The following is a 144,179-nucleotide window of genomic DNA, read 5'->3' on the forward strand; positions in this document are numbered from 1 at the left end:
ATCTTTTTTATTTTTATTATGCATCAATAATGAATTTCTTAAAGTATTTTAAATACACATCAGTCATGGTTATCTCATATGTTCTTCTTAAAGGTTAATAATTAAATATTAAGGGACCAAATCAAATATGTTTTACTTAATCCACACTATTGTTATTATTTAGGATAAATTTTATTTTTTTTAAAGTTTAGGTACTAAAACGGACTTAAACTGATAGTTTATGTACTAAAAACATTAAGTTTTTAACAGTTGTATACTAAAATGAAACAAAAATTAAATTTTAGATATGATTTTAAAAAAAATTAAAAGTTTAGATACTAAAATAAACTAAAACTGATAGAGATTATTGATATATTATAGATAATATATATTTAAGCATGTGGAACTTAAATCTTCGTGTGTTTTGTAATAGCAATGATCGCAACCAAATTAAAATCCAGTTATTATATTAGAATAAATTGTAAACGTTTAGCATATGTTGATAATTCTTTTATCCAATTGATTTTTAGACAATTGATAATCAACGTATCCACATCGTCCAGACGCAATTTTTTAAACCTGAGATCTTTAAGGAAAATGACGAGTATGCTGAAATAATTATAATGTAATATCTGTTCAAAAAATTTTAATATACTGGCAACGTATACACACTCGACCAACGTAAATGTACGAGTCTAAAACTTCTAGGAGAACAACATTCCATTTTATTACTGAAACCATTTGATGGGCTCAATTTAAGTTTGTTTGAACATATTATATCTTAGGGTAAAGTACGTAAATGGTCTATTGACTATAGGGTACTATTTTATTAAGTCTATTGACTATTAAAGTTACAAAATGACCATTCGACTATAGAATGTTATTTTGTTAAGTCATTTGACTATTAAAAGTTACAAAATGGTCACTCGACTATTTATTATGTTCTGAATTTGCCCTTTTCCGTTAAAAAATGACTATAATCTAAGTTGGACGTTAACATGATGACTAGGATATGATAGTCATTTGAGATTCTGATATCAGCTTTTATCATATCACGGTTAGCAAGTTAACGTTCAACTTATAATACTGTCAATTTTTTAATGGAAAATGACTAGTTGGAATATAATGAATAGTCGGGTGATCATTTTGTAGTTTTTAATAGTCAGTGGACTCAACAAAACAACACTCTATAATCGAAAGATCATTTTATAATTTTTAATAGTTGAGGGATTTAATAAAACAATACCCTATAATCAAAATCCTGTATCTTAATAACAAAGGGAAGACCGATAATAAACTATTTAATACATAATGCTTCAACAAGTTGTCCCCCATTTGACATCTTTTTTCACATTAGAAAAAGGAACACTATACACAACATACTTTATGGCTCACTTAAGTATAAACTATTATCATCTTCACCTTCGGTTTTATCATACACAAAAAAACCATAGCAAATGAGCGGCCATGGCAGTGGCGACGAGGTGGAGCTGTTGGGCATATGGTTTAGCCCATATGTTCGACGAGTGGTGTGGGCGTTGAAGATGAAAGGAATCAACTACGAATGGGTGGAGCTAAGCTTTAGAGACCCCAAGAACAGGAACCGATCTCTTTTGAAACACAACCCCGTGACGAAGAGAGTCCCGGTGCTCGTCCACCGGGGAAGGCCCGTCGTGGAGTCACTCGTGATCATCGAGTACATCGACGAGACTTGGCGGAACAACCCCGTTTTGCCTTCGAATCCCTATGAGAGAGCCATGGCTCGATTCTGGGCAAATTTTGTTGACCAAAAGGTAAATAATCGTTAAAATTTCTAAACTTTTATACAATATTTATTAAAATTATCAAACTATTATAAAATAATCCTTAAAACTTATTAAAATATATTGTTGTTTATAATTTTGTAGGGAATATTTTGTAACAATTCAAAGTTTAATGATTATTTTATAATATTTAAGAGTCCAATAATTAAAAGATCATTTTAAAATATCGTATACTTCACCTTTTTTTCTTCCTTTTTTTCCTCTCTAATTTCTAAATATATTTGAATTCGAAACTTAATTAATTCCATTTATATAGTTATATTTGCAAATTGTAATTTAATGAGATTGAGTTTAAACTCATTATCTATAATATTTTGGGTAAATATCGCATTTAGTACTTAAACTATCAGTTTTGATGTGTTTTATTACCTAAACCTTTTCAAAATCATACCTAACGTCTATTTTTTATTTCATTTTAGTACACATGTTAAAAACTTAACGTTAAGTTTAGAAAAAAAAGGGAAAGTTTTTAGCTACTAGAACGAACTAAAATTGATAGTTTAGTTGCTAAATTCGTTAAATTTTTAACGGATGGTACTAAAATGAAACCACTAAAATAATTTGGTTATCTCTATGAAAAAACTGTTACTACTACAAAACAGGAATGGATTTATTTGATAGGTAAGGTAGTTAAATTTAGATTAAGTTTCAATTCGTTATATAATTTATATTTAATTAAATACTTGAATTTAAAGTTTGGGTTCGATTTGATACTTTTATATATATATATATATTTGTTATTATTACTTGAATTTGGTTTAAATTGGTTTATTTCATATTTACATTGGTCTGAATTGTATGAACTTAAAAGAATTCAAGTAATTTCAAAATTTTAAATTTTAATAATAAATTGGGTTAATAAAACCATAAGTACCAAATTAAACTAATAAAAGAAATTTTAATGTCTAATTAGACCAAAAAAAAGTTTCAGGTACCAAATTGAATATTGAAGTCAAATTCAAGTGCCAAAATATATAGTTACCCAAAATGTTTAGATTCAAGTTCATATGCTACCTTTTAGTGATGATACTATGCTATAAATCCAATGAATTAAACTGCATTATATGCATTATAGATAACTGAAGTTCTGATCAAACTCTTGAGCTTAACGGACAAGACACAAATGGAAGAGGAAGCGAAGCAGGCAAGCAACGCACTGGCGATCCTGGAAAGGGAATTGAAGGCCAAGGGCGAAAGGTTCTTCGGGGGAGAGACGATCGGGTTAGTCGACATTGCGTCGAGCATAATAACCACTTGGATGGAAGCCATCGAGGAAGTCCTCGACGTCCACATACTCGACCCCCGAATCCATCCTTTCCTTACTCGATGGAGGATCGACTTTGTGGAGTTCGTCGAGCATAACTTGCCTCCAAAAGATAGATTGCTTCGGTTCTATCGCCGATATCACCAGTCCAAGATAGCCGGGGTTGTGTCATCGAGATTGTAAGGGATCGTTTTCTCAGTAATCTAGGCCGCAAGGAGAATAACTTTCCCTAAATGTCATCAACAATGTTATGATCTAGGGATGTGAAGGATTGGCAGTATCGATCGTTCTTTTTGAAAATTTTAAATTTTCATATAATTTATATTATTTCTTTATATTATTAGTTAAATAAGATTTTTGTCCCTTTCGATTTTTAGATTTAAATACATAATAAATCTTTACTCTTTCGTTATAAAATAATTCTGCCCTCCTCGACATTTGATCTTAACTCCGTCTGTGTACATATAAACAATTAAAGAAGTAAGCATGTTCAATCAAATAACCTTAACAACTCCCTCATATAAGAGACTTTTTTACTTCTCACCGGAGGTCCTAACGTTGCCGTAATTTATCATCATCATCGAGATGTTTTTATGCCACAATCCGTTCGTCGAACTTACTCTACACCGTCTACGCCACCGTTGATCGTTCAATTACTAATATTAGATTTCTCCTTTTTCTTCCGTTGTGTCAATGAGACCTGATTTTCTCTGCACTGCTTCCTAACTATTTAGTCGACTTTGTTTTTAATTAGGGATGACAAAAAAACTCGAACCCGACGGGGAAAACCGAAAACCGAAAACCGAATTAAACGGGACGGGGAAAAACAGTTTATGCTAAACGGGGACGGAGAAAAACCGTTTATGCTAAACGGGGACGGGGACGAGTTTAGTAATCCCCGCCCCGATTACCCGGCCCAATACCCGGCCCGATAAATATTAAAAATAATAATTATATATATATATATAATATTAATAAATTCAATTTAAATTAATATATATATATATATAATATTTATATATTTAATTTAAATATATATATACCTGACCCGATACCCGTTTAAATAACCGTTTATGCTGGGATACCCGTTTCTCGCGATTTTCCCCGATTACCCGATGGGGATCCCCGTTTAAATCCCCGCGGTTTTTTAAGCGGAGACGGGTACGAGTTTTTTAAACGGGTACGGGGACGGGGGGACCAATACCCGGCCCGTTGCCATCCCTATTTTTAATATCTTTTAGAATGTTGTTTCATCCACCACATTTAAAAATATAGGGTAAATTATGCGCTTAGTACTTAAACTATCATTTTTGGTCTGTTTTAATATTAAACTTTTAACTTTTTTTTCAAAATCATACCTAATGTTTAGTTTTTGTTTCATTTTGGTAACATGCTAAAAACTAAACGTTAAGTTTTGAAATTTTTGAAAGTTTAGCCACTAAAACGAACCAAAGAAGATAGTTTAGGTACTAAGCTCGTTAAGTTTTTAACGGCGGGTATTAAAATGAAACAAAAACTAAACATTAGGCATGTCTTTCAAAAAATTAAAAATTTAGGTACTAAAACAGAACCATAGATAATTTATGTACTAACCATGTAGTATACCCAAAATATATTAGTATATCAAATAATAACAAATGATCATCATACAAGCTGGTTATAATTTTATGTACCTTTTCCAAACCTCATCAAAACTAGGAATTGACACAAAATTTCATGGAGAGTGAATTTTTAAAATTTTAAGAAGATACAAGTTTATAAAATTTCAGAGGATAAAAACATATTTTCAATAGAAAATACATAAAAAATTAAAACATAGACATAATGTCAAAATAACCCAAATGTTTACCAAAATGATCATTTTGACCATTATTCTTTTGTTAGAACATTTTAACCCCTAATATTTCACTCTGGGGGCAAAAAGCTCCTCTATATATGAAAATCGTTAGTTAACACACGATTAACGCTCCAAAAATAGGAGCCTTTTTAACCTAACATAAGACGTCGAGGGCTAAAATGCCCATAGATGACAAAATTATAAGTATTAAACACCCTTCTCAAGACTTGGATGATAAAATCCCTCTTTTTCTTGCAAAAATAAAACCCAAGCTTTAAATCCTTAAAACCATGCTGCTTGAGGAATTAAGAACAAATTGGAAATATGAAAAAGGCTAAAAAACATTACCTTGGCTATGGAGCTTGGAAGGGGAAGGAGAGGGAAAAAAGAAAGAGAGAAAAATGAAGAGGATAAGAAGATGAAGAGATAATAAAGTCTCCATCTTTTAAAATGAGCTAATTACGCTGCTGGTCCCTTTTCATCTTTTTACTATTCAAAAACCCTCTCTTTATGGTTAATTGGGCCCAAGACCAACTCAATTAAGCCCAACAACTTGAATTATAAATTCTGCAGGATTCACTTGCCTCTCGAGTAAACCTGCAACTGCTAGGCCAAAATTTAAGGTGTTATAACTCTCATCACTAGAACATGGAAAAAGTGATACTACTAGAGTAGTAGTTTGTTTGTTTGTTGTTTGTTGATAATTAATAAAAGAGTTAATTGCATCATATATCCCCAAACTATAATCCTCATTTTAAATTAGTCCTTAAACTTTAAAATATTCCAATTTCATCCCCAAACTATAGCTCCCATTCTAAATTACTCCTTAAACTTTTAAACATTCCAATTTAATCCTTAAACTATCGATAATTCTAAATTGACCCCTAAACTTTTGAATCTTCTAATTTCATCCCCAAATTCATCCAAATATGTAATTAGTTTCAACCATAGTTTAACCTATATTTTATTTTTTTAACATACAATAATATAACTTGGCCTAATGGTTTTATTAACAAGGGATGTGATTATTATATACATATAATGTGGGATGAAATTGAAATGTTTAAAAAGTTTAGGGACTAATTTAGAATGACTATCATAGTTTGGGGATGAAAATGAAATGTTCAAAAGTTTGAAGATCAATTTATAAATATAGTCATACTTTACGGATGGAATTAGAATGTGTAAAAGTTTAGGGACTATTTAGAATTAGGGTCATAATTGAAGGACAAGTGATGCAATTAACTCTTGATAAAGTAAAATTTTATTATATAATAATATTGAATATAATTAACATTTATATGATCAGAAACAAAATTAGGATAAGATAATGGGATTAAATTGTATAAGAGACTAAAATTCATTTTATCAAAAAAAAAATAGAGGTGGTTGAAGGTACTTAAAAAAACAGGTGCTCCGGAAAAAGGAACAACTAAGACATCTATATCTCCATGAGGAATTCAAAATTATAAGAAAGTTAAAGATGAGTACTTTGAGAAACCTCCGAACACTTGTGAACTTCAACACCATGAATTGTTACCTAAAGGATTTAATCAACACTAACAAATCTCAGAGATTTGGAGATTCAACGGCGTTTCAAGATCAAAGATTTTAATGCGGAGGACCTGGACTGGAATCGACCCATCATCCAGAGTAAATATCTTCATTCCTTGTCTGTTGTCAATGGTAAAGGAGGGATAGATCCAAAACATTTGAATCACCTCCTTCCAACCTTTCAACAAGGGTGCCCTCTGGAGCTAATGTGGCACTTCAATCTGGTTCGGGAACTTGTGTAACACCGAAAGCTGGTGCACAAGAATACCAGATAAAGACACGAATATTATAAAGTCTCCGTCTTGTGAATTTCATCGTGTTAAAAATTACAAACGTTACACTAATATTTGGTTCGGCATTGCCTCTTACCATAGGTAAAGAACATTTAATTTTGTATTTTTGGAAATTATTACAATCCGCTATGTTTTTATGATCAAAATCTTATTGTCCCTACCCTTTTGTTCTTTGCTTACGCTTTCTGTAAGGAGTGGTTAAAAGAAAAGAACGTGGCTTGCTTCAATTTCTTTTATATTCTTTTTCACTTTTCTTTTGCAAAATCACTTGCCCTAGGATTGGGGTAAGAAACTTGGAGCATATTTTTAACCTTTAAAGTTGTTGTCTCCCGCTTTTGTTCTTTGTTTGAACAAGCTGCAAGGAAAGAACAAACTTTATTTATAATTGTTATACCTTTCTTTAGAACTAGTAGCAGAAACAATTGGTTTAGAATCCAATTTTCCTTGCGCAGCACGTCAAAGAAATGTTATATAGTATGGGAAATCAGAGCTGCAAATGTACAGAAACTAAGTTTTTCAAAGAATTTTCTTAGCCAAAAAAAAAGTTGAGTGCAATGGCTTGGTCTGCTGTGTCCTCTGCAGTGAACACAATAGGCAATTTACTTGCTGAAGAAGCAACCTACCTATGGGGCGTGGAGGAGCAAGTTGATCGTCTACAAACTGAGCTCAAATGGATGCAAAGCTCCTTAATGGAGGCGGATGTCAAACAGTCGACGGACAGGAGGATAAGCCTTTGGGTTGCCGAAATCAGAGAGCTTGCCTATGATGCCGAGGATGTCATCGAGGATTTCGCTCTCAGGGTCGGGTCCAGGAGGAAAGGCGGTCTTTCGAATTGTATCAAAAGATCCGCCTGCATCTTGGAAGAGGGAAGGATCCTTCACAAAACGAGATCAGAGATAGATAAGATCTTTACAAGGATCACTGACTTGGTGCGAAGATTGCAGGCATATGGCATAAAGGAATTAAGGGAGAAAGAAGGACCGAGTAGTTCAGCCCAAAGACGGGAATTGAGGCAGTCTTTTCCTCACATCATCGACGATAACATCGTCGGGTTAGACATGGATGTCAAGAAACTGGTCTCGGTTATCGTCGAAAGTGAATCCAATGTTGTTTTGATATGGGGAATGGGTGGTCTGGGGAAGACCACTCTTGCCAAAAAGATATACCATGATAGCCGAGTTAATGATCAATTTGTTCATGTGGTTTGGGCTTATGTTTCTGAGCAGTACCAGAGAAGAAGAGTTTGGCTAGACATTTTGTCTGGTCTGAACATTCCCTTTCAAGTTGACTGGAAAACCAGGGATGAAGAGATATCAGAGAAGTTGTTTAAGTTCCTGAACAAGAAGAAATGTTTAATGATAATTGATGATATTTGGAGCAAAGAAGCTTGGGATAGCATAAAGCCTGCATTTCCAGAAAAGGATACAAGTTGCAAGATATTGCTCACCTCTCGGAATAGAGAGGTAGTTTCAGATGCAGATGGTAGCAGAGTTTACGTGCACCCGTTGCAGCTCCTAAGCCCGGATCAAAGCCGGGACTTGTTTCGAAAGATTGCGTTTCCTCAAGGTAGTGTGTTCTATTCAACTTATTTTTTTTCTTGGGTTAACTACACGGATGTTCATTTGTGTTCGATTGTTTTGTTCACTTTTAGTCACCGATTTCAAAAAACATAAGATATAGTCACTTTCGTTTTTATTTAATTAAGATATGGCCACTTTCATTTTTATTTAACTAAGATGTGGTCATCACGGGTTAACTGCGGTTAACAGAATATCATATGTGATAGTTGATATAATCACACATTTGGTCTCTGTTATTTACATATTCTCTCAATTTCATCATACTTTTAAATAAATAATAACATAAAATATATATTTTTAAATTAAATTAATAAAAAATATATTTAATAAGTTAATATATATACAATATTATGAATTTAAGTGCTTGTACACTAATATATAAAATATATACACTATGTTGTCTACTTTAAATATTGCAATGGTCTTGGCTTAATGGTTGGATATATATTTAGTTTCCTAAGTGACCAATGTTTGAATTTTTTTACCTCAATTTGATTTCCTTTGTTTTCATTTCAACTAAAGGGTGACCCATGTCACTCTTTGATTGGTGCAAATAAATATATTAAATTAAAATAAATTTAGTTCTCCAAGTGAATGGTGAGATGTGATATAATTCGATTGGAGAATTAAATTTATTTTAATTTATTAAAAGTATGACTAAATTGAGAGAATATATAAATAATATGAACTAAATTGAAAGAATATATAAATAATATGAAGCAAATGTGTGATTATATCAAAAATATTTAACTGCTGTTAGAGGCAGTTAAACTCATAGTGGTCACTTTTTAACTAAATAAAAACGAAAGTGGTTATATATTATGTTTTTTGAAATCAGTGACTATATTATAGGATTAAATACTTCAATTTGTTTTTCAAAGAGTAAAACACAGAAAGAAAATCAAAGAGTAAATAAATTATAAATACCAAAGTGAATAACAATATATTTTCTTATATTGAATACCTTTTAAAGAAATAAAAAATTAATGTACAAAATAAAATTGAATTAATATAATTATTTGTTTTTCATACAAAAATCTTTAGCTATCGAATTTGAATAAGAAACAAAAGAGCTTTTGAATTCATTAAACAGTAATTAACAAAGATTAAACTCAGAATATTTCAACTCACCGTATTATAGTGAGATCATTTGTCTACTTTACTCCAAGTAACAGCTACTTTGCTCTTATTTTTGGACAATCAAATGAATATCATTACTAAGCCTAAGTTGTAATTGTTGAGCCCTTTCTTTTATTTATTTTTAAAAATTTTACAGGTCGTCAAGACGAAGGAGAAAAGAAAAAGCTAGGCGAACAAATGGTTGATCGTTGTGGAGGGTTGCCATTAGCCATTGTTGTGCTGGGAGGAATTTTGGTGACAAAAGATTCAGTAAATGAATGGCAAAAGGTGGCTGATAATGTGGAATCCTTCTTGAAGAGAGGCCAAGGCCATGGAGTGGAAGAAGTGTTGGCATTAAGCTATGATGATTTGCCGTACTACTTAAGGCCGTGCTTTTTGTACTTGAGTAATTTCCCGGAAGATTTTGAGATACAGGTCTATAGATTGATTCAACTATGGGTGGCTGAAGGTATAGTTTTATCAGAGGAAGGGGATGGGAACATGGCAGAGGATTTGGCAGAAGGTTACTTAATCGAGCTAGTACAAAGGTGCATGGTCCAAGTACGAGACAGAGACGTCGCAACCTCAAAGATCAAAACAGTTCAAATGCATGATCTCATGAGAAATCTTTGCTTCTCAAAAGCAAACCAAGAAAATTTTCTCAGCGTGGTTGATAAGTCAAACGCATGTTCGATTTCCACAGTACGAAGGATACGTAGAGTTTCAACAACCAATATTTTGTGGTTAAAACGCATTAAAAGTCCAAATATCCGATCATTTTTGTTCGTAGGTATGCATTTATCGTTATACGAGTTATCTAAAGCGATGATGGTACTTACAGAACAGGAGTTCCACAAAATGCTTGATTACAGGAAAAAACATAAAGAAGAACGTGAAGTTGACGGTCTCCTTTTGGATATTGAAGTACATGGACTTTACACATACATGTTCAACAATTTCAAATTGCTGAGAGTCCTTTCGTATGAAGGAAAATATTCTACGTGGTTCGGCCTCAAGTTATCAAGTGATATAGGTAATCTCGTCCATTTAAGATTGTTGAGTCTAGGGAATCTTTATTTCTCATGTTTTCCATCATCTCTGGGCAACTTGAGGTGCCTGCAAACCTTGGATTTAAGAGTTCATGGAAAAACTTTTGTACCTGATGTGATATGGAGGATGGGGCAACTAAGACATCTCTATCTTCCTTGGAGATGTGCACGAAGAACAAAGTTGAAGTTGCATACTTTGAGAAACCTCCAAACACTTGTGAACTTCAACGCAACGAATTGTTACTTGAAGGATCTCAAAAACTTGACAAATCTTAGAGAGCTGGAGATTCAGGGGCCGTTCGAGATCGATGATTTTAACGAGGAGGTCATCCGGAGTAAATATCTTCACTCCTTGTCCATTTTCAATGATGGAGGAAGAATAGATCCAAAACATTTGAATCACCTCCTTTCAAGCTGTGGTAGTATTTGTAAGCTGAGTTTAGATGCGGAGATAAGTGAGATACCGCAGTACGAAAACTTGTCTCTGAATCTTGCTTACATAAAGTTGAGAAAGAGCAAGATTGGGGGAGATCCAATGCCAACACTCGAGAAGCTACCTAGCTTAAGGGTTCTTGAATTGCATGAGAAAGCTTTCACCGGAAAGGAGATGTTTTGCTCTGCACAAGGTTTTCCTAAACTCGACTCCCTAAGCCTTATCTATCTCGATCATTTGGTGGAGTGGAAGGTGGAGGAAGGAGCCATGCCATGTCTTCGACAATTGCAGATCAAATGGTGCGACAAGCTGGCGATGTTTCCAGACGGACTGAGGCCGCTCGTTAAAACCCTCCAACTGAACGTTGAATTAATGATGCCAGAGGAATTCAAAGAAAGTGTGAAGGAAGGAAGAGAGGATTTCATCAAAATCCATCGTGTTCCTTCTAACACATTCCAGGGCTGTGATGACTAGCAATTATGATTATTGGCAGGTGATTTCATAATCTTGCTTATATACTGAAATGCTTAATCCTTTTACACTAATTCAAACTATATATTTTGCATATTTAGATCCAAATTAGACACGATTCATAGCAGCTGCAACTTTTCCCCTAAATCTCTGAAGTTTTCTTTCCATTTGCTTAGATTTTCTTCTTCCATTTTATATATTGCATGTATCGCTAATCAAATGAAATTCCATTGGTATCTTCAATACGACATGACATTTTTTTTTCTTGTACAGGGAAAGAAGGCGATTGTATTGTGGATTGGAGATGTAAAATAGTGTTGTTATTTGTGTAAACTGATGTTATATAGTATGATAATTGTAGTATGATGCATATGATTTTAGTATGTAATTGGTTTGAACTTGCTTTAGTGTTGTGGTTCAAAGTACTCTTTTCCTCATTTTACGATTAGTGAGGTTTTTAATGAGGCTTTGATCGGGGTGTTGTTCCTTTTAAAACATCTTTGCTGATAAAAAAATTTGTTTGATGTTTGTCTTATGATTGTACAATATTCTCAATCTAGTCTTATGCTACTTGAACATTTTGCTTAGCAAACTAAAGCATGGGAAGTTGTTGAAAGAGTAGAGTTTGAACCCTCTTTCCACAGGGATAGAGAGTTGGGGTAAGAGTTGTTTAAAATACAAAAATCGGATTAGTGACGGATTCATAATTTTTTTTGATGATGGATAATATATATTAACTACGTAATTTTTTTATATAGAATGGACACTAATAAAATTTCAGGGTGAACACAATCAGTAAGTAACTATTTGAAGACAATTTAGATTTCATGATGGACACGTGTCAACCGTAAAACCTTAGTGGATCTGCCATTGGATCGGACTAGATAAACATAAATAAAAATAAATAGAGAAAAATATGAAAAGAGAAAGCAGAGCAATGGGTGCACATCCTACGGGTGACTCCAAATGGCGAGATCTTAACCAACTATAGATTGATTCAACTATGGGTGGCGGAATCCACCCATCATTCAGAGTAAATATCTTCATTCCTTGTTCATTTTCAATGATGAAGGAAGAATAGATCCAAAACATTTGAATCACCTCCTCTAAGCTGTGGTAGTATTTGTAAGCTGAGTTTAGATGCGGAGATAAGTGAGTTACCGCAGTACGACCACTTGTCTCTGAATCTTGCTTACATAAAGTTGAGAAGGAGCAAGATTGGGGAAGATCCAATGCCAACACTCGAGAAGCTACCTATCTTAAGGGTTCTTGAATTGCATGAGGAAGCTTTCAAGATGTTTTTCCCAGCACAAGGTTTTCCTAAACTCGAGTCCCTAAGCCTTGAAAGACTCGGACATTTGGAGCAGTGGAAGGGTGAGAAAGGGGCCATTCCGTGTCTTCGACAATTGCAGATCGAATGGTGCAGAGGGCTGACGATGCTTCCGGATGAACTGATGTCCATTAAAACCCTCCAACAACTGAAGATTGAAAGTTAGCCATACAAATTCAAAGAAAGAGCGGAGAAAAGAGTAGAGGATTTCAGCAAAGTCCAACATGTTCCTTCTATCACATTCAAGGGCTGTGACGACTAGCAAAGTCCAACATGTTCCTAATTAAATATGATTCATAGCAGCTGCAACTTGTTTCCTAAATCTCTGACGTTTTCTTTCCATTTGCTTAGGGTTTCTTCTTCCATTTTATATATTATATGTATCGATAATCAAATTAAGTTCCATTGGTATCTTCAATAATGACATGACACTTTTTTTTTCTTGTGCAGGGAAAGAAGGCAATTGTATTGTGGATTGGAGATGTAAAATAGTGTTGTTATTTGTATAAGCTGGTGTTATATTGTATGATAATTGTAGTACGATGCATATGATATTAGTATGTAATTGGTTTGATGTTTGTCATATGATTGTACAATATTTATGCTACTTGAACATTTTGCTCAGCAAACTAATGCATGATAAATTGTTGAAAGAGTAGAGGTTGAACCCTCCTTTCACAAGAATAGAGAGTTGAGGTACAGTGACGACAGATTTAGAAATATTTTTGAGGATGGATACACATTTATTAATTACATAAAATTTTATACAATGTGAGTACTTATAAAATTTCAGGGTAGATACAATCAAAAAAATAAATAATTATATGCAGTGAGGCCAATGAAGGTGCCAACCATGACGCTTTTAGTACCTTCTTTAGTGTTACCGGATCCGGAAAGTATGTACTGGGAGCATTGTTCATCGACCTAGAACCGACGATCATCGACGAAGTTAGAAGCAGGTGTTACCGACAACTGTTCCATCCTTATTTCCTGCAAGGAAGATGCTGCTAATAACTTTGCAAGAGGACATTAAACAGGTACAATATTAAACTCGTTCGATTTCGAGTTTAAATCATTTCAGGTTCAGGTCAATTCAAATAGTCTGTTTCGAGTCCAAGTCGTTGATTTTTATCATATGGTTCAGCGGGTCGGGACATTGTGGAAGTTTGCCTTGACCGATTGAGAAAATTGGCTGATAACTGCAGTGGATTGCAAGTGTTTTTGATGTTCAATGCTGTTGCAGGTGGGACTGGTTCTGGTTTAGGCTCATTGCTTTTGGATTTACCGTCTACCCTTCTCCTCAGGTAAATTTCGATTTAAATTACGTTATCGATCGAATATCCGAATCCGATAAATTATTCTAATTTAATAATTTCAGTCTAATTCGAAATATGAAACTCAAATTTTGTTAAAACTTGTGCATGTTACTAATGGTTATCTCCAATTGTGGAGGTTTCTACTGCAGTTGTTGAACCTTACAATAGCGTGCTCTCACACTTTCACTCCTTGAACACACTGATGTTGTGGTGCCTCTCGACAACGAAGCTATATACAATATCCGCCGGCGATTGTTGGATATCGAACGTCCAACTTACACGAATTTGAGCCGATTGATATCTCAAATTATCTCGTCTTTGACGACTTCGTTGTGGTTCAATGGTGCTATAAACGTCGACATTACTGAGTTCCAAACAAACCCCGTGCCGTATCCTCGAATCCATTTCATGCTCTCATCATATGCCCCGGTGATCTTGGTCGAAAAGGCTTACCATGAAAAGTTATTGATTCCTCAGATTACTAGTGCTGTTTTCGAAAATGTGATCCGCGGCACGGTAAGTACAATGTATGTCTATTTTATATTGGTTGAGGAATATATGGTGTATTAAGATTAATATAAAAATAGAAATATCTCACATTGGATAAAAAATTAGCTCCACATGAGTTTATCTATTTCAAAGAGAAAGTATGTATGGATGGATGGATGGATGGATGGATGGATGGATGGATGGGGATGGATGCATGGGGATGGATGGATGGATGGATGGATGGGTAGATAGATAGATATCATTAAGATTATGTACTATGAATGATTTGATTGGCGTAAATGGGCGGAATCCGACTATCTTGTTCGTCGTCCTCATCATCATGGAACGGCATGGAGAGCTGAAGATGGTCCATGCTTTGAGAAGAATTAGGAGCAGTTGTGGTAGTTTCGGACACAAGTTCGAAATTGGAGGCGAAGTTGCTTATGTTTATTAGGTTATTCGATGCCGAGGAATTGTTCGAGTATGCTGGCCGGAGCAACGGTATATGTTGTTCATGTTGTTGGTGATTATGGTGGTGTTGTTGCTGCTGTGAGCTTTGAAGGGCATTCACCATTGCGAACCGACTGTTGATCAGCTGGTTTTGCACCATCACTAGTTCGGCTTGCAAAGATGCTACCTGCGAAAAAATAAACTTTGTAACATTCTTCGTAAAAGAATCAGAATATTTAATTGGTTTCCATTAAAAAAATGAATGAATTTGGAAGAAACTAAAATATGGTAGTGTATGTGTAGATTAACCTGTTGTTGTAAAGAAAGTATGGTCGAGACGCAACCGTAAACCGGGTCCGATAGCCTGGCCTGAGCTTCGTACGATATCGTGACCACCGCATCATGTCGTCGGTTCACCGGTATGTGAAGCAAGAGCTTGGAAACGTTGCTAGCACCGAAAACCTTGTGAACCGCGGCGAATTTTGCCGCACCCTGATCTGAGCCAAAGTGTGGTGCGAAAATGCACCCACTAATACACTTCCTCCTCAAGAACTTGCACGCACCGCACGGTGCTGCTGGGGCCGGGGAGACTTCCGGTACCAAAACCGACTCGACCTCGACGGGGATGTTGCCTCGCTTGTCGGGGCCCTTCCTACGGGTAGTTTCGGACACGAGGTGGCAGTGTGGCTCGGCCATTTCGAGGGCGATTTAGGGTTAGGTTTTGAAGAGAGCAAATGTGGAAAGGTGGTGAGTCTTTGTGGCGCTTACATGTGATTGGGAGGGCACGTTGGTCTCGTGAATGTGGATACCTTTCCTTTTGTGCCATTCTTTTTATATATATATATTGGGTCCAACAAATAAATAATATAAAGATTTTGGATGTGTGCGTGTGAGAGTTGAGGGAAAGGGTTGTCTTTACGAGAAAGGCACAAGATTTGTGCTGCCCGTGGCGTGTGGGACTAGTACCAAACTAGCATGGATGTCATGCCATTTCCCATCAATGAATGCAAGTTTGAGCTTCAAGTCCTTTCTTGTTATCATTTATATAATCATTTCATATTTCAATATAAAAGATTGAATCTCAGTGATTAAATGAATGATTATTATTTTTAGAGATTTCAGATTCGAACACTAACGATTGCGAGATATTTGAGCATTCATTATCAAATGTTTCCAATTAGGGACGAAGCTATTCTTTGTAACGAGGGATCATTGCCCCTATTTTTTATTATTAGAAAATATATAGGTAAATATCGAATTTTATATTTAATTTTTAATAGAGGTGTTTTTTTTCATTTTAGTTAAAATTTGATTTAGTTTTAAATGTTTAATGGGTTTAGTATAAAATAATTGGGACTTAATTCTTAACGAGTTTGAGTTTAATATGTGTATATATATATAATGTATTTAATATTTTTGTTAATTTAGTTAATTAATCAAATTCGATTTGAATTAACCGTTAATCAAATTTTGAAAATTTTCTCAATCATTAACTGGTCTAACATTAAATTAATCGCTCAATCAACCGAATTAAATTCCAGTTCGATCAATTAATTTGATTAATACCAAAAAGTGAATACTCATAGTTAGGACCCAGTTACACCTAATATAAAATCTTCATTTTACACATTGATAGCTAGATGAGTGGAAATAGAAAACTGAAATTATCTCTTTAATACTTTTCTGTAACACTCCCAGACCGATGCGGATGACCTGATCTAATCCGGGATGTCACATTAAGGCCACCAGAGCAACCCACAATAAAAAATCCATAAAAAATAAATTTTTGTTAAATCATTTCAACTATAAAACAATTTATAAATACAAACACATATTCAGTGAAGTCAAACGTCAAAATAAGATACAAACCCAATATAAAATCAAATGACCATGCCCCCAAATTATGCTGGTACCATACTCCGCAAGCAATGCTAAAAGAACTCTTAATACTGACGTCGATAACTGCACTAGATCGATTCTTTTAACCTGAAATGGTCAATAACTACCAGATGATGTTGAAGAGCATCCAGATAAATGTTAAGCATAAAATTTTTCTCATTGGTTCAGGCATTTATAAGTTTTCGACGAGCAATCAAACGACAATTTATGGTGAACGACTGGTCTTTACGATGATCGACCGATTGAGTTTTGATTTGGAGTGGACGGTGGTCACGACGGTTCATTATATGGTCGTCGGAGGTGTCTTTGTTGGCAGGTCAGGGTCAAATCCATGCTTAAATTCCTAAACTTTCATGGAAATCCGAAACCAACCTAAACACTTTGAAAACTCATAAATTGGTCCCTCAATTTATTTACATAATAATTAATAAAGCTTGAAATTTTTCGGGTGTGACATTTTCCAATAAATATGTTTTTATTTCCTATTGTTCATTTTAATCATCTATTTTCACTCATCTATATATAATATTGAAAGAGTAAAATAAAAATATAGACATTTAAAACTACTCTTTTAATTATTAAAATATTGGGTAAACTACACGTTTAATACCTAACGTTTACTATTTTAATTATTAGTTCTATTTTGTTTTGGTACTTAAACTTTTATTTGTTTCAAAATCTTACCTAACGTTTACTTTTTGTTTCATTTTTAATACCTCGTAGTTAAAAACTTAGCGAAAGTGTTACAATATGACACTTTTTTATGGGTAAATTACACCATTCGTCGTTCAACTATCTTCACACTTCTATTTTGGTCACTAAATTTTAATTTTTTAAATTAAATTATTTAACTTTCAAATTACTCCTAATTTAGTCACTCTAATTTTCAAATTTATTTGTTATTTTAATTATATATTAATAAAATAGTAATAAAAATACCATGTCACAAAACTTATTATAAAATAAATTAGAGTAATTAAAAAATGAACAATTTGAAAGTTGAGTAGTTCAATTGAAAATTTTCAAACTTTAGTGACTAAAATAGGAGTGAGAAGATAGTTAAGTGATGAATGATATAATTTATCCATAAAAATGTCACGTGCAACCGTTTCGATAAATTTTTAACGACGGGCACTAAAAGGAAACAAAAAGTAAACGTTAAATATAGTTTTGAAATAAATAGGAGTTTATATACTAAAACGAAACAAAACTGATAGTTTAGGTACAAAACTTATAATTTACCCTAAAATATTTTGGATCGGAATCATAATTACCATACATAAAAGAGAAGGGGGGGAACAGGCTATGCCTAGGGTGGGGGGCTTTGATAAGAAACCTAAGACCAAAAAAGAAATTATAATAATACTCCTAGAGACAATGCAACTTAGAGGGACAAATGAAAAGCCATAATCCATGTTGTTTGTACACTCTTTTTTGACACACGTCAATGCCTTTTGCAACTGTGTAAGTTGAGTGCAACATCTCTCCCTTGTAACATCAAATGCCTTGGCTTCAACCTATAATAGCTTTACAAATATTAAAAAGAAGAAGAGAATCAAATTGAGTGTTATTATTTTCAATTCAACACTATATGGACACTAATAATTGGTCCAAAATATTATGGTTTGTTCAGATTCATGTATCTTGAACATTCCGAAGTGCCCCCACAACATTAAAAATATTCAACATGGAGAAAATGTTGAACCAATAATTATTGGTTCCATGCATTTTTGGTTTTTTATAGCATCAAGTTAGATGATAACATTTGGGATGTGATTATAGATGGTTTACTCTTTTTAATTTAAACGAAGAATTATATTCAAGGATTAATGATGGAGATATAGACGATCAATATCGTCTAGTTAAAATATATCAAGTGAAAAATAGAATAGAAGATGAAAATGAAATGAATGATCAAGACTATCTTGCCTCTCTCTCCTTTAATTTTAGCTAAGGAGTTTCATAATGATCTCTAGGGTCAGTGTCAAACTTAGGGCTAGAATGACTACTCGTAAGCTGGCAGGCTGGATGAATATGATCCTCTGATAATAGATTTTGATTTTGATAGATCATGCGATTGTATTAGTAGCCATATAAGAGTCTTGTCAAGGGAGGATGATTAGTCGTAAAGCATTTGACTTCAGAGTTTGTGATCGACAGAGAACACCCTTCGGAGAATTCTTTTGTTCTAAAAACTTCAATTTTCGGTGTAATTATTTATGGAGAAGATAGGGAGGAAGTATAACAACAAACATTTGATAAATTATTAAATTTATTTTATGTTTGATAATTTTTTTTATTTTAGCAATTTTGTAAAAAATAAAATTAACCAATGTGTTATAATTGAATCTCTTCATTAGTGGTCCAATTCCTATTACTCAGGGTTCACAAATAAAAACCAACTAAGTAGTTTGAAGAGACAAAGATTGTTAAAAACAAAACATTAAATGGTCTTGTCTTCCTACCAAAAATAGAGATCGGCATAATCAGAAAAAATAGTAATCAATTTGTATATAAATGTATTAGTACTGTGTTTGATTTTAATATAATAAATTATGATAAATGAAAAAAATATTATAATCACTAAAAAAAAGTCATAAACCACGTGAAGGAATAAACGTTTGAATTAAATTGATAAAAAACAATCTAGAGTTAAAAGAGACATAATAAATTTAAAGACTAAAATTACTAAACTAATAAAAATAGAGGGTCAAAAAGATTATTCTACCAATTATTGTTTACCATGTTCATTTAAAAAAAATTACATAGGAAATTAATAGAGTTAATTGCATCACACGCCCTTTAAATGATTATCTTTATTCTAAATTTTTTCTTAAACTTTTAAACATTTCAATTTCATCCCTAAATTATGACTCTCATTCTATATTAGTCCTTAAACTTTTTAAAATTTCATTTCCATCACCAAACTATGATCTTCATTCTAAGTTGGTCCCCAAAATTTTGTAATATTTCAATTTCATCCCAAATTATACGTATACACTAATCACATCTCTTGTTAATAAAATTATTTGGTCAAGTTATATTATTCTTTGTTTGAAAAAAATAAAATTTAGGTTAAACTATGATTGAAACTGATTATATATTTAGATGAATTTAGGGATGAAATTGGAATATTCAAAAGTTTAGGGATCAATTTAGAATGAAATCATAGTTTGGGGATGAAATTGAAATGTACAAAAATTTAAGGACTAATTTAGAATGAGAGTCATAATTTAGAGATGAAATTAAAATATTTTAAAGTTTAATAATCAATTTAAAATGAAAGTCGTAGTTTCAGGATATATGATGCAATTAACTCAAATTATTATGTAATTTTTGGATTGCTTTTTCCAATATAGCACAAGAATACATATCATAGCCTTGTTGTGTTGTGAAGAAACTATGTAGGCTGTCAGACATTCCATTTTTAGCAAAAAAAAAATCCATCACATATTACCCTAAAATTGAAAATCAAATTTCATATTTCTAAATCCAAACTCAACTTTAGTTGATTTAATATAATAAAATAAATTGAATATAAATATATATAAATTTAAAATGATCATCACTAAAGTGATTTAAAATTATTTCAATAAATTTTATACTAACTGAAATAAAATGGGTCAAATTTTTAATTGATTTATTAGTATATAAGATAATATATGTTCAGAATATTTTTTAATCATTAACAATGTACGTACACCCTACAAACGTAACTACTCAAACTCAAAATCAAAATCTCTAAAAAAACAATACTCCTTTTAACATTGAACTTGAATTCAGATATTTTATTTCTTTAACATCATAGACAAACAATATGATATTGTAAATTTAGGGTAAATTACACATTTAGTACTTAAACTATCAGTTTTAGTCTGTTTTAGCACTTAAATTTTTAATTTTTTTTCAAAAATATACCTAAAGTTTAGTTTTTGTTTCATTTTAGTGTCAGCTATTAAAAACTTTAGCTTTTGCTTCATTTTAATACATCCATTCAAAATTTAACATTAAGTTTTTTAAAAAATTGAAAGTTTAGATACTATGACAGGCTAAAATTGATAGTTTAGGTACTGAACGTGCTAAGTTCTTAACGGAGGATATTAAAATGAAATGAATACTAAATATTATGTAAGATTTTGAAAAAAAAAAAAGTTTAGATATTAAAATGGACCAAAACTACTGGTTTAAGTACTAAACATGTAGTTTATCCTATTATAAATTTACGGGGGAGGCAGGCGGTCACAGCACAGTGAAGATTCCTTGGCAAAATGAAATTATTTAGGCAGTTTTCCATTTGTACTAAAAGTCCAAAAGTCTAACAAAACCCTTGTAATCATGGTTTTCAGAACCGGACCGGTTAGTGAACCGGTCATGCTACCGGTTCACTGGTTCAACCGGTTGAACCGGTCTGACCGGTTGGAAGAACCGGACGACGTCATAATTATTTAAAAAATTAAATAAAAATACCAAAAATATTTTTAAAAAAATAATTTTTTATATCACAATTCATATTCAAAGCAAGTCATAACATATATAAGTTAAAAACCATAAAATCAAGTGAAACAAAATGATTCAAATTAACTACAACATAATATTTAAGGTGAAATATATTAAATAATAAATATAATTATATAACTATAATTAAAAAATAAATTTGGGGCTAAAAAATCATAACAAAATAATATTGTTTGGTTTATTTTTTTAAAAAAACAATCTCACATGGCTAAGAAACGTAGAAGATCATCTCAACTAACTTCTATAATTAATAGAGGTAATTTGGCATTCAAAATCATGGAGCCTTTTGGTAAGCATTGAGTGAACTATTCTTTCACTTCAATCAAGCTCGAATTTTAGGCTTCAATTGAGCTTCTAATTTTTTTTGAGTTCAAGTTTCAATATTATATTTCGAGTTCGAGTTAAACTTCATAATTTTTAGCTCGTGAGTTTAAATCGAGTTGAGCTTACTTTTAAAATTTTCAAGTTCGAGTCGAGCTCAGCAATACTCGAGTATGACTTGGCTCGTTTAACAAACGACGTCGTTTGGTTTAATTTTTTTAAAAAAAAACAAATTGGCGGTTTTTTCCGATTTTTTCCCGATTTTTTCCAGTTTTCAACCGGTCCGGTTTGAACGGTTCAGTAGTTCTGGCCGGTTCACTAGTAGCGGTTTAACCGGTCTAGATTGAACTGGACTAGACAATGATTCCCGGTTGAACCGGCCGGTCCGATCCGATTTTCAAAACAATGCTTGTAATTCTCACTTTGGCAACACATTAAACCCACATGCAACACACCTATATTTTCCACTTTCTTTTTTATCACTAATTAATATATTTACATTTGTAGTACCAACCAAGTTAGTTAAGTGGCTAAAGGAAAGATAACTATTTCTAAAGGCTTCAAGCTTAAACACTAACGATTATAAGGTAAATGAACATTCATTATTGTTAGTGTTAACAGCAAGGCTCTTACTCTACCCTTGTTCGGTGGTAGTAGCCGTTTGGTGCTGTTTGTGTAATTCTGTGCTAGGGTTTGCAGTTCGTGTAAGCAGTTTTGTATTGTGTTTGGGTTTGGTCTTAAGAGGTCACAGTGTTGTTTTGGTGTTTTGAAGCTTTAGTTTGGTTGGTGTTGTTATTTTTGTCTGATTAAGAATACTTTTTTTCCTCCGTTTAGATTTTAGGGAAGTTTTAACGAGGCTCTTAATTTAGGTCGATTTTTAATAAATTTTTATTTTCTGAGTAAAAAAATGATTGAGAATCTTTAAAACATATATTATTACTTATGGATGACAAACGGGTACAATTTCGTGGATTATGCACCGTACCCGCTCTAATTGGGGCAGGGATGGGTAGAACTTTAGTGGGTAGTGGACGGGCGTAGATTTAGAGAGTGGTACCCGTCGCGGGTAATGGGCAGGTGATGGGTTTGAGACCTTACCCGCCCTGTATCCACCCGTCTCACATCCGCCCACTAAATACTCATTAAATTTTGGATCATTATAAATTTAGGTATAATTTTAGGGTTTGTCATTTATGTATGCCAAATAACAAAAATATTATGTGTTTGTCATTTATGTTTCTAGGCTTTAATTATGTCTTTTATTATGGTGTTTTATGTACTTTAAGATCTATGTTAACACTTAACTCAGATAATCCTTGGTTTATTTTATTATGTTTCTTAATGGACGTTTTTGTTTTATGTTTGTTGCTTATGTATAATTTAAGGTTGTTGTAAGGCGGGTCTAGCTGTGTATGTCTCCAGTTGGGTAGTGGTGTGGGGATGAATTTGAGAATGTGTCCGCGTGGGCAGGTGTGGATTTGAAAAATTTTATCTATCATAGGTAGTGGACGAGTGGTGGATTTGAAAATATTAGGTAGATACGGAGATTGTGGAGGAGGTATCCGCAACTGATCCGCCCGTTTACCATCCCTATTATTACTTGTAACCAACTCAAATTAATTAAATATATATATTAACATTTGTATGCGTGTGAATGCACATTTCAACCATTATTTTATAAGATGAACTATGTGACATTTTAATAAAAAGTATACTTGAATTTTAAAATAGTATTGTTAAAAAGATAATTTAATTTTTAAAAATAAGTTGTAAAATAGATATAATATACAGCGGGGTGTATTTTCATTGCCATCATTGCAATACGACTTCTGTTCTGTTCACATTTCAAAAGTCTAATTATTTATAGACGATATTGTAGGATGGAGTATTTATGAACAAATGCACTTAATATAGTCAAAAATATTTTACTATTAATTTAATTTATCTACCATATCATCCGTTATATTATTAATCATAGTAAACTATCACGTCAGTATAATGAATTATTACACTAATACTGTAATGGTCAACGATCTAAAAACGTTGATTAAAGATTCAAATTAAATTTATTTTCTAAGTTAAAAATTTATATTTAAAGAAAAAAATAATATGAATACTACAATTTTTTTAAAGTACAAAAACCTTGTGTATTTTTGTCTTGCTATTAAAAATGGTTGTCCCTTGTTCCCATATATAATGAGGTAAGGGGGAGGTAAGATAGTAGGCTGCCCCCAACACCAGATTGAGAGCAGCTTCCGTAGAAGACCTCCGAATTATGAAATGCCCCCCGTGATACTCGATCTCACAATCTCAAGATTAAGAACCTTATGCTCTACCAACTGAGTTGGATAGTCATATCTATTGCTATTATTATGAAAAAGGTAAACGAAGATAGCGACCCAGTTTTCCATGCATTCCTTCACATGCACTTTACAATATAGCCAAAACCCTAGTTTTCCTCTTTCAACCCTTTCACCTCCCCCTTTTCTTGCTTGCTTCTTTTACCATTTTAACCTCTTTTCAAGGTTTTCATCTATTCAGATATAAATTTTCAAAAAAAAAAACTAAAATTTGTTGTTAGTTGATTTGATTTCAATTATAAATTAATCTTATCTCAATCTGAATTTTTTTAATATTTAATATCTGATTTCAACCTAGCCTTATAATAATAATAGATAATGGGTAATGTTTAGTCTAGTTTTAGGATAAATTATGCGTTATAGTATTTAACCTATTAGTTGTAGTCCGTTTTAATATCTAAATTCAATTTTTTCAAAATTATATCAAAAATTTAGTTTTTGTTTTCTTTTATGCCATCTTTCAAAATTTAACGTTAATTTTTTAGAAAAAAATGAAAGTTTAGGAATTAAAATGGATTAAAACTTATAGTTTAGGTACTAAATGCACTAAGTTTTTAACGGTGGGTGTACTAAAATAAAACAAAAACTAAATGTTATGTATAATTTTGAAAAAATTAAAAGTTTAGGTACTAAAGCGGACCAAAACTGATAATTTAGGTACTATATGCATAGTTTATTCTTTTTATTGGGATCTAATGGGTGACATTATTACTATTCAAAAAAAAGGAGGGAAATGTGTAACACTGGCATTCCCTTTGTCGACAAGTTAATTATATCTCAATGTTGATTCAGAATAATATTAATGGACTAAAGTCTAAATCCACCAAAAAGTAAGCTTTTCACCTTCTGTCAAGTATGAAAAAGCATGTGATAAAGTATGAACAGTAGTATACAAAATCCTTAATCAAAGGAAGGCTATCATGCTAGAATTGAATTTGTATTTGATGGGAACTAAGAGTAAGAACATATAGAGAACACCCTAATTGGAAAAAATATTAGATAGTATCGGCTTATCACGTCATCCGTGGTCCCAACCAAGTAATATTTGTTCATATCATTTTTTTACCAAGGTGAATCTTCATCTCTTTCCTACATATAAATAAGAAAGAGGTAGTTATTTGGAAGTTATATAAAAATTTGTGACTCTTATTCTCTGGGAACACTGATGATGTGGTGAGCCGGATCAATCAAATAATTTCTCACTCTTATTGGGTATAAGGAAAGCAACATGCTTAAATCGAGGACATTACGTTCGAATTCGTAATTTTTAAGAATTTGAAATAATGATAATGTCAACTGAATTAATATTAAGAATAATTGTATGTACAAATCAAAATAAACACAAGTTAAAGGATATAATATTGGTATAATATCAAAAAAATACTCTTGATATTTGATTAAATAGTCATTTTAGTCCATATTTTTCAAAACTTTTTGATCATCAATGTTTCATTTTAGGGCAAAACCTCTTCAAACATTTGACTAAATAGTTATTTTAGTCTTTATTCTTTTTCTAAGCATTTTGGCACACAATGTTTCATTTTAAGACAAAAAGCTCCTACTTTAGGATGTTGATTGTTTATTGTCAAACGTTTTTCATCACGAATGGGTGTTTTTGTCCTGTAATGAAACATTATAAGCAAAAATGTTCGAAAAAGATAAGAATTAAAGTGACTATTAGTAAAAACATTTTTTTTTAATTATCTATAGAATATTTTGATAAAGCTTTGAGAGGTAAAGAAGTAATTTCAACACTAGGAGGTGCAAGCACCGAAAGGGTGATTTGGTAACTTTGTGAAGTGACATTCCATCAGTGTCTTATATATATGTAAATTACTAAATTTCACCCTCTCTCATGTGTTGTGGACTGTATATTCATGTGCTTTGGTTTTCTTGTCCTATATTTTAAACCTAGTTATCTTCGTCAATGGAAGATCAAGCACCAGACCCTAATAGTCCGAGCCATGGTTCAGAGAGAAAGGAACCAGTCCGGTCGAGGTGGACACCGAAGCCGGAACAAATCCTCATACTCGAGTCCATCTTCAACAGTGGCATGGTGAACCCTCCAAAGGACGAAACCGTGAGAATAAGAAAGCTGCTCGAGAAATACGGTGCTGTTGGTGATGCTAATGTCTTCTACTGGTTCCAAAACCGACGTTCGAGGTCTCGTCGCCGCCAACGACATATGCAAGCCACCGGAGCTAACATAGCCGGAGAACAAAGAAGTAACCAATCACAACTATTCGATGTCGGTGTCGGTGGCGGTGCAATTCAGTATGAACATAGTGATGTCTCCAACTTTGCTTCTTTCCCACCTTCTTTCCTCGTTGGTTCAACTTCTTCCTATGGTGTTGTGAGTGATGATGGCATGGAAAATCTTCTCTCAAGGTCACCTCCAACAGGGTTTCAAGAGCAAAGCTCTAGTAATATTACATCAGTTTTGTGCCCGTCGGAGACTTCGAATTTGCAGTATCAATCTGGTAATTGCATGGCAATTTATAAAGTTTTTTTACTTTAAAATTCATCTGTTCGACATATAATATATATAGGGACAGACGTTAGATTTTATATTATAATACAGTGAAATTATAAAATTCTAGAAGTATATGCAACATTTACTGCAACAGTAACTTTCTTATGATGTAACAATGGTATTTAGTGGTGTGAAAATAGGGTTGCACTATACCCCAATGTTAATTGAGGGGAAACTGATGATTGAAGTAAACCCTAAACTTCACCCTTGTTTAGTTTCAGGGCTCATCACAGTGTTCATCAATGGAGTTTCAACTGAAGTTCCGAAGGGTCCACTGAACGTCAAGGCCATGTTTGGACAAGATGTAGTGTTGGTCCACTCCTCTGGTGTGCCTCTCTCCACGAACGAGTTTGGGTTTTTGCTTGACAGCTTGGTTCCTGGTGAAACCTATTTCCTTGTAAGTTGTTTTAGTAAAAAAAAACAGTAAGATACTAATTTTTATTATAATAAAAAATAAAGAATCAATTGACGTTGAACGACCTAATTGGCGCGACATGATAACATTATACGAAGAGAATTGTGGTTCATTAGTGTCACATTGCACCAAATGTCATTCAACGTCGATCCTTCAAGATTCTTCAATTTTATAATTCAGTTCCCATCATCGTCAAGTTTTCAATCAATTTTTTGTGTGGTATCTAAAGTCCGGAGATAAGTCAAAATTAAATTCTTTACGTCAAGGGACGGAGCTCCTTAGGGTCCAAGGGGTCCTGTTAAAATTTATATATTTAATATAATTTTATTTTAATAGTATTTTGATTTATGTAAAAATAAATATTTTAATTTAAAAAATATAAAAATTTATTAAATATTTAATCAAATAGGGGTCAAACTAAGAATCATAAGTCTGTGTTCTCAAATTTTCTGTCTAATTACAATTTAAGTTATCGTATGTTTAAATATTAGACAATTAGAGTTTTGAGTTTTTTTTTTAATTTAGTGTGAATACAAGGTAATATTTATACAAAGACTTTCAATTATTTAACAATGAACGATAATACCCCTACATACGTGCTTGAACTCGGGACCTCAAGGATAACAACAATCTCTTAATCACTAAGATCACTTGGTTCATTCTGAATTTCAATTTTAAATACCTAATAAGTCTTTATATTTTTCTTAAATAATCTAATATTTCGGTCTCTGTCAATATTTAATTCTGGTTCCGTCCCTGTTTACGTACTACATAATTTTTGAACCATGTTCTCTTCCTATGAGATACATCTCCAGACTTAATACAATATTTGATCATCATACGATAGTATAGTTCTGAGAATACAATATTTGAGAATACAATATTTGATCATCATACAATCAAAAGTTCCTTCAACACCTATATATCAACTAGGTCAAGACTTAATACTAGTATAGGTACTAGTTTATCATTCATTAATAAGCAATTACATCATATATTTTCAATATTTTTATATGGAAACAATGTTTGATTACAGGTTTCAAGAACAAATTGAAGAGGAATTGAAGCAGCAAAATAGTGGGGGATGATGCATGCTATAGTATTTTATGGTGATAGTATGGCTTGTTATGCATTCAAATTCGGAGCTAAGTCCTTGGCGTTGGTGGATTTTCATCGCTGAATAGAGAGTTTGATTATTTGCAATTGAAAAGGAGTTGGGCGTTGGCCGCAGTCCTAATGTTGCTTTACTGTTGTGCAATTATGACTTTTGGATATTGAGATCCCAAGTATTTCATAAGAAAATAATTGTCGTACTTATACAAGTCTGATTAAGTTTAAAAATTGTCTTTGAAAGCTCAAAAGCAACAAAATTTTGCCTTGAATTTTTCAAGTTCACATTGTTTATATACGAGCTTTAAAGTGTCTAAATATAATCTTCTAAACATACACTCATTAAGTGATTGAAGATACACACATATGTTGTCATCGTCCTTTAGTTGACTTGTGCCGTGTAAATACATGTATTTGTCATGTATCATGCATATTATTTATTTTTAATAAAATTTGTAAACTTTATATGTTTCTATCCATTACTTATACGAAATTGAACTTATAAAATTTTAGGAGGTAAAAATATATTTTCAATAGAAAACAAATAAAAATATCTAAAACATAAATTTTAAAGGGCGACTACTCCCACTCGTCTACCCCTCGATCCATTCCTGGTGGAAAGGAAATAGTATTGAACATATAGTATGTATAGGGACACGCAAAGAGGAACGAACTTATAAAATTTTAAAAAATGATAAAAATAATTACCAACAAAAAGTTTTAAAAAATCTAAATTATATGAAAATTTAAAATTTTCAAGACAAACAATACTACAAAACAACTTGGGCTTCAACACCGACCAATATAACCAATCTGAAGCAGACGAATGTTTGATTCTGTGTTTCTCGAAAGCATAGGGGCACGTTCACTTAGAAAATGCCCCCATGTGAAAATTTCCCCACTTTACAACTCTTCATTGGCTGTCATGTGAATTATCAAGATCTTGCCTTTGTTGTTTTTTCTTTATTTTGATGACAAGGAAACATATAGTCTACTTACTTTGGGGAATCCGATGAGGTGTCCGTAAATGTATGTGAAAAATTACGTGGATTCAACTTTGTTTCATCATTAATCTTGTTTATTATTATATATTTTTTCAAGACGTTTTGCTTCAAATCCTTTTCTGTATTTCATTCTTTTTAAAACCATGATTTTGTTTGGTCCAAGTGTAAGCTTTTTGTTAGCAAATTACCACTTTGTCATAAGATATGGTTATATTTTAATTGTATTTCTTATTTGGATCATTTTCACGAAAGATGCTTAAAATTGACAAAAAGTCATTTAAAATTTCAATGTTTTAATGCTCTGACCTCCTCCGATGAACGTATGATGAAGTTCATTTTAAGATGTGTTGTTTATCTTCTCGAAAGAATATTTATTCCTATTCAAAACTTCAAGCAAACAGTCCAATTTTTAAATCTAAGAAAGCCCTCCTACCCCAAAATGATGGGTCTTTATGTTTAATTTCATGAGTTTAAAAGAAGTTTTAAGAAAATATAAATTGGTAAAGGGTAAAGGACAATGAGACGAGTTCATCAGTGTCTATGTTGGTCACAAAAGATATCAATCTTTAAATTGAACTTGAGATTAAACTGCCTAATATTTTAATTGAACTTGAGATTAAAGTATAATCTTTAATTAAAGTATTTTAAAATTTAATGATATAACCAATATAAAATAAGGTTAAGTGATATTTGATGTATGTTACCCTACATTTTAATACAATAAAATTCTAGAACTTACTTGATATGGTAATAATAAAACCATCCAAAAACAAGTGATTAGGAAACCAAACACCCTAATTTTAAATATGTGTACACAAACAACAAGACAAAAAAGAAATGGGTGTCATCTGATTTTGGCATTCATTGGTTGTAGCATACAAGGACATAATTATACTTTTATTCTCCCATCAACTATAATAATCAAGTGATGCACATGGTAGATCTCTTAGTGAGTAGTGAAATCTAAAAACAATGCATTGAAACTTCACATTCTCCTCCATAATGTAGTGTTCGTGCACTTTCCATAATTCGATGTCATTTTCTATGATTGTTTTCCTCGATTAAAGAGTTTTTGTGTTCTATGATCATAATCATAAATTGTGTTCCCCAAGTGTAGCTGTATGCTTCACATTTTTCATTAGGTAATTAACACTCCAATTCATATGCATCATCCTTTGTTTCCATAAATTCATATGCACGACGTTAGGGAATGCATTTTCTAGCTAGCCTCATCATTTTCGACCTGATTTTTTTTTATTATCCCATGGAAGACCATAATCGAAGAGAATTGTGTATTTATGAACAAAATATGTTGTCGAATTTAAGAAAAAGATGTGGGACTCGGACAAAATATGTTGTTTTCCCTGAAAATCTTGAGTCTGAATAATTATTCATGTAGGGTGTATGTTGACAATGATTAACAAAAATTATTGGGCCCAAATTCACTTGGAAACAAGGTACCCTCTATGAGCGTTTGAATAGATGTCTCTACAATTCTAGTTGGTATAATGCTCTCTCTGATATTTATCATCTCCAAAGGATTGGCTCAGACCATCGTCCGATTCTACTAGATACGGGGAACCGGTGGCGGAATAAGCAACCGATACCCTTCCGGTTTATTGAAGCTTGGAATGACCATTCGGATTTTCCCAACTTACTCCAGAATTCCTGGGCGGATGATAGGGATCTTCATGGAAACATTTGCGATTTTCAGAATAAAAGCAGGAAATGGAATATGGATGTCTTTGGTCACATCGGGAGGCGTAAGTCTTTACTCCTCGCTCGCAATAGAGGCATTGAACTTGCTCTCGAGAAGTCGACCAATGATTACCTTGAGGATCTCGAGATTGATTTGAAAAAGGAATTGAATATGGTTTTTCTGCAGGAAGAGAGTCTTTGGCACCAGAAGTCTCAGAGTAAGTGGATTGTGAAAGGGGAGATGAATACAAAATTTTTGTTGGGATCGTCGGCACACCCCATGGCGCAACGAAAATAAAATGCGACGGTCTCACCAGCGATCCATGTACGTTAAATCGGGAGAAAGGAATGTGATTACTTACATTGGGTTCCTTGAAAATCAACAAAGACAACAGCGGCTAATGTTGATCATGAACGGTTTGAATCATAGCCTCCACGAAAAATTGTCTCGGCCTCTACTCAGTTCACCCGACTGAAAAGCAGTTGAGAGCAAAACATTTATCTAAAACTGTTCTAGGAGTTTCTGAATTTTTGAAAGGGATAAACGGCTGCTAGACCAACATATCTCTTATATATATATGTGTCGCTGTAGCTATTAGGGTTTTTAAATTCGAATTTAATTAAGAGTATAATTACATTATTTTAATTAAAATTTGTATTCATGCGTAATAAAAATCACACACGCGCGCGCGCGCACACACACACATATATATATATATATATTAAAATTAAATACACATTTTATTCATGTACAATCAAATTGTATATATGCTACACATTTATAAGTTGCTCTATTTTTTTCAACCATCGGGTGTGACCCTGTAGATTCCTATTACGTTAGTTGTAATAATTTGAACTATTCTAATATTACAAACAATGAGTGACATCTAGCAATATATCATTGTTACCTAAGTTACAGGAAGTCATGATTTGACATAACATGTTCATGACTAATTATTTTAATGTATTATATTATTTTGTCCTTTATATCTAGAATAGACACAAGTCTTGAAATAGTCACACTTGTGTAGCCCATCTATTATTTCTTGATATTTAGAGTAGACTATAATAAATGAATAATTTGTGATATCTCATATCAACTTATTCGAGCATGGTCATGCATTTCTAGTCTCACTCAATCAAGTGGCCTATGATATATTTCATATTATGTAGGATGACAAATTCTATCTCGATCATTCATACCCCACTACATATATCGTGATATGTTCAATGTTAGTCTTTACAGTGCAACCAGTTACGGAGCATGTTTAACTGTATCAAAACATACAACAATATATGTTGATATTGTAATGATCTCTACTTTAAGGATTATACATATAATTGTCACTATGAGTAATATAGTGACTATCACATAATAATCTAAGACATATGCTCATAGCAGGTCAATCCAATATATTGTTCTCTAACAATATATTCATGTATTAATTTTGACATCTCAATGCCAATGACAACTCATTGTCATCAATCAATAAAATGTTAGTCTTAAGCGGATTATTACTATCTCTCCCCATAATAATACTTGACTAATGATCTTTTAATAATAATCACATTAATATACATTCATTATTATCTTTTAATTACTGGAGAAAATAACATTATTTTTTATTATTAGAATGACTTGATGAGTTCTTATAAATTCACTTACAAGTACAAGTTAATTATACCAAATGTCCTAAAATCACGAGTTAAACTAGATTCTTTCGTTAGGCTAACTTTTAATTTGGGTGTCGAATGGAATTCATTAAGTGATCTCAGTGATTAAATGAAGTGTTGTTCTTCCTAGAGATCATGGTTTTAAGTAGTTGGGTATACAGAGTGTATACGCATTGTTAATATTAATAAATATTCTGAACATGTATTATCGTGTAATCACCTTAAACTATTCAAAAACAAACCTTTAGTGTCGAATGTTAATTGGACCTGACATAATTTATTTTTGCGCAACTGCTAAAACCCAATATTTTTGCCCATTGGATCCAATTTTACCCCTCTTCCTCTTTAAGCTGGACTTTTTTTACTTCTAACCAAAAAAATATAATAATAAAAAACTCCATAGTTGGTCTTTTAAGATGCTTCTACCCCAAGGAAATCGATGAAGCACATGTTGATCTTCAAATCTCCATCTGCAGTTTGGGAGTGGTTGGTCCCATTTGTGCCCACTAACTCGGTTGCTGAACCTTCTGAGTTAGAATCTGACGAGTTAGCATGTTGGTCCACTTCAATAGGTGAAACTGCAAATAAAAACTAATGCATGATTTTATGTTAAAATATCAAATTTTACGATTTTCAGAGTGAATGATTGTCCCGTTAATCTCATCGGTCCATTTCTACCTGCAAACATACCCATATGGTGAAGTGGAGTGCAAGTAGAGGCTGATGAAATGGTTGATTGGTCACTTGTGGCTAAAGAAGAAGGCTTCCTCCTCCTATAAATGCTTGATTGCTCCCTGTGTTTCCTAGCCATGATCACATGCCAATGGTTCTTGACCGCATTATCCGTTCTACCAGGGAACAGCCTAGCAATCATAGCCCATCTGTTGCCATACACCTTATGTGCAGTTAACAGCCTCTCTTCTTCTTCCTCACTGAATGCTCTCCTGTTGATCCTTGGATCCAGCTGGTTAAACCATCTCAATCTACAACTTTTGCCTGCAAAAAAGGACACCTTTAGCCAAAAAGATCAAACATTTGCAAAACTGGTGATTATGATTACCAAGACGGGAACTTTAACCTGATCTCCCTTCAAGATGCTCAGCTATCAAGTTCCAGTTTTGAGGACCATATTGAGCCACAAGATCTTTTAGCTTGGCATCTTCAGCCGGCCTCCAATGGCCCCTACAACAAAGCTTGGTGTGCCCTTTTTTGGTACCGCCGCCTCCGCCGCCGCCGGAGGTTTTATTTTTACTCCCATTTTCAACATTTAAACTCATAGAAAGTCCACCTGCATCAAGAGTTTGAGTCCCCATGCTTTGTAATGGCTCAAAGCTCAAACATTTATTGGTTTGTTGTATTGATGAGGTTGGAATCCGAAACCCCATTGGAGAGTTATTAGCAGGAAGAGAAAATAAGTTCATCTCTTGTGGACTCATTGTTCTAAAAAAAACCCAGGAAAGAAAACCCAGATGATCAAAGAAATAAGAAGCAAAGCTATCTCTTTCAAGTCATTGGAAGATGAGTGTGTTTGGGAAGAGAGAAAATGAAAAAAAAGGGTTGAATTTGGGAAAATCAAAGGGATAGAACAGAGGATGTAGAAGAAAAGCTTGAATCGTTTTTCTCCGCCTTTTGTTCGCAAAATTTGTTAGTTTTTTTGGGTTTAAAAAGGCAGTGGAGAATGAGGTCAGGGGCAAGGGGGGGGGGGAAGGGGACATATTTATTTATTTATTTATTTATTTCATAAATGGGAAAATAAAATAAATTAATAAATAAAGCCTGGGGCTTTGCATGCAACTGGAGAACCGCTCGTGTGGGTGTTGGGAGCGCGTGTGTCTGTTTATGTTTTGGTTTTGGTGTTAGGTTTTGTTTTGTTAATTGATTAAGATTAATTAAATATGATATTAAATATTAAAGTATATAAATGATCTCTTGATTAAGACGCTATTTTGTTGAGTCCAAATCTATTAAAATAGTTATAAAATGATCATCTAATTATAGAGTATTATTTTGTTGAGTCTCTTGACTATTAAAAGTTATAAAATAGTTATCTAACTATTCAAATATTCCAAACTTATATATTTTCCGTTAAAAATTTTATGGCAGTATGAGCTGGATATTAACTTACTGACCGAGATATGATAAAATATGATCCTAAAACCTCAAACGATTATCATATCTTAGTTAGCATGTTAGTGTCCAGCTTAGACGACCATCAATTTTTAATGAAAAATGACGAGTTTGAAACATATGAATTGTCGGTGACTAATTTACAACATTTAATAGTCAATAGACTCCCTAAAACAATAACATATAGTCAAATGATCATTTTGTAACTTCTAACAGTTGGGAGACTCAATAAAATAGTATTGTATAGTCAAAAACTATTCATGTACTTTACCCTAATGTCATTACATGTTTGTCTAATTATTCAGTTACGATTTATCCTTGTTGATTTGGAAGAGGACTCATAGCTAGTGAAATAATAGTTAGTCACAATGTTTCACTGTGAAAGAGTGATTAGTAGGTCAAAGCTTGAGGAAATGACGATACACCAAACGAGACATGAGGGGAGAGCTTCCCAACACAACACAGACAGATTTTGTCCATTTCACCTATGGGTCCTCCTAATATATAATTAAAGAAATATGATTTCAAAATGTTAATATATTTTTTAATATTTTTGATAAAATATTATTTTTTATCAAAAATATTAATTTCGTTATCTAATTTTTGGTAGAAAAAAATAATATTTTAAGTATCGTCTAATATTAATATTCTCGGTAAGAAAATAATATTTGATGTAGCACTTTACCGGAAATACTAAAAAAATATTAACATTTCCGATAGCGTCTTTTCTTAACCATATATTAGGTTGTTTTTCCTCAGATACTTTCTTCCGTCCTCCGGGTTAGTTCCCTTGTAAATTTAACTTATTATTTAAAAAAGAGTTAATTGCATCATACAACCCCAATCTATGATCCTCATTTCAAATTGGTCTCTATTTTAAGAATTTTAATTTCATCCTTAAACTTTAACTATCATTCTAAATGAGTCCTCAAACTTTTGAGCATTTCATTTTCACCCCAAACTATGATTTTTATTCTAAATTGGTCCCTAAAATTTTTGAATATTTCAATCTTATCCTAAATTATACGAATATACTAATCACATCTCTTGTTAATAAAACCATTAGACCAAGTTATATTATTATATGTTTGAAAAAAATAAAGTTTAGGTTAAACTATGGTTTAAATGGATTACATATTTGGATGAATTTGGGGATGAAATTGGAATATCTAAAACTTTAGGGGCCAATTTAGAATCACATTCATGGTTTGGAGATAAAATTAGAATGTTCAAAAGTTTAAGGACTAATTTAAAATGCGAGTCATAGCTTGAGGGTGAAATTGGAATGTTTAATAGTTTAAAGATTAATTTGAAACGAGGGTCGTAGTTTGGAGACATGTGATACAATTAACGGTTAAAAAAGTACAAATAAAGTTTTATATTTACTTGTTAACAAAGATGGCATACTATGCGGTTTATTGAATCTATACTTATACAACAATGTTTCAAATATATTACTAAAAAATATCACTAATACGATTAAATTATAATTTAATCGTTAAAGAACCATCATCAACCATCATCTTAGAAGTAAATTCGTTTCGATCGATATAATTACTGAAATGAAAGTCGTTCTCCAATATTAATCAGTTCTTTTCTATTCATACACACGAATAATGAAATAAAAAAAATAGTTGGTATGAACTCATCTTGTGACCTCAGTGGTAAAATGAAGTGTTATTATCTCTATAGGTCACAAATTCAAGTAGTTGTGTCTATAGGGTACGTGTACATTATCGATAACTACAAAAGATTATGAACATATACTACTCTTATAATCCCCAGACAAAAATAGTCGGAATTACCCTTCGATATTTAATCCCACTATTCAAAGAGGGAAAGAAACAAATATACATTTAAACTTCCTTCAAAGCTTTTTTCTCATCAACATGAGATTATTTGTATTGCTAACATATATATTAGGGTAAAGTACCTATTTGACCACTCACTTATTATTTACTTTTTATTTTAATCACTTAACTATTATATATTATCAATGTATAAATATAGATCCATAGATAAAGCTCGAGATTGAAATGCATGACTGTAAATCTAAAATCCATTTTAGGGAGAAAACTATTCACACATATCATGCATGCATGAGAAACCTGTTTGACTGTGGAATCATTCATTTCATTGGAGGGCTTTAGGGTAGTCACCAAACCTAAAAATACTACTAATACCAAATACAATATTTTAACATTTTCGAACCTATTAAGTGATTTTAACGATAAAAGAAAATATTATATATTTTTTTAAATGTCCTGAGTTTAAACAACTATATATATATGTATATAGTGTTATAGTATTGTTCTAAGGAATGATGAGTAGTGTAATGTAAACAAAATCAGAGAAAGAAATGAGAAAAATAGTAGAAAGGCTAAACTTCATTCATATCATCGTGTTTCTTTCTCAATAATCGAGAGCTATATTTATACAATTGATTAAAGCAAACCAAGAAGCTTAACAGCTTATAACCACCTCAACTGACACTTAACTGCCTAACTACACAAGAGCCATCAGTTGAAATCGTCCTAGCTCCAGCTCATACACCAACATTCCCCCTACTTTACTACTAGCTTCCTCGATCCCTTTAACGAACGCAAGACACGCAAGACCATGAAACAACATTCCCCTTACAACAACTCTCTCATTACTTAACATCATTCAACACAACTTCTTGCTGAAAACAAAAAATTCGCTCAAGAAATTTAGTCACCACATTCCTCAATTGTTGAAAACAACAGATTTGCCTCGGATCTGTGAGACAAGTAACCGTTGCCTGTGTTTAAGAAACGCTGGAGCGGACAATGGTTTAGTTAGGACATCAGTAACTTGTTCAAAATCAGGCACCTCCTAAACTGATAGCTTGCCAGCAACAACCATTTCCCTAACAAAGAACAAATCAAGTTCAACATGTTTGAACTTGGAATGCATAATCGGATTTGCACAAACAGCTCCAGCACTGGAGTTGTCACACCACAAGACAGGTTTCCCATGAATGGGCACTCGCAGCTAGCCCAGCAATTATTCAAGCCATACCATTTCCGCAGCACCACAAGCAACACTCCGATACTCAGCTTCCGCCGTAGAACGAACAACTACCTGCTATTTACGAGAACTCCAAGAAACCAGATTATCACCAAAGTAGATACAGTATCCCGAGATCGAGTGTCTATCTTCATCTGACCCCCAATTCGCATCAGCAAAGCCAACTAAAGGCAACTGCGACGAGGCTGAAAAACGAAGGCCAAAATCAGCAGTAGCCTGCAGATATCTCAATATCCGTTTTACTGCTTGAAGGTGAACATCACAAGGTGCTTGCATGAATTGACAGACCTTATTCACAGCAAAGGCAATGTCTGTTCGCGTGATAATGATGTACTGCAGAGCACCGACAATACTCCTATAATGAGTTGCATCCTCAATTAGTGTTCTAGTGTCAACCGATAGCTTGCAATTAGTAAACATGGGTGTAGGAAGGCTTTTAGCATCTTCAAGCCCACTTTTAAGCAACAAATCACGAATATATTTTTTCCGACTCAAGATAATCACATCAGTTTCTCGACACACTTCGATTTCCAAAAAAAAACTCAAGGCCCCAAGGTCTTTTAGTGCAAACTGTTTGTTAAGAACATCGATCATACCTTGCACTTCTGTTTCACAGCTGCCTGTGATGATGATATCATCTACATATACCAGTAGATACATGATGTTGTTAGTAGTCTCCCTAACAAACAGTGAAGCATCAGACTTTGCTAACACAAACCTCTAAGCCACTAAAAACTCTTTTAACCTTTCAAACCATGCTCGGGGAGCCTGTTTTAGCCCATAAATGGCTTTGTTAAGCTTGCAAACCAAACTTCCATCACCTTCTTCATAGCCTGGTGGTTATGCCATATATACGTCCTCAATTAGAACTCCATTGAGAAAGGCGTTATTTATATCGACTTGCTTTAACTGCCAACCCTTAGCTAGTGCAAGCGAGAACACGACTCGAACTGTTGTTGGCTTAACCACAAGGCTGAAGACTTCATGATAATCGACACCTTGCTATTGCAGAAATCCCTTGGCTACAAGTCGGGCCTTGTAACTTGCTATGGATCCATCCACATTTGTTTGATTTTGAAAATCCATTTACAGTTCACTGCTTTCCTTCCACTCGGGAAAGGAACAAGCGTCCAGGTGTTGTTTTTCATGAGTGCATCAAACTCCGTTTGAGCAGTAACTCTCCACTCAAGACTCTTCATGGCTTCTCGAATGGTCCTAGGTTCTTTATCTGAGCAAGCCACCTGAAATAATCTTTGCTTCCAAATCCCATTTTTACTTCGAGTCACCATGGGATGAACATTGGACTGTTCAACATCATCCTGAGCACTAGGAATTGACTCATTAATAACAGCATCGTCACTCAAAGCAACTGGAACACGTAACTTATGTGCACCATCAGTATTAGTCGTCCCTTCATCACAAACCACAACAGACATTTCTAAACCATTACCTGTACACACATTCTCCATAATGTCTATTGTGTGTAACGTGCCAGGCAAACACAAGTCAGGGCTGCGATTTGGCACAACCTCTACACACCGTCTAGGTTGACCATTGTGTAACTCTTCAGAAGATTGTATTACGGGCATAAAATTTATCAAGGTGACAGTACCACAACTTGACCGACCTCCTTACTAACCAGAATAAGGAAAAACTCCTTCATCAAATACAACATGTCTTGAAATAAAGACTCTCCCACCATCATCTAAACATTTGTACCTTTTATATAACGGACTATATCCAAGAAACGTGCACCGTTTTGACCTGAAATCCAGCTTATGTTGGTTGAACGGTCTTAAAAGAGGAAAACAAGCACACCCAAAAATCCTGAGAATGGAATAATCAGGAGTCTGTTTATAGAGAATCTCAAAAGGATACTTGCCACCTAACACTTCAATTGGTAAACGGTTTATTAAATAAACAGCTGAAATAAACGCATGACTCCAGAAATTTATGGGTAGCTCAGCCTCAGCTAGCAGTGTTAATCCCATTTCAACGACATGCCTGTGTTTCCTCTCGGCTTCCCCGTTTTGTTCAGACGTACTGGGACAGGAAATCCGTTGTTGAACACCATTAGTAAGGAACCAACCTTTAAGAGCTTGATACTCTCCTCCTCCATCAGTCTGAACAATTTTGATTTTGAAGCCAAACTGAACTTCTACCATCTTGTAGAAATTTAAGAAACATTGCATAACCTCATATTTCCTTTTTAGTAGATTAACCCAAGTATACCTACTGTGCACGTCTATAAACGATATATAATACGAATAACCATCAGTAGAAACAACAGGTACTGGACCCCAAACATCTAAAACAATCAACTGAAAAGGTTCCTTGTATTCAGTTAAGGAATTACAAAACGGTAATTTATGAGCCTTGCTTTGTAAACATGTTGTACATACATGAGACAACTTATTGTCACTAGAACTGATATTACAAGTCTTCATTACGGCTCGAACAACAGCCATCGAAGAGTGACCAAGACGTTTGTGCCACAAGTCTATTGAACTCGACGCTCTCGAGACATTGTTCAACTGCCAGCTCGAGTCCTTCACAGTGTGTGGCAGTAACTGATACAACCCATCACACGTGAGCCTCCCTTTCAACAGGATCTCCCGAGTCTGTAAGTCATTCACAAAACAGTCAAAAGGATGAAACTCGATAAAAACCTTATTGTCACGAATGAATTGTGACACAGACAGTAGGTTTTTCTTTATGTTTGGCACATGAAGCATATTTTGTAGCAACTAAGGCTTCGAATTACTCAACAGACAAGATTGTCCTATATGTGCAATCTTAATACCTTCTCCATTTCCCATAAGTAGATTATTATTACATATGTAAACTGAACCAGAGTTAAAAATAGACAAATCATTGGTAACATGGTGTGTAGCTCCTATATCTGGATACCAGACAAAATCAGTAGGTTTGATTGAAGTACTGACTGAAGGAACTGTTGAAACAAAAGCAGCTGGTGAAGATGACATCGAGGAACCAAACGAGTTATTTCCAGCAGTAGAACCAAACGATGAATCACTCGAGGCTACATTAATATGGGGCATTGACACTGGATATGCAACTTGAGGAGTAAGCAAGTGACCATTATGGTAGTAAGGTACTGAACCAAAGGATTGCATGCCAAGAAAGACTGGGTTAATACCTGGATGACAAAATAACATAGGGGTCTGAGCAAAACCAGGACTAACCAAGTGATTATATGCTTGCATACTGGCAGCAGATTGTTATTTATCACCCGAGAAGGCACGCGACTGTCTTTATCCTTCAGTATTCAACGCAGTAGAATTAGGCACCCCAGAATAATCTCGATCAAACCTATGATAGCACTTATGTACAGTGTGGCCAAACTTTCCATGCAATTGACATTGAGGTCGATTAGAACTGTTGAATCGACCACGACCTCTACCTCGGAAATTGTCACTTTGTTGAACTCTCACCGAATTTGGCTGTGACTGATATGCATAACTGCTAGTGGTCTTCAACTCATCTTTATCACTAGAATTAACTGCCGTGTTAACTGAAGCAATTTCAAATAGGAAAAGCTTCTGTCGAGCTTCACAATCAAGAAACATCTCAGTTAGAACATCCAATGACAAGGAATCACGAGAGGCTATAGCAATTATAGACTCAAATTCCATGGACAGACCAGCCAAAAGAACACTGACATGTTCTTGTTCAGTTACTAAGCTTCCTGCTGCGTTTAGCATATCACAAATAGACTTAACTTTTGCTGAGGGCTGATATCTTTACACTAGTCCTTACACCAAAGAGTCGTTGTTCGCGTGTTGTGAGTACTATAAAATATACGCAAATAATGTGCAAGTATACACAATCGCTCAAGTAATATAATGATGAGTGAGTATCGTCTCCACAGGGATTGGGTGAAATTACGAAAGTCTAACCAAAGCAACGCACTAAATTATCTAAGTATAGTTAGTCTTGATATATACAAATGTCACGGCAATTGATATGTGTATGCTGGTGGATGCGGATTGATGGTGTGATGGTGTAGCAAATGGAAATGCAGTGGCAATGATTGATGTTTAATATTGAGTATGGTGAAATGTCAAGGCAATGAGAAATGGTAAAAACAGTAAATAAAAAGATAAATAAAATAAGAAGAAAATAATCCTCACGTGACAAGCTTCCAATGAAATGAATGGTAAGGATTGGTCTAAGGTTGCTAAACTTATTTCTCAAGTATATTTAAGCTATCTTGATTTTACTTACTCGACAGGGCTTTCCTAAGGTGTTTAAAAGAACCTAACAGAATAGGATGACAAGGCATCTGCTCTCACTCAACGATGTTGGACAGCCTACCCTATTGATAAAGACACCCTTTTTAGTCGTTGAAATCCTATCCTAGTCTCTTCCGAGATCTAAGGGATTAAGTTATAATATTCCTAGGTCGGTTCAAAGCCCCTTGAAAATACCATAACACATTGCTTATGAGGATCTTATCTTGTGTTTCTTCCGAATACTTACAAGTATTTTTAGCTTAGGATTCTTCCGAATACCTAACCTTCATCTAAGAGATGGACATTTCCATGCCTCTTACAAGCCTAGATGGTGAAGCATTCATAAGCAAAGCAAATAAAGAACCCAAAATAAACTTAAATATACCCTAAAAAATAAAGTTTAAACAATCGTTCAACCAACCACACCAAATAAGTTAGTTCATGGTGGGGTTCGAAATATCCAAACACAAAGTCATGAAAATATTCGTTCCAACAACCCACAAATTAATAGAAAAATAGCAGCAAAAGGGAAGTGAGAAGAAGCCTTCGACGCGCCACCGGAGATCTCCTCTCGGCCACCACGAACCACCTAGCTCGCTAGCTCCTTCCGGCGCCTAGCTTGCCACTCCTTGGAGCTTTATCAATGGAGGAATATCCCAAGGAAGAAGAAAGGAAAAGAAAATAAAAATGTGATTTTTTTCTGCTCTATGCGTGTGCTCTCTGTCTCCCTTTTCTTCTCTCCCATGAGGTGTCATATATAATAAAAATATCTAGGGGTAATGATGAGGTTGTTGGGTGCAAAATACCCATCATACCCCTAGAATCACATGTTGTGCATGAACCTTATCCTCCAAGTGGCAGTGGTCCTTTGGCAGCTCTGGCAGGCGGTTACAGCAGTCCTTCACGTACAGAGACAGTTGTCCAGTGACAGCTGTCCTTATGCAAAAATATCTTTTTATCTTTTTCTGCGCCAGAAATGCCAAGGCATTTCAATATGATTTAGCAACGTGTGATGCCGCGACATTACTTCCCAAAGAATCCTTTTTCTTGCTATTCCCTGCACACCATAGACAAACTGCACCTTTCCCTCAAACAGCACCATTAAGAAATAAAATAGCACAACCACCACAAATGCAATTATATGCAACTACATGATCCTAAAATGACTAAAATGAGCTTTTAAACAAACAATAACTTAAGTGAAAAAGGCTTTAAAAGTAGCCTTTTTAGGAAGTTAACACCCCCCAAACTTAAGCTATTGCTTGTCCTCAAGTAATGGATAGCAGTTACATAAGCATAATGTCATGGCAAAGTTCGATAGTAAGATAGTATGACAAAATTGAATTTCAACCCTCAGAACGATAGGCTTCAACATGCTAGACTTATCAAGAATTCAAGTACTTTTCCCTAGGTCAAAATCCTTTGTGGTAGTGTGTGTGCGTGATTGTATCCAATCTATACTTAGCGAATTTAGACAATTTCTAATCAAGTCCCCTAGTTTTTGTCAAGGCATTTACTTATCATTGAGCACATTTTTACTCCATTTTCTTTGATTTTTTTTATTTTTTTTAAACTGTTACGAAGGGAGTCAGCTCATCACACCTACTCTCCCACACTCTAGGTGAAAGGGAGCATACCTTCTATCCCCGAGCTAGTTAAGTAGAGTCATCCCGTGACTTCTTTCATTCACTCATATGCACAAGGCTTCCATTTATTAAAGAAAGTTCCAGGAAATGCCACGACAAAGAGGAGTGTCCCTCTACAGCTATGCTTAAGCATTTATTCACAGTTTCATTTCTAAGGGAGTTTGTTTTTTATTTTTCTTTTAAACACCATACTATATTTCAATGCCAAGACTAACTAAAGTTCTTTCATAAAAATTTCCTAAATTTTCTAAGTATAGAAAACATACAAATCGTGTAAATATTTTTCACAAAGCATCAAGCCCTAGAGTGAGTTCTATCATTCTCAACAGTCATTTACATTCATATTCTAGCCTAACAAAATTATCATCATCGGGTATCCTCAAAACATTTCATCTAACTGTCCTACCATTTACTGATGCCATGGCATAATACTATGCTAATGCTATCATGCATATGACCTACCAAGAACAATACCTCCCCCAAACTTAAGGAAAGCATTGTCCTCAATGCTTTAAAGAGAACTAAATTAACTATAAACTATATGTTATGCAATAAAATGCAACTAAATGAAAATGGATGCAAGAGAGGTACCTCAATGTTTACGTGTTGGTGGTGCTTTGGAGGTGCTCGCAGCTCCTCGTCGGGTGCGCTTTCGGATAGGTGCTGGGCTGGACTCGGAAGAAGTGGAGTAATAGTGCGCAATGCGTCCAGCCGTGGTCTTGGTGCGGCGACCACTACGTTATGCATGAGAATGATTGGGTGCTGGGACGGGGCTGGGTGTTTCTTCGACAGGGACAGTGGGCGGATATTCAGGAGTCTCGGACCGGTGTGTATCAGGAGTAGGGTCAGCAGCAGGAGGATCGGGTGCATCGTGCTCAGGCTCTGGAGTTGCCTCAGCATTGAATGCCGGCAGAATTTCGTCTGGGAAACCAGGGAAATTCCGTTGACCGTGGGGAATAATTTCTTGAAACAACGATTCCACCATAGCATCTCTATGCTTCACGTATCCAAAGAAATTACGGATGTCACCGTGTAAAGCATGCAGTTGAGCTTGAGTCTGCGTCACAACTTCCTCGAGAGCAAGTAACCTTGCCTCGGCATTTGATTCTGTAGTACCTGTAGATTGCTCATGAACAGGGTCTTTAGACTTGGGATTTTCAAGTCCCGACAATAGTGGAAGTCTAGCCCTAGTGATGCCCGATAATCCAGGTAAAATTTCATCAAAAGCATTTTCCTCAACCTTTTTCTTACGACATAAAGCGGTAATTAAATTAGGAAACACCAAAGCACTTTCCTTTTTACCCAAACAGTCATGAACTTGTTGAACAATAATACGACCCACATCGATCGGAAGGGATACTATCATAGAATGTAAAAGCAATAAGCGTGAAAGTGATACTGTAGTGTTGTGGGAAGTGGGCATTAGTTTATGCTTGAGAACGTGATTCCATAACTTTGCGCGCGGCTGAAGACGTTTTCGGTTGACCGAGTATCTACTCGTTTGTCGTCCATTCCACTCAGTGTTTTCAAAACAAAGGTCCTCCAAGACCCCATCGTATGTGTTGCTATTGGCTTCCTCTTCGAACATGGCATGGCCGTCTACTACCTCCTGTAAATGAAAATAACGATTAATAGCAGTGGATGTAAAACGAATTTGCTTACCTCGAACGAAGATGGAGTGTTGATTGGGCTTGGAAATGTTCGCATAGAACTCCTTAACTAATGAGGCGTTCACCGAACCAGGATGACGGGCAAACTTCTGCCACTTGAGCGGCGTCACGATGTCCATAACATCGGGTCCAAAACCACCATCGGTTTCCTCGGTAAAAATAAATCCCAACTCAAAAAAGAGTTTTCGGTTCTTGAAGTTTTAGAACCGAGCCTTGGCCTCATCGTTCTCAAACTGTTGCCAAGCGGTCGTGTCGGTTGGAGCTGGTCTTGAGCGCACCATTTTCAGTGTTTTTGAAGTAAGAAAAATGAAAAAAGAAGAAGCTTTTGAAAGCTTTAAAAACTTGCATGTATTTCGGCTATGGAGAGAATAAGGGAAGAAGATGAGTAAAAGAGAGGGAAAAAGTAAAAGTTAACATGAAAGAGAAAAAAATGAATAAAGAAAGAGAAAAGAAAAAAATTTAGGAGGGAAAAGGGGTGATAGGACAGTTAAGAGACGAATTAGTGGGTGGGGGTTGTGCATGTATAGGGAAGGAAAAAAAATTGCCAAAAGGTAATGATGGTGATAGGACAAGTCTGTGGAAAGAGAAAAAGAAATGTCATAAATTAAATTAAATAAAAAGATACAAATCAAAGAATATCTCTCCAATTTATGCTATGTCCTTTCCTCCCTTTGGTAACCGCTCCTTGTACGGTTTGCAGCAATGTGGTCCCTACAAATCAGATCAAAAATTAATTACAAAATAAAATAAAAGAAAACTAAAGAAAAAAACTTGAATGTTAAATTTTATTTATGCACAGACACAAATTCAATGCCGAGGCATCGAATTTTGGTTCTCCTCTGGGCACGCTTCAGTATCGTGCAACCGTAACACGTCCTTGTTGTGCGGTGGTGGAATTCCATTGTAGGCTTTTAGACGCTGGCCATTGACCTTGAAGATCTTCCTATTGTCTATTCTCTTGATGTCAACAGCTCCATGGGGATAGACATAATGCACCTCAAATGGCCCTGACCATCGAGATTTTAGCTTCCCAGGAAAGAGTTTAAGTCTGGAGTTGTAAAGCAAGGCTTGGTGCCCCACATGAAAATGCTGTGGCATCAGTTTTTGGTCATGCTACTTCTTGGTTTTCTCCTTATATATCCGAGCATTCTCATATTCTTGTTCTCTAAACTCTTCCATTTCATTAAGTTCTAATAATCTCTGCTCCCCAGCTAGTTGAGCATCGAAATTCAATCGCTTGATAGCCCAATAAGCTTTATGTTCAAGCTCAACCGGGAGATGACAAGCTTTACCATACACTAACTTGAAGGGTGATATCCCCAAAGGAGTTTTGAATGTTGTTCTATACGCCCAAAGTGCTTCATCCAACTTTGGCGACAAATCCTTTCGCTTTGGGTTCACCACTTTCTCTAAAATCTGCTTGATCTCTCGATTAGATATCTCAGCTTGGCCATTTGTCTGCGGATGATATGCCGTGGCAATCTTGTGTCGAACTCCATATCTCAGCAATGCCTTGGCAATCAACTTGTTATCAAAATGGGTTCCTTCATCACTGATGATAGCACGAGGTACTCCAAACCGAGTGAAAATATACTTGTGCAAAAACTTGAGTACGGTCTTGGAGTCATTACTTGATGTTGCTATTGCTTCCACCCACTTTGACACATAATCCACAGCAAGCAATATATATAACTTTCCTTCAGAAGATGGGAATGGTCCCATGAAGTCGATGCCCCACACATCAAACAGCTCTATCTCCAAAATATTTTACAGCGGCATCTCATGTCGTCTGGAGATGTTTCCAGTCCGTTGGCATCGATCACATCCTTTGTAAAATTCTTGGGCATCTCTAAACAAAGTTGGCCAGTAAAAGCCTGATTGCAGGACCTTAGCAGCAGTCCTTGCTCCACCAAAATGGCCTCCACTTGGGGACGAATGACAATGGTACAAAATATCACTTTGCTCCTCTTCGGGTACACATCGTCTAATGAGCTGATCGGCACAATGTTTGAACAGATATGGCTCATCCCAAAAATAATGCATTGCATCGTGCTTGAACTTCTTTTTAGCCTGACTATTCAAATCAAAAGGCACAATTCCACTAACAAGAAAATTAACAAGGTCAGCGTACCACGGGATTGTCGCGGCATATAAAATTTTCTCATCAGGAAATTCCTCTTGGATATCTACATTGTCATGGCATTCAGAATTGTTCTCTAGCCTAGATAAGTGATCAGCAACTTGATTTTAGTTCCTTTTCTATCTACCACCTCTAAGTCAAATTCTTGCAAAAGTAAGATCCACCTAATAAGTCTAGGCTTGGCATCCTTTTTGTTCACTAAGTATTTTATAGCCGAATGATCAGTGTGAATAATAACTTTAGTGCCTATTAGGTAAGGTCTAAATTTATCAAAAGCAAGTACTACGACAAGTAATTCTTTCTCAGTGGTGGTGTAGTTCAATTGTGCTTCATTTAAAATGCGGCTAGAGTAATAAATAACATGAAAGATTTTACCTCGGCGTTGCCCCAAAATAGCTCCTACGACATAATCGTTTGCATCACACATCAGCTCAAATGGTGATGTCCAGTCGGGAGGGACTACAATGGGTGCCGAGATCAGTTGTCGCTTTAGCTCAGTAAACGCGCCGAGGCATAATTCGTCAAACACAAAGGGTTGGTTTTGTTGAAGCAATGTGCACAAGGGTTTAGAAATCTTGGAGAAGTCTTTGATAAACCTTCTATAGAATCCAGCATGCCCAAGAAAACTTCTTATTTCCTTGACCGAAGTTGGTGGTGGCAATTTTTCAATCACTTCAATCTTTGCCTTGTCCACCTCAATACCCTTGTGTGAAATTTTGTGACCTAATACAATACCTTCAGTCACCATGAAGTGACATTTTTCCCAGTTTAAGACCAACTCAGCCTCCTCGCATCTCTTGAGAACTTTTGCTAAATTGTCGAGGCATCGTTCAAAGTCGTCCCCACAAACAGAAAAGTTGTCCATGAAGATCTCCAGAAAATCCTCAACCATATCTGAAAATATAGCTTGCATACAGCGCTGAAATGTTGCCGGGCCATTACAGAGTCCAAAAGGCATCCTCCTAAAGGCAAAAGTGCAATAGGGACAAGTAAATGTAGTCTTCTCCTGGTCCTTTGGTGCGATGGCAAATTGATTGTACCCCGAGTACCCATCCAAAAAGCAATAGAATGCTTTGCCGGCCAATCGATCCAATATTTGGTCGATGAAAGGTAGAGGAAAGTGGTCCTTCTTCGTAGCTTTGTTGAGTTTTCTATAGTCCATACATATCCTCCATCCGGTCACAGTGCGAGTGGGTAATAGCTCATTATCCTCATTCGTAACCACCGTCGTGCCTCTTTTCTTCGAAACGCATTGGACAGGGCTCACCCATGAGCTATTGGAGATAGGGTAGATCACTCCAGCATCAAGCCATTTCAGATTTTCTTTCATCACCACTTTCTTCACAATAGGGTTGAGTCTTTTTGTGGTTCAATTGAATTGCCGTGGCAATATTCTAGCAGAATCTTGTGCATGCAGATCGTGGGACTAATGCCTTTCAAATCGGCCATAGTCCAACCAATTGCTTTCTTATGCTGCATCAAAACACTTAACAAACTTTGCTCTTGGTTAGCAGTAAGGTTAGCGGAAATAATCACCGATAAATTCTCATCGCTACCTAAGTAAACATATTTAAGATGCCCTGGCAAAGTCTTAAGCTCTAGATTGGGTGCATGTAATAATGAAGGCTTAGGAGAAATGAATTCATCAAAATTCAGAGGTTCAAAATTCATACCTAATCTAACTTGTACTAAGCTAGATTGCTCCTCCAAAATTGGAAAGTCGTCGGACTCCACTAAGCTTTCATCATCCACCCAATATTCATTTTCTCCTAGCTGAATGAAGTTGTTCTGGCAAAGATGTTCAGTCTCTTCTTCAATCACTGAGTTCAATTCAGAAATACCTTGGCATTCTTCAGTGTCATCAACATATTTGAGCGTTCTAAAAACATTGACAGTCACACTGATCAGCCACTCTCATGGTGAGTTCACCTTTTTCACAGTCTATCAAGATACGTCCAGTGGCTAGGAAAGGTCTTCCCAGAATGATTGGTGCCTTGGCATCAACTTCACATTCCAGAATTAAGAAGTCGACTGGAAACACAAACTTGTCCACCCTTACTATGACATCCTCGACTCTCCCTTCAGGTTTAACATGGGATTTGTCGGCAAGTTGTAAAATAACTGAGGTGGGTCTTGCATATCCTATGCCAAGCTTCAAGAATATCGATTTCGGCATTAAGTTGACACTTGAACCAAGATCACATAAAGCCTTTCCAACGAAATTAGCTCCAATTGAACAAGGAATAGTGAAGCTGCTCGGATCATTTCTCTTTGGCGGCAACTTACTCAATGAAGAACAAAATTCTGTTGCCGTGGCAACAGTTTCTACTTTCCTCTTCTTGGTACAGATGTCCTTCAGAAATTTGGCATACATCGGCATCTGTTCAACAGCTTCCAAGAGAGGTATATTGATATGGAGCTAATCAAGAATGTCTACGAACTTCTTGAACTGAACTTCATCATTGTGCTTCTTCAATCTTTGCGGGAAGGGTGGGGGAGGTCTAGCTTCCTTTGCTGTAGGAATAGAATTTTCTTTTGCCTTGGCATCAGAATCTGGTACCTTGCAGAATCCTCCTCCTTGTCCTTCTCAGAAACTCTATCATCTTGTAATTCAGCTTCAGTAGTGGGATTAGAATCATCATGCTGTGGCCCACTATCCTTGACTTGTCGATTGATTTGTGTTCCACTCCTAAGAGTTAACACATTGCAGTGCTCTTTACCAGGTCCTTTAGTGACTTCAGTATCACTTGGCAAACGTCCTTGCTGACGCTCTTGCAATGCCGTAGCAATCTGACCAACTTGACCTTCCAAAGCTCTCAGAGACGAGCTATGGCTTTGAAGTAAGGCGCCTTGACTATGAAGTAAAGCTCCTTGATTCTTAATTGAAGTAGAATGGTCTTGCAGCATTGTCTTCGTAGTAGATATGAATTCTTGAATTGTAGCTTCTAAAGAACTTATGCTCACTGAAGATGAAGCTCCTTTGTTAGCATTATGCCATGGCATAGCATTTTAGTAACTTTGAGGCTCATTGTGATTCTGCTGCCTAGTAGGTTGATTAGCATTGTGGGCTCCTTGATTTCCCCATGAGAAATTGGGATGCTGACGCCATCCAGCATTATAAGTGTTTGAGTAAGGATTGTTGCTGCCTCAATTGTAATTACCAACAAAATTGATGGACTCATGGTTGGTTGGGCATTCGCTCTCGTGATGATTGCCTTGGCATAACAGACATGCCAGATTAGTTGTTTTCACTTCCTTCACATCAGTGGAACATTGTAAGTTCTTCAACATATTAGTAATAGCGGAGAGTTGAGCGGACACCGAATCTTTGGCTTCTAACTCGAATGTTTCAGGTGCTCTCCTCCCACTCCCAAGTCTTGAGGAAGGAAATTGATAATCATTGTTAGCAATTCTGTCCAAGATAGCAAACACCTCCGTTGGTGATTTGTCCAGCAATGTCCCATTTGCCGAGGCATCCAGTAACATCCTCTTGGGTGCATTGACTCCATTATAGAACATGACTACTTGAGTCCAATCATGAAAACCATGATTTGAACACTTTTGAAGCAAACTCTTGTAACGATCCCAACACTCATACATGGATTCGTCGTCGCCCTGGCGAAAAGATGATATTTCATTCCTTAGCTGCGTATTCATGTTTGGTGGGTTGTACCTCAATAAGAAACTCTTGCAAAGATCGGCCCATGATTCCATCGAACCGGCTGGTACACCACTCAACCAAGCTCTTGCTCGGTCACGCAATGAATACGAAAAAAGCTTTAATTTCAAAAAATCCTCATGCACTACTTCTTGGCGGAAAGAATCACAAACTTCCAGAAAATTACGAATGTGTTGCCTGGCATCTTCAGTTGGCATAAATTCAACATGTTGAACATGACTGGTTTCAGCTCGAAATGTGCAGCTTGAATTTCGGGTGCCACAATCCCAGGATTCAGATCATCCAGCATCGGATTTAAATGATCTCGAATAACATGAGGCCTGATAGCAGGTTCAGCATTGTTTAATGCTGCGGCATTCTGATTTCCGTCATCTTGACCAATGCCTTGGTTTCCAATCTGATACATATTTCCTTGAGCACGTCTTCTTCTTCTAAAGAATCTTTCAATCTCAGGTTCTATTGGTTCCAAAGGCTCTTCAGAATTTCTTTTAGGCATACACTAAATAAACCTGAAAAATAAAATAAAAATATCAAGTAAACTATACAAAAAAATAAAAATGCAAAACAAAATAAAATGCTCTGGCAAAACTAAATAACTTCAGGCTGCCAATCCCCGGCAACGGCGCCAAAAACTTGTTCGCGTGTTGTGAGTACTATAAAATATACGCAAATAATGTGCAAGTATACACAATCGCTCAAGTAATATAATGATGAGTGAGTATCGTCTCCACAGGGATTGGGTGAAATTACGAAAGTCTAACCAAAGCAAAGCACTAAACTATCTAAGTATAGTTAGTCTTGATATATACAAATGTCACGGCAATGGATATGTGTATGCTGGTGGATGTGGATTGATGGTGTGATGGTGTAGCAAATGGAAATGCAGTGGCAATGATGGATGTTTAATATTGAGTATGGTGAAATGTCAAGGCAATGAGAAATGGTAAAACAGTAAATAAAAAGATAAATAAATAAGAAGAAAATAATCCTCAAATGACAAGCTTCCAATGAAATGAATGGTAAGGATTGGTCTAAGGTTGCTAAACTTATTTCTCAAGTATATTTAAGCTATCTTGACTTTACTTACTCGACAGGGCTTTCCTAAGGTGTTCAAAAGAACCTAACAGATAGGATGCCAAGGCATCTGCTCTCACTCAACGATGTTGGACAGCCTACCTTATTGATAAAGACACCCTTTTAGTCGTTGAAATCATATCCTAGTCTCTTCCGAGATCTAAGGGATTAAGTTATAATATTCCTAGGCCGGTTGAAACCCCCTTGAAAATACCATAACACATTGCTTATGAGGATCTTATCTTGCGTTTCTTCCGAATACTTACAAGTATTTTTAGCTTAGGATTCTTCCGAATACCTAACCTTCATCTAAGAGATGGACATTTCCATGCCTCTTACAAGCCTAGATGGTGAAGCATTCATAAGCAAAGCAAATAAAGAACCCAAAATAAACTTAAATATACCCTAAAAATAAAGTTTAAACAATCGTTCAACCAACCACCACCAAATAAGTTAGTTCATGGTGGGGTTCGAAATATCCAAACACAAAGTCATGAAAATATTCGTTCCAACAACCCACAAATTAATAGAAAATAGCAGCAAAAGGGAAGTGAGAAGAAGCCTTCGACGCGCCACCGGAGATCTCCTCTCGGCCACCACGAACCACCTAGCTCGCTAGCTCCTTCCAGCGCCTAGCTTGCCACTCCTTGGAGCTTTATCAATGGAGGAATATCCCAAGGAAGAAGAAAAGAAAAGAAAATAAAAATGTGATTTTTTTCTGCTCTATGCGTGTGCTCTCTGTCTCCCTTTTCTTCTCTCCTATGAGGTGTCATATATAATAAAAATATCTAGGGGTAATGATGAGGTTGTTGGGTGCAAAATACCCCTCAAACCCCTAGAATCACATGTTGTGCATGAACCTTATCCTCCAAGTGGCAGTGGTCCTTTGGCAGCTCTGGCAGGCGGTTACAGCAGTCCTTCACGTGCAGAGACAGTTGTCCAGTGCCAGCTGTCCTTATGCAAAAATATCTTTTTATCTTTTTCTGCGCCAGAAATGCCAAGGCATTTCAATCTGCTTTAGCAACGTGTGATGCCGCGGCATTAATTCCCAAAAAATCCTTTTTCTTGCTATTCTCTGCACACCATAGACAAACTGTACCTTTCCCTCAAACAACACCATTAAGAAATAAAATAGCACAACCACCACAATGCAACTATATGCAACTACATGATCCTAAAATGACTAAAATGAGCTTTTAAACAACAATAACTTAAGTGAAAAAGCTTTAAAAGTAGCCTTTTTAGGAAGTTAACAGTCGTTAAATAGCACTCCAAATAGCAAGAATTGTCGTGAGACCAGTGAGATGAGGGAGAACTTCTGTACTTACAGTGGTTAGGATCCAAGATGCTAAGAGTTTGTCTTGCTGCCTATACACCACAAAGGTTGGGTTCTCTTCTTCTTGCCCTGAATCATTCGTGACAAACTCACTAGGAGTAGAAAGAGCAGTAGACATATATTTCAACAGACCATATCCATCAATAATCAACATCACTTGATGCTTCCACAATAGGTAAGTGCTTTCAGACAATTTTACAATATCATGCTTAGGAATGTGTTGAACACTCAACTGACTGAAGGAGACGCCATGGAAACCAGTCAAGCAAGCAAATCAACCAATAAGTCAAGAACGATCTTGTACCACCTGACCTTCAAGACTTGTAACCACCTTCAGCACCTGACTGTCACCGCGAAGGAACTGACTTCAATACTTTGTGAAAAGAGAGAAAACAAATCAAGCAGCGAACAGCGAAGGAGACTCCAGGATTTGGCGACTGATACCATGTTATAGTATCGTTCTAAGGAACGATGAGCAGTGTAATGTAAACAGAATCAGATAAAGAAATGAGAAAAACAGTAGAAAGGCTAAACTTCATTCATATCATCGTGTTTCTTTCTCAATAATCGAGAGCTATATTTATACAATTGATTAAAGCAAACCAAGAAGCTTAACAGCTCATAACCACCCCAACTGACACTTAACTGCCTAACTACACAAGAGCCATCAGTTGAAACTGTCCCAGCTCCAGCTCATACACCAACATGTAGGATATGTGTATGTTATTAATTACTAAGATAAATTTTGGACATAAAAATAGGGGTAACCTAATAAATGTGTAGTTCCTAACATAATAAGTTTTTTTTATTAGTCTAGGATAAATACAAGGTAATATCAAAGACTCTTAACTATTTAATATTGAACGTTCATATATCCTTGCTTACGTGGTAGTCGACCCCGAAACCTCAAGGAATAATGAGCTTCCTTTTCTAAGGAAATACCCTTTTGTATTTTTTGTATACTTACTAATATTTTATATTAATCGATTAATCCGAATCGGGTACTTTAAAAATAAACTCTTTCAATCCGGTTTGCTCCATTTGTAAACATCAAGATTTAAATTCAGGCCTTACTTAAGGGATTTAGTTTCTTACCTCGTATAGGGTTGGGATCCACTTACACCCAATGTAAAACTCTTAATTTTACACATTTTAAGACTGTTGGATGAGATAAATCAAAGACTGAGATTAACTCCTTATGTTTTTTCAGTGAATATCTTCTCATTTTCTACCATTAATGTCAGTCTTTGATTTCTCTCATCCAACTATCTTAAAAAGATATACATAAAGCTCTTAATTTTATACTGGGTGAAATTCGATCCTGTCATATATATATAATAATATAGGGACAAAATCCAATTACATTGTGTAAAACTCTTTAATTTTATACCTTTTCAAGACCGTTGGATGATAGAATTAAGGTTGAGATTATTAATAAAAAATGAGAAGGTATTCACTGAAAAAAAATAAAAAGTTTATCTCAATTTTTTATTTCTCCTTAATTTAAGGGTCTTAAAAATATGTAATGTAAGTCTAAAAGAGTATATATATATATATATATATATATATATATATGAATAGTTGAAGAATATATGTACACGCGTGAATTTTGTCCCTTTGTGGAAAGTGGAAACCGTTTTAACAAATTTGGAGTTTTTCGAGGGAGAGAAAAGGGCACCTTTAGTGACGAAAGACCGCTGCACGTGCGGATGGATCGTGTCCCAACACGTGTGCAATGCACGTGGTGCTAACTGTTTAGTTTGTAACGGAAGCCAAAAGGAAAACCGTTTCTCGGGACTAGGGGTGTTAGGGTGTTTATTGGGTGAGCTGATCATCAGTTGGGTAGTGTTCGACTCATGCTCGTTAAAAAACTTTGTTTCTCGACTTGTGTTTGTTAAGAAAACTTGTTGTTCGACTCGATGCTCGCCTCTCTATTTGTTAGGTTCATTGAAATTTACACATTATTTTTCTTAATTATAGGTAAAATCTACTAATACTATAGAATTTAATATAAACATAAATTAATAAATTTAACCCAAAAAACAAAAGAGTTTATGAAGTAATTTTGAAATCTAAACTCAAAAGTAACAATCCACATATACAATAAAATAATAAATAAGGTTTGATTTTTGAATGTATGAAATAAATTTTTAAGATAACTATTAAAAAATTATATTAAAAAATTAACGAGTTGCTCATGAACTTATCGAGTCGAGTTGGACTTTGCTCGACTTAGCTTGTTAAGATTTAGAGTCGAGCTCAAGTTCGAATTGAGTCAACTCAAGTCGAGTTTTTACCGAGTTTTTACTCGGGGCGCATCTCACTTACCTTAAAACGAGAATTGGGACTCTGTGGGTCCCATCTCATTCATTGCTTGAATCAAAAAGACAAAATACCCTTACACTCAAAGAGTTTAAAGTATAAATTTTGATGATAGAGTACATAAATAGTTCACTTGTTATATTACGTTGATTTGTTGAGTACCTCACTTATTAAAAGATTGAGCATTGTTTTGTTGAGTTTTATGAGTATTAATAGTTATAAAATGATAATAAAACTATTCATATGCTTCGAACTTATCAATTTCTATTAAAAATCTAACGGACATCTTAGTTTGACGTTAACTTGTTGAATGTAATATGGTAAAATATGGTCTCAAAATATCCAATGACTATACAACTCAAATGGTTCCTGAATCAAATTTTATCATTTCACACTCAATAGGTTAACATATAATATAAATGAGTATTATTTTTTTATAGAAAAGGACTAGTTTGGAACGTATGAATAGTCGAGTGATCATTTTGTAACTTTTAATAGTTGAGAGACTCAACAAAGTAACATCCTAAGGTTGGAGGACCATTTATATTTTACCCAATATTTTATCAAACTTCAATTTTATCCTTAAACTTTCATGACTTCAATTATTGTATTGAATTGTTGTATTAAATCACTAACAGTGTGATGATGTGACCATTTTCTTTCATGTGAACTTTGGTTTGTGAATCATTTTGGTCGACAATTAGATCCTCGATGTGGATCAATGTCTTCTTTACTGGTCATTGTTAGAGATGAGATCGATATCAAAATGTTCACATTTCACTTTTTCCTCTCAAATTTATTTTTCATAAAATCCATTCAAACTGATGAAGATCCATCTAACGATTTGATATTCTAATACCCTAATCTCCTCCTCTAATCGTTTAATGAGAACCCCTCAAATTCGGCATTCCTCAACCCTAAATATGATGAATTTTTATTTAATTTTGTGAATTTTAAAAAATTTTGACATAATCTAAAAAAATGATAGAAGACAATCAAACGAGCTCGATTTTATAATCGGACTAGTGTGCTTAGCAAAGAGAGAAAAAGGTCGAGTTATGAGTTAGCCCTACCTATGGACTGACCAGCAAAATATAAAGGTTTAATTGACAAATTGGTATCGGCATTGTACAAGAACATGATACATCAAATGAATGAGAAAACAGTATATCGATTGATTAATTGTCACCTTTTATAATAAAAAATGTGGGTTTTGTTGTCTTTTTTTTAATTATTTGATAGTTTGTGTCGGTGTAAAAATCCGACAAAGAATTAGTGAGAAGACAACTAGAATTTGAGTTAGGTTCTGAAACCAAAACATAAAAAGACATGACAAGCAGTCTTTGTTGAAAGAGGAGCTTAGAAAACTATGCAGTATCATTATATATATAAATATGGTTATAGTACATAATGTAAAATTCTTTTAGTTTTACATAATTTAGGATCGTTAGATGAGTTAAAATAGATAGTTGAGATTAACAGTATAAAATGTGAAGATATTCACAGGAAAAAGAAAAACAAGTAGTTAATCTTAATCATTTATTTCCACTCATTCAATGGTATCATCGATAATTCATAATTTCTTTAGATTAATGATGTTAGTAGGGATGGATCGAGGAAGATTACCGGAGTCAAATGTTTCTTTAAATTTTTTAATTTTTTATATATTTTATTGATAATCTGTTTTTGTTCATCGAAATTTTATAAGTTTATTCCCTTTAAACATTATAAGTTTATCTTTTTAACATAGAATCATGTGTACGTCCCTGACTAATAGTATGTTACCATTTTTATATACAACTATAATGTTAACTAACTAATCGTATTAGAAAACAGAATAAAACGACTAACTAATTACAGTTAATATATCCTAATGCCATTGTTGATTTTTTTTCTATTTATTTCTTCCTTCCCTCCTCTTTTATCAGAGATGAAGTCAAAAAAAATTCTTTAAAAGTCGAAAATATTAAAGGGTTAAAATGAAATTCTATCATTGTTTTAAGTTACAACTTTTAGATGGATAGAACTAAATTTTATTAATTGGGGATGAAAATGCATTTTACCATTAATATTTACTTTCTCTTGTCCAAGAACACACAACTAAAAAATCCATCGATAATGTCAATAACATTACATATAACATAACCAACAAGTATTGTCTTAGTTAATGAAGCCAAATGACAATCAAAGCTTCGTATCTTCAACATTATTTTATAATTTAACTAAACCTAAACTAACTTTGTTCTAAGAACTTATAAATTCTAGGGGTTTTAAAAAACAAATGAAATAACGAACAGATTAACGAGAAAGAAAATGACATAAACCATAGTTTCCTTCTCAATGCCACTGGCATGGTTTCTTGCATGTCGTTGTCTTTAATTTTGTGTCCCACCATTGATTTCTTCTCCCTTTTTCTATTTAGGGGTTCGGGTCGAATTCATCAAGCGGTTTTAGTGGTCAAAGGGAGTGGTGTTTTTCTTAGAGATCCCAAGTTCGAATAGTTACCTCTGCAGGGTGTATATGCATTCATTGCAATGGTTCAAATAATTTTTAAATTATATTATCGTATAGTCACTCTAGACTAATAAAAAGAAGTTCGGGTTAACCCTTATTTTGTTGCATGCGTCTAATTATCAGTATTATATCAATCAAATTATTCTACTATTTTAACTGTCATTTTAGACGTTAAATATTAATTCAGAGATGACCTGAAACGTATACAATTTGCGTGAATCAAAATTTAGATATTATGTACTTGGTTAATAAAAAAATTATGTACTTGGTAATTTACATTGGTAGTTTGGATATGATATGTTAATAACATAAATAAGTAATAAATTGGTCACTAATTATAGATTTGTTACAATCGGTCACTCACTATTAACAACTGTTACTGCATTAATGAAATGTTGCAACTGACTCAGCAAATTCATGCTACACCAACTTTAACAAGAAAACCAACACAATAGACACCTTAAAAATTAGCTGACCCTATTCCCATATGTAATGGGGTAAGGGGAGGTAGGATAGTAGGTTGTCCCCAACGCCAGGTTGAGAGCAGCTTCCGTGGGAGACCTCCGGCGATCAGAATTATGAATTGCCCCCGTAGGACTCGATCCCACGACCACAAGGTTAAGAGCCTTGCGCTCTACCAACTGAGCTGGACGGGCAATTCTAACGCAATAGACACCTTAGTTTGATTTAATTCACATAGAGGAATATTCGCTTGATGTTCGAGCTTATACTACTAACCCTTGGTCAAACATGAGTCAAACTGTTGGTCAAATATGTTGAGTCAGCTGATTTAATATGACACGTCAGCATTCCGTTACTTTAGTAACGGGTGTTAACGGCGAATGATCGATTTGTATAAATCATAACGTTAGTGACCAATTTATTACTTTCGAAACTTCAATGGAGGAAACGAAAACTTACTCAAACATTAATGATCATTTGTAGCTTACCCTTTTTAAAATGAGGCCCCTAAAATATTTTATAATAAGATTATATTAAAATATCAAAATTTAAGAAGATTGAAACTATCATATATATATATATATATATATATATATATATATATATATATATATATATAAAGAAGATTTTTTTACCCGTTAAACATCATAAAGTTGGTGATTTTTTTAGGAAAAAAATATTACAATTGAATTTTGAGATAATAAAGTAGAAAACTAGAAAGTTTTTTTTTTGTTAAATTTTGTTAAATAAAAAATGGGTCTCCAAATTTTAGAATGTCGTGACGTATCATATGCTACACTTATCAATGAACGAGCTTACAATTAACTTATGTTGTATATATTTGGGTTTGTAATTGTTCATTTCGATAATATTATCCCAAAGTTCGAGCTTATTTTCTATAATTAAAAATATAATAAATCTTACCACTGTATCCATTACTTTTAAAAATGATATAAAAATACAATAAAATAATTTGTTTTGATATAAAAACTATGAAATTATGTGTGTACTAGTTTTGCACATTGTGGGGTATCTTTGATGAAGACAAAACTCATGTGGCATAATCATCAATGTGAAGGTTGTTATTTGAGAACTTTTATTATCGAGTAAATTATACAAATGGTCCCCCAATATCAAAGTTACAAAATGATCATCCGATTATAGAGTGTTATTTTGTTGAGTCCCTCAACCATCACAAGTTACAAAAATAGTCATCCAACTATTCATTACGTTCCAAACTCATCTTTCTCTGGTTAAAAAAATGGACGTTATTTGAGTTTGACGTCAACCTATTGACTGTGATATAATAAAATATGATCGTATAATCTCAAATGTCTATCATATCCCAGTCATCATGTTAATGTCCAGCTTAAACAACCGTCTATTTTTTAACAGAAAATGATGAGTTTGAAATATAATGAATAGTTGTTTTGTAATTTTTAATAGTCAATGGACTTAACAAAGTAATATTCTATAGTTAGAGGATCATTCTGTAACTTTTAATAATAAAATGATTTAATAAAACAGTACCCTATAATCAAGGGACTATTTGTTTACCCTTTATTATTTTACATTAATATTTCTTTGTTATTCTCATTGTGGCAGTCGATAAAATCAGAACAAAAGCCAAGCTTAGCTGCTCCAAATTAAACAAAATTTAATAACGAAATTATTGAAATAATCGATCTCCATTTCATAACAATAATATCTTTAATAATAATAATCATCATCATTGAAATTAACCTAAATGTAATGAAATTAACCCCTGCAACACATATGCATGGCATCAAGCCACCCAGATGGACCCTGACTCAGTAGTAGGATGACAAACGGGCGAGTCGGATACGGATACCCCTCCCCTATCCTCATACCCTCTTAATATTTTCAAATTTACCACCCGCCCACTATCCATGATGGGTAAAATTATTCAAATCCACACCCGCCCACGCGGAAACATTCTCAAATCCATTAGGCCACCCAGATAGACCCTGACTCAGTAGGATGTCCCGAATGAAATTAACCTAAATGTAATGAAATAGTAACAACGTTGTCAAACTTACATAAACTAATTTACCCCTTTCTACCACTTCATCGAAACATCGAAAAATAATTTTTTTCCTATAAAAATATAACTAATGTAAACATTTAAATAAGGATAACATAAATGTCATCAACTTAACAGCTGATTACTATTCTGTCAAGTTTAGGTCAATTTCACAAAAATAAAATTTCGAAAGTCAAAAGGAACATAATAAAACTTTAAAATTAAAATGATCAAATTGATATAGTTGAGGGTCAAAAACTTCATTATGCATCCTTCTCATCATCACTAGAGATGAGCGTTCAGTCGAGTCGAGTCAAAAAATTTCGAGTTATTCGAGTTGGCAAGTCCTATTTTACAACTCGGAGTTAACTTGAAATTTTTTTCAAATCGAGTAAAGTCAATTTTTTGAGTTTTTATTTAAATTTAATTTTAAATATTTATAATATTATAATATTTTGTATTCCAATTTAAATGGTTTTCTATGACCATAAATACAATATCTATATATTTCTTCATATTTTTTTCATATGTGATATACAAACATCATACAAAATTGAATGACTCGACTCAAACTTGAAAATCAATCTATTAATTACTAAAAATTTTGAGTTATTCGAGTTTTATTTTACAACTCGATTTGAACTTGAAATTTTTTTGAGTCTAGTCGAGTTTATGAAATTACAACTCGAAGTTAATTCGAGACGAATTTTTTTCGAGTCGAATAAAATAAAAAACCAGTTTTGAGTGGTGTCGAGTTTTGCTCACCCTATTCATCACCGTCGTCTAAAAAAATTAAGACGGACACATGATCAAACATAACCGAATCGAAATTAAGAATCTCTCCTTTAAACATAATTTAATAATTTGGATAACCTAATTCATAAATAGATCCGATTCGAACCCTCTTACTTGTTACATTCAACTACAAAAGGCAAACAACAATATCATTGGGAAAGATGGAAATCTTTCTTGTTCTTGGTGATCTTGAATGCAACCTTGCCCTAACACCACAGCAAACGAAAGAAAATGAACATGATCCAACATTCAAGATTAGGGATGGGCATGAGTCGGGTTTGGTCGGGTTTTTGATCCACCCGACCCGACCCGAAAACAAGAGAGCCTCCACCCGAGACCCGACCCGATCCAACCAAAATAAGATTTCACCCGACCCGACCCGAATATATGACTTAGAAACCCGATCTGAAATAATAAAAAATATTTTTATTCAATAAAAACAGTAACTTAATTGAAAAAAAAATATATATATATATAGGGGTATTATTGTAATTATTCCTAAATATATAAGGTAAAATTATATATTTTTCGGGTCGGGTCGGATATTTTTCACCCTAAACCCGAATCTAACCCGACTCGAATATCACACTTAAAAACCCGACCCGACTCGAAACCGGATTTAAAAAAAAAATCCGACTCGATCGAGTCGGGTCGAATATCGTCGGGTTCGGGTTGAGTGTCTATCCCTATTCAAGATGAAGAAATTTTAACTAACCCAACTTGTAATAACAAGTAGCCAAAGACAAGAATAATGGGGGGAGTTGGCAAAGATCAAATGTTTGTGAAGATTAGTTGAGGTTGTCCCTTTTTGTGTCGCCCAAAAACATCAAACCGCAGCTTTTGTTGAAATGTCTTAAAAGGAAAGGTTTGTGGTGGTATGTGTCAATGCTTTTGCTCCTTTATTTGACTATATATCAACCTCTCTTTCTAGGTGACAAGAGTATACTATCTAAATAATTATATGTACTAAATTATATGAAGTCTATAATTGGTGTACTGAAACTTTATAATGAATTTTATTTTTCTGTATATTTAGAGACGAAATTTAAAAGTAGGAACAACAGGATTAGTTCAAGTGGTAAGCAGTTTGATATCGCTTAATCAATATCTCAGGTTCAAGTCTGTGTATGAAAAAAATCTCCATTGGGAGACTCACCCATCAAAACCAGGTATACGACCCGGATCGATCCAAATTAATTAAGGCGAAACCTTAAAACTAGAGGGTAACCAAAATAAAAATAAATAAATAAATAAAAGTTAGAAGAGTGAAAGAGTTTTGGGGGTTAATTAGTATTTAAATCATTTTTTCAAGAAGAGATAAGACTTACTTCGAATAACATTTGAATTACAAGGACCTAAATTTCAATTAAACAAAAAAATTTGGGGTCAGCCCCTTGTTTTTTTACTATGATTATATTATTTTACTATGTCTTATCTTTGTTTTTTTTCTTATTTTTTAATTTTTAATAATTCTATTACAATAATACTAATAACCAGATTCACTGAAGATGTCTCCAAATTTGCAAGCAAAACAATCCAAATAGTAAACCGCAAACAAATTACAATACCATTCATGTCTTTACCACCCTAAGCACCATGAGCCTATCTCCCACTGCTTCCGACCGACCGACGAGTCACTTTCACAGACAAGAGGCCTTAAAGACGCGATGGTAAAAGGAATTTTCGGCCTCGACAACGGTATTATTTTTTGCAAAGATGGGGAAAAAATAGAATGACTAAACAGCATAGTTAGTTCTAGTGCATTTACTCAGAGATTGACTACTAGACTGAAAAAGGGACTAAAAAGCTATTGTTGGCGATCGATTCTACGCAAAAGGGTTCCCTCCGATGGAAGCAACAGGCCCTTGGGAGGGGACATTCCTGTTTACATAGAAAATGAATCTTTACTTGTGAAAGCATATGATATAATCATGCACCATGCACGGTTATCTATTTGTTTATTTGTTTGCTATTTTGAAAATCCTATTGACGATGATGAAATAGACGATAGCGTAATAAATAACTTACGACAATTGCGAATTTGGTGATTGACTAGACATGTAGACAAAGCCACCTGCAGAAATAAACCAAAGAAATAAAAAACAAAGTAATATAGCCTTAGAGATCATCCAAGCATGAACTTAATGATTATGGCTCCTTATCCAAGTAGACAACATGAAATACCTTGTGGTGTTGCTGGAATATACGGTGTCGCTGGATTCTGAGGTAGCCACGGTTGTGATACACCGCCAAGAAAGGCGGAAGGCGACTGAGCACTAGGAAGGGTGGTTTTTAACGAACTCATATCAAAGAACTGCAGTACGCCGTAAAGCATTAACCAATTTTATAGAAACGACGAAGTATAAAAATATTGAATAATCAACATGCATAATATGTAGTCAGGAAAGAAATGCAAAATATACCATATCATTTTGTTCCGATTCAGAATCACGAGGAAGATCAAATGGGTTGGTTGATTTATGATCAGCAGCATGCGACTGTTTTTCTCCCTGCAAAGTTCAAAACTCGAAACAGATTAAATTAGCGCTGAGAACAAAAGAACCGGCAAGTTAAAATAACAAACCAAAAGTGGATTCAAGGATGGAGCATAATGGTGCGGTGCCATTCTCTGGTGGAAGAGTAGCAGCAGCAAAACCAGCATGGGAGTCAGCTGTTTGGATGCCATCATTATCATAGTTCTGCAGGAACAGACCTTTTAAACATAAGTCGAGGAAAAGCAAATTTTTGGCATCATTGGAAATAAAAGTAGCAAACCTCTGAAACTGCCAAGCCCGAATGTTCATCGCCAGTTGCCAAATGATTGTATGTTACTACTTGTGGTTCAACAGGAAGTGATTCGGCAAAATCATTAAAAGCATTCCATGACTGTTCAAAGACAGCGGGTCAATTGACTATACATTCGACAGGAGATGATAGTTTATATTTCAAACTGCAATGGGCTCATGCAGAGCATCGTTACAATGTGAAATGGCTTACCCGAGAGCCAGTTGCAAAAGTGGAGGCTTGACCATCATGCCCCTTTTGCCATTGACTAGAAATTGTTGAAGTATTACCAAAAGCACTAGAATTTCAAGAAGTGGCCACTGCACGGTTGTGTTTAGGGGTGATGGTTGTTCAAACTTCACTGACAAATAGTCATCACCGAGCATTGCAGCAGGTAAAAAATTTTGGTTACTGGATCAGCTGCTGCAGGCTGAGTATCAAAAGTTGCCCATCCTTCATTTTTAGGTACAGGAAACTCGGGCGATTTTCCGTCAAAAGTTGTAGCTGGTTGCTGCTCAGTAATCCCAGCAAATAAGTCTAGAGATGGAGTAGATGGAGGAGGTTGATAAGAATTCCAGGTGGCTTTGAAGATACTGCTGCAGGTTGTAATAAATCTTTGGAAGATACTGACGATGTTGCAGGTAACTGAAACAAATCTGTTGGAGGAGAAGCAGAAGCCTCGGGTGTATTAAAGAGATCAAGGCCACCATAATTCACGGGAACAGATGACTGCGTGATAGACTGATGGTAAATGTTTTCATGAGATGATTAAACATACAAAAGTAGTTGCAAGATTACACATGATAAAAGCATGTATTACTACAGCAAAGCAACGGAAACTATATTTGCTAGAAAACACTCGTGTTCCACGCATTTAGTAACATCATGGTCATGCCGACCTGTATTAACATGCTTTTGATAATGACACATTAAACCTAGGGTAGATTCATATTCCAGAAGTCGGCAAAAATAACATTACTACTTTCAAGAAACGCTTAGTATCTCTCAAATGATAACTTATTTATAGGTCATTGTGTATGCAGCGTGCATATAGGTAGCAATAGAAAATAAACTATGCATGCGTCATGTCTGAATTTAGAATTAAAAAAAGCAGGCCCCATACATGTTAAGAGCTACACAGTTTTATCATGAAGGGTGAGCTCTTTTCTTGATGTTTATAATCCCATATGGAACTTCCCCACCAGAGTGCAAACATAACATTTCAATAACGATGCTTCGGATGTATCACTTTTTCAGATGTAGGAAGGGAATTAAAAAGAAACTAATTCTCACTAATTATAAGTGTGAGATATGACCTGTGGCAGCAGAATCCCTCCAGCATCTTTTTGGGAACTCGGGTGCAGAGACGGATTGATCATTTGATGATGTGTATCTTCACTTGGAACATCTCTTTGAGATTGAAAAGTTAGGCTTGCAAATTCAACATCCTTCCTGAAATTTGGTGACCTTGTACCAGATGTGAATGGATCACCTCCACTAGATACAGAGAAGTCTGAAACCCTAGGAGCAGATCCCTCATTTGCAAACCTATCCTCAAACATTTGATCACTTAAGCGACCAGGACTGTAGACGAAACTAGAAACTTTCCCCACATAGTGCCCTCCATCTGAACCAGGCTTCCTAGAAAGTGCAGCAGCAACTTGTTTTCCATAACGCCGATCTTCATATTGGTAGTCATATGGTGGACTTTGAGAATAAGAATGATAAGAACTGGCACGTCTCATTTCATCTTTGAGATTTCTATGACTCTGTCAAATTCATTTAAGAATCACACATTTAAACCACTGCTATAGGATCTAGAGAAATGTATTCAAATAAAACTGAGAGACAAACATGTAGAAATGTTAACATCAATAGGTGGGCGGTGACTATTAATGAAAAGTGTAATTCCATTTCCAGAAAAGTTTTTTTAATATAGAAAAGCTAAAGCTAAAGTCATTTGCGACGTGATCCACAGCCGTATCTGTTTCACTTTCTAATTAGAAAGCATGGTTTTAGGGAAAGATTCAAGCAACATTAAGGTTCAGCAAAAGTTTTGAATTCAAAGAATTGAAAGTTTGAACAGCTGTGTATATAAAATATGAAGAAATTAACCTGCATGTCTCTTGGCGGCTTGTCATGCATTTTTCCTCCGGCGTATTTTCTATCCACATATACATTCTTTATAAACTCTCGGATTTTATCAGCATTGCTGCAATGAGGAGTTATTAGAAAACCCTATATCTATCAAGAACATGCCTAATACTTTCAGGTAAAAAAAAAATATTCTGCACCTGCTCTCCGGCAATCTTTGCCTCTGCAGATCCCAACCCTTGAGATAAATATCTCGTGCACGCTAAAAGAATAAAACAAAGAACTTAAGCATTAATTAGCGTCGCAATCTTGCCATAGATCACAAAAAGTAACACGTTTTCAAACTGATTACCACCACTCTGAAGAGCTTCAACTTCCTGTGAAGTGAACTTTGACATTGATACAGACTTCACACGATGAGTAAACTCACGACTGCAAAACAAAATTAATTGAACAAATGAACACCAGAATAAGAAAAAAAAAAAGGGTAGATTTGGAAAGCTCGATCCTGTGATGTAGTCTCACTCCATCATAATCATGCAAAGTAAATACGAATAAACATTCATGGAAAAAATTGGAAAAGAACATTAACTCCTTTCAGTTAAGGAAACTTAAAAATCATCACATGAGCAATAACTGAAGTTGCAAGAACTTTAACTTTCAAAAATCATAATGCACGAATCCTATGTTGCACCTACACTTTATTTCTTTGAGTATCCATGTCCAACACTCATATCCGACACGTGGGTATGGAGATATGATATGGCACGAAAGATCTTCCAAATACATGGAAAAGCAGTATACATATACGTATCGGATAGTCACAACCAAGTTTAAGTAACATCGCATTAATGAAGTTACATACTTCAAATAACTAAAACAAAAACACTCACTGAATCCCACTGCAAGTCATGCAAACGAAAGTCCAGAAATTTGTGCAAACATACTGAGGGCCCTGCAAAATTTCTCATAAATCTATTAGCTTCAGTAGATAATAAAAAGAAACAACAAAGCAAATCTCAACCCTCTTTTCAAAGCATCTGATTTACCATCTTCAAAATCACCATAAATAGATGCATTGCATTCAAGAAAGAAAACCCAATTTCCAAAAACCATTTTAAACCTCAATCCTATCTTCTTCTCACTGTCCCAGCCTACAAATAGACCTTGACTGTCAAAGCAGAAGTCGAACTAATTACAACATAACAGTCAAGAGAATGAAACCCAATTACAGAAACCATTTCTTTCCATTTTACCATGTTCTTACAGCCTCTCTAACAACAACAGAACTACAAATATCCATAAGCCAACAGCTTTTTTCTCAAAAAAGAAGGAAAAAGACTTAAGTTTGAAAAAAATTTACCAAGCTGTTACAGTTGATGCAACGACGATTAGGGGGTAGTTTCATAAGACCTCTTATGATCTTCTCGTTTCTTTCTTCTTCTTTTCTACTTCCCATCTCTCGAAACAAACAATCTCGATCTTCCAAAATTAACAGAAACCCTCAAACAAACCCTAAAAGCTTCAAAATTTATCAAAACCCCAGTTGGAATTGAACCTTATGTTAAAGCATAAATGGAAGAAGATTTAGAAATTCGCGGCTTCGGGTTTTGGCCTTTTGGGGGGATTTTTGGTCAGGAAAAAGAAGAGTTTTTGTTCTTTTAGTCAGCACTCAGCAATGATATGGACAAGCAACACTCTTTTCCTCTAGTTTTCAAATAATATTATAAAAAAATAAAAATATATAAGGAAATAAAAAATGTTATTTATTTACTTCATTTTTAAATTTATTATTTATAAATGACTGGAAAAAATTAGTAAAGCAATACCAAGGAAATCAAAGGCCCTATTTTGATTAGGTTAAGTCTTGGAAAATGAGAATCTCTTTTACACCAAGGAAATGTTGCATTTTAAATTTAAATATTTTATCGACGTTTATATGATTTCTTGTGATCTTTCTTATTTTGAATCATCGGCTTGGATTTTAATACTTGATTAATATTCGTGGATAGTTTTTCACGTCGCTCGAGTCTGATTTACGATTTATAGGTGTCTTTTCTTCCACTCAAATGGACACGTGTCACCATACGGTTGGAAGAGTTGGCATTGCAATTAATAAAATAGGTATAATTATATACTTAATCCTTAATATTTGTATATTGTATTCATTTGGTCTTAATTTTAATTTAATTCAATAAATTAAATATTCTAATCAAAGTGTGACATGTACCACCATCTTATTGAAGGGTTTTTTTATATTTTATATTTATTTAATTTAATTATTTTTCTTCCACTTACATGGACATGTGTCACCATATGGTTGGAAGTGTTGACGTTGCAGTTAATAAAACCAGTATAATTATATATATAGTCATTAATATTTGTATATTGTATCCATTTGGTCCTAATTTTGATTTAATTCAATAAATTTAATCTTCTAATCAAAGTGTGGCACGTACCACAATTTGATTAGAAGATTAAATGGACATGAAGAGATTTGAACCTTAGCTTAGGAATACTAAACTACTAAAGTAATCTTACATTTATATAATAGTTGAATAGATTTTATATATATTTTTTAAATACTAATTTATACAAAATTAAAAGAAAATTTGAATTTAAGATTTATATATTTTGAAACTAAATCTAATATTTTTATTCACATTTTTAATTTAATAATTATATATAATTTTAAATTAATTGTTTTTAATTTATACAATAAAAATAAAATGTTTAGAAAATATAATTGATTTTTTGCATTCAAAAATAAATTGAATCATTTATATTTTCTATACATTTTATTTTTTAATCAATTTTTTAATTAAATTATATAAATAATATTTAAATTAAAACTTGAATAAAAAAGAAATATTAAATATAGTTTAAATATATATATTAAATTTATTTTTTAAAATTTTATATAAATGAGTATTTAAAAAATATATAAAACCTATCTAACCATTATATAAATATAGGATTTATTTTAGTGGTTTAGAGTTCCCTAGTTTTTTTATTTAGGTTCGAATCTCTTCATGTCTATTTTCCTTTCCATTTTTTTGGCATGAACTATAATATAAGATATATATACAATTGTGTAAACTATACATTAAAAGCTGGGGTTAGCTCAGTTGGAAATGTGTGTACTCTCTCTTAATCCTTTAAAGCAGGTTCGATTTCCTTGCCCCTCTTTATTGTTTCTTTTTATTTGTTATAAGTTTTGTATTCAACAAGATGGTGTCACCATCTGAGTGGAAGAAAAACAATTAAATTAAATAAATTTTAATTATAAAAACCTTGAATAAGATGGTGTCACATGGAGGCCTTGGCATTCGCAAAATGTGTCCATAATTCCCTATGGATTACTCTACTCCGTGAGAAGTACAAAATAAATTCCCTTTGTCTAGTTTCAATAGCTCGGCATGGGTGCTCCTCGTTTTGGCGTTCGATTGCTACTTTATGGCCCATTTTCCATCGCCACATTGCTTGGTCGCTGGGTAATGATGCAACTGTCAAGTTCTGGCACGATCTCTAGGTTCCCAATCTTGGTATTTTTTATCGGCCTATGCTTCTCCCCTACTTCCAATTGATGATGAGATAAAAGTCTGTGACGTGGCCAACCAAGATGGCACTTGGAATTGGCACTCGATACATGCACTGTTGAATCCTGTTGCCTTCCCTTACATCCAAGGCATCCAGCCTCCTCTCACTGACGCAGGACCAAATCGTATTTACTGGATGGCAGACTCTTACCTTCGGTTTTCGGTCAAGAGCGCCTAGGCCTCTATCGACAAGTAAAACCGGAATAATAGTGACCCTCGATGGAAATTAATTTCGAAACAGGCTGTCCCCGAACGTCTGCGTGGTTTTCTTTGGTTAGCGCTCCAAGACAAGTTGCTGACAAACTAGGTTCGATGTGCTAGACACCTAGGTGCAGATCCATCTTGCTCTCCTTGCCACTATGCGTGTGAGTCTCTTCTGCATATTCTCCAGGATTTCCCTGTTGCGCGTCAACTCTGGAGCACTCTTGTTGCACGATATGGTTCGGTTTCCTTCTTCACCTTCCCTCTTGAATCTTGGCTTTTGATTGACTTGAATGCTCACTCCTTTTGTGTGGAGATCAATAGCCCATGGAATTTCTTGTTTACCTCGATAGTTTGGCAGCTTTGGAAAAATAGACATAATCGGATTTTCCAGCATGTCTCTATAGATCCAAGCGCAATTCTCCATATAGCGGTTTCATGGAGTCGAGCTTATATCGATGCGCAAGGCCCCAAGAATGCCATTGCTAATCGAATTCCCAAACCGGTGATGTGGTCTCCTACGGATGAGAAAAGTCTTTGCTTGAATACTGATGGTGCCATCTCCCATGTAACCAAAACTAGCTCATGTGGTGGTCTGATTCGAAACTCTGCAGGTGTTTGATTGGTGGCTTTCCGTAAATACGTTGGTCGTGTTTCTGTTCTTGAAGCTGAGCTATGGGGTATTCCGAATAGCTTGGCAACAAGATGCAGAACGTGTTGTTATTCAGACAGGCAGCAGCGACGCTCATGCTCTCCTGTCTCCTCCATCAATTGATAGCCCACTTGCTTTAGTTTCGTTAATAGCGACACTTTGTCACAGGTCTTGGTCAGTTGATTTCGTGCAGATTTACCGTGAAGCAAATTCAACGGCTGATTATATTGCGAAAATGGACACTCTACCGGATGGTGCGGTTCTTATCTTCAATTATTTTCCATCATCTTTACTTACATTTTTCATAGGGATATCTACGACCCCATTTCCAAAGGATAAATAAAACTTTTAACGATTCACCTTTTTTCTCATTCAGAAAAAATTAAAATTATGATCAAATGAATAGAATATATAAATAGTGATGATCAAATATATAATTATATCAGTTTTATTAACTGTCACGTCAACACTTTCGTTAAAAATTAATGGTTAGTGGATTGATTGAATACAATTAAACAGTTTAGTGGTCAGATTGACAAAATTAAAAGATCGATAGTAAAAATAAAAGGATTAAATAATTAGATAGTCAATGATATAATTTACCCTAAAAAAGACTAAATGTCTAACAAAGAAGCTAATCACATGTCAATATTATAGGCTTTTGTATCTTGCTTTATATAGTATATATATGAGTTATTTTTTAACTTTTATTTCACTTCTTTTTTTAAATTTAATAATATGCTAATTATATACACATTATTAAATATTTGTTTACCTTGGTTAATCTGTAATACAAAATGACTGTTTATAAATATTATCCTTTTATTGCTAAGATTAAGAGATTAATTTTAAAAAAATAAGATTAAGAGATTATATTAGAAAGAGTGATCTTCCCAAGTCTAGGAAGTTCATACAAAAATATTCTTCTAACATAATTCATTATCATTTCAAAAAAAATAATATTAATCAAAATTACAATAATGACAATAATAATTACAGCAATAATAATAAAATTAAGAGTAAATTATATTGGTGACCACTTAATTATTATCAAATTTTATTTTGATATTAACCAAATTAGAAAAAAATAAAAAAATGCATATTAAAAGAAAATTAAAGAATTAGTAATAGTTTTATTACTTATGAGCCTTTTAAAAGAATGATAATTGAGCGACGGTTGCTGCGTTGAAATACTTCAACCAATTGCTTTAGAGTTTGATAAGACTCCTTATGCTAAAGTAAGTTTATCATCTCATTCTTCGTAAATATTCACATGACAAATTTATTATACATATACATATAGCAAATTATTATTTTGATATTAAAAATTATCAAATGAATTGATATTACCTCATCAACTTCAACTGATTAGGTTTTGTGTCTGTCGGTGCAAATTAAAAAACTTTCGTTGTAACTTTTAAGTTTTCAGAATTGCAAATTAATGTTTGAGATAGCACATTCCTTGTTAAAGCTTTTAAATTAGCTCTAAAATATCCATCAGTTTTCCTCATTTTTTGACAAATCGTACAAATCGTACGTTAAAAATACAAAACAAGACAACATGAAAGGTAATCTTGTTAATAAAAGACCAATAATAAATAAAAAATCAAACTATCAAAAGAGACATCCAAGAAACAAATTAATAACTTAATTCTTTTGCGGTTTAATAAAAACAAATAATTCAATACCTAATTCATCAAGTTTAACATTGGGGGATAAATAGGGATTTCGTATTATAGATGACAAATATAGCTGCAAAATCTCTTACCTTTCTTGGATACTCGGTAAGTACATCTCAATATCGACTTTAAAGCGACCAAGTCTACATTCAATAATTAAATTTACTTAATAAATCTTCATCACCAAATATTCAAACGAAAAGATGTCCAAGTAGATGGATATTTGTCATTGCCTTCTCATAATTTCTGAACAAGAATCCTATAAAATGCCCACATTTCCAGCTTCAAACATGAGTCTTCTTACTTAATATTCAAACAAGAAGATGTCGACGCAGATGGAGTTGACTTTCTTGTGGTAATCACGGCCGCCGCATTCTTTTTCAATGGCAGCCGTGAGAGCTAATTTCTTCGTTAGTTTCTTCGGTTACTATGTTTCCGATATCGTTATTTTATCTTCCTCTGTTAGCATAAAACTAAAACCATGAATCACGTGGAGGAGTGAAACTATTTAAATAATAATAAATTTGTATATAAATGAATAGGGGATGAGTTATTTTGTGAACCATTTTTATCACATCATCAATGGTACCGATCAATTAAAAAATTAATCATCAATTATTTTTTCCATGTTATTTATACACACAAATTTTATTTTCCAAATAAGTTTCTTCATCCTCTTTCACAACACCATCATTAAGGATGAGCATGAGACCCGAACCCGAGGGGTTCGACCCGACTCGATCTGATTGGATCGGGTTTTTTTTTAAAATTTTAGTTCGGGTTAGATTTTTTAAAAATGGTGTTTGGATCGAGACAGATTCGGTTTTAGAGTGAAAAATACTCAACCCTAAAAAAATATAATTTATCTTATATATTTTAGAATAATTACAATATTACTCATCTATATATTATTTTTTTCAATTAAATCATTATTTTTATTGAATAAAAATAATATTTTTATTATTATTTCGGGTCGGGTAGGATCGGATTCAGATTTTATCTCAAAATATTAAATCGGGTTCGGGTCAGGTGGAGGGTATAAATTTTTCAAGTCGAGTCCAGTTGTGTGAAGGATGTAAAATTTTTGAGTCGGCCTACCCGACCCATGCCCATCCCACATCATTCCAACTCAACATACTCTTTCTCATTTCTTCCAAAAGAAAAAAAAAATCCTTTTCCTTCATTTTTGTTTTTCTCTGTGTTCATTTCTCTTTAATAGTAAAATAATTTTTCATTCGTCTTTACACATCATTCCGATAAGTTTGAAAAACAGTCCCATGAATTCACACCCAAAATATTTAAATCAAAACTATAGAAAATCATGAGCACAACCCCTCGCATACATATTGATATGATAATGTTAATTTTTCCGGCTTGGTTTTGAATGACTCGACAATATGTATGTGAGAGAGTTGGGTGCATGATTTTATACAGTTTTTATTTAAATGTCTTGGGCATGGATTCATGGGATTGTGTAAAAATGTAGGAAATTATAAACAATTAAGAATGATACTATAGATAAGTAAAAATACTGGGATGTCTAAAGATGAATGGAAAATTATTTTACTGTTGAAGATAAATGAGCACAAAGAAGAATAATAATGGAGGAAAAGGATGTCTTTTTTCTTCTCTTTTTGGAAGAAAGGAAGAGGATATTGGGCTGGAATGGTTTGTTGACAACATATTGATTACATACAAATTGATTCTTATTTGATATAATATTATTGGTTAGGGACCATTGCTAATGTGGTGAAAAAGGTTCACCTAATAATTTCTCCTAGTTTATTTATTCCTTTGCTTCTTTCTCTTTTTTTAAAAAAAACTATATTTTATTTTTCCTCTTCTGGCTCTTTAATTTATTTAAGCAAATATTGGACGACAGTATTTAAGCACATCAAAAGAGAAGAGAACAAGGTTAAACTTAAGCATTTATTATGAAGTATTTAAACAGGCGGCATAGGCGAACGTATTTAAGCAGGTACCTGATAAATCCCAAACCATAAAGCAGCCCCTTGAAGCTCTTGAAATTGATTTCTTCTACTTCAAAACAAAAGTTCTTTCCTTTTTCACCATTTGAAGCCAGAGATGCAACCCAGAGGTTAAACTTAAGCAAGTTTTATTATGAAGTAAACAGTTGACGAAATGAGATACCTCATTTCTCGATCACACGCTTCGCACCATCTAAAGTATTCCGGAGCAACATTGCGACCGTCATTGGGCCGACGCCACCGGGAACAGGTGTTATCCATCCAGCAACCTTCGACGCTTCTTCGAAATCCACGTCTCCCACTAACCTGTACCCGGACTTCTTCGTTGGGTCATCGACGGCATTGGTTCCGACATCGATAACTGCAGCACCGGGTTTGATCCAACTGCCTTTGATCTGGAAGTAAATCAGAATACTTGAGATGGACAAATCATTACAGAACAACCATAGTAAACAATGGTTTGATTCACAGCAAAGCAAACGATTAAGGCTCCCATTAATTCATAGTGTTAGAGAAGCTTTTATCATGGATATTTGATGTCTTGCAGTACTTCAAGTTAAGTGTTTTCTTGTGTTTAACAATCATGTCATAATCTAAAAGGACCAACACAACCATTCTCCTCAAAATTACATATAAACTAAATCTGAATCTCGAAATCCAAAGGGAGAAGCAAAGCAAAGATGAATTATTGACCATGCTAGTCTAGAACAGAAGGCTTTAAAATGTTTGTATAACTAAAATAAAAATATTTGGTTACCATCCTAGCTTGTCCTGCTGCAGCAATAACAATGTCAGCTTCACGAACAAGCCGTTCGGGATCAGGGGTACGCGAATGAACAATGCTAATCGTAGCATCAGCCTTGAGCAGCAACAAAGAAACAGGCAATCCAACAATGTTACTTCGACCCACAACAACAGCATTTTTTCCCTTTACGCTTACACCACTCCGAGATAGCAGCTCAAGGCACCCCTGCAGGAAAGAGGGCAAATTATAAAAAATACAACATAGCAAAAGAACAATTGTACAACATCATCACAACATTCGAAAACGCCGAAAGATTACCTTGGGTGTACAAGGCTGAAAAAGGGGTTCTCGGCCTTTCATCGCAAGTTTGCCGATATTCAAAGGGTGAAAACCATCTACATCCTTCTCAAGGCTGATTTCACCCAAAACTCTCTCTTCATTTATATGCTTTGGTAAGGGAAGCTGAACCAATATACCTATTAATTCAACAAAAAAAAGAAGTACATAATTAAAAACAAATACAGAAAGTAAACCTCCATATAAGCAATCGAACTACAAATTACAATAAAGCTAAGGTTTTAAATTCCCCACCAATCAACAACTAATCTATTAGTTTTATAAAATCGAATACTGTAAAACTAGAAACATTAACGAACCGTGTACATCCGGATTTGCATTTAGCTCGTGAACTTTGCTGATTAACTCGGATTGGGTATTTCCTCGGGGAGATTCACATCGAAAGATTTAATCCAACTTCAGCACAGGCTTTCTATTCATTGTCACATAGCTTTGAGAATCTTTCCTATTCCCAACGATTACCACGGCCAGGCCTGGCACCTAATTTGAATCGTATTAAACTTTTTTCCAGTTTAGCTATAAATAAGGTGGAAAAGGGAAATAAGGGAGGTTGTAAGCCTTACCTTGCCGTATTTCCCGGAGAGTTGACGGATTTCGTCGGCAATTTCAGATCTGATGGTTGAGCGATTGCTTTGCCATCGATAATGGTGGCTTATGATCAGATTGCGACGCCATTTGGGGAAAGACAAGCTGTCTAAGATTTGCGTCAAGGACTTGCCAAGACTTCGCAAAATAAGATGGATACCACTTTGGTTGAGGCACGCAGCTTCTGAAACGTGGCACTTTGGATTTTGCCAGTTTTTTGTTATTCGATAAACTAAATTTTACATTTTATATAATTATTTTTTTAATTTGATCAGCTTATCATTTCATACTTTATTTATAAAATGTTTAATACCAAAATAAATATCCAAACTATATTATTTTTTTTTACGAATAGTCAGTCGGTTAAACGGTCGAATACCACAATCGATCAAATGAATTTAAGGGATTTAATATTTGATATTTTAAAGATTAGGGATTAAAATTCAGGGATTAGGGTTTTAAGATGATAGCAAGAGTTATGATTGGCCAGTGGGTGGTCAGCGGTGTATGGGTGGCTGGTCGTCGACGGATAGGTGGTTTGAAGATGATCGAGAATTGGAGTAAAGGGACTAGAATAAAAGATTTAAAGAGTTTAGTTTTTTTAAAATATTTTTTAAAAAATTAAGGCTTTTTTAAAAATAAAATATTTTTAATTTTCTTTTTAAAAATAAAATATTAAAATTATCATACTGTGACATGTGTCACTTAACGGATTTTTTACCGATCGTTAAAATCGAGACACCTAAAGTAATAACGTTTGTAGTATTAGACCACTAGATAAATAAAAAATAATTTAGACATTTATTCGTAAAATGATGGATAGTTTAAACCTTTATTTTTGTATTAAACCTTAATAAAATCACATGTATTTAATTTCGAATAGGATAAAAAAGTTAACTGTTTGTTAATTTTATCTTAAAAATATATGAATAATTACTATAATATTTTTTCTCTTTATATTTTTGTAGTTAGATCCTTATTTAGGTAAATTAGATGTTTAATATTTAAATTATCAGTTTTGGTTCATTTTAGTATTAAAACATTTATTTTTTTTCAAAATCATGCTTAACGTTTAGTTTTTGTTTCATTTTAATATATCATCGTTAAAAACTCAATGGATGATTCGCACGTGGCACCTTTTTCATGTGTAAATTGCATCATTCATTACTCAATTATCTTATCACTCCTATTTTGATCACTAAAGTTTAATTTTTTTAATTTAATTACTTAACTTTCAAATTACTCCTAATTTAATCACTCTAACTTTCAAATTTATTTTTTTATTTTTATAATATATTAATAAAAAAAAAATATATATGTCACAAAAATTACTCCCATTCTTCGTTCTCTACAGGGAAGCAACAAGGTTGCTTATTATCCAACCTGTGACCTTAATATATAGCTAAAATAAAACACTATCGGTTTTGTTATTGTTTAAATAATAAAATCGATAAAAAATGATCAGAAACCTTATTAGGCGCTAAAAAATAACCGATTTGTTATTATTGGGCATTTTAACTAGATTTTTGAAAAAATGACCGGAAATATTATTAGACGCTAAAAAATGACCGAAAATATTATTAGATGCTAAAAATGATCGAAAATATTTTTTAAAAAATAATATTTTAGGTAAAAATAATAATATTACCGGTAATTTTTTATTGGTTTTATTATTTAAACAATAACAAAACTGGTAGTCTTCCCTCCATGTTAAGAAACTGGTGTAATAGGTTTGGCTTCACGATTGCTTTCCATGTTGCTATTGCAGGTGGGCACTCTCGAAATACGTGGGAAGTTGATTCCAATGTTACACGGCGGGCCAAGCATCCCGCTTTGTTCGTTAGGTGTCGTCTAACTCGTTCCTCGTTTATCAGTAGCCGACCTTTGCAAATCAGCTATATGAGCATTCGCACCCTTGGCCGACCTTTGTATTTTCCAATGTTAACAAAACGCTATTATTTGACCGCGACACCCGCAATCACCGCAATAGCAACTGCTATGCCCGCGATGCAGCGGTAGCGGTGCCCTCCGAAAATGTGACCGCGATTTGAATCCCTGCTTATAATTTAACATAAACTTGTAATTTAATCAAATGAACTTCAGTTGTAAAATGTTTCATTGAAAAAAATTGTAAGTAAACATTTTGGTAATGGAAAGAAGATGTAGTAACGTTGTAGACAACTATGAGGCATATGAAAGCAAATACTGCTGCAGATGTTTTGTTCTCCTTTTGTTCTTCAACTTCCGAAAGGCGCATAACTCGATTTGCCGGATCCTTTCCCTGCTTACGCCCATCGACTCCCCGATTTCTTGCAACGTTTTCATCCTGCCGCCTTCCATTCCAAACCTCCACCGGATCACCTGCCTCTCCCTCGCACTCAAACTGTCCAACACCTTCTCCAGGTCCTTCTTCATGAATTCCTTCAGCAAGATGTCTTCTGCCGAATCTGCTTCGGGGTCTGCAATTACTTCCTGGACAAGAAATAACGTTGCCCCATCAGATGTCGGAACTAAACCGGAATGCAATAACGATGACGGGTTGAAAACGGAAAAAGGAAATAGTAATTGGTGCATATGGCATAGGACGGACGATGGTTTAAGATTTTGGTTAATCCCGATCTTCTGATCGAGAGATCTCGGAGCCTTTGGCGTGAGGAGAACAGCAGTGAGCCTCTTCATGGACAGCCCTGTTGCCTGTGCAATTTCTTCATTGTCGGGCTGTCTTCCGTTTTCACTGTACAGCTGCTTTCGTGCTTCCTTCACTCTATATGTTGCCTCAACCATGTGAAACTGTAGATCATAAGACGGTAATCGGTAGTACGGTATTTATCGTAGACACTTGCAAAGGGCGAATTTAGGATCAGAACAGTCTGGAACTTACCGGCAAGCGAATTGTTCTCGACTGATCCGAGAGAGACTTCCGTACAGCTTGCTTAATCCACCAGTGAGCATAAGTTGAGAACTTGAAGCCTTTAGAAGCATCGAACTTCTCAGTACCTCTTATAAGGCCTCGGCATCCTTCCTGTGAGTGAACCATGCAAGATTTAGACACTTAAAGCACAAACTAAACCGCTATTTCGCTCTTTCTCTCTTTATTTTCTTATCCACTGCGTGCAAGAGATCACGAGCACATACCTGGACGAGATCTTGGAGATTCATTCCGGCTCCCTGATAATTTTTCGCAATCGAAATAACGAGCCTTATGTTGCTTTTAATCATTTTGTCCTTGCAAAGTGTGCCGTAATTTAAGCGCTGCCTCAGGGTCCTCCGATCAACTCCAGCAGCACCAGCCCACTGTGTTAAGGTGGTTGCTGTCCACATCGGTCAGCAAGCTCCTCCTGGAGACTTTCCAGTTTCAGCAAGTCCTGAAATCATCAATAAGAAGGCAAATTTATGTACAAAACAAAGAAGACAAGCTTATCTTAAGAAAATCTTACAGCATTCATGGCATCATCTCGGATATATTTAAAAAAAACACATTCGGAGCTGTCTCCCTAGGAGTCCTAGTTACCTATATGCCAGTCAATTCATCATACCTGTATTCCTTCGACAACTTATTTCTTCGTTAGCAGTGAGAAGCGGGAAGTACTAGTAGTCCCTCTCAAGTAACGCAATGGATCAGAGTAGTCTACATCTTGTAAAGCACCACGCCGTCTTCTGTTGGTAGAATCGGACTTCACGGAAAACCATGTTGACAGAACCCTTCTTTGGCTTGTTCTTTAGCTTTCCGTTCAGTTTGGCGCGTCGACCTCACTGCTATACTACCGGATAATTGTTCCTCAAGAAGTTCAAGTTCTTCACTTGTGGGCTCTAGCTCATCAGATTCTTTTGTGGAATTTGCTCCGAATCTTCTTCTTCCAGCTCACGTTCGCCTGAGGGAGTATCTCCAACAATGCCGGCCCTCTCTGCTTCGGTAAACAGACCCCACTTGGATGTCAACGTGTCGGTTGCAGATGAACCCGAAGATTCATTTCTGTTTTTGCAGAATTTTTAATCATAACAGCAGCATCCATAGCAACCTTAGCAGCTGCTCGTGCAAGAGCTACTGCTTCAGCAGCAGCAGCAGCAATTACGGCCTCATCACTTGTAAGGATATTTTCAGTTGCTAAAGTTGCCCCGAAACACGCCTGCAAATAACGAATTGTCTCACTTTTTAATGATCACCCGAAAAAAACAGAAATACCGAAAGAAAAACACCATCTCAAACAGGTCTAAGAGCAAAACCTACATACTTCCAATTAAAATGCACGATGTTCATATATAATATGAAGTTACTTGAACTTTACTCGAACCAGAGTAACGAAGAAAAAGTCTATTTCAGAGTGCAACAGTAAATACCCCATGATTTTTCAATCAAATTCTCAACAAGATATCCTCGAAACTAACAAAACTGACCTCGGAGGGTGGACCGGTTGCCCCTGTGTAGTCCATGGCCTATCTGTCACAACTAAATTCGAATGAGCCTCAAAAGATGGTAATCTTAGCTTTTGTACATCAAGCACAGTGGTTGTTGCTGCTGATGCCGATGAAGTGGTCGAAACAACGCATTGAGCCCGAAAACATACGGATTCTTTATGTTTTGCTGCAGGTCCAGCCAAGAAACCATGAGAAAACAAACACCGTCAAATCATACCATTACCCATTAGGACAACGGGCATACAAGAAACACTACAAGCCACCAAAACTCTAACGTTTTATGTTCAATAATTATACACGTAACTACGCAAACGAAAACATTACGAATTACAAAAGCTTAATCCAAGGAACAGTTGTAATGCGGGGCTGATAAAGATACAAACATACAAATGGCAAGCACCTAATCCAACAAATATCGATCCACTAAGCATCAGAGCATCATCAAACCGCCTACTGGTATAACTTACATTGTTGCAGAAGTGACAAAGCCACGTTAAATTCTTGCTTGTGTCTGATAAAGAAAGGTAACTACCATACCGAAAAAAACAAATCCGGTCAAATCTGATCTGAATTATCTTAGAAATAAAGGCATTTGCCACCAGACCATGTGAATTCATCAGATTAACTACTACACACCCCTCGTAGTTGTAATTAAGACAAAAAATTCCAGTTTGAAACAAAATCCAACAATGAAGAAGCTACCTAAAACAATCACCAAAAACATAGAAAACCCCAATTTACTTGTGAATTCTGATAAAACAAAGCCAGTAGCTTTCCATCCAGTAGAAAAAGGCAACGACCACTACTAGTCCAAGTTCTAATTAAAAACAATGCAAACGTAAGTGGCAGTAGGGGTGAACATTGAGTCGAGGGACACGACTCTAGCTTGAAAACCAATCCATTAATAACTAAAAATTTCGAGTTATTCAAATTCTATTTTATAACTCAGCTCAAATTCGAAAATTTTCAAGTGGAGTCTAAAATATCTCAGTTTTGCTCACCCCTGAGTAGCAGCACTACACCAAATTCAAAACTATTACCAAAAGCAAAGCCAGATTAATTCTGAATCAATAAAGTCTCCAACTTTTTTCAATCAAATTCTATATTCATAACACCAACAAACCATTCAAATTTTAAGTGTGAAAAAACTTACAATGGTGGGTTCTGAATTGGGTAGAGAAAGTGTCAGGCTGACACTTGAATTGTGGCAATAAACAAGACATCCTCTCCTTCCTTCCTGCTAGCAAAAAAAAATATTAAATTTTTGGTTTCTTCTTTAACAACCCATTGACATGGTTCTTATGAAGAGACTTACTGGTTCTCCTCTCGTTCTACAAGGTTAAGTGCTTGACATTTTGAACTTTGAAGAACAAGATTTACAGAGCTGGTGAAGCAAAAGAGAGAGAAATAATTTTTTAAGAGAAAAGGAAGAGACTTTGAAGAAAGGGTAATGGATGTATTGTGATAAAGAAGAGGATAAGGGGAAGCAGCCGTTGAGGTTGAGAGAGAGAAAGAACGGACACAGACCCTTTTTTTAATTTTCAATTTTATTTATCATTTACTATTTAACATATAGTAATAGCTGAGAATTAGGTCAAATTCTTCTATAATTCCCTGTATTATCTTTAATTTATGAATTTAGTCCATGAATTCAAATATGTTAAATTAAATTTTGGGTCAAATACACCATTCCTCATTGAACTTTACTCTCCCTTATTTTACTCACTGTATTTTTAATTTTTTTAATTTACCTACTGAAATTTCAAAATAATCATGTTTTGACCCTTCAGAATTATTTTATTATTATTTTCGTATAATGTGACATTTTTTACTATTATTTAATATAAAAATAATGTAAAATATAAAATAAAAATAGAAGGTGGTCGGACGTCATCACAGACTGTCGTAGATGGTGGTCGTTCAATCCCAAATTTCATGAATCGATTCACCTTGACCCCTAAGCCCGAATTTGGTGGTTAGTTCACCAGAAATGTTCTAAAACCTGTGAATCTCGACTGAAACATTTTAACTTCCTCACTTTCGATCTCCAATTCATGGACTTCGAAGTAAGTTTCGACAAAATGGAGGTCATATTTGGGTTCAAGGTGTCGAGGCGAAGCGACCCATGAAATTTAGGACCGAACGACAACCATCTACTACGGTCAACGATGACATTTGGTCACATTCTGTTTTTATTTTATATTTTAAATTATTTTTATATTAAATAATAATAATAAAAATAAAATATCACGTCATACGAAAATAATAATAAAATATTTTAGAGTAATCAAAATGGAAGCAATTCGAAAGTTTAATGTGAGTAAAATAAATGAGAGAGTAAAGTTCAGTGAAGAATGATGTAACTTACCCTTGAGTTTTATAATAATTAATATTTGTATTATTCATAAATTATAAATTTGGTTTACGTTTTTTAAATTTAATCATTTTAAATCCTTATAATCTAGTTAAATTAATCTTTTTGAACAATAAAAGAGGATATTATATTAAATTAGTAAATTTCAGTCTCTTGCATTACAATATTTAATATCCATTAGGTTAGTAATTATAATTTATTAAACTTAGAGGATTATAAATTATTTTATCTTTTTATATATCTCAGGTTAACAATTAATAATAACATTGGATAACAACAAGAGAAGAGATCAAAATGTTCAAATAAAGAATAGTACAACAACTCAATTTCACAAAAATAAAATACAAGGACTAATTTTGAAAGTTTGAAATATATAGGGACTCATAGCATATTTAAACCAAAAAAGGAAATTGTATTTTTGACAAGTTTGTGTTAACAGATCAAGGAGCAAGATATTCAAAAATTAGCATAGACAAAAACTACCGACTTATATGTGAAGATTAAAATGCCTTATAAGCCAATAAGTTTCAGGTCTGCTGCCGGGATGAATCTTGTAGGCAGACAGGAATTGGGGACCAGTCTGTTAACTTTTAAATTTTGTCAAATTTCTTTTTAACCCCTTTAGGATTTTACAAATTTAATTCTAATCCATATAACTCCAACAATTATAATTGGGTAAAATACACAAATGGTCCCCCGACCATGGGGTATTGCTTTATTAAGTCATCAGATTATTAAAAGTTATAAAATGATCATCTGATTATAAAGTGTTGTTGCTTTGTTGAGTGTCTCGAATATTTTTTTGTTTAATCTGGGTAAATACAACACAATATTTGTTCAAAGTTAACTCTCAACCATTTGACATTTAACGCTCACACCCATGACATTTTTGGTGCTCGAACTTGGAACCTCAAGGAATACAACAATTCATTTACCTTCGACTATTAAAAGTTACAAAATGGTCACCTAACTATTTATTTTGTTCCAAACTCGCCCTTCTCCACTAAACGATTGACAATATTATGGGTTGAATGTTATTTTGTATACTGTGATATGATAAAACTTGATCTCAGAATCTCAAACGGCTATCATATCCTAGTAATGTCCAACTTAAACAACCTTCAATTTTTTAACGTGAATGGACTAATTTGGAACATAATGAATAGTCAATATATCATTTTGTAACTTTCAATAGTTGAGCGACTTAACAAAGTAACGTTCTATAGTCGAATGATCATTTTATAACTTTAATAGTCGATGAATTTAATAAAATAATATCATATAGTTGAGTCATATTCTTACTTTGGAAAATCTACGTATTGTATATATTTTCTATGTAATAATAAAATGACAAATACTGAACCCCAAGAATAGCCCCGTTGGTCGTAGGAAAGATCGGAAAAGCATGCTAAATTAAGGATCCGTTTGTTTTCGTTTTTCGAAAAATAAATTACATTGAAAAATATTTTTTTGGAACGTTTTTACGATGTTTGAAAAATATTGTTTAAATTCTTTTTCACTAGTTGATGAATTTTTTAAAAAAAATTATTTATTACAAATATTAAATATAATAAATATTATTATTTATCATAAAACTTAATATTATTATTTTTAAAATATTATTTTTATAATTTTATTAATAAAAATATTAATATTGGTATATTGTATTGAAAAAAATATTAAATTATATTAATTATTTATTAAAGTAATAGTGTTATATTATATTTTAAAAATATTAATTAGTATATTTTAAATATTTTTATTAAAATATTATTATATTATTATATTAATATTAAATATATAAATAATATTATTCATTATTAATATTTTAATAATATTATTTCTATGAAATTAATAAATAATATAAATTTTATTAATAATTTATTATATATTATTAAAATAAAAATATAATATCTTATATTATTATTATATAATCGATTATTTTATAATATTAAAAATATAATATTATATTATTATAAATATTAATAAATATATTTTACATATTTTAATAATTAATATTTTGATTAAAATAATATCAAAATATTTTATTAATATTAAATTTATAAAATAAAATTATTTTGAGTATTTATTCTTTAAAGTGAAAAGTTCGGAAAATAACTTACCTAAAATCAGACCGTAAATCATTTTCCAGAAAACACAAAGGAAATTTTGTTGACCTAAAGAGACGAAATGTAAGGAACTCTTCTTTTTTATAACATCATTTGTACCAATTTAAAGCAATACCAAAACAAACATGGGAGGCAAAAAGAAACATTATGCTCCACTCGGACCCTATTCTTACCCTCCACAAGGGTATCCTCCTTCCGGAGGAAACTCACCAACGATATATCTTCCTTCGGGTGGGTATCCGCCGGTCGGATATCCTCCATCAATGGCGTACCCTTCTCCTAGTGCATATCCTCCACTGGTCGTTGGTGGATATTCTTCTCCTGATATCCACCAGCTGAATATCCGCCTGCAGGTCTAATAGGACACATTCCGACACTTTATCCCTTTTACCCTTTGCATTAGCCAGGACTCCTTGAGTTCCTTCTATTCGGTCTAGGGTTGTATTTTTGTTTTTTTGGTAAACTACGCATTTAATACTTAAACTATTAATTTTGGTCCGTTTTGTTACCTATACTTTCATTTTTTTTTCAAAATCGTACATAATGTTTAATTTTTATTTCATTTTAGTATCATGTCTTTAAAAACTTAACACGTTTAATACTTAAACTATCAGTTTTGGTTTGTTTTAGTTCCTGAACTTTCAATTTTTTGAAACTTAACGCTAAATTTTGAACAGGGATACTAAAATGAAGCAAACTAAACTTTAGGTATAGTTTTAAAAAATTGAAAATTTAAGTACTAAAATAGACTAAAATTGATAGCATAAGCACTTAACGTGTAATTTACCCTCTTTCATGAATTATATTTAAAAATATATATTTACAAAATTTAATACATTATATATTCTTATCTTAAATCATGTTATATTTTACACATATTCTTCGTTTAATTGATTGTTTAATTGATTACTAAATTTTATCATACTCATAACGTGGTTAAAACAATTATGTTTTAAATTAAGAAAATATTTTTTTATTAAAAAGTTATTCAACACATAAATATAAGTAGATTAGTACAAGATTTATATAGAAATTTATTGATCTTATGATTGATTCTCAAATAACAATTTTCATTTTTATTTAAAGATTATATAAAAATATAAAAGTATCATTATAATAATATTTATTATTCTTTAGAATAAGAGTGTTTAGGGTTTACTTCTATCTTAGAGTGCTAATACTTTAGGGTGCGTTTGAATCACGGAATATAAGATTATCAGCGGAAATATAATTACCGGCGAGAATAAGATTACTGAGAATGTTGTATTTTGTGTTTGGTTCGTTTAACATTAATGTAAGATTACAGTGTTTGGTTAAAGGAATAAAATATTATTGAAATGTATATTTTACCAAATTATCCTTATTATATATTTATTTTTTTAACAAGTTGAATTATACTATAATTTTACTATAATTAATTTATATATTTTCATTAAAAAAATTAAATTCATAAAATTTATATATTTTTTTTACAAAATTAAAAAGATAAATAGGTTTAATAGAAGAATAAAATTTTATTTTAACCCCTGAACTTCATATAAAATTCTAATTATGAACTTGTTTTTGTAAATTTAAAATAATTTAAGGATAAATTTGTAATTTAACCTTCGTATAATTTTTTTATTGAACGACAGAAGAATGATAATTTTGAGGAAAAAAATTAAGAGCATTTTAGTCCAAAACGTCGGTAATCCAACAATATCTAAGGAAAGGGATAATCACATTCTCGATAATATACTCTCAAAATACCACTATTGAGAATAAAAGATTACCAGGGACTGAGAATGTTTGCCAACCATTCCCCCGGTAATGTGAGATGACTTGAACCAAATACGCCCTTACAGGGATAAACGAGTTCCCACATTAAACGTAGGGGATATCCACCATCTTTTAACTGCAATGCTAAACTATCCAACAAAGTAATTATAAGCTCACCTTCGGGTTTACTTCTATCTTCAACGGTAAATCTATGTGTTCTCCCACTGATTTGGATAAGGCTTTCCCCAGGAGATTTGCTCACTTTGTTCTGTTTCATCAATAACCTTATCATCGCAACTCTATCCCACTTTCCGACTGATGCATATATGTTTGCCATTTCCACATATGGGGCAGCCTCTCGAGGCTCCATCTCGAACAAGCGACTCGCTACGTACTTACCAATCTCGATGTTCTGGTGAACCTTGCAAGCACTGAGCAATGCACTCGATATGGCAGCATCTGGTTTGATTGGCATATTTAAAACGAACCCCATCGCTTCTATTAGCTTGCCTTTACGTCCGAGAAGATCTACCATACAAGAATAACGATCTAATCCGGGATTTATATCATACACTGCGGTCATCATATTGAAGAATTCCCGATCTTTATCAAGAAAGCCTGCATGGGTGCAAGCTTGAAGGACAACAAGAAACGTTATGTGGTTAGGTTTGAAGCCTAACCCTCTCATCCGATCGTAAAGGTCCAAAGCTTCTTCAGATTGTCCATTCATAGCACAACCAGAGATCATGGTTGTCCAAGAGACAATAGTTTTCTCAGGCATGGCATGAAAAACCTCCCGAGCCTCACATATCCTACCACATTTCGAATACATATCTATTAGTGCGTTACAAACCATTACATCATCTTTAAACCCTTTAGATTCGACATAATCATCGATCCATTTCCCGAGCTCAAGGGATCCTGTCTGGCCACAACCTGAAAGCAAAGAAAGAATAGTAACCAAATCAGGTGTCTCATCAGCTTTTTCCATTGAAAAAAACAAGGACATTGCCTCATCCATATTCCCTTTCGCAGCGTATCCACTAATCATAACCGTCCATGAAACGAATGTCCTATCGGACATGTAGTCAAACAAGTCTTGCAGAATAAACATCTCCACACTTGGAATACATGGATATAAGGGTATTGGTTAGAGATATGTTCAGGTCACAACCCAATTTGATTGCATGAGAATGGATGAGCATTCCTCGAAACAGTGTTTCGAGTCGAACACATGACGAAATCAAGCTGACAATAGAGCTAGCATCAGGCTTGATTCCATCCACCAACATCCTCCTATACAAATAGAAGGCGTCAACAAATTTTTCAAAGTTAGCATATCCGGCGATCATGGAATTCCAAGAGATGACAGTCTTCACACCAATCTCATCGAAACCCTTTCGAGACGATGCCAAGTCACCACATTTGGCATACACCGAAATCCAAGTGTTGGATACAGTAACATCAGCAGCCACCCCAGTTTGAATCCCGAAAGCATGAATTCCCTTGACCAATTCCAAACTCTTGGCACTCAAAACCCCTATCCTAAGTCCCACAACAGTGACAGAATCAGGGTGAATCCCAGCAAACCTCATCCCATCGAGAAGACTAAAGACTTCATCAAGAGAACCCAGCTGAGCAAAACCTATAAGCATTGCGTTCCAAGCCGCCACATCTCGTTCGGGCATTCTATCAAACACTTTGTATGCATAATCCACTTCACCACATTTCCCGTACATATCAACCATTGCTGTCTGTACAAAAACGTCGTTTCCAAATATGGATTTCAAGATTTGGGTGTGAACAGAGCGTGAATAGTTAAGGTCGGAAAGCTTGGCACAAGCCTTTGCAACGAATGGAAAGGTCAAGTTGTTCGCCTCTAATCCTTGTTGCTTCATTTGGCGAAAGAGAAGAAGGGCTTTTTTGGCACAGTTTCGATATACAGCCTCCTTTATTCGCGAGTTCCATAGCTTAACAGTGGTGTACACTGCCATGAAATCGTTCCATCAGCCCTAGATATACTTTTTGACAAATAAGATTAAAAGTAACCTTCTATCAGTAGGGTTGCATATGAGCCGCGTCGGGTCGGGTCGAGTTTTTGAATCACTTGATCCGAGAAGAAATGATACTTCACTCGTAACTCAACTCAGCAAAATTATAATTTCACATGACCAGACCTGATAGACAATTAAATAATCTGAACCGATTTAATATTTTATTTATTAATACCCATAATTTTTTTAATTTAAAATATCAAAAATAATTCGTTGGAAGCAATTTCATTGATAAGTGTAATCCATGCCCTAATAACACGTTTGGTCTCGTACTTTGGACTAAAATAAAAAGGAGGGAAAAAGCATGAGGACGTGGAAGGATTGTGCCTCATAATCATGAAAGTTGTTGGTCTCTTGTGTTGACATTGAAACATCTGTCGGACCAGAAGTTGTTGGCACATGAGTATAAATAGGGAAAGTAAAAAACTAAAAAAATAATAATTATGTATTAACTATTTGAGTCGGGTCAGGTAAGATTATTTTAATCTTAAACTTGACTCCGACCCGACTTCAAATTTTTTAATATAAAACTCGATCCGAACTCAATTTTTTTTTAAAAAAATTCTACCCAATCGAGTCGGATTAGATCATAACCCGTCGAGTTCGGGTTCCATGCCCATCCCTATCTATAAGGTCTTTTATAATTTCCCTGTTATCTCTTCCTTATTTTGGTGAAACAAATTATAATAACTCAAAGTTAATTTTTTATTGGGTAAATTACATGGTTCCTCACTCTACTTTACTCTCTCTCTTATGTTACTCACTGTACTTTTAATTTTTTTAATTTACTCACTGAACTTTACAGATTGAATCATTTAAATTTAATTGTAAATATTTATAAATTCTATTAACATTCTAACACCCATATACAGTTCTTTTTTTAAAGGTAAAAGGGTCTAGTTAAAAATTACATAAATATAGTTAATAGACAAGACAAAATAAGATTTAGTTGCTAAATCATATCGTGAAAGTTGAAAGAGTTTGTTTCAACTTTCAAATGGAAATTTGTAGTATAATCCATTTGATCCAAGTGGGTTCCATAATATTTTCCCCGATCTCACAAGTGTTTTTCCTCTTATTGAATTTATCGGTCCTGGTCCAACTCTCTATATTTCTTATAATAGTCACTTTCATCCTTATTTTTTTTTTATGAAATATTTTGACCTTCAATGTTTCATTTTAAGGTAAAAAGATCCCTCATATTTTAGAGTGTTAACAATTAGTTAACAAACGGTTTCCATCATCTATAAAGGGATCTTTATGTCTCAAACTAAAACATTGGAGGTTAAAATATTAAATAATAATAAGGGTAAAGTATATAAATAGTCCATGAACTTTTAGAATGCTTGCATTTTGGTCACCCAACTCTTGAAACTTGCAATACAATCATTGAACTTTTAGTTCGTTTTTAGTAAGATCCCTGGTGTTACCTCCCGTTCATTTTTGCTTACGTGGTATTTAACGTCATTAACCCTCCTCCTCCTCCTCCCTTTTCAAGAGCTTAAACCCAGAGCTTCTTTTTCTTCAAAAGCTTAAACCCATAACAATTAAAAAAATAAAACAATATTAACCATTTTTCTCATCTAGACCAAAGGTCCAAAACCATATCTTAAAAAAATGCCTCATTTTCTAGCAATCAAACAAGAACTATATATAGAATCAAAGAATGTGAAGATAGAGATGGAAGTAGGGAAAAGAAGAGGAAAAACAAGCAAAGAATGTGAAGAGAGATGTGAAGAGAGAAGAAGAATAATAACCAGAGGAAGGAGGAGGAGGAGGAGAGGGTTAACGGGAGTTAAGTGCCACGTCATCAAAACTTAACAGGAGGTAATGATAGGGACCTAACTGAAAACGAACTAAAAGTTCAATGACTGTATTACAAGTTTCAAAAGTTAGGTGACCAAAATATAAATACCCTAAAAATTTGGAGACTATTTATATATTTTACCTTAATAATAATAATAAAAAATCAAAGTAACTATTTAGTCAAACATTATAATTTTTTAATATTCTGCCTAATAAGTAAGTAGTAAAAGATAATTTTTTTTTATTTAACGTAATCATCACGGTTACAGTATCTATTGTTGGTGCGGTTATAATATCACATATTTGCGGGTGTTGTAAACGTTACGAAAATAATAACATTAAGTAACCCTAAACCTGTCTGCTATGTCAATGTAGTCTTCACCGGCAATCTTTGGGTTAAAGTAATGACAAATTTCGATCTGCAGCGGAGATCCATTGTTTCTGGAACCTTGTTGGATGCAGCATTCAACACTGGTAGTATCAGGGTCGCATCGAAAGAGCTATAACTACAACGACGACACCAATATCTCAAAACAGCTGGAAAGGCTCATCCGCAAGCTACATGCATTCGTTTTCTAATTAGTTAATATATGAGTTGAGTCGAGGTTACAAATTCCGAGTCAAGTAGAGTAGAGTTTTTATTTAAATTTAATTGTAAATATTTATAATATTAAGATATTTTTTTTATTTTTATTTAAATATTTTTTATAACCATAAACAATATATATATATTATATAGAATCGATGGACTCTACTCAATCTTAAAAATCAATTCACTAATTACTAAAAATTTCGAGATATTATTGTAACTATTCGATTCATTCAAGTTGTATTTTATGCAAGAACCAAAGTGGCAGTCGTGGTAAATGAATTGTTGTTATTCATTTGGGACCTATGTTCGAGCACCATATGTGTCAGAGGTGTGAGCGATCAAAGTCAAAAGGTTAAGAGTTATCTTTGAACAGATACTACCATGTACTTATCCCAAATTATTTAAAAAAAAAATTGTATTTTATAATTCGATTTGAACTTGAAATTTTTCAGGTTGAGTTTATACAATAATAACTCAAACTCAATTTAAGTCAAGGATTTTCGAATCGAGTCGAATTTTATTCATCCGTAATTAAGGTAGAGATTTTGAAGCTATACAACCACAAGGAGTAGTCCATACATACACATGTAAATACAATTACTTTCAATCAAAATATAATATATAATTGAAATCATAATTATAAAAATATATAAAAAAAAATTAAAATTAATCATTATAAAATATAAATAAAATAAAAATTTACGTATGATAAAAAAATTAATCATTAATCATCCACGAAGTAAAGTTACAAACTTAGATTACTACTACCTCCATGCTTCTTCTTATTTTTCTTCTTATCACCGCCGCCGCCGCCGGCGTAAGTGATCGAAATTTCACATCCCAAAATCTTAATCATCTTCTTATTACCTTCATTTTTCTTCCCCTTTGGGTTTGTGTTCGGGTCAGAAGCGCCGACGATCGACCCGGCCGGAGATTTCGTCGCCCGCCTCTCCGCCGCTTCTTTTTCCTTCTCTTTCTTGGTCCATTCCTTTATTTCCTTTGCTTCTTCCAATTCATTATTACCTTGTGGGTTATACAACCCGTTCGAGATCGCCGCCGCCACGACTGACGCCGACGGTCCTATGTCGGAGTTGCAAAGCGAGCCGCCGTTCACCATGCTACCGCTATTGCCTTCCGGTATTAATTTGAGGCAGACTTCCATGTTGAGGATCCCCTGTGTCTTCCCCTTGGGACGGCGTAATTGAACCGCGACGGTGCCAGTGGTGAAAGCCGTCGTGGCCGGTAACTCGAGGATATCGTTCAAGGGGACGTGAACGTACGCTATCGTGGCGTCTTTATCCCATCCGGCGGCGCAAACCTCGACGGAAATGGCGGCGTCATCGGAGTTGAGGAACTTGTCGTCGGCTAGGAACGTGAACTTGTGGTTCCACGCCGGGTTTTTGCCGCCTGTCTGATCAACGTTCGTGGCCTGCCGGTTGTCATCGTCGTGTTGGAGCCAAACGACGGCGTAGCTCTTCATGTGTTTGGAGACCGAGTGGAGGTCTTGGGCGCCGGCGAGGGTGATCTCTAGGATTCCGGAGGATGTTGGAATCATTATTTCGTCGGCGGAACCTCGGCACGGCGGAGGAGTGGGATGATGACGGAGAAACCTCCCAAACCTGCCCCAGTCGAGCCAACAACGACCATGAAAGATTGAGGTAAAAATGAGGGGACATTAATGAAGGATTTTTACGAGAAATTGTAGGATAGTTTGTTAATTTCCATTGTTTTTCTTATCATTTTTTTTGGATAATTTGTTGAAATTTTAAGTTTTTCTTTTTCAAATTTGGAGTCAAAGTTTGCTTAAATTAATTTTTTTAAATTAATCACTGATATTCGATTAATTAACTAACTAATCCAGATCAAATACCGCAAAGGCATGGGTGACCCTACTAACCTAGTTTGCTCCATTTGCAAACGTCAGGATTCGAACCACTGACTTTGCTTAAGGGATCTAATATTTCATCCCACTAAATCAATCTGTTGTTGGTCTAAAAATATTAACTCAAATTAAACATGAAACATTAACGGGTAAAGTACATAAATGATCCTTCATTATAGGATAATATCCTATTGAATTCATTGACTATTAAAAGTTGTAAAATAGTCTACTAACTATAGAGAGTTGCTTTGTTGAGTCCATCGACTATTAAAAATTATAAAGTAGTCACCTGACTATTCATTATGTTCCAAACTTATCATTTTCTGTTAAGGTTTTAGCTACAGTCTAAGTTGTATGTTCATCTGCTAACTGAGATATAATAAAATTTGATCTCATAATCTCATCTGAGTATCATATCTTAATCAATATGTTAAAGTCCAACTCGAACGACCATTAATTTTATAACATAAAATGATGAGTTTGAAACATAACAAATTGTCGAGTGACTATTTTGTAACTTTTAATGGTCGAATGACTCAAGAAAGTAACTCTCTATAATCGGGGACTATTTTGTAACTTTTAATAGACAAAGAACTCAATAAAGTAATATTCTATAGTTGGGGGACCATTTATGTACTTTACCCTATATTTAAAATATATTGAGTTAATTACATTACGTATCTTTAAATTATGATTCATTTTAGTTTGATCTCTAAAGTTTAGAATATTTCAATTTCATTCATAAGATTTTCAACTCTTCCATAACTTCATTTATCAACTATTACCAAATGGGTCTTAGTTGCCTTTTTCTTCTTGCAGTCCTGAGAAAACTTGCTGCAGCATTCAAAGAAGAACAGGTGAACACATGAGCATTTATGTTATTCGGGCTACGAGACGAGAACGAGTACGAGCACGAGCACGAACACGAACACGAGTGTGTCTCTCGTTTTAGTATATAACATATTTAGTGGTTCATTTATATCTAAATTGATCACCTGAAAGCATGACAAAGTGTACTGCACATCACTTGATGAAATTTGGTGGTGAAGGACAATTCTCATCCTGAATGACCAAGAAAACAAAGGAGACAACCGTTAGAAAGTCCGATAACCTAAGCCTATGTTGACCCGACTCTTTAATATCCGTCTTCGACGTAAGCCCGATAACCGAACCCTTTGTTCTTGTATGTTTACCAGAATAAGAAACATCCTTGGTGATACTCGAGGGAGTACACTGACCTGTATGGACCCCGTGGCATCACGAATACGCCATGTTCCGCTAAATGCTCGGATAGTTTCTCTGCAGTCATTTTTGGCCCCTTAACGATGTCGAAAACTATCTGGTAACATAAACGTAATTAAAAGATTATAAGCTCTGTTATAGAAACTCTATTACTCGATAAACCGAACCTCAACTCGAACCGTAGAGCATGATTCGGACTGTGTTAGCAAAGGGGAACATTGTCATTAATGTAAGTTCAATAACTAGACTACTCACATTATTGGTTTCCACTGCAGCAACGTTCACTCTTAGGCCTTTGATTTGATTTAGTCCCTCTGAAACCATATAAACCGGCACAAAGTCGATGAGTTTATAGGTAAGTTCGAGGCCGGAAAGCCCCCGATAGAGGCAATGACTGCACTTCCGGACCGTAAAATTTGATGTGTACAGAAACCAATGGTTTTACCTGCTAAAAACTTTGCATTCTTGTGATCATGCTCAAGCTTTCCAAAGTATTCTAGCCTAAAAAAGAAAGAAGCAAAATGAATTTTGAGGACGAATTTTCATAGATAGCAGAGATTTTTCAGCTGAAGAACTTTGTTTTTTTTACCTTGGCAATAAAGGTTTTCGAGCCAACGATGACCGATCCTACTGGAGCGCCCAGACCTTTTGATAGACACGTCTACCACGTCGAAAATCAACAGAGAAAAAACGATAACAACACCGGATTGCAAAATGAGACGAAATAACCAACAATGTGACATGAAGAGCATACCGAGACCGAATCTGCAGCTTGTACAAGCCTATCTACCGGAACCCCAAGTGCCTGGTCGACAAAAACTTCCGTTAGATACTTGGGAACAGGACAATTATCACATAGATTTCAACTACGCAGACAGACACACAGACCAAAGGCTAGTTATACGAAATGTACATAGACGAAGTTACCACAGATGCATTGAAAATACGAGCCCTGTCGATGTGAAGCTTCAAACCATGCTTCTTAGCTAGCTCACCGACTCTGTCTATGTACTCCACGGGCAAGCATCTACCCCCGGTGCTGCATGAAGTAGAAGAAAACCCTTAATGATGTTAATGAGTGATGAAACGGGAGAAACGAATCGCCGAAGAACTTCGACCGACATCAGATTCTTCCCATAGACAAAATCCGGAGCATCGATAAGGACATTTCACGCCGATACTCAAAATGAGCCCCGACTATCCGTCGCCCGATAAAAGATTGTGATACACAACATGGAATATAGCCGTAGAAAACATACTAAAACGAAATGATTTAAATGCATATGATATCATTGTCCAACAACAAAAAGGAATTCCAAAATCTTACTTCCCGTGCGGACTCTCCAAGCAAATCAGCCTTGTAGTCGAGTACACAAGCTCTCCTCTCGGGTCTCTAATGGCGGCTTCGATCGAATCGATGTCCATTGTTCCGTCTTCGTTGTTCTTCACCGGCCTTGGATGCACACCCCCGATTGTCAAAATACCGCCATTCTCGGAGATATGTATATGTGAACTGTCTCCGAGAATGACTTCGCTTCCCCTAATATCACAATGAACTAGAACACTAACGAGGTTACTCATAGTGGTCGACGGGACAAATAGACAGGCCTCCTTGCCCAACATCCTCGCCACTTCTGATTCCAACCGGAAGGCGGTCGGATCAGTACCCAAGACATCATCATCAACTTCAGCAGCTGCCATCGCAGCCTTCATTGCCTCGGTTTAGTGACCGAATCGGATCGAAGATCAACTGTTCTTGTCGCCATGTTCGCTGAAACCAATCTCAATTGAAATCTTAATATATTTACTCACTAGAGAAAGATGAGCTTCTTGCTTATATGATGAGTAACCTTATAGGCTGAACTTGTTGAAATTTAGCATTCAAATTTCCTTTTTTTCCCTTTTTTTCTACGTTTCTCTTGAAATGGTAAATGAGACTTTTTTATGGTTTCTTTTGTTCTTTATTTGATGTTTGTTTCCCGAGAAAAAAAAAATCCACCATTTATAAATTAGCTGGGCCGTTTAGCTTTTGTCTTCATCCTTTATTTTGTTTATATAAAGATGGGGACAAGGCTATGGTGGAAATCTGCTGTCAATTGGATTTGTTTATCAATTCAACTGTTTTGTTTATGGAGTAAATATCGATTTTAACGAACTAATCGTAAACCGTCAGTAAACTATGAACTGTTAAACGGTTCCTCGATCCGAACTCGACCCGAACTTGATTCAACTCGTCACTTATAGTACGATGTCAAAATGTATAGCGAAACTGCAGATGCAGTGGTCACTATGAGTTCCTGCACATGAAAATTCATCATTTGGCATGGTTGGAAGAAAATGAGGCAGGCCCCGCCGCCCCGGTACCGAGCAAATGCTGTGTTACTCGGAATTTGGGGTATCGGATACAGGTATGTTCGTCCCCGTACCCGTGTCTAAACATGGGTTACATATCAGTTCAATGATGTTACCTGGTTATTATAGAGAAAAAGGGGTATATAACCGCCGATGTACTCGATCAAATTCAAAACATCTGTGTACGCCTGCAAGAATACAATCAAAATGTCATCGACGATGCTACAAAGAGGAGTTGAATGTGATGTTACAATCGTATAACCGCCGATGCACTAGAGGGAAGATGTCTTTTCAAGGATTTGTTTCATACAAGGTCGAATTTGTGTTTGTGATGTGCAAATGACATGCTCAAAGTTTCTGAGTTCGAGCTCAGTTCTAAGGACAATTAATGTGAGATGTGTGTTTCTGAAACATATTCTTTAAAAATGATCTCTAACTTAAATTTTACATCACATATTTTAAAAATGGCATATGTTTCATCCTCAAATAATTTTTCATTAATAATTTTTATAATAAACAGCAACCGTTTACAGAAAATTAATATATATTTAATCAACTTTATGGGTTTTAATTAGGGATGTGAGCGGTTGACCGACCCCAGAAAATATAATCTTATATCCGACTTCATTCCATCTCGATAAATTTTAGATTTTTTCTCGTTTTCGAATTTGTCTTGATTTTTAGACTAAAATTTTGATCCAGATCTAGTCTGCTCCCAATATATTAACGGTTGGTTGTCCTTTATTCTCATATGTAATGGGGTAAGGGGAGGTAAGATAGTAGGCTGCCCCCAACATCATCAGGTTGAGAGCAACTTCCGTAGAAGACCTCCGAATTATGAAATGGCCTCCGTGGGACTCGATCCCACGACCTCAAGATTAAGAACCTTGTGCTCTACCAACTGAGATGGATGGCCATCTCTGCTCCTAATATATTAACATTTTAAATAATTAAAATAATGAATTTTGTAATAATGTATTTATAATTATTTATTATATTTCAAACTGTTAAAATAATATATTTTAATAATTTAAAATTTTAAAAATAATATATATATATATTAACCGAGTCGGGTCAGTGACTTCTTACCTTAAATCTAGTCCCGCCCTGCCCCGAAATTATATATATATATATATATATATATATATATATATATATATAATTAACCTAGCAAAATATAAGCTAAAAATATCAAACTTCAATTTCTTTGCATCAAAAATTTATAAGATGCACACTTTGATACTTAGTACAGTTGATGAACAAAGCCTAAGTTAACATAGGTGGTTCCTGCGGCGGTGGCGGCATAAACACTAGCCCGGCTAATGGTGGCGGTGGAACCTCGTGACGGGGAGGCTCGGGTTTGAAACCACGACGAAGACTTTTCATAGGAGGCGGTGGACTTTTGATTGGTTCTTTCTTTTTCGAAACATTGTTAAAGTGTTCCCAACGAATCGCTTCCGAGGAAGAACGCAAAACAGCTGCCTCGCCGCCGGCCTGGATTCTTCGGCGGCCATGTTAAAGTAGGACGAAACCGACGATGATCGGCATTCGGGAAAGCCGCCACCCGAGACCTGACAAGATCCATTTGCTGGTTTATTCGCACAATGATGTCTAAAAGTCTAGGGCAACGTAATAATATAGTCCGTTATCGACACTACTACTACAACAACAACACCCTATTCCCATATGCATAAGGCAAGCGGAGATAAGGTAGTAGGCTGCCTTCAACACTAGGTTGAGAGCAACTTCCGTGGATAGTCCGCTATCGACACTGTAATATATTAATCGTTAAACTTTACAATTATTTCCTTATTGGTCCTTGAACTTTTTTTCACATTAGTCCATAACCTTGACAACTCCCTTTTTAGTCATTTAAAATCAAAATGACTCAAAATTTAAGTCTAGGATTAACGTGAGTTAAAAAAGTTTAGAGTAAATTATACGTTTAATACCTAAACTATTAGTTTTGACTCATTTTAATACTTAAACTTTCAATTCGTTCAAAATCATATCCAACGTTTAATTTTTGTTTCATTTTAGTACATTGTCGTTAAAAACTTTTTTGATGGGTATGTTACATCATTCTTCACGCAATTGTTTTCTCGCTCGTATTTTAGTACTAAAGTTTAAAAAATTTCAATTTAATTGCTTAACTTTCAAATTGCTTTTATTTTAATCACTCTATTTTACTTTATTAATAATTTTTGTGATATGAATTTTTTTTATTATTTTATTAATATATAATTAAAAATAAATTTAAAAGTTAGAGTGATCGAATTAAGATTAATTTGAAATTTAAGTAATTAAATTAAAAGAAAATTAAATTGTAGTGACCAATATAGGGGTGAGAAGATAGTTGAGGGATGAATAATGTAATTTACCCATAAAAAGTTCAACAAAAATTATACTAATGCTATGTATGAGTTTGAAAAAAATGAAAATTTAAGTACTAAAACAAATCAAAACTGATAGTTTAGACAATAAATGCATAATTTACCCAAGTTTAAAGACCAAATGGAAAGAAATTGCCGAATTTAGGGGCCAAAAGTCAATGTTCCCTAATTTTAGAAGATTGAATGATTAATAATTAATTAAAATTTACAATATCGAGACTTTCAATATAAAAAAAATCCATTATAATCAAAATATTATAATTACACATTAGCATTCAAGCTCGAAGCTTTTAACAATATTAAGTAAAAGGAAACATTTCAACTAAACAAAGAACTAGGATTGTCAAAGGCCCCATCACCTTGCTCCATGCTGGCATATTATAGGCTCCATTTCGACCACGGTGAGAGCATCCGATACGACCCTAATCGATATCGAGTAACGTTCTATTCAGTAGCGCAGCGAGAAACTCGCATATCATCGGATGCCAGTTTACGAGTAGACCTTCCCCACCGTACTCCAAACGGAGCTTAACGTGCCGACCTGTACATCCATATCATATTACAACTCTGGGAAAGGTGGACGGACCATGGAGTTGTACATCGATTACGTCTTCGTAAGAAAAAAGAAGAAAAAAAGTCGGTTACTTAAATATCTATGACGAAACAGTGTTTCGTTCGCAAATCAAACGTCTATCCGGCGAGCTGATCGTAGTCCCTGTTCTGCGGAGACTGACCTGTTTTCCCTGTAATAGATAGTTACTTTCAGCATTTCTTGATGTGAGAGTATGCATGCATGTATAAATGAGTGTGTGAACGTACACAAGATTCTAACCAGTTAATTCGAACCCCGTTCTATCATCTAGGGAAATCCTCCAATCCGTGGACCGAGGTGCCATATGCATGCCTCGCGGTTGCATCACAAAATGACTTCCTCCGAAACTTTGGTGATCGTCATTCCCCGCAATCGGGTTTCTTCCTGAAGTTTCGAAAGACGGGCGAAAGGCAGCATTAGATGTTGAAGTCCCTGCAACCGTAGCTGGCAACTTGCTGCCGGAGGCATCACCTTTTGCCCCGGTACTAACATCCTTATTGTTGTCTATCGTAAATGTACCGACAATAACCTGTACGTAATAAATTCAGCATTTGGCTTGATGATAGATACAAGTTCTCCCGACATTCGTACCAATCCCCTTCCCCAAATCAAATACTAATACAAATACCTGAACCGGGCCGGCGGCCTTTAGAGGTCCACCAACTCCGCCACCAATAATCTGGCCACCTGCACTTGATAGACATACACTGAGCCCACCAGTCCTCCCTCCTATTTCATTCCGAACATAAGATCCTGATAATGAAATGATCTCAAACCGACCCTAATATCATATCACCGAGAAAACAAATCATATTTTGACAGTACAAAGTAAGCATATTTTAAGCAGATACGTTGCGAATTAACCGAAACGATAAAAATAAAAAAGCTAATATCATGGCAAGCATACGAGACTTTTTAGAAATTTGAGCATGGCAACTGCATCATAAACATGGAACTATCTTGTTCGATATAAAATAATTACAATAAAACGATAAAAAGAAGCACTTACCTCATATGCAATGTTACCGCCGGATGTTGCTGGTTGGCGAAGAGATGCACTCGAGATTGTACCAGATGCGGACAAAATGCATACTTCGCGCTTGCTTTGTTGCATGAACATCAGTACTTTTTGGCCCACATCCTATTTGGATCAATATATCATGTCAAGAAGGCGAAGAAACAATTCAATTAACATATAGAAACAAATTCGTAAATATCAACGTTAAAAAAGGACTCTCATGCCATTGTTTATCGGCTACTACAGCACTGCTATTCTGACTTCAAACCATATTATCATCCAGAAATATCACAATACGACATCATATTTAACCGAAACATGCTTAGAAGTCGAACCATGCCAATTTTTTAAGGAAATCGACAATGAAGAAGTTACATTTTAACAGATTACAAAATTACAAGGAAACCGGTATGCATCGATATCTATACCCCGTGGATATGTATAACTAATGCCAACATATATTCAAATTACTAACAAAAGTTTCGGTAAGTAATGAATGCCATACCTCTCCATAAACTACATCGACAACATGTGGAGTAAAACCTTGACCTGCATTGCCTGCGTCAATTAAAGGGTAGAAAGACCGAGACTTTTAAGTATCAAACTGCGACTTCAAGCCATATAAAATCAAACGATGACTCAACTTACTTCAGAACCAAACATCATACAACCCCCATCAAACATGAAAACGACTATGAAAGAGATAGATCATTTATATACATGATATTATGTATCAAACAAACAATAATAAACAGATGAAACTAAATATATCCATCTATTTGTACTTATTTTAACATTGTACTAAATATAAGCACGTGAATGCGTTGTATTCGAGCTGAAAGTAAACAAGATGACTTTGACGATGAATCAATGCAACCATGCAAGTTGAGGAATACTAGAATGAACTAAGACATTAATATAATGCCACGATGATGATCAAACGGATTAGAGTTATATCATTTTCCCTCCAAAGATTTTACAAAATCGTTTATGCAAAATACTACACATCCATCGAAGATCTAACGGTGAATCGTAAACTGAAAGTTTCATCAAATTACAAGCTATACTACCAACCATTGCAAAACTGTAAGAGGGGAAGGGGGTCATTTAAAAACAACCAAATAAAGACAATGAACCATAATAACAAGCATTTAAAACCTTCTCAGTTTTAAAAAAAAATTGCAACAAGCTCCCCAAGCACCTTAAAATTCACAAAAAGATGCCAAAAGAGGAGACTATAATAGGAAAAGAAAACACATGGAGCAAACAAATGTGATGGTTCACGCTCATGAACTAAAACAGCCTTAATTTCAAGAAATTTGCAACAAGGCCCCTAGAAAAAGTTAACATTCAAGACCAGGTGCCAAAAAAAGGAAGAACCCTTTTTTTGTGTGTGTGGGGAAGATATCCTATCAGAGCAAACAAAGGCAACATTTTCACAAGCAATTCATCAAAACCCTATCAATTCCAACACTTTGCAACAAAAGTCATTTAAATTCTTTTAAAAAGGGGCATCAGAAGTAGACTCACTTTTGCAAAAATACCCCCACAGAGCAATGCACCAGAAACCTTATCTAACAAATTTGCAACAAAACCCCACCAAAAGCCATCAAATTCACATAAAAGGGTACCCAAAAGTAATATTTTTTAATCTAAAACACCCACCTAATGCAGCCAACTGAGACTTATTCAAAGACCCACCACCGAGACCCAACTGTTGCCGCTGCTGCTGCTGCAGTTCTCTCCGCACCTTGGAGCTCAACGACGCCATCTTCTTAGCAGCCAAGGCCTGTTCCGGCGTTCCGTACTTCCTCGGCCTCCCTCTCTTCCTCCTCGCCGGCTCCAACGCCGATGTCACCGCCGGCGGCACGGAGTGAGGGTACACCATGTGGTGGGACCCTCCTCCCCGTTTGTTAGGAAGCAGAAGCCCATTGGTCGGTGGCGGAGTGGCGGTGACGGTGTTGGAGTTGTTGCTAGTGAAGTAGTGTTGTTGGGTTTCATTCAGTTCCATTTTTGAGGTGTTGCAGATTTTTTTTAAAAAAATAATTTTTTATTGTGATAATTCTGGGATATTTTTTTAGAGATTTTTAATTTTGGACACTTGAATCTGCACCGTTGGATTTAGCTTTTGGGGAGTTGAGTTGATTGACTTTTCAGTGTACTTGTTAATGGATATTTTGTTTTTGGGTAAAGTACAAAAATGCTCCCTTGACTATAGGGTACTTCTTTATTAAATCCTTCAACTATTAAAAGTTATAAAATAATTCTCCAAGTATAAAATGTTGCTTTATTAAGTCCTGCGACTATTAAAAGTTACAAAATTGTCACTCGATTATTCATTATATTCCAAAATCATCCCTTTCCATTGAAAATTAGTAGATGTCTAAGCTAAACGTTAACATGATAACTAAGATATGATAGTCGTTTAAGATTCTAATATCATATTTTACAATATCGCAATCAACATATTAACGTTCAGCTTAGAATACCGTCAACTTTTAATTAAAAAGACGAGTTTGAAACATAATGAATTTTCGAATGATCATTTTATAACTTTTAACAGTAGAGAGAACAAAGCATCACTCTATAGTAAGAGGATCATTTTGTAACTTTTAACGGTTAAATGACTTAATAAAGTAATATCCCATAGTCGAAGTATTATTTTTGTACTTTACCCTTTGTTTTTTTCTTTCTTTTGGGGGTATTCTGGGAACTGAAAATGTTTAGATTCCGAGAATCCTTTCGTTTGTTTACGATCATAAGAAATTCTCTACTCGAATTAGACAAATATGCCCCTAATCCAAATTTATAACATATATATATATATATATATATATATATATATATACTGTTTTGTTTCCTATGTTATGTTTGTTTCCTGAGAATGTTTACCAAGAAATGTAGTTTAACTAGAGATTCCCATCTCTCTCTTGGCTTATGGATTGAGAAGTAATCGTCGTTCAATCTCGGATCAGATAACAAGAAGAAATGTGTTGGTTATCTTTGCACTTTGAATCTCGTAGTACTTACTAGTACTTATCATTCTCAGGTTGGTTCTTGTTTCGGAGAATCGAAATCACATGCATCCGTTTCCGAGCTAAAACGTTTCCGCCGTCATCACATTCCGATGCTCGACTTATTTCGAATGCAGTTTGATGGGGGAGGCAACTCACTGATGTGCACATGGCTGACATTCCCGACTGTGTTGAGAAATTGAATGGTAATCCGAGAGTCCCGGAAGGCATCGAGTCAAAGAATTATGAGGTTGCGGAATGCACCGAAGAGAACTCGATCATCCAGAATGGTATTGTGAAGTTAGAGGAAAATAATCGAGCTTTGGGGGCCGAGGGAAGCCAGCCCGAGCCAGGGCCAACCTTCTTGGCGTTCTCGATTATCTCTTCCGTAAAATTCGTGTTCGAATCGGACCGTGCAGAGAGCTACATCCGTGGCATCTATGTACATTATGATAATTAACCAAAGTGGAACTCTTTGCTTTCTTACAGGAAGAGCAAGAAGCAGCCCTTAAGCAGCATAGAAAGAGTATGATCGTCAAAGCGAATCCGATACCGATTTTCTACTAAAAACAACCTCCATCTACAGCGGAAGCGAAGAAGGTATCTGAGCCTTTTCTTCTTGTTTATGTTTAACAACATAGAACAGATGAAAACCGGAATGCAGACACACCGTTATCGATTTAAGAAAGCCTTCTGTTGAGGCATATGAACTCTCGATACCAAAAAACCGAATGAGCAAACACATATCCCGTGTATACCCTTTCAAGAAAACTGTTTGGTTGGTAATGGAACATTTCATTCTTGCTTTTTTATTTCCTTTCAGTTGCCATCAACTCGACCGAAGTTGCCAAATCTTAGTCGGAGAAAGAGTTGCAGCGATGCGGTACACTCGTCTCTAGACGGAAAGGCAAAAACATACTGCCGGACTCATCGCCACAGCTTCAATACCCCTACGGAACAATCGACAACGGCAAATGAGGTGAAACGTAAGGGTCAGGTCATAGGAAAGGGCAGCTTCGGCGCTAGCAAGGCAAAAGACCGAGCAAAACCGGCGACAACAACTGCTAAAGCTGCTCCGAAATCGCAAAGCAGAGTAATCCATATGTTGACTTTAGCTAGGGCATACTTGCAGCTAAGAACATACCGTTAACGCTTCGAGGAGATTCGAACTCGGCTAGTTGATGATTCGTCACCTGCAAAACCGACTCAAACTGCAGCTGGAAGAAGATTTCAACAACTATCCATGTCCATTGAAGAAATTCAATTTGTATAACAAGCATTGAGAATCAAACTAATGTATCGATAATATACAGCCGACTAAGAACGAAAAAAGAAAACCGAATGTATCCGTTTTCACTCGAATAAACTGTGATTGATGAATAGAGTAGATAAACATCACCACTCGATATCAGTTTTTTCGTTAGCACTTTCTGTCCTACTCATTCTTGCAAGCATACAAAACCAGTGAAAAGCCGATATTTCGTGACTTGGATTCTTGAAACAGCTGCGAGAAAGACCGTTGCAACGTGCTCGGATTAGGGTTCGGTTGGCTGATCCACAACTTATCATCCATGGCGGGCAATGCCTTGAACATAAAAACAGCATTTCCGACAGATGTTTCAAAGAGCCAATTGTGGATATCCCAGTAAACATCTACAGCCATTCCATCAACCGAAATGGTACAGTTCTCCCGGAACTTCCACCGTAGCCGCTTCACTTGCATCAAAGTCTTTCCATCCACGCGAATCATAAGGCACGGATCATTGAATCCGATCATGTCGCATTCAATCATCAGATCATGAATTCGACCGTTATTGCACAACCGCGCCTTGGTACCGAACACCCTCTTGCCGAAAACATGTTCCTTTTTGGCCACGAAAAGGGCGTCGGAAGGAGAAGGACTCGCACTAGTCTTCTTGTAAGCTTCTTTCCTCATATCTCCAAGAAGCAATACCATTTGCATATCGGCAACAACACCGACATAAAACCCTTCCGCCGGTTCCGGTCCAGAACCGAATTTCGCCGTCGAAAGGTCCCAATATACATTGATTTTACACGAATTCGCCTCTAACCTCTTGGACCCTCTTCTCTTAGAGAACAACCAAAGCTTTATATCAACTTTACAAAGGCACTGATTTGCAGATGAATCATCAACACCAACACTCAAGCCTTGCCCCATTAAACTCTTGCTCCAAGTAACAGTTATCGAACAAGATCTACCTCGAATTCGACATTGATAAACACAGGTAACTAAATTATGTGCATTTTTACAAGCATTTGATGATGATGATGATGAATCAGCCACTTGAACACCATTTTCACCAAAACATGATGGAAAATCCCTCATTTTTCTACAAAATTATCTGTTCTCAAACCTAAAAACAAACCCAGACAACTAAAAACTGACTCTGAAACATTTAAAAAAAACAACACAAAATCAACCTAAACAAATCTCTTACCTTAAACTGATCTGTTTCAAAAACTGTATTAAAAAAGGCTTGATTTTGATCTGGGGTGGTGCATTTTCTTTACTTTTTTCTGCAAGAAACTCAAATACCCATCAATGGGAAATGTTTGAAGCTTCAACAAGAAAATAAGTAGACAAAAAAGCAGGGTTCATTTCACTGTAAATTCCTCTGCTATATACTGTTATCATTGTCAATCATACAAATGTACATTACAAATTCTTTTGGGGAAAAAATACCAAAACTTTATCTCCAGACAATGACAACTTGAAAAAAAAATATTATTGAGAGAGAAACAAAATGGAAATTTGAAGGATTTTAGAAAATGGATATTGCTGGAAAAGGCTGGACTTTGAGGATTGCCATTCAATGACAAAGGAAAGTAAAGCAAAAATGAAATTTGAAAAAGAATCTATCTTATAGGCTTAGCCACTCTCTTTCTTCCTAACTTTCCTTTGGCTGACATGCTATGTGCTAACAAATTTATCAGATTTTGGGAAATTTTTAGTTTTTAATTTTAGTAATTTTTATGGGTTAATTACATCATAGATAATTAAATTATGATCTTTATTTTAATTTAATTCTTGAACTTTTAAATATTTTAATTTCATTCTCAAATTGTAACTTTCATTCTAAATTAATCTCCAACTGTTGAATATTTTGATTTCATATCAAACAATAGATATATGCTAATTACAATCTCATACTAATAAAATAGTTTGGCCAAGATATATTATTATATTTCGATTTCAGATCATGAATTCGACCGTTATTGCACAACCGCGCCTTGGTACCGAACACCCTCTTGCCGAAAACATGTTCCTTTTTGGCCACGAAAAGGGCGTCGGAAGGAGAAGGACTCGCACTAGTCTTCTTGTAAGCTTCTTTCCTCGTATCTCCAAGAAGCAATACCATTTGCATATCGGCAACCTATGTTGCACGGATACGGGGACGGGGATGGAAAACGGTAATTTTTAAAATTACATGATACGGGGACGGCAAGGGTACGGTATATAAAATAATTTTAAAATTATAAATAAAGTCAAATAAAAATATCAACTTGGCATGCTCCTTGACCAATTCATTTTGCTCAATAAACAGTTCCAATTCGGCAATTTGCAATTTCCTCCATCTCGCCTCTAAAGTTGCCTTCCTTTCACTGTCAACCATATCTAAACTATGCTTTAGAAGTTCCTCTTATCAAATAAATTACTAACCGAACTCTTAGGCACCTTATCGACCTCCATTGGCACCCCAATATCTACTTTCTTATCAGGTGAAGAATGAAACTCTACTTTCAATGCAACCACTGCCTTGTTATTTGCCTTGGCTTTCCCATTGGATTTAGCAGCTGAAGACTTAACTTTCCCACTAATCCCCTCTTTTCCCCATATCTTTTTCGACAGTTCAAATGCATTATGTTCATGGGCTTTAGAGAAACTTCGATCCTCACCCTTTTTACCTTTCCCGGCATTGTTCTCAAACTTTTTCTTTAACCTTCTAATCTTATCCATCAACTGTGCTTTCATAACATCAGTAATTCAGTATGAATCGATTTCTTAACAAAATCATAAAATGCATTCATATCAACACAAGGATCAGCCTCTTTTTTAGCAGAGTAATCCAACATACCTTTCAACAGTCTCGGATATGGGTTTCTTCGCGTTCATGTCTTCCATGGGTTTCGTCGCAAGAGGCTTGACATTCGGCGTAGCCGTGTCGGATTCGGATTCCGACTCAGTCCCGGATTCCTCAGATTCTTCATTCCCCGCGACGGCTATCGCAGGATCAAGCTTCCTGGGAGGTGGGCTCTTTTGGATCAATGGAGTAGACTGGGTTTGGGGTTCTTCATCCTCTTCTTCTTCCTCGGCTGAAGATCCCACTTCTTCGTCCTCGGAGGTTGTCTCCTCAGCCAAAATTACCTTTGGGTACGTCCCCGAAACATCCCGGATAAGCTTTGACCGTCCCCCATTTCGGTCAGCCGTACCCTGCCACCGTGGCACGTCCCCGGGTCCCTCAGCCGTCCCCGTACCCGAAACGTATCGGGTACTTGAAACGGGTCTCCTTTATCGTCCTCGTGCTTCTTAGTCGACAACAACACCGACATAAAACCCTTCCGCCGGTTCCAGTCCGGAACCGAATTTCGCCGTCGAAAGGTCCCAATATACATCGATTTCACACGAATTCACCTCTAACCTCTTGGAACCTTTTCTATTAGAGAACAACCAAGGCTTTATATCAACTTTACAAAGGCACTGATTTGCAGATGAATCATCAACACCAACACTCAAGCCTTGCCCCATTAAACTCTTGCTCCAAGTAACAGTTATCGAACAAGATCTACCTCGAATTCGACATTGATAAACACAGGTAACTAAATAATGTGCATTTTTACAAGCATTTGATGATGACGATGATGATGATGATGAATCAGCCACTTGAACACCATTTTTACCAAAACATGATGGAAAATCCCTCATTTTTCTACAAAATTATCTGTTCTGCAACCTAAAAACAAACCCAGACAACTAAAAACTGAGACTCTGAAACATTAAAAAAAACAACACAAAAACAACTTAAACTGATATGTTTCAAAAACTGTATTAAAAAAGGCTTGATTTTGATCTGGGGTGGTGCATTTTCTTTACTTTTTTCTGCAAGAAACTCAAATACCCATCAATGGGAAATGTTTGAAGCTTCAACAAGAAAATAAGTAGACAAAAAAGCAGGGTTCATTTCACTGTAAATTCCTCTGCTATATACTGTTATCATTGTCAATCATACAAATGTACATTACAAATTCTTTTGGGGAAAAAATACCAAAACTTTACCTCCAGACAATGACAACTTGAAAAAAAATATTATTGAGAGAGAAACAAAATGGAAATTTGAAGGATTTTAGAAAATGGATATTGCTGGAAAATGCTGGACTTTGAGGATTGCCATTCAATGACAAAGGAAAGTAAAGCCAAAATGAAATTTGAAAAAGAATCTCTCTTAGAGGCTTAGCCACTCTCTTTCTTCCTAACTTTCCTTTGGCTGACATGCTCACATGCTCTACTGAAAGCCAAAATATGTGCTAACAAAATTATCGGATTTTGGGTAATTTTTAGTTTTTAATTTTAGTAATTTTTATGAGTTAATTACATCATAGATCATTAAACTATGATCTTTATTTTAATTTAATTCTTAAACTTTTAAATATTTTAATTTCATTCTCAAATTGTGACTTTCATTCTAAATTAATCTCCAACTGTTGAATATTTCGATTTCATATCAAACTATAGATATATGCTAATTACAATCTCATACTAATAAAATAGTTTGGCCAAGATATATTATTATTATATGTTTGAAAAAATAGGTTAAACGATAATTGCAACTAATTAATATTTCGATGAATTTGTTGATGAATTTAAAGATCCAAAAGTTTAGAGATCAATTTAAAATGAGACTTTTAATTAAAGATGGAATTAAAACATTTAAAGAATTAGGGATGTAAATGAGACGAGACAAATCGCGAGCTACTCGAGATCGACTCGATCAAGGCTCGATAAATACTCAGATCGAATGGAATTGACTCGAGCTCAAGCTCGACTCGAGTTTTTAACGAGCCGAAATGAGCTACTTGATATTCGACTCGAAAAGCTCGTGAGCAGCTCGAAAACATAATATATTAAGATTTTATTTTTAAAAAAATAAATTATTAATAATATTAACATTTATGTATTGATTTTTTTAAATACAGTAAGATTTTCATGTATTTAAGGTTTTGGTTCGAGTTTGAGGCTTCAATAGAGTTAAGTTTAAGAAAAAAAATTCTTCATTTCTCGAGCCTTTTCGAGTCACGAGCTTTAGTTCAGGATTTCGAGTTCGAGTCGAGCTTGAAAATTTTAAGGTCGCGAGTTTTCGAGTCGAGCTCATAACTACTCGAGCTCGACTCGGCTCGTTTACACCCCTATAAAGAATTAAGAATTAATTTAAAATAAAGATTATAAGTTAAAGATAAAATTAATTTTAAATAAAATTTTAAATATTAAAATTATAATATAAAATTTTATGATAAAATTAAATATTTTATTAACATAATTATTTAAATTTAAATTTAAATTTATATATTTTTAATGATGTGTCACTTTGATGTTATCAATGGGAGACGCAAGATTTTACGTTTGGCGAACTTGAACTTAAGGGAAACGAACTTAAATTTATAAAATTTTAGGAGACGAAAATATATTTTTAATAAAAAATACATAAAAAATCTAAAATATATAATAATTTTAAATTTTCAGAGAGAAAACTACTGGCTCGACATGTCCCATCAATTCATCCTTGAATATTGTATCATATCATAATACAAGGGAAACCCCAAAATTAAGAATTAAATTTAAAATTTATTAATTTTAAGGCTAAATTTTATTTTAGTCCTTTTCTTTTTCCAGGTTTGATTGAACATTGGAAATTATAATATTATGTAATAATTTAGTTTGAATAAAAAAATTATATATAGAAAAACAATTCATTATATTAACCAATAGTTTATCGTTATTTTATAATTGTGTTATTAATTTATTTTTTAGAGATATTATATTAGTTTATTAAAATTTAAAAATGCAACTTGAGTGATTAAATGTTAATTTTTTTTAATTATGTCGGTGGGGTTATTATAACTTTTCATTTTCTTTCCTTTTTCTCATAATTATTAATTTATTTATTACTAAAAGATATTTCATTGATGATTATGGTAAATATCAAATTGAAAAGGAAAGTGGAGAATTTTTTAAGGAATAAAAAAAGGAAGTGTAGTTCACGCGTAATTATGGCGGGTGAGGAGATGGAGGTGTGGGATTAAGATTATTTTAATTATTATTTTAAAAATTAAAAAATTAAGGAGAATAAAAACGTGGGATTCACGTGCTGCTGTCCATTGGTTAGTTGGAGTGCGATACAGACCGTCGGATCAACCGGATCGAGTTGGGTCTAATTTTCTTTTGTTCACGTTTATTTTATAAGTTTTAAAAATATTTAATTTAAATTCAAAAAAATATAACAAATTTAGATAATTATATCATTATTTTTTAAGTGTAACCTCCGTAGTATTTTGTATTATTTTTCTCAATGTGATCTTTTAATTTGAAAAAAAAATTAATGTGACCTTTAACTAATGTTTTTCATCATTAACTAATATTATTATAAGTCATTCGTCATTAGGATCTCTAAATCAACTATAAATTTCTTCAAAAATCATCTCGAAAATTATTTTTCTTCTCCTTCAACAACTACCCATGCAACCGATGTCATAATGTTTTTAAACGAAAAATTCGTAAGGTACTTGTATATAGTTTAGAATTATATTTTTTTATTAGATTAAAATAATTATTTAACTTTTTCTAATATAGCACAATATTGTAAAGGAAAAATCTACGACGTTCGACGAGCATTGATGAACACTACTAATAACGAGCACCATTAATTAAATTTATAAAAATTTAAATTCTAAATGACTCAATTATAAATTAGTTAAAAATTTAAAGATAAATCATTTAAAATAATAGATAAATTATATTAGTGACCACATAACTATTGTCCCATTTCACTTTGACCAATATTTTTAAAATTTCAATCAGATCATTCGACTATTTAAATGTCTTCAATTAAACCATTTGTCGTTAATATTTAACGAAGAAATTGATGTGATAGTTAAAAGATTTGGTATAATCAAACATTTGGTCACTGATACTTTTATATTCTATCAATTTGGTCCTAATTTTAATAAATTAAACAAACTTAATTTATTGAACAACCAATTATAAACGTCCAACGAGACATGTATAAGGACCCGATCAACTTCGAGCCTCTCACTGCCTCTAAATTTCCAATTAAGCCGCTTAATTTGCAGCACCCTTTTGCCATGGACGTTGAAACAAAGCTTTAACAGTGTGGCACCCTTAATATATTAATTAAAAAATACGTTATCGGTTTTATTATTATTTAAATAATAAAACGGGTAAAAAAATTACCTAAAATATTATTATTTCTACCTAAAACATCAATGTTTTTTAATATTTCTGGTAAAGTACCCAACAATAACAAAACCGATAGAAAAAATAACAAAATCGGTAGAAAAAATAATGTTTTCGATAATTTTTTACCGACTTTATTATTTAAATAATAACAAAATCGATAACGTCTTTTGATCATTTTTCAAGCTTCGTATCATCGTTTACCTGACAATCGTTCAAAATCTCCCTCACTTTGTCGCCGAACCTGACTTTTGTAGTGTACACTTTTGCCAAACACATGCTCTCTTCTCAAAGCAAGACCTTGGCTTCTCCTAGGCTTTTTAGCTCGAGTTCTGGAATATGCTTCTTTGATAGCATCACCGACGAGAAGCATCATTTCGCCACCAACAACCACGGCAACAAAGAATTCAAATTCGGGCTCAGGTTCCGAAATAACAGTGATCGAATGTGTAATTATAATAAATATTTTAACCGCCACGTCAGCTTCGCCGTTAAATATTAACGGCAAATGGCTTAATTGAATGCAACTAAATAGTTGAATGATCTGATTGATAAAATTTCAAAAATATTAGTCAAAATGAAAAGGGATAATAGTTAGGTGGTCATGGATAAGTTTACCCATAATTTTAAATAATTTATCTTTAAATTTTTAATTAATTTATAATTAAACGTTGAGTCCTTTAAAATTTAAATTTTTATAATTTAAATTATCATTACATCTTTTTAGTGCTTTTGGTGATGATAATTTGCCATCATTGTTCTTTTATAATAAAAAAATTCATATTATCATTATATTTCCAAAATATTTTAAAGGTCATAATATTTATTTATAGAGTCAAATCAATTTTAATTTTTATATTTTAATTTGATTTATTTTAACCTTATACATAATATTTATTATTCTTGAGATTTTAATCCTAACCCAAACAAACGAAAATGACTATAAACAATCCAATTGAAGATATATATTAAAAGGGTAAATTATGTATTTAGTACCTAAATTGTCATTTTTATCCATTTTAATACTTAAACTTTTATTTTTTTTCTAAAAAATATACATAACATCTAGTTTTTGTTTCGTTTTAATAACTCACCGTTAAAAATTTAATGGCACTATAATTTTTATGGGTAAATTACATCATTCATTCCTCAACTATCTTCTCACTCCTATTTTGGTATCAAAGTCTAAAAATTTTCAATTTAAGTACTCAACTTTCAAATTGATCCTATTTGAATCACTCTAATTTATTTTATTAATAATTTTTGTGACATGATATTTTTTTTATTATTTTATTGATATATAGTTAAAAAAATAAAGTTAAAAGTTAAATTGATTAAATTAGGAGTAATTTGAAATTTAAGTAATTAAATTAAAAAATTAAATTTTTGTGACAAAATAAGAGTGAGAAGATAGTTGAGTGATGAATGATGTAACTTACCCATAGAAAAGGTGCCATGTGCAAATCACCCATTAAGTTTTTTAATGACAACGTACTAAAACTAAACAAAAACTAGACCCTAGATATGATTTTGAAAAAAAGTAAAAGTTTAGATATTAAAACGAACTAAAATTCGTAGTTTAAGTATCACACGTGTAATTTACCCAAATCAAAACTATAACTTAAAAATATAACTGACTGACTTAACAAGTTTAGTGACTATTATTCAGATCATAACTGTAAACTTAAAATTTTAAAATATCATATATAAAAAATGACCAATTACAATACAATGACTAAATATAAAATTTACATGTAATATAAGGACTAATAACAAAATTTAACCATAAATTTTCAACCTTAATTGGATAATTCAAATTGGATCAAACATGTCAACCCAGACTTTTAGAGTAAATACGATTAATTCAGTAATATAAACTTAAAAATTTATGGTAAAAGGGTACAAGAGTCTCCTGTACTTAAAAAAAATCAATGTGACCCTCATACAATTTTTTTTCTCTTAATATGATCTTTCAACTCAAAAATGAAACCTAGTATGACTATTTGACTAACGTTTTCCGTCATTGACCAACGATTTCATTAATTCTTATTGATGTAAATGCCTTCTCAAATCTGTTACAAAGGGAGTATTGATTGTGATTGTTGGTAGAGACGAAAATTATCAGTTTCCGATTACATGGACAGTTGTTGGAGGGGAAAGAAAAGAATCATAGAGATGTTTTTTTTTTTTTGCATAAACTTATCGTTGACTTCGAGTATCCTAATGTTGGTCAATGATGGAAAATTTGGTCAAATAATTACATTGAATTATTTTTTGAATTGGAGGGTCACATTGAGAGAGAAAATAGTACGAGTGTCACCTTAGTTTTTTTAAAAATAAAGTACAAAAGGTTCGCGTACCTTTTTACCCATTTATGCTCCATAAACTTAGCCCTCTTCAAAATAACCATGAACTCATTGACAATACGCCTTCATTATTTACAAAGAAGCACGGTAACCATAATACTCTATCCATAGTTATATATATATATGTATATAACTTATAAAGGCCTCAAAAGAGGGTAGTCTTCAAGTAATTCCCTCTCTGATAATGTGTCATTTTCATTCTGGGGCGTCCATAAGACCTCAACCGCCTGCATTACAATCAAAGACATATCGACGACACTTAAGATCGTAAACAAGACATTCGTGCTAGTCGGTTACTCGAACTCAACTCGTAAAAAGCTTATGTTCAGCTCCGTTTTTGTCAAATTTAACGCGAGCTATCAAATAAGATGAGTTCAAGTATATTATTGCTCGACTTGAGTAGCTCGTGAGCCTAATGGAAGTTTTTTACTCGAGTAACTCGAGCATGAAAACCAAACTTATCTTTAACTGAGCCTACTTGAATGATCTCAAGCAGATCAGTTTTTATCTTGAAAAAGCTTCCTCTAAAAGTATAACCCGATTGAGCTCAAACCGAACTTCAGGCCACAAATTCAGGTGGAGCTAAGCATATCAACAATATTGACAAATAACAATCAAGGGATAAGCTGATTCTTACCAGTAACTTGCTTGTCGGGATGGAGGCAAGCTTTTGCAAGGCTACATTCAAGTCACCACTTCCATTGATGAGGGGCAATTTATGCACTCCTTCAGCAGCCACCAAAATTGTTATCTGAAATTTTAGAAATCAGATGCGAATCGAATTAAAGTTACCATTCCATCCAAAACTTAAAATCCGAAGCTTTAAAACAAGGAATGAGGTCTTACCACTATATACTCATTGTTGAATCCACCGGCTTTCTGATATGTTGTACTTTGCCTTCTAATATTGCTCACATTCACTAGTGTCTCCTCATCAAATTTACCACGTTCTTCGATCGAGAGTTGATTGAAGCGTTTCTCCCCATCGTCTATGCTTCGTTTCACATCCACCTGTAGAATATACCATCAAAACAATTATCCCAAATTGTTATATCATTAAACATGTTTTCTCCATCTTTCTTTCTTCCCCACTTAGAGAGAACCATGGATATATACCAATTTTATAAATCCGGAAAGAGTACTGAATGTCAATAATCAAGATCCATTGAAACTAAAATCCTACTGTTGTGAAAATTCTTAAACAGAATACTTCCATTCATGATAAGAGTTCCTGTCTACGTGTTTTGACACTTGTGTGTTTCTTGAAACACTCGTGTTCGACACATTTTTGGACATGAGTAGGGGGATATGATTTTCCAAGGACCTTCCATAGGAAATCCATAAGAAAACCAAGAAAAAGAAAAGTGAACATACGCATGTACGAGACATATCCGTATCCCACATTCGGATATGAATCCAAGTAACATAGGTTCATAAAACAAACAATCACACAAACACACCAGCAATAGCAGAGTTTGTTCTGAAGTGTTTCTAGCTATCACCTATGATCTAGGAACAAACACAAATTTCAGTGAGTGTCGCACTGCAACTGCAAATTATTTCTTATATGAATGCACAAAAAACGTTAGATATGCCACGAAGCATGTGACTGCCTAATAATTTCTCCATGACTCAAAATGTCAGAAGAAGCATAGCCACGAGCTGTATAATTCATTTAGCGAGAGAGACAAACGGAACATTTCGTAAAGGCTAACTTACAGATGAATATCCCGATATGCAATAATCAGGATGGCGAAGCAAAGCCAGTGTTGTCTCTGCAAAAAACAAAAAAATATGTAAAAACTTCCTTGGTACACACAATCAATCTAACAAACACGAACATGACATGTTTAAGAAGCTGGACTTAAATTCACCAGGCCAGTGGCCACCTTGTAATTCTTCAAGTATTAAACAGAATAGAAATAAAAAAGGAAGCATAATGAATGGAATCTATGTGCATCCCAAATAAATCACTTAAGCGGGAACAAAGTCTGGCCTCTTATTACTTGTAATTGTACATCGGCGATGTGATTAGATATCACACACTTATATTCTAAAGTGGATTTCAGAACAACATATAGCAACCACAATTGTGCTATAGAGCTATAAGGTTTATGCATTGCCTCTTACGATATTATCTTTAAACACATACTGCATCCAACAATCACATTCAACCCTGAGTAACATTGGGATTGATAATGGAGGATTAGTGTTAAGATGATTGCAACAAGAGTTGATAGGGAAAAGCATTTTCATCAATATGCTGCAATTCTTTACGTGTGTAACATGCAAAACATCTACCAGTCAATCCAAGGTAAAAGAATTAATACGGACCAATCTTAGAGAGCTTTACCCGTCAACACAAAGTTTAGACCCTCAGAGGTAGAAGTATCAGCAACTTCTGCAATCCGATTTAGATCCCTTTGAAGAGATCGTCCTGAACCCAACAACCCAACCTAAAAACGGGTATGAAAACAAATAAAGGTGAGACTGCAAACAAAATCAAGTCTAAAACTTCATTAAAGAATCAATTCACACTAGCATTAGCCGATTCTAAAGGCAAACCGAAATTCACATTTGCACAGCACTCCTCTATACATTTGTGTTTCACCTCAAACCTATGCAATTGATAATCCTAATTTACCACAGGCATTGACTGGTCTTCATATTATGTTTCTCCAACCCATCATTTTACTTGAAATACTTGAATCCAACACCTGTGTCCGATGTCCCCATTCACAGTGTAATAATATAGTAAAATTATTCAAGGTCATCGTGACACCATAATGGCATCCACAATTTAGAAACATAGTTAGTTTTAAGAAACAAAATAAGCTGTAACGTCCGCAACCGCGATTTAGTACTATGATTCTCTCTCTCACACACACACAGAGACATATAACAAGACCGAATATAACCTTATCGAACACATATTCATGCATACACTCAAGCAATTACCTTCATATAATCATATAATCTTAACTAATACGCATAGCAGATACTATTCACTGGTTAAAGCAATAGAGAATAAGAGCTTACCTGAAGCTTAAGAACACTGGTTCTTTCAATATCAGCAAGCACGCCGCTCTCGGACCAATCCGAAAGAAACCCGGAAACCAAAACAAAAGCGAAAAACCCCATCACAATAAGAAAAAGACCCGACCCAGCCCCAACTCCGACCCCAACAGCCGACCCGACATATAACCCACCGCCGCCGCCAAATGGAGCCGGCGAACAGTAAGGAACGGAGTACGAAGAAAAGCTCGACCCTCCATCGCTAGGCGCCGAATAACTCCTCGAAGACGAAGAACCAGTGGAAAAAGACCTCCCTCCCATCCTCCCACCAGAAGCAGCCAATGCTGTTTTATAAGGATTAAACATTAACAACAACCCCAATAAAACCGCCGCTATAACAGGCTTTTTCAATGCCTCTAGAGATTTTAAAATCGTTGAAGAAACTATCTCGAATGGGGTCTTGTCATCTGAGCTACAACTGAAATGGTCGGTGTTCAAATTCGAGCTCGTTAAATGCTTCCTCTTCGAGAAGAGACATTTGGTTTTAAACTTAGCGCAGCCTTGGCTTTGAAAAGTCATGTTTTCGGTCAATTTAGAGAAGCGGGGAGGGAAAGAAAGGCGTAAACGGAGGGGAAAACATTGTTTGAGCTTTAAAGGGTCGAATCGAAGCAAAAAAAAGGTTGTTGCCGCCATTAGAGATATGGGTTTTTTCGGGTCGAGAGATTTGTGACTTGTGAGAAACTGGAAAATTTGTTTGGATTGCAATTAAAAGGAAGAGGAATCAAGGATCTGAATGATGATGAAATTACAGATAGTCTTTGTGGTCGGGAAAGTGAGGAGGCGCTTCTGTTTCGTCAACCTCATCTTGATTTTCTACTTATATTTAAGGATTAATATTAAAATAAGTGATCAAATTTTACCCTTTTTATTGTAACTAAATTACTTTTTGAGTCATATAAGCGCATAAGGTTATAAACTGTCAACTATATTAATTTTTCTCTTTAACATGTTTCATAATTTAATTTTTACTTTTTTAAATATTAAAAATGTTATGATATCTATAAAAAATATTAACTTTTCTTATATTATAAAATAACTTAAAATCTCAAGTCCTAACTTTAATTTGTCGTAGCCCTCCTTTTTTGCCACGATTACTGTGACTGACGTAGTCCTTACTATTTTCCTACTCATACTTCGTCTTAGTTTTCGTCGATTGACAGTCAAAATCGCGTGAGATCGCAATTTTAATCTTAAGGTTTACGGGATATAAAACGTTGATTCGTCGTCGATCGGTCACGATTTCATGGGACTTTTGGTTGGCGGGGTGAGGGGAGGGGAGGTCGGGTGGAGCTTCGTCGACGGCAGAAAGGTGGCGACTGGTGTGGGTTTAGGGGTTGAAATAAAGGTTTTCAATATTTTTGGTTTATTTAAAAAAAATTTGTTTTATGTTTTTTTAAAATATATATTTTTAATTTTTAAATAAAAATTTTAAATTTATCAGGTTGTGACACGTGTCACTTAACAGGAAAATTAACACTGCTGATTGCTTGGGCACCTAAATGGGTAACGTTTGTAATGTTAGGCACCGGGATGAGTCAAAAAATAGTTTAGGTACCTATTTGGAAAAAGATGTATAGTTTAGGCACTTATTTTGGTATTAAGCCTATCTTTAATCTGTAAGTTTCCTGGGGAAATTTTAGATGTAGCCCTCAATATTTATTTGAATAGACAACTTAACTCCTACTATTTTTCGGATAAACTTCATAAACAATTACCGAAGTATGAGTAAATTTTAGCTTTTAGTATTGAAATTTAAAAAGTAATAAATCGGTCACTAATATTATCATTTTGTAACAAATAGATTAATCAGTCGATATAGATCGTTATTACATAAGTCTAATGTGACATGTTTGCACGATTGAGTTGATATTATTTGGCCACGTTGGTATCTTTTGAACATACACTTTGACGCTCACTTAAAAAACATAAATTCATCACGAGCAAGATGTTCTTAGAAGCTCGAGCACTAGCCCCTGATGCTGTGAATCATTTACTTGATATATTATTCGATCTAATTTATAATCTGTATGATTCAAATTCACACGTCAATTTATTTATATATTTTAAGAAAAAAATATTACAAAATTAATGAACAATTTCAACTAAACTCGATTCTACTCGATCAAAGTCGAGTGGAGTTCTTGTAATTACATGTATAATAATATCATAATTATATACGACATGCATGGTGTCATTGGTGTTGTTATACTTTCATTTATGACTCTGGTTGAGCCTTGCAGCGGCAGCAATGGAGGCGGCGACACCGGCCGGGTGAATGGTTAGGTTCGGATCGTTTCTCATCTCGGCACCCATTACCCCTTCCGCATCTTTTCTCGTTGCCGGCTTATCCGATGGCAACCTTGCCGTCGCATTCTATAAGGGATCAATTGGAAAAATCATGACATGTTACATTTAGGAGTGGTTCATCAATCAAATTATCGAATCGAAATTTATTAATAATAAATTAAGGAAACAAAAATAATTTTGATTAATTCAATCAATTTTGATAGTTTAATGAAAATAAATCGATTAAATTTATTTAATTGAATCGATATAAGCAATAATTAAAAGTTGGCTAAAATATTTTTTACCACCACTGATTTTTGAAGTTAATAGTAATACTTAATTACCGCAAGAATGGTGCCCAATTTGGTCTTGTCTTCATCTCTGGTTGCCCTAGCATTGAGTGTGGCAGCTGATTGAGCCGCCGCGGCAATACCGCCGGGCATTATGGAGGTTCGGCCAGTGGCTCTAACTTCCGCCGCCTGTATTGCTGCGGCGTCACTCCATTCCACTGGCTTTTTTCCCGCCGTAAGTGCGGTGGCTTCGAGTGCTTCTCCAATGGTGATTCCACCACCGTGTTCGGAAGCCGAGTCGTGATCAGATGAACATAAATCTCCATGGCCACATTGTCCTGTTGCAACCTATCATGCGGTAAAGAAGAAAAAAATGATCCATACATATGTAGTTACCATCAATCTGAAAATATTACATTTGTCTAATCGTACGATCTTTGAGAAAAGAGCTTAGCATGTTAGCAAAAATAACAAAATTTGACAATGAATGCTCGTATATCTCTGTAAACGATATGTTTAAATCCGGGACATTAAGGGATAACAATAATTCCTTAACTATGAGATCTTTTGTTTCGTGCAACAGTAATAGAATAAGATCAAAATTATATTATAATAAATTTATTTTATAAAAAGTGTCATATGGTATGAGAAAAGTACCCATTATTTACCTCATCACCAATGTACTCGTTAACACTTTTCCCAGGAAATGGAGCCAGTTTAATACCACCAACACCAGATTCAACACCGGTTTCATCATGACCCACCAAACCCGACCTCTCGTTCTTTGCCGCCGCGACGGAATTCTCCGACATCTGCATCACAGCGGTGGCGTCCTTATGTGCCACAGCCTTCCCGGAAAGATCTCCCTGCACGACGAAGGCATCTTGGTGATGGGCCTGTTCCTGGTTCCTATGTGGTTGTTGTTGGTTCATTTTCCTTGCATTTACTTGGTTTTCTTCGTGGTTGGACCTTTTAAATTTTTCTTTTTTAGGGTTTGCCGGTGAGAGCTTTTTGGGAACTAATTGAAGGGATTTAGTTTTATAAGTGCATGGGCCATGCAAGGTTTGGACAACGTTGGGTGGAGACACGAAATAAGGGGGACGAGGGTTTGGGTTCAATGGACAAATGGTGAAGTGTTTGTGTTGGAGATCGGAAATAGCAAAGACCACGAAGACAAAGACAAGTGGTGTTTTGTCGTAAAGATGAGGACTTGGTCTTAACATAGGTTTAGGGTTATCTACATCTTAATTATGTCGATTAGGGAGGTAAATGATACGAGACAGATCGCGAGTTATTCGAGATCGACTCGATCAAGGCTCGATAAATACTCGGATCGAATGGACTTGAGCTCGAGCTCGAGCTCGAGCTCGACTCGAGTTCTTAACGATCCGAAACGAGCTACTTGATATTCAACTCGAAAAGTTCATGAGCAGCTCAAAAATATAATATATTAAGATTTTATTTTATTTTTTAAAAATATTAATAATATTAACATTTATGTATTGATTTTTTTAAAATACAGTACGATTTTCATGTATTTAAGGTTCAAGTTTGAGTTTAAGGCTTCAATCGAGTTAATTTTAAGATTTTTTTTTTCATTTCGCGTCTTTTCGAGCTGCTCACGAGCTTCAGTTCAGGATTTCGAGTTCAAGTCGAGCTTAAAAAACTTAAGCTCGCGAGTTTTCGAGTATAGTCGAACTCTATTTCAGAGTTTTCGAGTCGAGTCGAGCTCAGCAATACTCGAGGTCGACTCGGCTCGTTTACACCCCTAATGTCGATATTATTACGCTTTTAAAGAGGAAAGAGCAGATTAATGCTTAGCAATATTCCATCTTGGATCAACGTTTGAACTCATTGCTTCTGTTGCAGTATCCATGGCAGACAACATAGTAGCTTCTTGTTTCGCCGGAGCCGCCACTCAAGCCGCTGCAGATATAACTAATTATGCTACAACCAAAGTCGGTTTATCAAAGTACGAAGAAAAGCTTTGAATTATTAATATAAGTAACTAACGAAACAATTAAGTTAAATAATATTTATTAATACACATGGCATTAATTTATTGGTGGGGGCATATAAAGGGTATACAAAAGGGGCAGAAGATTTTTGTTCGACGGTGACATTACAAGTGTTTTGGATCTATATTTATTATAAGGGATAGGCATGGGTCGTTTCCGACCTACTCAAAAAATTTACATCCTTTATTCAATCCGAAAACATATATCCTCCACTCGAATCGAATCTGACCCGATCTTTTAAGAAAAAATCTGAACCCGATCTGAAATAAAATATTATTTTTATTTAATAAAAACAATGATTTAATTGAAAAAATATATATAGAGAGAGGGGTATTATTATAATTATTTCTAAATATATAAGATAAAATTATTATTTTTAGGTAAGGTCGGGTCGGATATTTTTCACCTTAAATTTAAATTCGACCCGATCCGAACATCACATTTAAAAAACCCAACCCGACCCGAACTCAATTTTTTTAAAAAATAATCCGACACGATAGGGTCAAGTCAGGTCGGAACCCAGAGGGTTTGGGTCCCATGCCCATCCTATTGATTATAGTATTTTGGAGCTAACATGATAAGTTTCAATAAAATATATTTTTATTATAATTTATTTCAGAGATATGATAAATTTTAATAAAAATTATATTTTATTAAAACTCGTCGCTCTCATGTGACGAGTTCTAAAGCATTATAGTAAATGTCATAAATCTCAAAATAAATTTCAACCAACAATATATTTCAAAATATTTTTAGCGCAATAATTATTGTACTAATTTTGCCATTTTTCGAATTGCCAAAATTTTCTGTTGTTATATATTTTTAACATAAGAATAGATACAATTCTGAAAATTATATTATTCATAAATTAGAGGTTGGGTTAGTGGCAAATTCAAAAATATTATTTTTTGGGAAGACACAACACATATATATTAATGATATAAATTTTTTATGAGATACAGACAAATAAAATCTCAAAGTGAACACAATCAATAAAATAATTAATTAATTTAAAAATATTTGAATTTTTAAGATGAACACTTACCCTAAATCAGATGTGGATTTTCCACTATAATGAGTTAATTAACTTTAAGAAGAGTAAAAGATACAATAGTTTTTCTTAAGCATGTTTTACATTGAGAGTTATGTATTGATCCTTTCTCCAAACTTAGAGAGAGAGCGAGAGAGATCATTTCTCTAAACTTGTATGGTGATTTATATATTGATCCTCAGTGTTGGTGTTAGACCTAAGGTCACGATGACTATCCGTAAGTTAACAGAGAAAATAGATATAAATATTAGATAACAGATTTGGCTATGACAAAGAAAATAGATACGACTGTCATATAGTAGATTTAGCTCTAACAAACCACTTGAGTCTATCAATAGTCATGTCAAAAGATTATAACTAACCAGAAGATATGAGATTTCAGAAGCTTCGATCAGCGAAAGTGCGACTTCCAGAGAATATCAAGAGGGGTACAATAATTATAAAATTAATTATTAATTTTATCTAATTATTATAAATTAATTATTAAATTTTATCAAAATGTTATAAAATAATCATTAAATTTTATTAAATCGATATAAACTAATCATTCAATTTATCAAAACTTTTATACTTATTTATAATGATAAATTTAATAATTAATTTATATATTTTAAAAGTTCAATAATCATAATGATCATTTGAGCATAGTTTAGTGACCTCTAATATATGTTACACAATTCTAAATCCAATCTATTAGTCGAATCTCAGTTTTTTGCCCCAATAGGTCATTCGGGTCTTATATTTTGGGTTATAGGGCACCTGAATTTTTATTTAGTAGAATACGGAAAATGCTACAGTGTAGTTGGAACTCGTCATCTCGAGATGACGAATTACCTTAGATATTATTTTTTAATACATCTGGATGAGTAGGATCCACACGAGGCATTAACTCGCCACCTTAAGGTGACAAGTCCATAAAAAATATATTTTTAAAAATTATCAAAATAATTTAAATTTTTAAAATAATTAATGGAACTCGTCACCTCTCCTTCAAATTTTTAAAAAAAATATAGCAATTTGTCAATGGGCAACAACAACAATCACTTAGGAAAATGTCACCTCGAGGTGAGGAATCCCATAATGACCATTGTACAAGTGACCGTTGTTGTTGCTCGTTGACCAATGGGTATAAACGTCTATATTTTTTGAATTCGAAAGAACTCATCACTTCGAGGTGATGAGTTTCACTAAATTTTTTCTTTTTTAATGTTTAAAATTTAAATTATTTTTGATTATTTTAAAAAAATATATTTTTTAAATGGACTCGTCATCTCGAGGTGACAAGTCCCATTTATTACAATAATTTAATCTCACGTGAGGACCACTCATCGTGGTCTATTAAAAATAATATCTCACAGTGACGAGTTCCATCTACACTATATCATTTACCGTATTCCCCAAAATAAAAGTCAGGTGCCCTAAAACCCAAAATACTTAACCCGAATGGCCTATTGGGCCAAAAAACCGTTGACCGTTGAATCTCTCCCCTCGAAAGCCCAATTAAAATCCAACTAAAATAACCATCTTTATGAACCAAGTCCGGCCCATTTATATTCAAACTAGACCTCTATTCATGACCCGAATATATTTATTCTCAAACCCAAACAAGCCCATCCTCAATCACTTCCAAAACTCGTGTAGGGTTTTTCAGCTAACGGAGGAAGAGAAAAGAACGATACAGGAATCAATGGAACCGAAGAGACTAACGGCGGCATCAGCTCCGGTATTCCAAGAAGGAATAAGCTTGATCCTCACTCGGTGGTCGGCTCTATCCGCCGCCGTTGAAAACGAGTGGGGCGGCCGTGATTCCAGCGGCAAAGCCAACGCCATCTGCACCGACGTCGTCTCGTTTTTCACTGCATCAAGAGGTAACGCTTCTTTATATATACGTGTGTGTATTAGAATCGATAATTTCTTTCCTGTTTTGCAATTTGAGCCATTGAATTTTATTTTATTTATTTTTTGTATAAATATCTCAGCGGAGCCGCTTTACATAGATGATTTGGAAAATATTTTAGAGGAAGGCTTGCTTAGTCTCAATACATTGGTTGAAGATGGCAGCATTGAGGAGGTATCTTTAATCGTCAGTCTTTGCCTTGGCTTGGCTTCAATTTAGGATATTAATTTCATTTCAATCTCTCTTTGAGCTGATTTGATGCTATGGATATCATCAAAATTATCAAAATTTTTCCTTAGATGTTTGTTTTAATCGATTCGGATATGTCGTAATTTTGTCATTCCATGTTGCTTTTACTTTAGCTCATTGTGATATATTAGTTTCTGAATGTGTGTAGTATAGATGATCCTCTTGTTTTTTTAAAAGGATCAACATTTTAGGGTCAAATTCTTTGTTCAAATTAAGTTTAACAACATTTTGAATCGCCCTTTCCGGTTCTTCATCGGGATACATACAATCTTTTATTCAAATGATCAAACTTTTTCCTTAGTTACATTTTTATTCGAATTGAGTCATCATGATTCTTTTGTTGGATGTTTCTTTCAGTTTAACTCATTGCTATATATTCGTTTTTGAATGCATTAAGTATTGGATGTTCCTTTTGTTTCTCTTAATGTAGTTTACAGAGTGTATTACGAGGGGTGGTTTGTTATATTTGAAAAAATGACATTTTAGGTTCAAATTCTTTGTTCAAATTATGTTTAACAACATTATGAACTGTTCTTCATGGTACTTCGCCGGAATATATACTTTCTTTTATTCAACGTGCGTATTCTAATTGCCATTTACCTATCCGAACCATGTCCGACACTTATTGGACACTTAAAATTGATGTTGGGAACTGTGTAATGTATCACAAGTTCGTGTAACTCAGCAGCTTTTATTAGAGTGCATGAAAGATAATTCGATTCCTTCGACTTGTGACAGGTGGCCGAGAAGTTGATGATTATGCATGAAGAATGTTTGGAAGGAAATTATCAGTCTGTTGAAAAGCTGAGGACAACGAATCCTCCACCTGCTGCACATGTCCAACCGGTATTTTTCTAGTTTAAACTTTAAACCCTTTATTCCTATTAATGTTCTGTGTTAAACTACTACTCTATTTGTTGAAGTTTGCTTCTATTTATCCTTTATTTAGTTTTTGTTCTCTATGTTGACAAGTTATTATTCGGGTGTTAGAACTATTAAAAAGGTTTCGCCTCCGATTTTCTCGAACTATTTTTCCCATGGTCTGCTCTTACCATTAAAAAGATTACCGAGTTAATTTAGTATATGAAGTTTTATTGTGGTTGAAATCATGCATCTTCCTTCATGGATATGTTTTTTTTTTGTTTATCCTAGAGTAACGACGAAGATGAGGATGATGACGATGACGACGAAGATGGTAGCATGAGCGGGGACAGTGCAGCAAACATGATGGTGGGTGTACCAAATTCTCAATCAAGTTCGAATCCGGTCGGTAAGCCGACGGATGAGCCGAAACCGAACCATTCAGCTGGTTCCGAAGACGGTTGGGCTGTAGTCTCGTCCCGGAAGAACAAAGGTAGAAGGAATTAAGCTGTGAATTTTCGGTATGCTAATGGTGCTTATGAGTCCTTTTAATGTTTTATATCGAAAGAAGGTTACATATATTAATGGATAATGATATGTTTCGGTTCTGCTGTTCTATAGCACTCTTATTAGGTAATATTTATTATATTCTCTAAAGTATCTATTCTAAAACTTTTTTGAGATTATCGAAATTTTGGGAGAGGTCTACGAAGTGTCTTATTATGTTTACTGGTAAAATTTTATTTAAATCAGATTAATATTTCGGGTAAATTACGCGTTTATACTTTAACTACCCGTTTTGGTCCATTTTAGTATTAAAATTTTTAATTTTTTCAAAATCATACTTAACGTTTAGTTTTTATTTCATTTTAGTATCCTATTATTAAAAGCATGACGACGGGCTAGTCATTCGTCGTGTCTAGAGTTGTTGGCCGTCACATTCGTTGGTCAATAAAGTCCAAACTTTCAGTCAGCACCTTTTTGACTCCTTGAATGTGATTACAACCTTCGGTTCATCAGACAATGTCTCAATCTCTCCAAATCGATGGGCTTGAAACTATTGTGTTGGTCGACTTGTAATTCTCTCGTGGTTTATCGTTTGGGTTGGTCGTCGTCCACCGGAGTTATGCCTCGTCGCTTGTTCGTTAAGTTTTTAACGTGTACTAAAATGAAACATAAATTATATATTATGGTTTTAAAAAATTTAAAATTTAAGTACTAAAACGAATCAGAACGGATAGTTTGAATAATAAACATGTAGTTTATCTTAATATTTATATATCATGTAAAATCTTTTGATTTTTTCTCTCTATCCTTATCGGATGGGGATAGTATTTGTTCATACCTTTGACCAATTGATAATAAATGTTTATATAGATGATGTACTCGAACTTGAAACTTATAAAAAAATCCAACCGATCATGTAAAATATGCGGTAGTAACAAATCGAAGAAAATATATAATAAAATTCATCAACAATATTCAATTTTAATTAACCATAGTATGAAATTCCCGCGTGTTTAAGCTAAGAACACAGAGTAGCCTATGGCTTTTGTTTTAGAGACAGAACACTTAAATCACAAACTCCCCTTTCTCTTCATCTACTTAATGTCTTCCCCAAATCTTTACACCCATAAATTTCTTCACAAATTACCCTTCAAGTTCCTGTTTTTACACTCTTTTTCAAGTATAAAAAATGCCAAATTTGATCATCTCCCTCCCGATATTCAGAGATTCTTGTCGCTTTTACATGAATCCCCAAATACCCTTTTGTGTGTCAAATCTATTCATGCTCAGATCATCACAAATTCTGCATCTAAACACCATTTTTTGGCGTCTAATTTGGTTAAAATTTATAGTGAATTGGGTTGTTTGGGGATTACCAGGAAAGTGTTTGATAAAATTCCTCAACCAAAACCCATCCTTTGTAATTCAATGCTTAGTGGGTATTTGAGAAATCAGTGTTATGAGGAAACTATTGAGTTGTTCAAAACCCATTCTTTAAATATGTAAAAAAAATAATTATAATATTATAATAGGTTAAATTAAATATGGTTTTTTCATTCTAAATTCAAACTCGATCCAATCACAACACTGAAAAAACATAATCCAACTCCACTTTGTTAATGCTAAATGTTCTTGTGATGACTCTTGTTGAAAAGGATATGATCATTTTTGTGGATTTATATCACATTATCACAATTACGAGCACAGTCGAGCTTCATCGACAATGATGGATTCAAAATTATTTTTTGAAGGTGAACATACATAAATATATAATAACATAAAATTTTTATATAAATAGATACGAGTAAAATTTTAGAGTCGACATAATCAATAAATTAAGTCATTCTAATTAGTGGCACGATGCTTATTTTGTATCGAAAAAAAAATTAATGTTTATTTTATATATTTTTTACAAGTTGTCTAAAATGATTATTTTAAACTTTATCCTTTATTAAATTTAGGTGAGGGATTCAAACTCTGACGTTTGTGAATGAAACAAATTGGGTTGGAAAGGTAGCCAATGCCTCTGCAGTACCCGATATAGATTAATCGACCAATAGATCAGATACATGTGATTAATTCAAAAAAATTATGTTCACATTAATTTCTTAACTTAATATTTTTAAATTTTTATTTTTTTAACTAAAATGGCACTTAAAGATAGGGTAAATTACGTGTTTAGTACTAAAACTATTAGTTTTGGTCCGTTTTAGTACCTAAACTTTTATTTTTTTTCAAAACTACCTAAGTTTAGTTTTTGTTTCATTTGATTGCACCGTTCAAAATTTAACGTTAATTTTTGAAAAAAATTGAAAGTTTAAGTACTACAACGGGCCAAAACTAATAATGTAAGTACTAAACACGTTAAATTTTTAACAGATGAGTACCAAAATGAAACAAAAACTACACATTAAGTATGTTTTTGAAAAAATTGAAACTTTTGGTACTAAACCAAATCAAAACTGATAGTTTAGGTACTAAGTGCATAGTTTACCCAAGATTATTTCACATAACACACTCGTCGCATCTTAAAATGACTAAAAATCTAAAATTCAGGATTAGTATGAACAAAGACAATTCAAGGACCAAGTTAGAAAATATTATCCAATCTAGGGACTAAAAGTTGATTTATCCCAGTATATCTGTCCAAAGTAGGCATATTCGTCAAAGGAACAAAAAGGGAAACACAGGTGGAGGGAAAAATATTTGAATTGCAACGTAAAAAGCGAAATCCAAAGCTATTAAATATAAAAATATATATTCAATGAATTCCTAAAATATAATTAATGCAGAAACCCTTAAATCCTGAAAGTTTCACGCATCTACCGAACCAAATTCATTAAGAAAAACCCTAATTCCTGGCTCTGTTCTTAGTAGTTCCAAGATTAGGGTAACTCTCCAAAAAAAAATCATATTTGTTTATGCTTGGAAAGATAAGTGCTTTACCAATTGAAGAAGAAGACTGAGGAAAAATAAATCAAAAGTAAGATTAGGGTATTTTTCATTTTTCTTTTTAATTGTTTGATATCATTTGAAAACAGAGCTAACTTTGCAGCTCCTTGTTCATCGTTTTCTAAATTTTGATTTCATTTTTTGTTCTAATTTTCTAAATTTCTGTTATTGTTTTCTGATTTTTCCTTAAATTTCATAATTTTTAATCTTTTTATTTTATGATTTGAATCTGAGAAATGTAGTAGTTTAATTTCTTAAATCATGGCGTTAACGGTAGCTGTGTTTTCAGGTGAACGATGGGTCGTAATCTTAGTCCGATACTGCGGCAAGAGTTGGCCAATCTCGACAAAGATGCCCACAGTCGGAAATCGGCAATGAAAGCACTGAAATCATATGTGAAAGACTTGGATTCGAAAGCAATACCTGTGTTTCTTGCTAAAGTTTCCGAGACCAAAGAAACCGGATCCGTGTCCGGCGAATACACGATCTCGCTCTACGAGGTTCTTGCTCGAGTGCACGGCGTGAAGATTGTACCTCAGATCGGTAGTATCATGTCGACTATCGTTAAAACGTTGGCTTCGAGTGCAGGGTCCTTTCCTCTTCAACAGGCGTGTTCGAAGGTTGTGCCTGCAATTGCGAAATACGGGATCGATCCATCGAGTCCAGAAGATGAGAAGAGGCATATAATCGACTCGCTTTGTAACCCTCTTTCAGAATCCGTTTTGAGCTCCCAAGAAAGCTTGAGTTCCGGGGCCGCACTTTGCTTGAAGGCGCTCGTTGAATCGGATAACTGGAGGTTTGCATCAGATGAGATGGTGAACAAAGTCTGCCAAAGCGTCACCGGGGCCTTGGAGGAGAAGTCGTCTCAGATGAATGCACATATGGGGCTGGTTATGGCTTTAGCAAAGTGCAATGCTCTAATTGTTGAAGCATATGCTAGATTGTTGATCAAATCCGGGTTGAGGATATCGAATGCAGGCATTACCGAAGGTAATTCTCAGAAACGATTTTCGGCTATACAGATGATAAATTTCTTAATGAAAAACTTGGATCCGTGGAGCTTGTTTTCCGAGGTGGAATCGATTGTGGAAGAGATGGAGAAGTGTCAATCCGATCCAATGGCCTATGTTAAGGGGGCTGCGTATGAGGCTTTGCAAACTGCAAAGAAGATAGCTGAAGGGTCGAATTCTGGCCAGAGGGATCACGGTCGTAGAAAGAACTCAGTCGTTACCGGAGATAGATCCCAGGCAACTTCTTCACCGGAATCGAGGACACTCGATCCCTCTATGGAATATGATTCTTTGCTCGATTCACCAATTTCATCGACTCAAATTTCTTGCACAACAGAATATGATCAAAAGAGTGTGAATCGACAGCTTTGGACATATGAAAAAGGAGATGGTGATGTATCTGTTGATGATGGTTTGTTATCTGCGTTGAATCATTCGGTTTCTGATCATCATGAACCGATTAGCAATAACAGATCAGATTACATCAATGAATTTGCAGGGCTATCGAATAGAAGTGCCACTCGAAGTCCAACGGTAAAATACTCGAAATCGTTCACTTCAATCCGGCTCTCATTGATTTGTTTTTTTCGTTCTCTTATCGATCTATAAACCGCATTTGCCTTGTTCATGCTTCAGAGGTTGATTTCTAGGATTAACGTGGAGAACCTCTTTACGACTCCGAGGAAGCTTCTTCACTCCCTTCAAGATCCTAACTCGGATTACGCTGAGAAACTAACCCACAGGCTCATGAGTCCCCACTCAGAGTATTCCGGACGGAGTCCAACCACAGTCCGGAGCCATTCTTATCACAACATGGTTTACGAAATCAAAGGGAAAGGACATATGCACACTGATGGTGAGAAATTTCACAGAGTTTCGGAATCCATGTCATCAACCGACGACAATCTGGCTGATATTGCTGATGTCCGAAGGTCTCGTGAGGCTGTTCCTCCGACTGAAACACAGGAGTTTCACAGTGGAAAAGGCTGTAAGAAAACAGCTTATAAAATGGCCTTCGCCCTGTTTTTGGTTTTAGTTGCAGTTCTCACTGCGTTGTGGACTGAAGTTCAGGACGAAAGCTTCAATGTTGTCCCAACATAATAGGAAGGTTGCCATTTGAATGCACCAATTTGATAAATTCAGATTATAGTACCTTCATATATTTTCAAACCAACATCCGATCGAAATCGATGCTATTCGTATCGAACATAAGTGCTGATCCAATCTGAAAAATGTTCGATAATATTAACAGCTTCTTCTAGCATGTACCTCAATCTACAATAAATTTCAAAACTCGAAGGAGATTTCCGGCAGAGCTATCAAAATGCACGTGAAAAATGCAAGATATAAACAAGTTAAAACAATGCAGAAGCTGCTTTAAATGACACATTGTCAGCACCATGTCTGAAGACAGCGGTTCAGAGGAAGAATGCCATGAAGCCACAAATATTTTCATGTCATTCATGCACACCATACCATGCAGGTCAAAGATGAAATATTGCATGAAGAATGGCACTTTGCAACAGGCAAGAGCAGACGGGTTAAAAAAATAGATTACCCTGTTTCCTTGAACGAGAACTCCTTCAGTCTTCTTGCCAACTCGATTTCGGTAGCTGCAGCCCCAGGTACTATACAAATGTCCCTGCACATTGCCTGACCAAAAAGGTTTTACACTTCCCACAGCATCACCTTTTAAAACCATTCCCCGAATTACCAGACAATTATGCAAACCTCCTCCAACAAGCTTTATGACACGGACATTATCAACATCAAAGTTAGCAGGGTTCTTGGGACAGACTTGGATGCATGCCTAATGTCGTAACCGTCTTTCGGTTGGACCCCGGAATTGGGCTTCGACTTGAAAAATGTGATTGGAGCGCCACCGATTATTTATTTAAAAAATAAATAGGTTAATCGGATACCTTATATCTTACCTGATCTGCGTCTTACCAAAGATATGTCGGATTCGGGAGTCGATTACGGTCAAGGAAGGATTAGCACCCTTGAACCGCCCTTTCGGTACTACGTAATTTGCCGGTTGTCTTAAATTAAGAAAATTGTAATTTAAAATTAAAAGGTAAAAATACGATCACAATTACTTACCTTAGATAGTTTTAAAGGTGTGGCCTTAAGAAGGTCAAAAAACCATGTTAGATAAAAAGGTAATAGATAAAAAAGTAAGAAATAAATAAATTAATTAAATTAAAATAAAGAGAAACAAATTAAATAAAAGATAAGATAAAGAAAACAAAGATAAAATAGTAAGTAAAATAAATATAAAAAATAAAGAAAAAGAAGAAATAAATATAGAAATAAAACAAATAAATAAAATAATAATAAAAAGTAAAAATAATATATATAAAATAAAAAATAAAAAAAGTAAATATATATATATAAATTAATAAAACTGATAATAAAAAATAATATATTATATATAATCTAAAAAAAATAAAAATATATACTAAAGTAAAAAAGAAAATACATAAAATGTAAAAAAATATTACATGAAAAAAAAGAAAAGAAAAATAACAAAACAATTAAATAAAATGAGTAACAAGGGAAATATGCTTATAAATAAAGTTAAATAAATAAAATAATAATAATTAAAACGTAAATGTAAGAGACCAAATCAAAAGTAAAAAAGATACTACCTTTTATTTATTTTTCGAATCGTTTACAATAGCTTTGCCTTTGTATCTTCTTGTGCTTTCCTCTATGTTTGTGTGTAAATCGTGTCCTACAATGGTGAGTTACAATGGCTATTTATAGTGCTTGTGGATCCTATCTTTATAAATTTAAATAATAGTAGAACTCTATCCTATTTTTAGGAGTTTGAATCCTAGCAAAATTTTATCCTATTTTTAGGAGTTTGAATCCTAAAATTCTATCCTATTTTTAGGAGTTTGAATCCTAGTAGGACGAAAAATGTGTGTTGACAGCTGCCCCTCTTTGCCCATAGTCGTGTAACGGGGATAGGGCAAAGATTAAAAGACACACTTTTCGTTCAGTGGAGTTGAAAATTAACTCTGATGTTTCAATTACTCCCTGTCGAATTGAGTTACGGATGACTCCTCCATCGTGAAGTCGAGTTCATCTTGAAATGATATGAAATTAAAGCCGTAGTTCGGAATTTGAATCGGCACATGGCTTCCCGTTACCCTTCGGTCTTCTTCTCGGTTTAAAGACCTTGGATCGGAATAGAACTGAGAATCTTCATTGACATATAGCTTTTTCTTGACTTAAGCTATGCTGTTTGAAAATGTTTGCTTGTCACTAAGGCACGGCTAACCCAGGTCCTCTCCTCGACTTGAAAACCTCGACTGCAACCGGAAAGTAGTGCGGTTGATGTGTCATCGAGCTGAATGGAGTCGAACTCGACAATTTTGATGGCAAATAATCCTTTTTTGAGTTGGATATCCTTCGTCGTGAAGTTGAAATCCAAGTAAGTAGCATTGTTCCAAGTCCAATATCCTCCGTCGTGAAGTTGAAATTGGCTCTAGAACCGGAAAATTGTTTGTTGACAACCAGCCGTCCCTTCGTTGTGAAGTCGAACTTGTGTTGTCTCGAGTCCAATATCCTTCGTCGTGAAGTTGAAATTGGCTCTGAGATTGGGAAGTTGTTGTTGACAAGCAGCGGTCCCTTCGTCGTGAAGTTGAACTTGCATTGTCTGGAGTCCAATATCCTTCGTTGTGAAGTTGAAATTGGCTCTGAGATTGGGAAGTTGTTGTTGACAAGAAGCGGTCCCTTCGTCGTGAAGTTGAACTTGCGTTGTCTGAAGTCCAATATCCTTTGTTGTGAAGTTGAAATAGGCTCTGAAATTGAGAAGTTGTTGTTGACAACCAGCCGTCCCTTCGTTGTGAAGTTGAACTTGTGTTGCCTCGAGTGCCACGATATCCTCCTTCGTGGAGTTGAAATCGCAGATGGCCCCTTCGTTGTGAAGTTGAGCCTTGACTTGAATATCCTTCGTCGTGAAGTTGAAATCCAAGTATTGTATGTTGCGGGTGGACACAATTCCCTTCGCCGTGAAGTTGAAACCGTGGAGACCCCTTTATTATAAAGTTTGGCTTCGAGCTAGATATCCTTCGTCGTGAAGTTGAAATCCACTCTCGAGCAAATCGTGTCGCTTTGAGTTCAATATCCTTCGCCGCGAAGTTGAAATTGACTCTAGCTAAAACCTGAAAAAGTTATGCATATATGTGATGCTATGGATGCAATGCTCTTAGGTGTGCCTAAATGCATATGCAACATATGTTATCTTGGGGCTCTGGAGAAAATCTCGATCTCCAGTTGCCTGTCTGGAATCTTGATTCTTGAATCTTCAAATTTTGATCCCTGATCTTGAATTCTTCAAATGTTCAAATCTGATGTGCACATTCTATTTTTGATTTGAGAAATGATTCTCGACCATCTCAAGTATGTGCCTGAGCTGAGTGTAACGATTCAGATGATGCTTCAAAAGAAGTTGTCTTGAAAGAGATAGAATTTGTTTCAAGGGAAACAATCTCAAAGATATCTGTTGTTTCATGAGAAACGGTCTCAAGGGAAACAAAATTATGTTTTAAGGGAAATAAATTTGAAGATTTTGTGTTTCAAGAGTAACTGTCTCAAGGGAGATAAAATTTGTTTTAGGGGAAATAAATTCAAAGGTTTTGTTTCAAGGGAAACTGTCTCAAGATAGACGAAAATTGTTTCAAGAGAAACTGTCTCAAGAGAGACAAAACTTAGTTCCAAAAGAAACTGTCTCAAGGGAGACGAAATTTGTTTCAAAGAAAACATATTAAAATATTTTGTTTCAAGGGAAACTGTCTCAAGAGAGACAAAATTTATTTCAAGGGAAACTGTCTCAAGATAGACGAAATTTGTTTCAAGAGAAACTGTCTCAAGAGAGACAAAATTATTTTCAAGGGAAACTGTCTCAAGAGAGACAAAACTCTTCTAGTGAAAACGGTCTCAAGTGAGACAAATCTTGTTTTAAGAAAAACAATCATGAGTGAAATAAATCTTCTTTCGAGTAAAACAGTCCCAAGTGAGACAAAGTCTGTTTTAAAAAAGCAATCTCAAGTGAGATAATCATCTGCATTAAATGAGACTGAGACAGAATTTATATTGGAAATGTCGAATCTGAAAATGAATATCGATCTTTCTGTCTGTCGAGTTGGTTGAAGTGTAGTTTCTTGCTGCTGAGCTAAGCAACCGACATCAATCTGTAAAGGTGCTTTTGAATCGAGTATCCTTCGTCTTGAAGTCGAACTTGACTCTAAAGCTGTAAAAATTATGTACGTGGAAAGAAAATGATAGATATGACGCTCTAAAATGTATGTATAAGATGCATGTAACATGAATTGGTTATATTTTATCTCTTGAAAAAGGCATGATAATTCTCATTAAGATGTTGAATCCCCAAAGATGCCTAAAAAAATGCCCCAATATTTCATGTTGAATCTTCAAAGATGCCCCAAATGTTCCTCATTTCTTGCTTCAGCATTGATTCTGAGCATGAGTTTTGTGTCTAAGAGTCACATGTCATTTACCAAGATCCACTCTAGAGAGACTGTCTTGTTTGAAAAAAATGTTTTTCTTTCTCTTTTAATATCAATTAAAAGAGTTTCAAAAAATGTTTAATCCCAAGTTTTAAAAATATTGCCCCTTTCACAGTTTTACAATTGAGACGAATCATAAAACTAGAGTTCATTGGATATCAAAGAATTAATTACAATGTTAATCCTTCAATAAATTATAGCTATTTGACAAGTGTCAAGATCAAAGCTATCTTTGAGAGATGGTCAAGTAAGGAAAGGATAAAAAGTCTCAGGTCATTGTGTTTGGTCAAAGGTTTGGCATTTGATGCTCAAAGGTTTGGTATTTGATGCTCAAAAGATTGATGGGGTAGCTTGCATGCTTCTCTACTGGAAGTGTTCTCTGACTCCCAACCTTCGTTGTCACACTCGGATTGTGCGATGCCTTATCAAGGAATTTGTGTGATCGCCTCAGTTGCACAATTTTTATATTCGAGCCGCCTTTTCAGGTTTTCAACTCGAATCCTCCTTTGGTTTCAAGACGTTATTCAGGATTTATGTCTTGAACTCCCCTTTGTTATTTTTCTCTACCATACATTAATTACATTGTTTTTTTGCAAACAAAGATTAATCCTGATGGGCGGGATGAAATCTGAAGATAGTCTCTTCTGTTTAGAAATCTATGTATGATTAGAAGGGACTTTTAAGGCACGTAATGTAGGCCAGGGTTCGTGGTTATGAAAGAAAAGGATAAATAGGCCCAAATAAGTGTTTCAGGGTATTGAACCAAGGATCAATTCATTCTGATGCCATCAATCTTGTCTTGCTCAAAATGTCTCTTTCTCTTGATGCTCTATGATCTTTGAGTGAAGGGATTCAGTGATTCGGGAATGATTGTGCTTGATCAATCTCATTGAAGCTTGATGCACCATTTGTCTTTAGGGAATTTTGCATGTGCTTTTTGTCCCTTTTTTTTAATTTTGTTCTTTCTTTTTTGTTCTTGTTTTTTCCTTTTTTGCTTCTTTTCTTTTTTCTTTTTTTCTTTTTGCCTTTTTTGTTCTGATTGAATCATCGCACTTGGCATTTGGTTCACCTTTCGGTATCTCATCTGAATCAATGTCTTCACTCATGTGAGCAGATTTTCTCCACCTTGCCCCCCAGTGTGGAGGGTGATCCTTGGTTAGGGTTGAATCAGAAGAAAAAATACTATAGGCTCAAAAAGGGACGCAAGGGATATATATTTTCTCCTGTTGTGAAGGGATAAAGAAAGAAAGCCGTTCATCATTTCATACATGTAAGTCTTCACAAAAGAGGTATCCCCAGGGGGATAGATTTTCGGGATTAATTCTATTCACATGAAAACAGTGCAATTAATGCATGATAGAATTATTTCAAATGAATTGTTTTTTCTGCTCCTTGCTCCCATCATGTCTCAATGTTCAGGCTCCCGGCGAGATGCCCCAAATTGTATCTTGGAAGAATGCTCATGTTCAAATGAACAACTCAATGCCTTGGGTTTTAATGGTAAAAAAAGGTTAACTTTGAGTCTAAAAAGACAGTGGTGTGATCTTATTGACTCAAAGAAAGGTATGGGTGTATCATAAAGGTAAAGGCAATGTTCAAGAATTTCAAAGGGAGGTAATGTCAAAATTTGGTCTTTTTGATCAAGGTATTTCATTTTGGGGGTTTGAGACAGGATAAGAAAGGTCTAATCTTGTCATATGTCAAAAATCTATAATTCTTGAAGAATTAAAAGAATCCTTAATTCATTTAATATTCGAAGAACTAAAGATTAAAATTTGTTCAATTGCTCCACCTTAGAAAGTAGCATAAATTCAATCGTTTAAAAGATTAAGCAAACATGAAATATCAGTGACGTGTTCAAACAAAACAATCCTCTAAGTGCAAATGGTATATGCCATGCCCCCTTCTTCGGCTGTCATTGCCCCTGAATCCATCAGGTTTTGGATCTTGCGCTTCAGCGCCTTATAGTTCTTAGAGGAATGTTTGGAGCTTCTTATGTGGTAACAGTTAACAGCTTCAACATTGTAGTCCTTAGGATATGAGGATTCTTTTCTTAGATCATCCTAGCCGGCTTTGTCCTATCATCAGCTGATTAGGCTCTTTAATGTTACAATCTTGCTTCCATGTGGTTAAATTCGCTTCATCGAGTCCTTCACGACTTAATTTCATGTTTGTGAAAATGCTTAAAATGTAGATGAAAATGCAAAAATGCAAAATGCAAGAATGCACGAAATGTTCGAGGCATTGATCCAGAAAAGTGTCCATTATTATAAATAATCCTTATTCAGACAAAAATGTTTTATCTTGTAAGAGATATAAAAACAATAAAAGGTATGTTCGGACTAAATCTTCTAGACATCCATCCGAGATACTTTCTTCCATGACTCGACTGCTTCTTTGATCATCTTATTATAACTGTCACCGTGATACATAAACTCTGATATAGATAATCCATATGTTGTTGGGACAAACTGATGTACCCCATACTGTCTAAGTGCCAACAACAGAGCATACCCAACTGCACCTCAAAGTCCAAATAGGGTCATAGTGTCAGAATTCCCACACTTGAAAAGAACATCACTGAGGAACAACCAGGGGGCTCTCCAGGTAATATCCCGGTCCTGAAGATGAGTGAAGACTTTCATCCATTTCTCTTTTGAAGCGCCTTCATGTCATGTCATGGTGATGAACTCTCTCAAAGGTGAATACGTAGTGATAAATCTACAGTAGGCAACCCCATTAGTCTTTCAGAAGTGGATGTGAATCCAGACTTGAAGGAACTGAACACATCCAATGAATCTACCTCCACCAGCTCTTCGGTAATGGTTGAGAGACCAAAAGGTCTCGGCTGAGATGGTCGGTGCTGGGTTGACTCGTTTCGGAAGTTGCTCAAACAGTTCCACCACGGTTGCGTCAATGCATCCCAAAACCTTTGGAAAGATGATCAAGCCATCCAGACCTAGTGCAAAAAGGTCTATAGTCTTCCATTCATCACGGTGGTCCTTCATTAGTTCCCTTATGTGGATCAACTCAATTCCTTGCCCGTTACCTTTGTTTCGGAGTCGGTCAGTCACCCATTTTTCATCAACTCCTGCAATCTTAGCCAGTCCGTTCTTGAAAGGCTGACTCTTGATGTGTTTGATGTAGGCTCGCTCCAGTTTAATGCTTTCACAGTGCAATAGTGTAGTATACTCCTCGATGGTAGGTACCATGTCCTCCTGGTTAAAAGTGAAGCAATTGTATCCCAAGTTCAAAAATTGAACCAAGACTCTGATTAAGGGCTCATCGATCTTAACATGAAGCAAAAATGCAATGTCACCATACCGCTGACTGAACTTCTATTTCTGATCATTCTTCCAACTATCTCAGATGTCTCGAAGTTCTTGCACATTATTCTGTTTTAGGTTGATAGAGGCGTAGCTAACCAGCACTGACACATAGCTTCCTTGAAGACTGTCTCCCTTTTCCTTCTGAGTCTTCTCGGACCATAGTCGTACCTCGGGGTTTTTAATCTCTTGTATTACAACACCTTTGTCCATGGATTCAGATTATTCGAGTTTTAACAAACACGTTTTAGTGGATCAATGACCTCTTTTATGATGCAAGTGATGAAAATAAAATAAAAGAAAGATGAAAAGAGTTAGTGAGGTGAAAAAAAATAAAAAACGATCATAAAAATGAAAGTCCTACCCCACATGATATCTACCCCACATGCTTATTATTCCTACCCGGACATGATCTCTATCCCGCATGCTACTTTCAAACAAATCCTAACCGCATATTTGTCTAGTTCGCATGCTTTGAACAGAAACTAAAGCAGGAAACAAAGCAGCCTAGGGTTTGGAATGAGATTTTGGGGTGGGCTCTAATTCTCCATGGTCTCCCGGTTTAGGTGCTAAAAAATGGTACCCGAGTTCTCCTTGCTGGTGCCCCCTTGGGCTTGCTAGACCCTTAGTCCTAAACCCATCACAGGCTTGTGTGGACTAAGTTAAACTCGAGAGGAAACATTCCCTTATGCCCATACGGAGAATAAATTCACACGAAGGCATAAGGTATATGAATCCCGAAGGTTACTTGCTAGGCCCATATGGAGAATAAATTCACACGAAGGCGTCGCTTTCACCCCCACTTAAATAGGGTTCGGAGCTCGGGTATAGAGCCTTTAGATGAAAAATCTTTAAGGGCTGAAATCATTAAAAAATGGTCAGTACAACTATTTACTTCGAAAATATAATCAAAAGTAAGCAATAAGGATCGAAATGTTACCTTAAAATTTAAACTTACCCTTTTCATAAAAAAGACAACTGGAAATTACCTTAGCCTGACTCACTTACGGTCCCCAGCAGAGTCGCCAAGCTGTCGTAACCGTCTTTCGGTTGGGCCCCGGAATTGGGCTTCGACTTGAAAAATGTGATTGGAGTCGCCACCGATTATTTATTTAAAAAATAAATAAGTTAATCGGATACCTTATATCTTACCTGATCTGCGTCTTACCAAAGATATGTCGGATTCGGGAGTCAATTACGGTCAAGGAAGGATTAGCACCCTTGAACCGCCCTTTCGGTACTACGTAATTTGCCGGTTGTCTTAAATTAAGAAAATTGTAATTTAAAATTAAAAGGTAAAAATACGATCACAATTACTTACCTTAGATAGTTTTAAAGGTGTGGCCTTAAGAAGGTCAAAAAACCATGTTAGATAAAAAGGTAATAGATAAAAAAGTAAGAAATAAATAAATTAATTAAATTAAAATAAAGAGAAAACAAATTAAATAAAAGATAAGATAAAGAAAACAAAGATAAAATAGTAAGTAAAATAAATATAAAAAATAAAGAAAAAGAAGAAAAAAATATAGAAATAAAACAAATAAATAAAATAATAATAAAAAAGTAAAAAATATATATATAAAAATAAAAAAAAAATATATATATATAATTAATAAAACTGATAATAAAAAATAATATATTTATATATAATCTAAAAAAATAAAAATATATACTAAAGTAAAAAAGAAAATACATAAAATGTAAAAAAATATTACATGAAAAAAAAGAAAAGAAAAATAACAAAACAATTAAATAAAATGAGTAACAAGGGAAATGTGCTTATAAATAAATTTAAATAAATAAAATAATAATAATTAAAACGTAAATGTAAGAGACCAAATCAAAAGTAAAAAAGATACTACCTTTTATTTATTTTTCGAATCGTTTACAATAGCTTTGCCTTTGTATCTTCTCGTGCTTTCCTCTATGTTTTGTGTGTAAATCGTGTCCTACAATGGTGAGTTACAATGGCTATTTATAGTGCTTGTGGATCCTATCTTTAGGAATTTAAATAATAGTAGAACTCTATCCTATTTTTAGGAGTTTGAATCCTAGCAAAATTTTATCCTATTTTTAGGAGTTTGAATCCTAAAATTCTATCCTATTTTTAGGAGTTTGAATCCTAGTAGGACGAAAAATGTGTGTTGACACCTAATAATACATAGAAATAAATGACTAAAGAAAACGTAATTATGTCATCCTTCAAAAGGTAACAGATAATAGAGTAATTGATTAGTTATATAGAAGAGGAACGAGCTGCAAATTACATCGGCTATAAGGGAAGATAATATATCTTCCTGTCCATATTGTTTGCTAGCAACAGCAGCTTTCATTCGAGTAACAACTTGCTCTTTGTCCCGAACATCCATATTTTCGGAACCTTTCTCCATAAGTTCCTTCAAGACCTCAGCTGCCTACATATGTTAAAACATGAGAACGGAATCCCCAGTGATTACCAAGTTTATCATTATAATTAACAATACTCGGGTCATTTAAATTATTTGGAAAAGCAAAGGTTAAACCTTGGTAATTGCTTTAGTATATCCACTGATTATCTCACTCGGATGCAAGCCAGTCCGAATAAGCTCCTCGGCATTTTGGAGAAGCCCTCCGGCAAACGAAACTGTCAAATTAGCCCCATCGCCAATTTCCTCTTGCCGAGCCTTACCCGCTAAAACTAAAATCTTGCCCGCCGGATGCTGAACCTCAAGCTCATTGACAATAGTAGCGGCATCATTGGTAACAAAGAGCTTGTCTAAATGATTAATACCCATCTTATTCATACCTAAAGAACAGTATAACAAAAAATTAAAGTAAATAAGGCATTGCGACAGGAGAAACCGATCCGGATTTCAGGATGAAAAAGGAACAATCCATATGTGATATACATATATCATACAGAGTCAGTTTGTATCGAAAAAAATTTAACCAATTCAAGTCGAAAAATAATTTTTTCAAATTGAATTGAGTATTGTTCACTTATAGTTGGTTAAATCTAACTTTTAAATCCTAAACCCAACGTAATCACTTATTGTTATGGACCCAAAATGAACTAAATGTTGTTGATTATGTTGGGTTAATTGGTGGGGAAATTTAGCATTTAGGGTTATGTTTTGAGGGTTTAAAGTTGATGCTTCAAGTTCAGTTTGTTATGGCAGATTTTGAGAATGGATTATGAATTTGGGGTTGGGTATGTAATTGAAATATTTTGGAATTTGAGGTTAAGAATGTAATTGAAGTATTTTAGAATTTGGGGTTTAGAATGTAATTGATGATTGTGTTGCAAGTTTTAAAAGTTGGGAAGACCTAAATGCAAGCGCCTGAAAAGTTCAGTGACCATTTATATTATTTACCCTAACGGTAGTGAAACGGCCGTTACGTCATGGAATATATTGCAAACGAACTAAATGTTTGGTGACTGTATTATAAGTTTTAAAAGTTGGGAGACTTAAATGCAAGCATCTGAAAAGTTCAGTGACCATTTGTATACTTTACCCTAAAATTTATAATCTTCATAATATATCTAATTTACATGGATTTTTGGATGAAGAAGGATACAAGTTCTTCAAAGAAATCAAACCGGTGGTATAACGGATAAGCATCAAGTAAACGTTCTCAATTGATTGATTCCCTTGAACTTGAGGTGAGCCTGACATATTTAACAAGGGGAATGATCACGTGCATCAGTTTTAATATACAGCTAAAAAAAGGTGCTATCGAAATAATAACAAAACCGGTAAAAAAATGACGGAATATTATTAGATTTTAAAAAATGATCGATTTTATTATTATTGGGCGTTTTAATTGTATTTTCAAAAAAATGATTGGAAACATTATTAGGTGCTAAAAATGATCGGAAAAATTACTAGGCGCTAAAAAATTACCGAAAATGATAAAAAAATGATGTTTTAGGTAAAAATAATAATATTACCGATAATTTTTTACCAGTTTTATTATTTAAACAATAACAAAACCGGTTGCGCCTTATTTTAACCTTATATTAAGGTGCCGCACTATAGAACTATCCTTTCATTGTATAATTAGAGACAACAATCAAACAAGAAAATAGATGTTATTAAATCTAGGGAAAAGTATATAAATAACCTCTGAACTTTTAGGATGCTTACATTTAGGTTAATCAACTTTTGAAATTTACAATACAATCATTGAATTTTTAGTTCGTTTTTAGTAAAGTTTGTCATTTCCTTCTATTAGTTTTTGTTGACGTGACACTTATATAACACCCCAAATTTTGGGCTAATAGTTTCAGATTTGCCCGAGAGGCATGTGGATCTCGTAGAGTTTATAATTAAAGTTGTTAGGCC

At 34.5% G+C, this 144,179-nt stretch overlaps 12 protein-coding genes and 7 pseudogenes across 16 annotated transcripts; 6 read left to right on the forward strand and 13 right to left on the reverse strand.

Moving 5' to 3' along the window:
• The first annotated feature begins 1,327 nt into the window (after positions 1–1,327).
• On the forward strand, positions 1,328–3,335 carry LOC120184018 (probable glutathione S-transferase). The gene is made up of 2 exons (XM_039188597.1): positions 1,328–1,772; positions 2,878–3,335. The coding sequence occupies exons 1-2, from the start codon at positions 1,437–1,439 to the stop codon at positions 3,247–3,249; spliced, it is 708 nt and encodes a 235-aa protein (XP_039044528.1). The 5' UTR covers positions 1,328–1,436; the 3' UTR covers positions 3,250–3,335.
• Positions 3,336–7,273: 3,938 nt separating this feature from the next.
• LOC120183976 (probable disease resistance protein At1g58602) lies at positions 7,274–11,764 on the forward strand. Its single transcript, XM_039188556.1, has 3 exons — positions 7,274–8,316; positions 9,607–11,424; positions 11,676–11,764. Exons 1-2 carry the CDS (start codon positions 7,305–7,307, stop codon positions 11,403–11,405), a joined length of 2,811 nt encoding a protein of 936 aa, XP_039044487.1. The 5' UTR covers positions 7,274–7,304; the 3' UTR covers positions 11,406–11,424; positions 11,676–11,764.
• Positions 11,765–12,339: 575 nt separating this feature from the next.
• LOC120183961 lies at positions 12,340–14,789 on the forward strand (annotated as a pseudogene).
• Positions 14,790–14,805: 16 nt separating this feature from the next.
• LOC120183962 (LOB domain-containing protein 20-like) lies at positions 14,806–15,748 on the reverse strand. The gene is made up of 2 exons (XM_039188548.1): positions 15,297–15,748; positions 14,806–15,174 (listed from the first exon to the last, which is right to left on the reverse strand). Exons 1-2 carry the CDS (start codon positions 15,681–15,683, stop codon positions 14,806–14,808), a joined length of 756 nt encoding a protein of 251 aa, XP_039044479.1. The 5' UTR covers positions 15,684–15,748.
• A 10,208-nt stretch (positions 15,749–25,956) lies between these two features.
• LOC120183989 (WUSCHEL-related homeobox 11-like) lies at positions 25,957–28,238 on the forward strand. The gene is made up of 3 exons (XM_039188569.1): positions 25,957–26,562; positions 26,831–27,012; positions 28,067–28,238. The coding sequence occupies exons 1-3, from the start codon at positions 26,010–26,012 to the stop codon at positions 28,082–28,084; spliced, it is 753 nt and encodes a 250-aa protein (XP_039044500.1). The 5' UTR covers positions 25,957–26,009; the 3' UTR covers positions 28,085–28,238.
• A 4,689-nt stretch (positions 28,239–32,927) lies between these two features.
• LOC120183963 (transcription factor CSA-like) lies at positions 32,928–33,967 on the reverse strand. Its single transcript, XM_039188549.1, has 3 exons — positions 33,595–33,967; positions 33,207–33,512; positions 32,928–33,094 (listed from the first exon to the last, which is right to left on the reverse strand). Exons 1-3 carry the CDS (start codon positions 33,950–33,952, stop codon positions 32,928–32,930), a joined length of 831 nt encoding a protein of 276 aa, XP_039044480.1. The 5' UTR covers positions 33,953–33,967.
• A 29,166-nt stretch (positions 33,968–63,133) lies between these two features.
• On the reverse strand, positions 63,134–68,201 carry LOC120183994 (annotated as a pseudogene).
• A 6,510-nt stretch (positions 68,202–74,711) lies between these two features.
• On the reverse strand, positions 74,712–76,421 carry LOC120183995 (annotated as a pseudogene).
• Positions 76,422–78,460: 2,039 nt separating this feature from the next.
• LOC120183996 lies at positions 78,461–82,260 on the reverse strand (annotated as a pseudogene).
• Positions 82,261–87,003: 4,743 nt separating this feature from the next.
• LOC120183964 lies at positions 87,004–88,987 on the reverse strand (annotated as a pseudogene).
• A 5,092-nt stretch (positions 88,988–94,079) lies between these two features.
• Positions 94,080–96,335, reverse strand: LOC120183997 (annotated as a pseudogene).
• Positions 96,336–99,343: 3,008 nt separating this feature from the next.
• On the reverse strand, positions 99,344–118,654 carry LOC120184002. Of its 4 annotated transcripts, none has more exons than XM_039188575.1 (7): positions 117,832–118,654; positions 117,146–117,248; positions 116,512–116,567; positions 115,639–115,803; positions 115,437–115,543; positions 114,927–115,026; positions 99,344–99,363 (listed from the first exon to the last, which is right to left on the reverse strand). In XM_039188575.1, the coding sequence occupies exons 1-6, from the start codon at positions 118,498–118,500 to the stop codon at positions 114,927–114,929; spliced, it is 1,200 nt and encodes a 399-aa protein (XP_039044506.1). In that variant the 5' UTR covers positions 118,501–118,654; the 3' UTR covers positions 99,344–99,363. The 4 variants fall into 4 exon arrangements, with proteins under 4 accessions (XP_039044506.1, XP_039044509.1, XP_039044508.1 ...); XM_039188578.1 differs by having other exon boundaries at positions 114,927–115,019; positions 115,430–115,543; XM_039188577.1 differs by lacking the exon at positions 99,344–99,363 and having other exon boundaries at positions 114,824–115,019; positions 115,430–115,543.
• Positions 99,964–102,993, reverse strand: LOC120184003 (AT-hook motif nuclear-localized protein 14-like). The gene is made up of 6 exons (XM_039188579.1): positions 102,590–102,993; positions 101,430–101,482; positions 100,916–101,047; positions 100,535–100,687; positions 100,147–100,435; positions 99,964–100,057 (listed from the first exon to the last, which is right to left on the reverse strand). Exons 1-6 carry the CDS (start codon positions 102,933–102,935, stop codon positions 100,005–100,007), a joined length of 1,026 nt encoding a protein of 341 aa, XP_039044510.1. The 5' UTR covers positions 102,936–102,993; the 3' UTR covers positions 99,964–100,004.
• LOC120184004 lies at positions 105,225–108,960 on the reverse strand. Of its 2 annotated transcripts, XM_039188580.1 has the most exons (3): positions 108,500–108,953; positions 107,190–107,333; positions 105,225–105,766 (listed from the first exon to the last, which is right to left on the reverse strand). In XM_039188580.1, exons 1-3 carry the CDS (start codon positions 108,881–108,883, stop codon positions 105,374–105,376), a joined length of 921 nt encoding a protein of 306 aa, XP_039044511.1. In that variant the 5' UTR covers positions 108,884–108,953; the 3' UTR covers positions 105,225–105,373. The 2 variants fall into 2 exon arrangements, with proteins under 2 accessions (XP_039044511.1, XP_039044512.1); XM_039188581.1 differs by lacking the exon at positions 107,190–107,333 and having other exon boundaries at positions 105,229–106,309; positions 108,876–108,960.
• Positions 107,460–108,469, reverse strand: LOC120184020 (annotated as a pseudogene).
• A 1,345-nt stretch (positions 118,655–119,999) lies between the features above and the next one.
• LOC120183984 (late embryogenesis abundant protein 47-like) lies at positions 120,000–121,437 on the reverse strand. Its single transcript, XM_039188564.1, has 3 exons — positions 121,112–121,437; positions 120,498–120,791; positions 120,000–120,240 (listed from the first exon to the last, which is right to left on the reverse strand). The coding sequence occupies exons 1-3, from the start codon at positions 121,373–121,375 to the stop codon at positions 120,079–120,081; spliced, it is 720 nt and encodes a 239-aa protein (XP_039044495.1). The 5' UTR covers positions 121,376–121,437; the 3' UTR covers positions 120,000–120,078.
• Positions 121,438–125,199: 3,762 nt separating this feature from the next.
• On the forward strand, positions 125,200–127,135 carry LOC120183974 (pre-rRNA-processing protein TSR2 homolog). Its single transcript, XM_039188555.1, has 4 exons — positions 125,200–125,380; positions 125,492–125,583; positions 126,397–126,504; positions 126,811–127,135. Exons 1-4 carry the CDS (start codon positions 125,200–125,202, stop codon positions 127,024–127,026), a joined length of 597 nt encoding a protein of 198 aa, XP_039044486.1. The 3' UTR covers positions 127,027–127,135.
• A 3,139-nt stretch (positions 127,136–130,274) lies between these two features.
• Positions 130,275–132,089, forward strand: LOC120183965 (protein SINE1-like). Its single transcript, XM_039188550.1, has 2 exons — positions 130,275–131,522; positions 131,625–132,089. Exons 1-2 carry the CDS (start codon positions 130,275–130,277, stop codon positions 132,087–132,089), a joined length of 1,713 nt encoding a protein of 570 aa, XP_039044481.1.
• Positions 132,090–132,258: 169 nt separating this feature from the next.
• On the reverse strand, positions 132,259–142,655 carry LOC120183966 (T-complex protein 1 subunit theta-like). The gene is made up of 3 exons (XM_039188551.1): positions 142,377–142,655; positions 142,122–142,268; positions 132,259–132,798 (listed from the first exon to the last, which is right to left on the reverse strand). Exons 1-3 carry the CDS (start codon positions 142,635–142,637, stop codon positions 132,259–132,261), a joined length of 948 nt encoding a protein of 315 aa, XP_039044482.1. The 5' UTR covers positions 142,638–142,655.
• Positions 142,656–144,179: the final 1,524 nt, after the last annotated feature.

This window comes from Hibiscus syriacus, unplaced genomic scaffold (genome assembly GCF_006381635.1).
Source record: "Hibiscus syriacus cultivar Baekdansim isolate YM2019G1 unplaced genomic scaffold, ASM638163v2 tig00112856_pilon, whole genome shotgun sequence".
Taxonomy (NCBI): domain Eukaryota; kingdom Viridiplantae; phylum Streptophyta; class Magnoliopsida; order Malvales; family Malvaceae; genus Hibiscus; species Hibiscus syriacus.

Coding starts and splice junctions, on each gene's coding strand:
- LOC120183976 (XM_039188556.1), top strand. CDS start 7,305: ATGGCTTGGTCTGCTGTGTCCTCTGCAGTGAACACAATAGGCAATTTA. Junction 8,317..9,606: donor AAAGATTGCGTTTCCTCAAG/GTAGTGTGTTCT, acceptor AAAATTTTACAG/GTCGTCAAGACGAAGGAGAA.
- LOC120183989 (XM_039188569.1), top strand. CDS start 26,010: ATGGAAGATCAAGCACCAGACCCTAATAGTCCGAGCCATGGTTCAGAG. Junction 26,563..26,830: donor GAATTTGCAGTATCAATCTG/GTAATTGCATGG, acceptor ACCCTTGTTTAG/TTTCAGGGCTCATCACAGTG.
- LOC120184018 (XM_039188597.1), top strand. CDS start 1,437: ATGAGCGGCCATGGCAGTGGCGACGAGGTGGAGCTGTTGGGCATATGG. Junction 1,773..2,877: donor CAAATTTTGTTGACCAAAAG/GTAAATAATCGT, acceptor TATGCATTATAG/ATAACTGAAGTTCTGATCAA.
- LOC120183962 (XM_039188548.1), bottom strand. CDS start 15,683: ATGGCCGAGCCACACTGCCACCTCGTGTCCGAAACTACCCGTAGGAAG. Junction 15,175..15,296: donor TACTTTCTTTACAACAACAG/GTTAATCTACAC, acceptor ATTTTTTCGCAG/GTAGCATCTTTGCAAGCCGA.
- LOC120184004 (XM_039188580.1), bottom strand. CDS start 108,883: ATGAGGGATTTTCCATCATGTTTTGGTAAAAATGGTGTTCAAGTGGCT. Junction 107,334..108,499: donor AAGGGTTTTATGTCGGTGTT/GTTGTCGACTAA, acceptor CGTGCAACATAG/GTTGCCGATATGCAAATGGT. Junction 105,767..107,189: donor AGAGGGTGTTCGGTACCAAG/GCGCGGTTGTGC, acceptor TTCGGTACCAAG/GCGCGGTTGTGCAATAACGG.
- LOC120183963 (XM_039188549.1), bottom strand. CDS start 33,952: ATGAGTCCACAAGAGATGAACTTATTTTCTCTTCCTGCTAATAACTCT. Junction 33,513..33,594: donor GCATCTTGAAGGGAGATCAG/GTTAAAGTTCCC, acceptor CCTTTTTTGCAG/GCAAAAGTTGTAGATTGAGA. Junction 33,095..33,206: donor CACTCCACTTCACCATATGG/GTATGTTTGCAG, acceptor TTTTATTTGCAG/TTTCACCTATTGAAGTGGAC.
- LOC120184003 (XM_039188579.1), bottom strand. CDS start 102,935: ATGGAACTGAATGAAACCCAACAACACTACTTCACTAGCAACAACTCC. Junction 100,436..100,534: donor AGGCCGCCGGCCCGGTTCAG/GTATTTGTATTA, acceptor TATTACGTACAG/GTTATTGTCGGTACATTTAC. Junction 100,058..100,146: donor AACGGGGTTCGAATTAACTG/GTTAGAATCTTG, acceptor TATCTATTACAG/GGAAAACAGGTCAGTCTCCG.
- LOC120183974 (XM_039188555.1), top strand. CDS start 125,200: ATGGAACCGAAGAGACTAACGGCGGCATCAGCTCCGGTATTCCAAGAA. Junction 125,381..125,491: donor GTTTTTCACTGCATCAAGAG/GTAACGCTTCTT, acceptor TAAATATCTCAG/CGGAGCCGCTTTACATAGAT. Junction 126,505..126,810: donor CTGCTGCACATGTCCAACCG/GTATTTTTCTAG, acceptor TGTTTATCCTAG/AGTAACGACGAAGATGAGGA.
- LOC120183984 (XM_039188564.1), bottom strand. CDS start 121,375: ATGAACCAACAACAACCACATAGGAACCAGGAACAGGCCCATCACCAA. Junction 120,792..121,111: donor ACGAGTACATTGGTGATGAG/GTAAATAATGGG, acceptor ACCGCATGATAG/GTTGCAACAGGACAATGTGG. Junction 120,241..120,497: donor AATTGGGCACCATTCTTGCG/GTAATTAAGTAT, acceptor GATCCCTTATAG/AATGCGACGGCAAGGTTGCC.
- LOC120183965 (XM_039188550.1), top strand. CDS start 130,275: ATGGGTCGTAATCTTAGTCCGATACTGCGGCAAGAGTTGGCCAATCTC. Junction 131,523..131,624: donor GTGCCACTCGAAGTCCAACG/GTAAAATACTCG, acceptor TTCATGCTTCAG/AGGTTGATTTCTAGGATTAA.
- LOC120183966 (XM_039188551.1), bottom strand. CDS start 142,637: ATGAATAAGATGGGTATTAATCATTTAGACAAGCTCTTTGTTACCAAT. Junction 142,269..142,376: donor ATACTAAAGCAATTACCAAG/GTTTAACCTTTG, acceptor TAACATATGTAG/GCAGCTGAGGTCTTGAAGGA. Junction 132,799..142,121: donor TATCTTCCCTTATAGCCGAT/GTAATTTGCAGC, acceptor TTACGACATTAG/GCATGCATCCAAGTCTGTCC.
- LOC120184002 (XM_039188575.1), bottom strand. CDS start 118,500: ATGGCGGCAACAACCTTTTTTTTGCTTCGATTCGACCCTTTAAAGCTC. Junction 115,544..115,638: donor TCAACAATGAGTATATAGTG/GTAAGACCTCAT, acceptor CTAAAATTTCAG/ATAACAATTTTGGTGGCTGC. Junction 115,027..115,436: donor GCCTCCATCCCGACAAGCAA/GTTACTGGTAAG, acceptor GTCTTTGATTGT/AATGCAGGCGGTTGAGGTCT.